This window comes from Panthera leo, chromosome F2, assembly GCF_018350215.1.
Source record: "Panthera leo isolate Ple1 chromosome F2, P.leo_Ple1_pat1.1, whole genome shotgun sequence".
NCBI lineage: Eukaryota > Metazoa > Chordata > Mammalia > Carnivora > Felidae > Panthera > Panthera leo.
Window position 1 is genome coordinate 9,690,826 of NC_056695.1, and position 144,179 is coordinate 9,835,004.

Consider the following 144,179-nt stretch of genomic DNA (forward strand, 5'->3'; position numbering starts at 1 on the left):
AAAAGCCCATTGGGATTTCCTGGTATGGTGACCACACCATAATTAGAGAATCACCTAACCAAGAGTTATTTCTGGTATGGCTACACACCAAGCAGAAAAGTAATTTTTTCATTTTTAGATTTCTTATTTAGCTTTTTTTATTCTATGTCTTTTCTCTTTAGGGCTGAAAATTTTGCTTCCAAGTAACATTAATATAATTTCTTAGCAAAAGAGCACACGCACGTGTGTGTGTGTGTGTGTGTGTGCAAAAACTATCTTTGGAGGGTTAGAAAAAAGGGGGCTTTTCTTACCACAGTCCCCAAATTGTGTTTCCTTGCAGCTCTAGCTTCTTTGAATTTTTTCTAGGAATTAGAACTAAAATACCTGATCTCTGTCAGAAACCAGTGCAAAAACTAGGCTGAGAGATAATACTTAGCCATTATAAAGTTTTCTTCGCAAATGTAAATTTTAAAGTTGCAAGGCCTAAATAAAGAGCCCTTAGTTCAAAGAGAGGAACTGACTTTGCACATTCACATTAACTGTCTTCTTCTGAAATATTGATTTGTGTTCTCAAGTAAATTTAGAAGGACCCTACATTTATGACATTAGAAAAAGCCGTTGTGATGAGGAGAAAATGTGGACCAGAAATGATTTATTTTTGTTAGATGTAACGTGTCAGTGGGAATAGTAAGACATTTGTAGTGGGCATTGTTGGGTTCCCTGCCCGGCTCCTCCTTCCTAACTGAATCCCACCCAGCCCCAGCTTCGCAAACGGGTCCTGACCAATCCCGTGCTCTGCAATGACAAGGAACAAGGGGGCAGGGCAGGGCACCCATAGTTTCTGGACATACACACACATACACATACACACGCGTTCTCTTTTGAAAAAGTAATTACATTAATGTCATTGGGGAGCAAAATTTTCAGCCCAAAGACAAAAGATATAGAACCAAAGGAGCTAAACAAGAAATCAATGACCTTAAATTTGAATTGAAAATATCATTATGTGCACAGGAAGTTATTTTTATTTTTAAAAATGGGTATATTTGCTTCACACAATCGATATTCCAGAAGCAGTAACAAGCCCAGTAAGAATGACGAGGATAGCTCCAGTTTTAGTCTGTAAGAACGATCTTCCATGAAAAGAAGCCATTTTTAAATGGAGAAATGATTAATTCCATATACAGAGCAAGCAAGTGTACTGGATGAGGTTGTAACGTCTTATAACATGGAAACGGGAGGAAACATCCAATGGCCACTAGATTCAGGTCAAAATACGAACAGAAACAAACTTGAATAGGCTCCTAGGGGCCAAAGATGGAACGATATAAGCATCAAAAATAAGGAATAAGTCGAAGAAACAAATACATTTTTAAAAATACATGAATCTGTAATGATGGGGAAAAATCTTATTTAGCTTTGAAGATTGCTAGGCCAAGTCTTTATTCTAAAAATACCGATAAAAAAAATGATCGGTAATATATCCTACTTTTCTTGGAAAAACTGTATTTCAAGATAACCAAACAGTTGATGAGGAAAATGCTTTCTTGGTTGGAGATTTACAGCTAAGAAAAGCTGTAGGAGAGACAGAATCAGAGTACCGGCATTTTACAGTGTTAATGAAATAAAGAAATAATGAGTCTAGACAGTAATCATCAATGGCTGCTAACACCATTGTGTGAAGGGATAATGGCAAAGTTTCTAAATCGGTGCCCGAGCATCAATAATCCCTAAACTTGCTCAACCATCTTCCCATGAGGAAAAGAGGAATAACCCAGCATTATATGCCTCCTGATATCATGCAGTTAAGTACACAGCATCACCTAACAAGGGGTCTTGCCAGGGGCTCCTGGGTGGCTCAGTCAGTTAAGCATCCGTCTTCGACTCAGGTCATGATCTCACAGCTAGTGAGTTGGAGCCCCAAGTGGGGCTCTGGGCTGACAGCTCAAGACCTGCAGCCTGCTTCAGATTCTGTGCCTGGAACTCACAAGCCACGAGATCATGACCTGAGCCAAAGTCAGACGCTTAACCGACTGAGCCACCTAGATGCCCCTACGTTATATGATTTCTGCAGTTTGCTGTACATTATAAATTTTTTCAGGTGTGGCGATGGTACTCTGATGATGTCAAAAATCTTTTCCCTTGGGGCGCCTGGGTGGCTCAGTCGGTTAAGCGTCCAACTTCAGCTCAGGTCACGATCTCGCGGTCGGTAAGTTCGAGCCCCGCGTCAGGCTCTGGGCTGATGGCTCAGAGCCTGGAGCCTGCTTCCAATTCTGTGTCTCCCTCTCTCTCTGCCCCCTCCCCCGTTCATGCTCTGTCTCTCTCTGTCCCAAAAATAAATAAACGTTAAAAAAAAATTTTTAAGAAAAAAAAATCTTTTCCCTTAAAGATAGAGGCTTAAGTATTGGCGCAAAAAATTATATGAGTCTAGAATTTGCTTTAAAATAATTAGGTGTGGGCTGTAGAGAAAAGTTTTGGGAGAAGGAACATGGATGGAATAACTGCCATATGTTGATCATTGTTGAAGCTGGGTATTGGATTGACTATATTATTAGCTGCTTTTTTATACATACAAATATTTTATAATAAAAAGAACATAGAAATAGTCAATAGTGTAAAAAGGAATGAAGAAAAATATCTCTAGGAATATTTAACTTTATTTTTAAAATGTAAATGAATTGGGGCGCCTGGGTGGCGCAGTCGGTTAAGCGTCCGACTTCAGCCAGGTCACGATCTCGCCGTCCGTGAGTTCGAGCCCCGCGTCAGGCTCTGGGCTGATGGCTCGGAGCCTGGAGCCTGTTTCTGATTCTGTGTCTCCCTCTCTCTCTGCCCCTCCCCCGTTCATGCTCTGTCTCTCTCTGTCCCAAAAATAAATAAAAAACGTTGAAAAAAAAAATAAAATAAAATGTAAATGAATTAAAACTCTTCTTTGACTAAAAAAAATAATGTGAAATCTAGATTATAGTCTTTATACTCTTTCTCTTTAAAAATTTATATCCTTTCTTTTTTAAAATAACTAAATATATTATTTGAATTCAGTTTTTATCATTTGAATCCGTTTTATTCATATTTGCCTTTTTATTGCCGTATCTATAGAGGACTTAAAATTTTCTTGCACACCATCGCAGACTTTTATCTCTCCAAATAGGTAGTCATGTTTGAACAAGAAACACACACTCCTCTTTGTCCACCTCCTACTGTAATATTTGACATATTTTAGGTAATAATAAACATTTGAAAAATGGATGGGTGAAAAAAATTGATGAATGCCTGCCTCTTTTCAGAACGAAAGAGAAGAAAATATTTGAAGGAGAAAGTCAAATTTGACTTGTGCGAAAGAAAATGACTAAACAATACGTGAAGGTCATAAATGTACCAACATTTAAAAAACAGTTTTTTAAAATTTATTTACTTTTGAAAGACAGAGAGCTAGCACTAGTGGGGGAGGGGCAGAGAACAAGAGGGAGACACAGAATCTGAAGCAAGGCTCCAGGCTCTGAGCTGTCAGCACAGAGCCCGATGCGGGGCTCGAACCCACGGACCGTGAGATCATGACCTGAGCTGAAACCGGATGCTTAATGGACTGAGCCACCCAGGCATCTCCCCCCAAATTTTTTTTTAATTTCCTTCAGTTGTGTGTGTGTGTGTGTGTGTGCGCGTGTGTGTATTTAGTGCTAAATATAATAACACAGCAGAGCATCTAGCAATAACAATAAACATCAGATGAAATATTAACGAGGGCTATTTATTTTACCATCCTGCATACTAGCAAATGGAGATGTCTCTAAGTCTAAATGATAACAGAAGAGAGCAAATAAGGTGATATTGAAGGTGACTTTAAAGGTGGCGTCTTTTTGAAATTCCAATTCTGTAGAACCAGTGCTTTCTCAAGGCCAAGTAAAATTGCTCTTTAGCTGAACCAGAGATTAAAGCTGAACCTCTGTCAGGGGTGGTTTAGTTCTGCCCAGTGAATGCGAAGAGCCGTCCCCGAGGCAAAATAATTCAGTCTGTTCTCTCTTCTGTTTGAACACTAGTTAGCCAAGAGCATATTCCCCGAAGCACAGTCTGGAATCCTGTACCATACATCCTAATTTATAAAGCCACTTGTCAAACACTTCTCAGAGCGCGAGCTACCCAGAAAGTCGTCTCGGAGCCACAGCAGTCTTGGGAAATGGAAGCTTGCCTTTGGTGCCTCCATTTCCCCCTCGGTGAGCACCCCCACAATCATCCCTGCCCAGATCCCTTGCTTCTCCTGGCCCCCAGCGCCTCAGACTATATCTCCTCCAACCCCGTAGCCATCACTCCATATCCCCATCCAAAGGTAGCTCGCCTGAGTTCACCTCACGCGCGGCTCTCGTTAACAGCCTTTAAAAGGCACATTCTGTACATCGACGGCACTCTTCTGCACTAACACATCCTCCTTTTTTCATCTCCTTCACCTTGATACTTGAGTCTGGATACCTAACGCACGCTAATGTTAGCCCGATCCCAAGAGGCACACATTCAACGTTGAAACAAGGTGGTACCTGAAGTGCTTTCAATGAGGCATCAGACCTTTGATCATTATCAGGTCCCTAAAGGAAAGTTCCTTAATCATGTGAGCCTATTGTCTTCATTAAGAAGTTCTGGGCACCATTACCTTCCGACAAGCTGTGACAAATAGGCCCTGAGTCCTAATGTCAGGAAATGTCAAACTGTTCCCTTTCTCCCCATCTTCCCTATATTAGGATGATTTCATCATGAAATGCAGCTTGGGCTTTTCAGTCCAGAGTTTTATATATTCATTTTCCATGGAAAACAGTATTTCCTCGTGCAAAAAAGACCGATAGCCCGGGGGCGCCTGGGTGACTCAGTTGGTTGAGCATTTTGACTCTTGGTTTCAGCTCAGGGTGGCTCCAGTCATGACCTCGTGGTTCATGAGTACGAGTCCCACATCGGGCTCTGTGCTGACAGTACGGGGCCTGCTTGGGACTCTCTCTCTCACCCTCTTTCTCTGCCCTTGCCACACACTCTCTCTCTCAAGATAAATAAATAAACTTAAAAAATATATAACACAATAATAAAAGAGATTATATTTCTATTTATATTTATACATATATATATGGAGTAAAGCCTAAAAATTTCTGCTAGCCAATAAACTGGTAAAAAAAAAGATCCCAATACAAATTTTATTATTGCTTTCTCATGTGTTGCAAGAAGGAAGGAAGAAAAGAAAGAGGAAAAGAAGAGAGAGAGAGAGAAGGCAAAAAACAAATGACAAAGGAAAAACAGTTATTTTGTAAGACAAACATGTATACTTATTTTTATATAACAAACACAAAAAGACTCTGTGTAAGTAAACATACTAACTTATAGAATCCTCCTAAGGACTGTAACAGGCAGGAATCATTATTATTTTCATTTTACAGATGAACAAGCCTGAGGCATAGAGGGAATAAGTGTTTAAGTACTTTGTCCAAAGTCACACTTCAAGCAAATGGTAGAACCGATCATTAAACACAGGTAGCTCATTAAAAACAAATCACTTTACTTATAATATAAGTAAAAATAATAAATGTATTATTGAAACTTATAATCCAGAGCAAAAAGTATAATCAAAAAAGATAAACGCTTTTAATAAAAAGACATTTAGCAATTTTAAGCAAATGATATAGTTTGTCATAATCTGACATTTGGAAAACCTTTAATAAATTTTACCAATGTCACTATTTCAGCCACTTTAGCTCCTATTTAGTATGAATGTTAACATTGTTAAATGTTATCTATAGTAATCCTTAAATATTTTAAATTTCATTTCAATTCAAAAGAATAATATTCTGTTGTGGATAAGGACATAGGAATTGTGAAATCGGAAGAAGAAGAAGAAGAAGAAGAAGAAGAAGAAGAAGAAGAAGAAAGAAGAAGGAAGAGGAGGAGGGAGAGGAAGGGGAGGAGGAGGAGGGGAAGAGGAGAAGGAGGAGAAGGAGAAGGAGAAGGAGAAGGAGAAGGAGAAGGAGAAGGAGAAGGAGGAGGAGGAGGAGGAGGAGGAGGAGGAGAAGGAGGAGAAGAAGGAGAAGAAGAAGAAGAAGAAGAAGAAGAAGAAGAAGAAGAAGAAGAAGAAGAAGAAGGGGAAGGAGGGGGAGGAGGAGGAGGAGAAGGAGGAGAAGAAGAAGGAGGAGGAGGAAGAGGAGGAGGAGAAGGAGGAGGAGAAGAAGGAGAAGAAGGAGAAGAAGAAGAAGAAGAAGAAGAAGAAGAAGAAGAAGAAGAAGAAAGGGAAGGAGGGGAGGAGGAGAAGGAGAAGGAGGAGGAGGAGAAGGAGGAGGAGGAGAAGGAGGAGGAGGAGGAGAAGGAGGAGAAGGAGAAGGAGGAGGAGAAGAAGAAGAAGAAGAAGAAGAAGAAGGGGAGGAGGAGGAGGAGGAGAAGAAGGAGGAGGCGGAGGAGAAAGAGAGGAAGGGGAAGAGGAGGGGGAATGGTAGGAACAGGAGGGGGAATAGAAGGAGGAGGAAAGGAAGGAAGGGAGGGAGGGAAGATAGGGACAGGACTTCCAGAAAAACTTGCATTTATGCTTGTAGCCCATAATAACCACTTAGAAACTTTTTGAAAAGCTTTACTTTTTTAATTTTTACCTTTCGATAATCTTAGGCAAAACAACGATTCTGCCAAGACTTTGAAATCATGCTCAGCCCTCAAAATCTTTTATTTCTCTAGCTGGTCATTCGACTGAATGGTTAAAAATGGTCAACTCTAAACAAAGCGCCAAAGATCGGAGAACTCGCCAGTGGCCTCGAAGTATATTGACAAACCGCACAACACGAAGCAAAAAAGGCCTAAATATTGTGAAATCACGCCAAAAATGTGGGCCAAGAAGATAGACCTTCCTGTTGTAAGAAGTGTGATTTGAAAACCCAATTGGGGTGCGGTATGAATTAACAAGCGAGGCTAACAAAGATTTCCTCACACATTCCCCGGAGAGGGTATCACAAATGCGTGCACTGTTATAAGCTGACAGGAGGTCCTGAAAGAATCTTTTGGCTAAAAGGCTGACAGAGACCACACGGGGGGGGGGGGGGGGGGGTCCTGACAAAAGTAGTGAGTTAGTCATAATGTCCTTTGGGTGCTGTAACCAGCCAGTGTCCCCTCATCTACCTCAGTGTCGCCATTGACGATAAATGTGCGAAAAGAAATGAAATGGAGAGTCTAAGTTGCCCAGAGGCTTCCTAAGTGGACGGATCCCCTGGACCTCTCTTACCAGAGCTATGGTTACACCCACTTTGATCTTGGATCCCCTTGGCAGGCATGGGGAGAGGGCAGGGAGGGGCACGTAGATACTAAGACAAAATGATTTTCTCCGTCGAAGCACGTACGTTCAAATATTTAAGAAATGTCGTGCATCATTACCCTGGAGGTTCCGTGTCAATTCACAGTCAAAATCGAATTTCACCCTAAAGCGATCTTTTTCATTTACCGATGATGCCAGCTGGTCTTTAAACGTGTCTGCCTCTTTGGCGGCTGCGAACAGTGCCTGTGACCACTTAATTCACCGGGGCTTTTAGAAAGAAAGAGCCCTTCTACAAAGTATCTACTGACTGTCCTTCGGCCTGACTCACCCCATGCCTTCATTAAACCGATCCATGTATGTTTAAAGATGATTCTTTTCCCTTTGCTGAAGATGTGAAACGGAATTTGCTCTTCCTTGGTGCTCTGTACTTTGCAATCTGTGTTTATAATGATGTCCCTGAGGCAAGCCTGGCATTCAGCAGCTTCCTCACAATAATCAAAGAAAAACGCAGGCTCTATCTACCGAACTCTGGAGCAGCGGTAGCAACAACTCTTGCCAGGATCGTACATTCTGGAAGGTAAGGGGAGCCAGAAGTCAAATCGTAGTCACACAGGACAGACAAAAGTCTTCCTCGTGAACTTGCGTCATGCGAAGAAAACTAGATTCTTCTCATTGCCTGACCTGAAACGTGAAGTGATGAGGCAAACAAATTCAGAGACACAAGGAGTAGTAGAGATTACGGATCTGGTCCTATGAGCTTAATATGTGGTGGATAAAGTAGAGACATTAGCTGTCTGCTTACTCATTATTTTTCCTAAGGCCATGATTTGTTTCTGCGGCACCAATAAAATCATTTGTTGAGGAAGACGAAAAACTCAGTTATCTCCCACATCAAGAGTTATCTCTCTCAGAAGTTTCCCTGGAAGAATATTTGCCATTAAATTAGCACATTCCTAAAGCGCAGCCTCTCATTACCAGTATTCTGTTCCCCTTCCCTGAAAGGGTAATCTCACGAGCATCTCGGTAATGCCATTTAAACCACGGCCAGTAATCAAAACCCGGCCACGAATGTGAAGCATTTACACTGGCTGAGAGAATACATTTTGCAGAATTGTATGACAAGGCACTAGGATTAAATATGACATGTTTTCAAGCAAAAATGTATTTATTTATAATTTTTCATATTTGTTGATGTGTTCCGAGTTGACTTCTCCTAAATATCTTGTTATAGTTTATAAATGCCGAAGTCTTGGGCTACATAACAGATTCCTTTCTTTCTCATGCCTTTTATCCTTTAAAAAAAACAAAAACCTGAACAAGGTTTTCATTTCTTTTCAAACCACTACTAAGATTTCAATATAGCCATTCAATTTTCAGTAAATCTCTTGCCAAGAAACAAAATCCCACCCACTATTCAATAATTGAATAAGCAAAAGCAAAGAGCGTGCTATAATTTTTTATTGCTATTATAAGCAACACAAAGAAAACAATACATTAGTCCAGTATCGCTTTTTAGCCAAAACGTTTTAAATGTCTTTGGATAAAGTGATACCAGAAATAGCTCCTTGAGTCTACCTTTGTGTTCAGCTATAGGCACTGGGAAATCGATAGTGTTTCTCAACACCTTTACAAATATTTTTGTCCTGCTAGCCTAAGAGTAGAAGTCCTGGTAAAGATCAAATAATAATAATAATAATAATAATAATAATAATAAATAATATAGAGGCTATTATTATGATTATCACAGAGATAAATTTAAAAATTTTTTCATGTTTATTTTTGAGAGAAAGGGACAGAGTGTGAGTGGGGGAGGGGCAGAGAGAGGGGGAGACACAGAATCCGAAACAGGCTCCAGGCTCCGAGCCATCAGCACAGAGCCCGACGTGGGGCTCGAACTCACGAACCGTGAGATCGTGAGTTGAGCTGAAGTCGGATGCCCAACCAACTGAGCCACCCAGGCACCCCCAACATGGAATGCTTTTAGGAAAAACAGCCCAGGAATAGGCGTTGACCCCTGACACTAATGAGAGCTCTGTGGTCTGAGAAAATGTGCGACAGAGAGAAAGGGGATGAGAACTTGGCCATAGATCACGTCAACAAAGTTTAGCTGAAGACGTATGTAGAGAAATCCTACTCCAAAGTTGGCAGTGCTCTATAGAGAATGCAAAAACGCTTGGTGTTCTGTTGTATGGGGAGTCTGGCTTTTTTCAAACCACAGAATCAGAGAAACCAGCTTTCTTTATATTCTGAAAGGAAATAGCACTCGTCCTGACAACAGGGACATTATTTGAGTCCAAAGTTTATTTTAAATAAATACATGTGGTCAAATGAAATGACCTGATGTAGGTCAACAGACTGATTTGTGGCACCGGGAGGGCTACAGAACAACCCGTGACGGGGCGTCGGGGTGGCTCAGTCAGTTAGGCTCTGACTCTTGATTTTAGCTCAGGTCACCATCTCACCATCCACGAGTTCGAGCCTCACGTGGGGCTCTGCACTGACAGCGCGGAGCCTGCTTGGGATTCTCCCTCTCTCTTTCTCTCTCTTCCCCTCCCCAGTTCTCTCTCTCTCCCTCTCTCAAAATAAATAAATAAACAACAACAACCAGGAAGAACAAACGTGAGGTACAACAGCCCAGCGTCTCGTGTGGGGAGGAGGTACCCGTGTGAACAGAGCCTCGAAGGTTCCCTGGCCCTGTTTTGTAGCTCAGGATAGAGCCTGCATGGCAAAAAGAGACGTAATTACTAACGTCTGTCTTCGTAGTCCTGCAGTTAACAGAAGGGAACACTGACTCAAATTGTAAATACTACAGAATATGGATTTGACTTAGTATTTGCCATGGATTAGGTGATACACACTTGGGAACGAAGCGTGGGGTTTCATGTATCTGTTTCCTTAAATATTTACTTTATAAATGTTTTCCTCATTTGATGTAAAAGATGGTAAGGAAGTCTGGAAATGGGAAGAATCCTGTTTTGCTATTTAACTGCGAACTCAGAGGTGTCCAGGAAATGGCCACATATTCCACAAATGTCCCTCCGTTCCCCAGCGACTGTCTTAAAATGCCAATGTTTCACGATTAGGCGGAAACGGTCACACTGAAGATGCTAAGAAACGCTGGCATGCTCGTTAACTGTAGCCAAGTCTCAGAAAATGAGACATTTCCTCCTAAATCAGCTCCAATTTATTTTCTGGCTTTTGTGGGATACTGCAACCCATTTAGCAAATTAGCTTCGTTACTATCGTGCTACTCGCAACCCTTTTAAACCCACGTCAAGATTTTTTCCATAGGTTGCTGTGTTTGGAGATGCATCAGTGCTTGTGGAGGCAAAACCTTTAGAGCGAGACTCAATATAGAGGGCACAGTCTACATGTCATGTAAGAGTTACAGGCCATTTAAAAAGAGATGTCAGCGTTCACTCTTCCCACCATATAATGCGTCTCCCACCCCAGCCCTGAGGGCACTGGTCCCCAGTAGGAAAATGGCGGACACTGGCTGTTAAGATGACTTCTCCTGCTCAGTGGCTGGGGGTGGGAGAACCGCCCGTTCGGACATTGCTATCTAGAAATTCTATTTTGTAGTCACATAGCCCCATCACAGCCACACTCAACCCCTTTTTCTGGTGGGGGTGCACCATGTCTCAGATGGTTGAGTATGAGAAAGGTAGGGTAAGTAGATTCGGGGGAAGGGAAAAGAGGCAAGCATTCAGGAAATGGACCAAGGAGCCACGCATCAGGGGTATGAAGAGTGAAGCGTCGGGCCACACTGGCTGTGCAACTGAGAAAATGGCTTGAAGGCGGCAGGCTTTTAGCTGATGGCCAGTGAGGGTATCGACCGTGGGCCTTCCAGGTCAATCATTTCATTTTTACGCCGCCTTATTACACGTGTGTGCTTACGCACAAATTCAATTAATTTTCATTATCATTATTTCAAAATTAAAGATACGATAGAAAACTTGGAGAAATGAAGGGAAAGGGGGAAAAGAGAGGGTGACACATGAAAAGAAGTTCCAACGATGCTTACTTTTTCTTTTTTTTTTTAATCACGTTTCTGCTTCTCGACACTTTTTCTTCTTTTCTTTCTGGGAAGGGATTTGAGCTTCTGACACATATTTAGCACCCTCTCTTGGTCCATATCCTCCTCTGAAATCTTTCTTTTCCCACCAAACATTCTTTTTTTACACGTGCCCTTTAAAGGTTTTTGTGATAAAATGTTAATTTTTTAAAAAGCCACAGGAAGCGACTCACATTTTCATTTATAGGATTCTGGATTGTGGTCGTCCACCGACACTCTTGATTATTTGTTAGGACCTTGAGGCAAGACCGTGTTGGTGGTTCTCCAGAACAGCTGTGCTCGTAACGTTCTTTCCAAGTGACAATCGTAGAATCTGTGCCCGTGAATGTTTTCGCTTTCAGATTTTCCTCACCCAGCTCTACTGAGATAAATTGACACAAAAACTTTCAGATTCTTAGGTTAGAGTTCTGTGCCTTAGGTTAGAGTTCTGAAATTGGCTTTTTATGTCTTGAGTTAATTAGGGTGTAAAAGACATTCATTATATATACATTTTTTTGAGATTCCAGTTTCCAAAAAATTACCTAGGGTTCTCTCCACTGGCAAGACATTGAAGGATCAAGGATGGGCTTGGGGAATCCATAAAAGACTCTCTGACAAAAGATCTTGAACATGGTTGTACAAACCTGATAAAAAAAAAAAAAATCAGCACTACCAAGAAACTGCTAGAGAAAGGGAATCTGGTCACAAAAAGCCTTAAATGACACAGTTGTTTATATAGTGCATGAGGCAAAGAGGCCACATGCCAATGGAATAGTTTTAAAAGAGAAATAAAAGAAAGAAATAGAGGGGCACCTGGGTGGTTCAGTCAGTTAAGCGTCCGATTTCGGCTCAGGTCACGACCTCGCGGTTTATGAGTTCAAGCCCCGCATCCGGCTCTGTGCTGACAGCTCAGAGCCTGGAGCCTGCTTTTGATTTTGTGTCTCTCACTCTCTCTCTCTCTCTGCGCCTGCCCCACTCGTGCTCACTCTCTCCCTCTCAAAAATAAATAAACATTAAAATAACTTAGAGAGAGAGAGAGAAATGAAAGAGAGAGAGAAGAGAATATATGGCCATACACAGAGTCTGGAGTGGGAACAAGGCAGGGGCGAGGTGAAAATACAGCAATGAGTGTAGCCCGAACAAAGAGCAGCCTTGAGAGAGGGACCATCATCACTCGGTGTTCTGTAGCTGTCACAGTACAATGCTTTCATGCAAAGGAGTGTGACCCTTGGGCATAGTTCTCATTGTACAAGTGGTGATCTTGAACTGGTCTGCCATTCAGAGACTCTGAGTCCCTTCATCCCACGAGATCTTTTTCTTACAGGTTTGCAAAAGTAAAAAAAGAAAGGCTCTTACTGACTAGGACTTAAATTCTATTGATGTCCTTAGAATCGCAGTTTAAGATTCTCATTCTTTTTGTGAATAAACGGCCTAGGGATAAATGATTTAATCACAGAAGGGCAAAGATGGAGGAAGTTGAAACCCCATCTCTCAGCTGATGTTCCCTCAAACAGAACAAAGCACTCGGATGCAGGTAGTTGGCAAGAAAGCCAAGCGAAGGGGCCGGAGCCATACAGAGAAGGAGGGGAAACCAGTAAAGTGCATGGTTAAGCCTGCAGTTGTGAGAGGCTTTCCAGAATATTCCAGCCAGACCGGGAGGACCAGGCATTTACCCACCAGCTGCCATCCCCCGTGGCTCGAGGGTTGTCCCTAGGATCGTTAGCTCTCCTGTGTTTCTCAGCTCTGTCTGGACCTGGGCTGAAAAGCCTGTGTCTTAAAGAAACAAACAAGCAAAAAGGCCCGAGGCAGAAAAGCAGACACAGACAAGGGTGGTGGGGGTGGGACGCACTCCTTGCGGGCACACAGATATTGACCACAGCTTCAGACAAAACCAGATATGCTTGAGCTCACCGTCATATGACTGAGGTCTGTTCATTGCTCCCCAATAAGCTTTGTCACTGCCAAAGGTGACCTCAGCATGGCGGCCAGGAGAAACGCTAACAAATGCACAATAAACAGTAAGACAAACTACAGTGCCCACTGATGCAGCTATTACCAAGGCCAACGATGGATTTACCACCTCCCTCCTCGACTCCAGCTCCTAGATTTCTCCCACCCTCAGCCAATCTTTCAGCTGCTCCAGGTGGCTTGACTAAATGGTCCTGACTCCTATATCCGAGGGTCCGAGAACCCTTGGTTGCTTTGCTCGGTTGCTACAGTTGCCTGTTGGCTATTGTCATGGAGCGTGGGAGCCCTGAGCAGTCATCCCACCCAACCACCGAGTTTCCCGCTGATACACCTGTTATGCAACACCCTGTTATGGCAACACCAGCTACATATGCTAATCATTGTTAATTATCCGAACCAGTGACTCCTATCTTTGACTGTTGATCTACCAGCACGAAGCTCCCGAAAGCAACCAAAGTTACAATTGTAACTTCAGGTTAATAGATCTCGCGCTCTATCCCTTGGAATCTAAGACCTCTAACCCAGAAAAACCTAAAATTGCACAGGTAAGACTCACAAATTCTGCAACTAGACTACTAAGAGTGATGATAAAGGAAGCCAACTGTATTTCCATTCTTTGTTCCTGGACCCGTGCATTAGCTATTGGGGGACATGCTCTACAGGACTCCATAATGCTAATATATTTAATATATAATATATTTTATATATTTAATATATGATATATGTGGTTATATAATGCATTAAATATATTGTATATTAAATATATAATATATGTTTTTATATATTTATATAACATACATAACTTATAAATATTATTTCCATAAAATTCTGGAGGACAAAGCCACCTGTTTAAGTGTGACATCGTAAGCTGGCTTTTTAGCTGAGCCTTCAAATAAGCCACTCCATATAGAATATCATAGGAAGAGTGAGTCCCTTGGTCGTGTGCCCTCTGTCACACCACTGATACCATTAAAGTGGGTCCCTTAGTCTAAGATGATGTTACCCAGGATCCCATGTCAGTAAATCAGGGCTTCTCTAAGTATTCAGATAATGGTGCTATTCTACAGGGCATCCAAAAGCCTTTTCAGATGTCCTTGCAAGATCCCGGCAATCAATATTGTGTCAGAAAGCAGGAAAATTAACCTAGCCTTGGAAGAAGAGTAACTGTGTATTGCTGCACTTTCCACGCGAATGCCAACCGCTTTGGGTCATCTTTGTTCTTGGGTATTGAAAAGGACACGTTTGCCAAGACTGTGGGCTCATACCAGGCACCACAGGTTGGGTTCATCTCTTTCAGAACACAGAAGCCATCTGTACCGTAGGCCTGATTAGGTCTGACATGTGGTTACATGTTTGTAGTTCACCGTCGTCTATACGGGTTTCGCAGGGAACGCGGAAGAGAGTGGAATGAGAATCGGATGGGAACTATCACCTCCACATTCTCTGGTTCCCTGAGAGAGCCCTAATTTCTGCCATTAAACTCAAGCTGTGTTATTGCTTCTGATTTACTATCTTGGCTGGTCGAGGCAATCTCAGAAATCCTTCTGGCTTTTCCTACTATAAACTCTTTCTCCGTGGGATATGGGACAAATGCGAGGGTTCTGCCAGCTGCTAAGTATATTTATCCCAGTTACGCGTGGAGAGAAGTAACTGCGAAACGACCACAGGGTGGATCTATGGACCCATCTGACCCTCTGGGAGATCGACGTGGGCCAGGAGTTCATTTATCACATGGTCGTCATAAACCCCACCCTAAGTGTGGGCCACACTGATGTTTCAGGTTTCCTAGTATGAGTGTCTGCTCCAACCTGTATCCAACAGCCCTCAGAAGTCCAGGCGTTCTGCTTTCCTTGGTAGACTGTTAACTCTAGCCTGTAACTAGAAGACCCTTTGGAGGAGAGTGGAAATATTTGTGTTAAATGCTACTGGTAGCATTGCAGGTCCTTCCCCAAAGAGAGCTGCCCCCCCCCTTTTAATCTATGGGACCTGGCTCTGAGAATAGCTGAGATCTAGAAACTGAGTAAGTGATTGCCGTTTTTCGGTGCAATCACTGCCTCAATCCTCTTTTCTTTTGTGGTATTATTATTTTTTTCCAGTTATACAAGTCAAGAAGAATCCTAATTGGCTACCTTGCCCAGAGGAACATGGCGATCTATTAGTTGTCCCCTCAGATGCCTCCAGGTCAAGGTACTCCGGTTGGCACTTTGACCTTGCTGCCTATGACAAGAAAACGACTTCAGCACACTGATTAACTGCATTAATTACGATGTGTTCTTTGATGTTGAAATGAAGCCCAATATCTTAATTGGGTTTCCCCCCAAAGACAGCCGAATGAAACGGGTAAAGGTGTGTTATTTGGGACACATTCCAGGAAACATGAGTGAGAGAACAAAGGGAATGAGACCTGGTCTCATTTATACAGAATGCATCCGAGAATTTTTCCTCCAGGGCCATTTGTTCACCATCTCCTGTACCCCACTGATGGATGGTTACCAGGTGCATTACTGCCCCTATATTTCTAAGCTTCTCTCTCTTTCATGCACGCTCTGTTTCCCTTTTTCTATATCTCTAGATATATAGAGATAAAATTTGATAAAATATTATATAACATAATATTATGTATCATAAAATTATATAATACAATATAGGTAATATGATATATGATTAAATTATATACCAGACAATAAGGTATAGTATTATTATATGTATATAAGAAATATCATTCGTAAAAGACTAGAACATCTGCAGTTGGGGGGATAGGGTAGGAAACACTTCAAATTCAGTGCTATAATCTATAATCTGTTTTCTCTCTCTCTCAGTATGTGTGCATGTGTGTGCAGTTTGAATAAGAACTATTCTATTCACTTAGTTACTTTTTTAAAGTCGATTTATTTATTTTGAGAGAGAGAGCAGGAGGGACAGAGAATCACAAGCAGGCTCCATGCTGTCAGCACAGAGCCCAACGCGGGGCTCAAACTCATGAACTGTGATATCATGACCCGAGCTGAAACCAAGAATCAGGTGTTTAACTGACTGAGCCACCCAGGTGCCCCACATTTAGTTATTTTTTAAAAAAATAACCTGAAACGGTACATCAGATTAATGAGATTTTAAGTCAAAACACAGATTTTAAGGTTAAGGAGTGAAGAGTAAACAATAGTGCTTAGGAGTGAATTTCCTAAACGGATGAAAACATTATCATGAGCTGTTGGATGAGTATTACAAAAGGAATTGTCTTATTCGATTTGAGCTTCATTGAAAAAAATAACCACAGGGGCACCTGGGTGGCTCAGTCGGTTAAGCGTCCGACTTCGACTCAGGTCACGATCTCGCGGTCCATGAGTTCGAGCCCCACGTTGGGCTCTGTGTTGACAGCTCAGAGCCTGGAGCCTGCTTCGGATTCTGTCTCCCTCTCTCTTTGCGCCTCCCATGTTCACGCTCTGTCTGTCTGTCTCTCTCACTCACTCTCAAAAATGAATAAACATTTAAAAAATTTTTTTCAATACCACAGACTGGATAACTTATAAACAACAGAAACTGGCTTCACAGTTCTGGGGACTGGAAGTGTGAGATAGAGTGCCATCCTGGTTAGGTTCTGGTGAGATTCCCTCTTTTGTGCTGCAGACTGCAGTCTCCTTGTGGCCTCCCGTAGACAGCAGAGAGAAAGCAGCAGAGAGACAGCAGGGAGTAAGACAGCAGAGAGAAAGCAAGCTCTGTCATGACTGTGGTAAGGACCAAGACCTCATCTAATCCAAATTACTTCCCAGAGCCCCCACCTCCTACTACCATCACATAAGGTGGGTGAGGGCACAAATATTTGGTACAAATCAGGTAAGGAAAAAACTGGGGTTTTTTTCGTGGTTGGGGAGAAAGGAGGTGAATTATTATTCAATGTAAAGAAATGTAGGTTTACATTTTTTTTTTAGATTTATTTTTTTGATAGAGACAGAGCACAAGTGGGGGAGGGGCAGAGAGAGAAGGAGACACAGAATCCGAAGCAGGTTCCAGGCTCCGAGTTGTCAGCACAGAGCCCAACTCAGGGCTCGAACTCACAAACTGTGAGATCATGACCTGAGCCGTAGTCGGACGCTCAACCTACTGAGCCACCCAGGCGCCCCAAGAAATGTAGGTTTAAATATGACTATGCATACAAGGGCAAGCCCTTGGAAAAATATATATAATGAAAACTCCAAATTATCAGAGTGGAAAAAAGAACGAACTTTATCAATCCAGCAGAGAAAGAAGAAAAAAGAGGAGCCAGTAAGAAATTAAAAATAAACATAATGGAATATGAATGAAGCAAGACTGAACACAACGTTAATTACAATTGATGGGAACAAATTGAGTCATTTTTAAAGATAATTGCGCTCAGATTTGATGTAGAAACAAAATCTAATTAGCATGCTTTTTACAACAAGCCTTAAAGAAAATAAAAGAGCAAATCAATATGTTTGACAATTGCAGCCCGCGAAGAAGCAGAAACACAAAGTATCACTGAAACGGAGAGAGAGATTTTTGATGAGAAAAGATTCAAATTACCAAGGAGTTAAATTCATGAACCTCTATGCATCAAATGATATCGTAGTGAAATAATCGTATCAACACCTTGAGAAATATCAGGAGAATTTGGTAAAGTCATTAACACAGGGGTAGGTTTTAATATTTTCATCTCAGAAATGAAAAAAAAAATCATGTAAGAAAACTAGGTACAAATAGAGATGATTAGAATAACCTTATCAACATCAACCCAGAAAAAAGGTTACACACATTGATCCAAAGGTTCTACCTCTAAAGTTTTTATTTTTTTAAATAAAATATTATGATAAAATTCATATAAAAGATGTTCATTGTATTATTTACAACAGTTTCTGTGATGGTATGAGTGGCTCATCTTTGGAAAAGACCATTTTGCTAATTGCAATGTGGTCACCACTGGTTGAATGAAACGGGGTCAGTTTTCTGGACAATTCTCTCCGCTCTTAATCTCATCTCCCAATGCATGTGTTGATTTCTTTTTGTAATTTTTTTAAGTTTATTTATTTATTTTTGAGAGAGAGAGAGAGAGAGAGAGAGAGAGAGAGGGAATGGGTGGGAGAGGTGCAGAGAGAGAGGGAGAGAGAGAGAATCCCAAGCAGGCTCTGCACCAACAGCACGGAGACCGATGTGGGGTTGGAACCCTCAAACCGTGAAATCGTGACCCAAGCCGAAACCAAGAATTGGACACGTCAACAACTGAGCCACCCAGGCGTCCCTGATTTTCTTGGAAGAGAGAAATCTTAAGGAAATTTTCATCAATTCTGTTGTGCAGTATATAAAATACTCCAATTTGAATATATATATACGAATATATATATATACATATATATACATATATATATCTCACTCATCACAACAGTATTTTAGATAATTTTTTTTACCTTTAACTAATAATTTTCCCACAAATGAATGTAACTGCATTCTACTCGAGGAATTTGAACAACCCCAGACCATATATCTAAGCTGAAAATAATGAGAAATGTGTCGCCTAATGAAAACAAAGAATACCAGTGATGCACAGACAATTTATTTCCTGGGTAACTGTAAAACTCCACTTCATGTCTGGTTGTTTGAGCTCTTCCCCAGGCTTCAAATCTGTTGCAGAAGTATTTCATAAAGTGGGAGAATGAAATATTTAATAGGATTTTTAGAACTCGGAGTAGCGAATCCAATTTCTGGGCTTCGTACCCAGTTTCATTTCTGAGTGCTTTTCATTATTTTACATTTCATTATTTAAAAATCTGGCAGCAATGTGCAGCTGAGTAATGTCACTACTTTCACTTAAATCATAGCATTGTTTTAGAGGGAATTCCTATAGGACTGCCAATTCCAGCTCTCTGATGTGGGCTGTGTATACAGTTTTTCAGCTCTAAATATGCCCGATCGCTTTTCTTTTTTAAAAAGGATAAACGTTCAACAAATTGCATTTGAAGTGGTCCTAGGGATAATTAAAAGACGTGATAACACACATTTGGCTGCATGTACAGGAATCATAAACCAATTTAATTAGCTATTAATAGTTACCTAAGCCAGGGGATCAGAGGGGATAAGAAAGCATTTGCTAGAAAAGTCGTAATGCACTAGCGGGAAAAGATCTGGAGGTCACAAGTGACCACTAGCTTCCACATACCAATAGAGCTACATATTTTATTAAAATGGACATGAAAAGGAATATTAACAAAACTGGAATCTGGAGAATAATAATCATGAAAAAAATTAAAATCTGTCATAGAGCTATACTAAAATATTCTCCATGTACAGATGGTAAATTCTATCAAACCTCAAGGAATAGATAATTCTGATTTTCCTCAATGTGTCCCAGAGTATAGAAAATGATTTAAAGCTTCCAAATTTATTTAGGACCTGTGCATTAAAATCTGCTGAAGATAGACCAAAAACATTATGGCCAACTCTCACTAACGAATACGAATGTAAAAATTCTAAACAAAATATTGGTGAGTGAAGATATACACATTTAGACTGGTTAAGGATGGAAACGTAGTATTTTTCTCTTTGCCCTTTCTCTGCCCTTCTAAAATGATGACCTATAAACCTGTTCCAGCACCGATTGGAGGGAACTGAAGCCGAGCAGAAAGGGGAAGTCTGGTTGCTCAAAACCCAGGCAGTGGGATTAACGGATCATAAACTCCTGTTACCTGACGATGATCCAGAGAGAAATATATTCAAGGGGTATCTACAGAGACGGGACCACCGATCTGATGTTCTCAGCTTGCAAATGCTCTGAAGTCCCAAGAGGGATATGGCAGAGGGAGAGAGCCTCAGAAATGATCATGGGTTAGTGGGTGCCTGACTATAACCTGTGTGGACAGACAATCTGTGACTGTTGGCTCATCCTTAGGCAGTGGAACCTTGACACGTTTGGAGGAGGTATGATGAGCCCTCAAATGGTCGGGTCTGCCAGCATGAGGATTTGGAGTCAGAATGAACGCTGACTTATAAAAAAATGGCATCTGAGATTATGGACTCTGATTATACCTACTGAATTAATAAAATAAGTCTAACTCTTAGTAGGAGTATAATACACCATCCTAGTCTAATTTTTATAAGACCAGCGTTTAGAAATCAACTAGTATAACTCTCCGTAACAGTATTTTAAGGAGAGTAATATTATGGTTATTCAAGAAATGCCCAAAAAAGTTATTAATTAAAGTTACCTTTACTTTAGGGCTAAAAATAAAATCTTTGATTTTTTTTTAGGAATGACAGGATATTCTCTTATCACGATCAAAAACCATCAGCTACACCCATATTTAGTAGGACAACACTGGGGCCTTATCCATTATGACAAGAATAAGACGTCTACTGCCATTGATTTTTTTTTTCCGCGAATTTTAGCCAATGCGAAGCAACAAGAAGAATAAACAAAAGGCATAAACATTAAAAAGGGAAAACCAAGATAGCTATTATTATTTGCAGGTGATACACACTACTTATAAGATTTAAGAGAGATTAAACTTTACAGCTGTTAAAGATGAAAGACAAGAAAGGCGTCAGATGCAGTTAACTAATTTAAAAACAGTTCTATTTATAAGAATGAAAACTAACAGCTATACAGCACTGTAGTGTTGGCAAGGCCTGTTCCAACGTAGATCACCTTTACCATCATCATATGAACGGTAAGGAAATGGAGATCCAACGAGGGTAATTAATTTTTTGGCCTGAACCCAGGAACCATGAGATCATGAGCTGAGCCAAAGTAGGGCACTCAACCCACTGAGCCACCCCCAAAGGCCATCCTCTTGACCACCATGTCACGACGCGTTTGAACACAATAATAATATTATCATCTCAATGCTTACCACATGGAAAAATATTAATAGAAAGTGGCAGATCCCATAAGAAGAATAAAATCTTATAAAAATATAAGGCATTGTTTAAGGGATGGATTTTTTTAACAGATGGATTTTCCAAACTTTATTTCTCAGAAATATTATTCAAAATGTTATGTTTGTGCACATGTAATTTTTTTCCGATAAGTGAGGGTTTTGTGTTTGCAAAAAAAAAATTGTCAGGAAGGTTTATACCTCCCTAAGCTTAACTTTGGTTAGAAAAACAAAAGATTTGAGTAACTTGAGAAACTAACATCTTTCCAGATGGGAAGACAATACGGTAAAAACCGCAGGACCCCCTTCCCCAAAGAAGCATGAATTAAAGGCATTTACAGTAAAAACACAGATCACAATTTTTGGAAGGAGAGAGGAAGCTGCTGAGAAGAGTTAAAATTTCATATAGAGGAATAAATGGTCAGTAGTAGCTAGACAGTCTTGAAAAAATAAGATGGAGTTATTCAAACATATTATAAAGCTATTGTAACTGAACATATGGCACTTTTATAAGAAAATAAAGATTCTAGATCAACTACACACACGTGCATGCACAATAAGGTTTTATTTATTTTTAAGAGAGAGAGAGAGACAGAGCACAAGCAGGGGAGGGGCAGAGAGAGAGGGAGACACAGAATCCCAAGCAAGCTCCCGGCTCTGAGCTGTCCGCACAAAGTCTGATGTAGGGCTCGAACCCGTGAACCGTGAGATCGTGACCTGACCCAAGTTGGACGCTTAACCAAGGCCTCCAGGTGCCCCACAGCTCATTTTTAAATAACAAGTGAAACCACTCTTAACACCTTTACCAAAATTTACTTCCAGATGGACTGACCCCTTCGTTTTAATGATTTAAATTTTAACACACGGTGACTACTCCAGAAGCAAATAGATGTTTTTCAATAACTATGGCGACGGAGGAAGGTCAAGAAAAACGTGACCTGAAAGCAAACTACTGAAAGGAAACCTAATCACTTTGTCCGCATAAAAGGGAAAACTGTCTTATGACAAAAACCCTCATTCGAGTTAAAACATAAATAAAAACAGGAAAAAAACATATCTGTCATACGTATACAGCATGTGAACATTTTAAAAGGTCCCACAAACTCAGGGATCATACCTGATGGTACTCTTACCATAGTAGTGAGTTGCAGAAGAGCCAGTATGACACCTGTTTTGGCTTTTCCGACACAAAGTGGCTTTTGCAAGCCAACCAATCAGTGAGGTCCAGAGTTTCTGCCGCTTGTCAATCAGGGATCGACTCTCGACCAACGCGCCTCTGTAGGCAAACTGATCAACACGGTCTCACCCAAGTGTCTGCCAGTGGGTAGGAACCCACTTTGACCTCTGGGCGTCTGTTAATCTTTGTTACACGGGATTAAAACACAGACTGAATGGGAAAACGGAGGATATGAAGGGATGTTTCACAAAGAAAGGAAATAAGCCGGAAAAGTACTTGAGAGCAAAGCAGCCTTTTTTTTTGTTTGTTTTTTTGTTTAATGGTCATTCATTTTTGAGAGGGAGCGAGTCAGAGTGTGAGCGAGGGAGGGGCAGAGAGAGAGGGAGACACAGAATCCGAAACAGGCTCCAGGCTCTGAGCTGTCAGCCTAGAGCCCGATCGGGGCTGGAACCCACAAACCGTGAGATCATGACCTGAGCCGAAGTCGGACGCTTAACTGAGCCGCCCAGGCGCCCCTACAAAATAATATATATTTATTGAGCTCCTGCTAGACTGTGTCTGGTAACACTATATTCAACAAAGCTACCTTCCTGCCCACAGGTGTCTTCCTCCTGGACACCAAATCTTGCCTCCCGCCTGTTTTGGTAAAAAACAAACATTTCCTACTAAAACAGCAGGGTTCGGTAGTTTCGACCGGGACCACAGGCCTCCCAAAGGCTAAAATATTTACTATCCGGTCTTTTCCAGAAAAATCTCATAAATATAGGAGATAAATATAAACATATAAATATATGTTTGAATCATTAAAAACAGAATTCAGAATATCGTTATTATAAAGTCCCAAACCAAGAAAAACGAAGCAATGTACTCCAGCAGATAATAGGCATGGGGTAAAGCTATATATAGATATATATATATATATATATATATATATTTTTTTTTAAGGATGACTATACAACCCAGGATTGTGATAAACTATGAGTTAAAGGGTCAATATGACACAGAAAAGAAAATCACAGAGAGTTCGCACGTTAGCTGCAACTCCTACTCTATTTCGCTCTCACGGTGGCTTGAGGTTTCCCCGGTGTTTGTTTTATTGTGATGCTTCAAAACTTGCGTGCGTATCGCATTTTCTTTTGTGCGTCACATATTAGAAAGGAAAGGAACAAACACATGGACGCTAGAGAAATGACCATGAAGTCGGCGTGTGGCCTGGACAGCTGCACTCTCTGATGAACAGGAGTCATCCGGCCCATCTGCTGGGTGACCCAGAAATGCCAGGATTTGGAACTCTCTTCTTTGAGGCCGCTAGAGCTTTCTAGAGAAGAGTTCCTCTGCATCCCTACCAGAGGCTGGCGGCAGGCCCTTGCCCACTTATGTGTTGTCAGTGGAAACTGGCGCGGGGAGTCTGTCTCTCCCACACCCTCTGTCACCGGAGACTGATTTCTTTTTTATTCTTTTGTTTATAATCGCAGCGGGATCGCTAGGAGAAACAAAGTAATTGCGTGTGGTTAATTCACCATGTTTAACGGGAAGTCTATTATAGATAGATTTATCAAGTTCATATGCGGTCTCACGCCTTTCCACAGCGAAAGATGAGGGTTGGCTCAGTTTCACAATTCTCTTAGGAATGTGTAATAATGAGGGACTCCTGGGTGGGTCAGTCGGTTAAGACCCTGACCTTGGCTCAGGCCATGATCTCGAAGCTCATGGGTTTGAGCCCCGCATGGGGCTCCGCGCTGACATTGCGGAGCCTGCTTGGGATTCTTTTTCTCTCTCCCTCTCTCTCTCTCCCTCTTTCTGCTCCTCCCTCCTCCCCCATGCATGCACATGTTCCCTCTCTCTCCAAGTAAACTTAAAAATAAAAATAATAATAATGTGTAGAGGTGCCTAGGTGGTTCAGTCAGCTAAGCTTCCGACTCCCGACTTGGGCTCAGCTCATGATCTCACGGGTTTGTGAGTTCGAGCCCCACATCGGGCTCTGTGCTGACAGCTCGGAATCTAGAGCCCGCTTCGGATTCTGTGTCTCCCTCTCCCTCTGCCCCTCCCCCACTCACACTTTGTCTCTCTTCCTCTCTCAAAAACAAATAAAAATCTAAAAAAAGAATGTGTAATACTGATGCTGTCTTTAGTTATACTCTTTGTTACTTTTCTAAATGTAAGCTGTAGCTCTGTCCTCCTGTTTCGGTTACCATCCTGGTGGTCACTCTGTACGCTGATAGGTTAATCGGACATTTACCTTTCCTATGACATCCATCTATAGTTTCTAATTAACTTATTTTCCTTCTTGACAAAAGAATCACGTTCCTTATCATACCCTCAAGATTTTCTAACACATGAGTCATGCGGACTTTCTTCCTGTTCCCTGGACACCTGCCAACTGAGTCCCGCATTTGCCCAATCCAATGTCTGGCAGCTGTTTTCTAACTGCAGGGGTTTTCGAAATGTCTTGCTCTTTGGAAACTGCAAATCATTGTGTTTCTTCTTCTTCTTCTTTTTTTTTTAATGTTTATTTATTTCTGAGACAGAGAGAGACAGAGCATGAGCAGGGGAGGGGCAGAGAGAAAGGGAGACACAGAATCCGAAGCAGGCTCCAGGCTCTGAGCTGTCAGCACAGATTCCCCACACGGGGCTAGAACCCACAGACCGTGAGATCATGACCTGAGCCGAAGTCGGATGCTCAACTGACTGAGCCACTCAGGTGCCCCCAAAACATAGTGCTTCTTAAGTTCTAGGAAATTGTTTCCTATTATTTTCTCGCTAATTTCTTCTCATTTCTATGTTCTCTTTTTCTAAAACCATTCATTGTCAGATATTACACATGTTGGTTTCACCCTATAGGTCTTTTTTCTAACCCCGTAGGATCTTTCCTTGCCTTTAAAATGTGTTTCCTACATCCTGAAAAATTTTGTCCCTTTGTTTTCCAAGTCTTCAATGTAAATAATTTTTGTTTCTTTTTGCAGTTATAGTTTTAAGTTTTGAAAGCTTTTACAAATTCTTTGAGTATCACCTTCATCCTTTTCTCATTTTATAAGAAATGACGTTTTAAATTCTTCTGAGTATTCCAGTTAGAGAGTGTTCAAAGGTCTCTGTTTTCCAAAATGTGTTTCCTCCCCTGTTCGCTTTAAAACAAAACAAAACATTGGGGCGCCTGGGTGGCTCAGTCAGTTAAGCGTCCGACTTCGGCTCAGGTCATGATCTCACGGTTAGTGAGTTTGAGCCCCGCGTCGGGCTCTGTGCTGACAGCTCGGAGCCTGGAGCCTGTTTCGGATTCTGTGTCTCCCTCTCTCTCTGCACTCTGTCTCTCTCTATCTCAAAAATAAATAAACGTTAAAAAAAATTAAACAAAACAAAACAAAACAAAAAAAAACACAAAAAAACACAAAAAACCTTGAGACGCAATTGACATATAATACCGTGTAAGTTTAATGCATCCAAGGTGTTGGTTTGATACATTTATATTTATATATAGCAATATGATTACCACAGTAGGGTTAGCTAACACGTCTATCACATCACATAATTATCCTTTCTTTTTTCGGTGAGAACAATTAAGACCTTGTTTCTTAGCAACTTTGAAGTTTATAATACAGCAGTGATGACGATAATCACTATGCTGTGCATTCGGTGTCCAGAACTTAATTATCTACTGGTTGCAAGTTTTCACTCTTAAACAACATCTCCTCAATTTGTCTTTTTGTTTGTTTGTTTGTTTGATTAATTTTGTACCTTCTTCTGCAAATGCCACCCACGATTCTTCGTGAATGTGGTGATATCACCTTGGAGTATGTTCACATTTGAGACTAAACTACGGGCTGGGGGGGTGTAGTTTTCTGTGCCATATTCTAGGCGGGCCTGTCTGGTCATCAGGTTTACCTCTTTAAAGGAAGAACACCGAGAATCCTGCGCATTACTTGGTATCTTTTCCTAGACTTCATTTTCAAGCCTGTGTCGGGGTAAGGGTGACCTGTGATTTGGCCTGCAGTCCCTTAAATGTCAGAATAAAAAGCGTGACTCTGGAAATAACCAGCCTACACATTTGTTTCCTGACTTAGCAACTTTAAATACTTGTCTGTCACCTTCTCAGGAAGAGAGGTGAGAATTGGGATCTCTTTCACTCTTCATCTTTCTTTGCATGATTACTCAGACTTAGGTCGCTGTTTGTTCCTAGTTTCCAAGCCTGCTTTGCTTGTTTTTCTGCTTTTCCATATCCTGATAACCCTCAGGCTCTTCTTTCATCACTCAGAGCCCCGGTGGAGTTCAAGTTTCTTTACTCTTTCCTATCTCTTCCTTTATATAAAATCTTCTCTTTCCTGGATAAGATTATGTTAAGGAACTAGTTAAATTTAATCTCATATGACCAACCACTTGATACGAAAAGATATTTGAGTCATCTTCCCTAGAAAATACTTGCATTTTAGCTAATTCAGATGAATGGTCCAATCCAAGGTGCACCTGTATGCGTGAGGATGTATTTGATGCTTTTTAATTCCAAGCAAGGTTTCTTTTTTTAAGTGTATTTATTTGTTTTGTGAGACAGAGAGAGAGAGATGTGCTAAAGGGAGAGAGACAAAGAGAGAGAGAGAGAGAGAGAGAGAGAGAGAGAAAGAGAATCCCAAGCAGGTTCCACACCATTAGTGTGGAGCCTGATGTGGGGCTTGAACTCACAAACCATGAGATCATGACCTGAGCCAAAATCAAGAGTCTGACACTTAACTGACTGACCCACCCAGCCACCCCACCCCCCCACCCCAAGCAAGGTGTCTAAAAGAAGTGTTCAGCAAAATTGGGAGCTGAAAATAAGAAGGATGAATAATTTGGGATCTATTTAGGATGCTGACATTAAAAATAAATAAACTAAGCAGCATGAACAAGAAAGAAAGTTTACTTTCTTACTTTAAGAGAAGTCCCAATGCTGGGTTCCTTCAAAGGGAGTTAATTCAACAGCTCAATGGTATCACCAGGAAGTAGGTTCTTGACATCACCCTTCAATGCCAAGCTCAGGCCAGCACCTTCATGATAATGAGGCAGATGCCCCAATTCTAGTAATAGAAGCATCATGCTGTTTCTTTCTCTGTCTCTTTTTGATCAAGAAACCCTTGGAAGCCTTCTGGTTGACTTCCCTTCCATTCTCATGAACCAGCATGGAATCACAGATACCCCCTAAGCTAATCCCTGGCAGAGAGAATAAAGTCACTCTGATTGGCTTAAATTAGTCACTGCTTATTCTTGAGCCTTGTGTGTGTATGAATATGTGCGTGTGTGTGTGTGTGTGTGTGTGTGTGTGTGTTGGGGCTGCAAATCTTAACAAATGTAGACAGCTGTAGCAAAAAAAAAAAAAAAAAAAAGAAGGGAAAAATGGTTTAGGGACAGCTGGCAGCCAGGAGAGTCTCCTTTAGTCTTAAACCCTGAACTGTCAGAGACGTTCAGGAAAGCACTTTTCCTTTTGCTTTCAGTGGCTGGACACAGTGCATTGGAAGCCGAGATGTGGGTCCAGAGAAACCACTACGAATACTAACAGCATATCAGTAGTGCTCAGCGTCAGAGGAAGATATTTTTCATAAAATTATTCAGTAGTTTGAGAAGGGAATCAATGAGAATGGTTTTCCTGCAGCTCTGAAATGAATTTTCTTTCTTCCACCCACCTTTTTTTTTTATTTCACTGATGGTGAATTCCAATACACCACCAAGCTTCTTATACCACCAAGTCTGTAGGCAGTCTAAGATACGGTCCTTCTCCTGACATTTTATGAGACTTCGGTATACCAGATGGTAACAATTTGAAGCTCCTTATTCAATAGCACCGAGTTGAAGGTACTCACTGGCAGCCCGAGCAGGCTGGTACAGCTTGATAAGGGTTGCCAAGGAGACAGGTGGCTGGTTTAATGATAGCTGATAACAGCCCTTTCAAAGGCTTCCCACAGTCAAGGAGGGAAGGAAAAGTGAGGTAGGGATGGAAGACGGCTGAGCCACGTAGGTGCATTGAGAAGATGCCTCTTCTCTCTTACATTTCCCCCTCCCCACCCAGTACTTAATGGTAGGATGGCAATATCACTCGCATATGACTGAATAACTCACTGATGGGTGCACAATGCCCCCTCACTAAGCTAATTTATGTTCTGCTTGTGTCGGCCAGTGCACAATGCAATAAAAATTATATGGATTATGAAAAGGCAAAGTGAAATCTGGAGGGTCTCATTCAATTAGTTTCTCTACAGAACACCATTCTGTGTAAATTGACATCACCAGCGAAATGGATCCCTCTCCCAGCCCCACCTGGGAGCAAAGCCTGCCGTGAGCTCAACCTCACGTTTTCCCTGAATTTGTTCTTTATGATGTGAGAAATTTAATTTTTGTATTCTCATTTCTTTCCATGGCTTGTTATTGGCTATTTCTGCACACAGCAAAAGCTATTTAATTATCTAATTTTAAGTGTGGATTGAGAAGAAAGACTCTATGAGCTAGATAATCTGTCTGTTAACACTGAAGTGAAACAAATAAGCCAAATTTAAGAATATCCACACACCCATTTGAAGATTCATTTTCTGTAGATCAGGTGCTGAACTATTTACATAACAAAAGCTTAACATTCATCTACATTTTTCTCTAACTGACTTTATTATTCTGTGAACTTAAAGAAATAAAAAGGTTAAAAAATAAAAAACAATTTAACATTTCCTTATTTTTTGAGAGACACAGAGAGAGAGAGAGAATGAGCAGGAGAGAGGCAGAGACAGAGAGAGAGGGAGACAAAGAGTTCAAAGCAAGCTCCAGGGTCTGAGCTGTCATCACAGAGCCTGATTTGGGGGCTTGAATCCATGAATTGTGAGATCATGACCTGAGCTGAAGTCGGACGCTTAACCAACTGAGCCATCCCAAATAATCCCAAGGTGCCACCCACCAAATAATTTACAAATAAGGAAATAGAGGGAGGAGTCAGCATGGTGGAGAAGTAGGGGACCCGAGGTTCCCTTCTCCCTCAAACAGAACAGCATTGAGGCCAGAGGACAGGAAATTCCAGGAATCCAGGCTACAGAGTGTCTGAAAAATCTCTGGAGGCCCACAGGGACAACTTGGTGGGCCATAGACATTTTTAATCTATTCTTTTTACATCTCTTCTATATCTCCTTCTTCTTTATTTTCCTCTCTCTCTCTCTCTCTCTCTGGATTAAGCCATACAGTTTATCTGATTCTCTGCCTGGTCATTTTGTTTGTTTGTTTGTTTGTTTTCCTTTTCTTTTTCTCCACCCCTGTCATTTCTCTCATTGTATGGGATAAGGCTTCTTCTACCCCCACCCCCATTTTTAAAATTTTTTTCAGGGTTACTTCAGCGAAATAAATCAAAGCACACCTGGTAGAAGGTCCAAATCACCACTACGAGTAGGGAGATGAAGCAACCAGAATCACAACAACAGAGAGCACGCGACACACTCCAGAAACACCTCCTGAAGGGCCAGGCCCTGGACAGGCTATGACCCCTTTTTAATATAAAGGGACAGGACCTATAATAAGCTCTTTAAACACCTAAGGGACAGAAAACTAGCCAAATGATGAAACGGAAGAATTCTCTTCAAAAGAAATTCCAGGAATAAGTGGCAGCTAGAGAATTGCTCATAACAGGTACAAACAATATATGTGAGCAAGAGTTCAGAATAATAGTCATAAGATTAATAGCTGGGCTTGAGAAAAGCATAGTCAACAGCAGAGAGTCTATTGCTACAGAGATCAAGGAACCAAAGAATAGTCATGATTAATTAAAAAATACTGTAAATGAGGTGCAAAATAAACTAGATGCAGTGACGTCAAGGATGGAGGAAGCATAGGAGAGAATAAGTGATATATAAGATATAATTATGGAAAATGATGAAGCTAAGAAAAAGAAAGATGAGAAAATACTAGACCACGAGGTGAGAATTAGAGAACAAAGTGATTTAATGAAACATAATAATATCCATATCATAGGAGTTCCAGAAGAAGAATAGAAAGAGAAAGGGGCAGAAGGTTTGCTTGAACAAATTATAGCTGGGAACTTTCCCAATTTGGGGAAGGAGGCAGATATCCAAATCCAGAAGGCACAAAGAACTCCCTTCAGTTTTAATAAGAATAGGTCTTTTCCATGGCATATCATATGAAACTGGTAAAATACAAAGATAAATAGAGAATTCTGAAAGCAGCTAGGGACAAAGAGGCCTTAACCTGCAAGGGTAGATGCATCAGGGTGTAGCAGACCTGTCCACTGAAATTTGCCAGGCCAGAAGGGAATGGCAGGAAATATTCAATGTGCTGAATAGGAAAAATATGCAGCCAAGACTCAGTTAACCAGCAAAACTTTCATTCAGAATAGAGGGAGAGATAAAGGCTTTCCCAGACAAACAAAAACTGAAGGAGTTCATGACCACTAAACCAACCTCGCAAGAGATCCTAAGGGGCACTCTGTGAGTAGAATGCTGCAAAGACTACAAGGGACCAGAGACATCACTACAAGCATGAAACCTACAGATAACACAATGACACTAAATCCATATCTTTCAATAATAACTCTGAATGTAAATGTACTAAATGCTCCAATCAAAAGACATAGGGTATCAGGGGCGCCTGGGTAGCTCAGTCGGTTAAGCATCCAACTTCGGGTCTGGTCATGATCTCATGGTTCATGGGTTTAAGCCCTGCATCAGGCTCTGTGTTGACACCTTAAAGCCTGGAGTTTGCTTCAGATTTTGTGTCTCCCTCTCTCTCTGCCCCTCCCCAGCTCAGACTCTGTCTCTGTGTCTCTCAAAAATAAATAAACATTAAATAAAAATTTTAAAAAAGACATAGGGTATCAGAATGGATAAAAAAAAAACCTAGATCCATCTATATGCTATCTACAAGAGACTCATTTTAGACCTAAGGACACCTTCAGATTGAAAGTAAGGGAATGGAGAACCATCTATCATGCTACTGGAAGTCAAAAGAAAGCTGGTGTTGCCAAATTTATTTCAGACAAACTAGATTTAAAACTAAAGGCTGTAACAAGAGATGAAGAAATGCATTATATCATAATTATGGGGTCTATCCATCAAGAAGGGTTAACAATTCTAAATGTTGATGCTCCCAACTTGAAAGAATCCAAATATATAAATCAATTAATCACAAACATAAGCAATCTTTTTGGTAAGAATGCGGTAATTGCAGGGGACCTTAATTCTCCACTTACAACAATGGACAGATCATCTAGGCAGAAAATCAATAAAGAAACAATGGCCTTGAGTGATACACTGGACCAGATGGACTGGACAGATAAATTCAGAACTTTTCATACAAAAGCAGCAGAATACACATTCTTCTCGAGCGCACGTGGACTATTCTCCAAGACAGATCACATACTGGGTCACAAAACAGTCCTCAATAAATATAAAACAATTGAGGTCATACCATGCATAATTTCCGATCACAATGCTATGAAACTTGAAACCAACCAGAAGAAAAAATTTGGAAAGCCTCCAATTGCATGGAGGTTAAAGAATATCCTACTAGAGAATGAATAAGTCAACCAGGAAATTAAAGAAGAAGTTAAAAATATATGGAAGCAAATGAAAATGAAAACACGACAGTCCCAACCCTTTGGGATATAGCAAAGGCAGTCCTAAGGGGAAAATACATTGCATTCCAGGCTTATCTCAAGAAACAAGAAAAATCCCAAGTACAAAACTAAACCACACACATAAAGGAATGAGAAGTAGAACAGCAAAAAAAAAAAAAAAAAAAAAAAAAACAAAAAAACAAAGCCAGCAGAAGAAGAGAAACAATAAAGATTAGAGCAGAAATAAACAATATAGAATCAAAAAAAAAGAAAAGAAAACCATAGTTGATTAATGTATCTAAGAGCTGGTTTTTTGAGGAAATAAACAAAATTGATTAACCTGTAGCCAGACTTCTCAAAAAGAAAAGATAGAGGACCCAAAGAGATAAAATCCAAATGAAAGAGGAGAGATCACAATCAACACCACAGAAATATAAACAATTAATATAGAATTCTATGAAAAATTATATTTCAACAAACTGGACAACCTGGAAGAAATGGACAAAATCCTAGACACCCAAACACTACAAAAACTCAAATGAGAAGGAATAGAAAATTTGAACAGACCCATAACAGTGAAGAAATTGAATCAGTTATCAAAAATCTCCCAACAAATGAGAGTCCTGGGCCAGATGGCTTCCCTGGGGAATTCTACCAGACATTTAAAGCAGAGTTAATACTTATTCTTCTCAAGCTGTTCCAAAAAAATAGTAACAGAAGGAAAGTTTCTGAACTCATTCTATGAAGCCAGCATTACATTGATTTCCAAGTCAGAGAGAGACCCCACTAAAAAGGAGAATTACAGGCCAATATCCCTGATGAACATGGATGCAAAAATTCTCAACAAGATACTGGCCAATCAAACTCAACAGTATATGAAAAGAATTATTCACCATGATCAAATGGGATTCATTCCTGGACTGCAGGACTGGTTCAATACTCACAAATCAATCAATGTGATACATCGCATTAATAGAAGAAAGGATAAGAATCATACTATCCTGTCAATAGGTGCAGAAAAAGCATTTGACAAAATACAGCATCCTTTCCTAATAAAAACCCTCAAGGAAGTCAGGATAGAAAGAACATACCTTAACAACACAAAAGCTATATACGAAAAGCCCAGAGCTAATATCATCCTCAATGGGGAAAAACTGAGAGCTTTCTTTCTGAGATCGGGAACACGACAGGGATGTCCACTCTCACCATTGTTGTTCAACGTAGTGTTGTAAGTCCTAGCCTCAGCAATCAGACAACAGAATTAAATAAAAGGCATCCAAATTGGCAAAGAAGAAGTCAAACTTTCATTTTCACCGATGACATGATATTCTACATGGAAAACCTGACAGACTGCACCAAAAAGCTGCTGCAAGAACAGATACATGAATTCAGCAAAGTCGCAGGATACAAAATCAATGTACAGAAATCAACTGCATTTCTACACACCAGTAATGAAGCAACAGAAAGAGAAATCAAGAGATCACTCCCATTTACAATTGCACCGAGCACCATAAAATACCTAGGAATAAACCTAACCAAAGATGTAAAAGATCTGTATGCTGAAAACTATAGAAAACTTATGAAAGAAATTGAACAAGACACAAAGAAGTGGAAAAACATTCCATGCTCATGGATCAGGAGAACAAATACTGTTAAAATGTCAATACTACCCCAAAGAATCTACACATTCAATGCAATCCCAATCAAAATTGCCCCAGCATTCTTCTCAAAGCTAGAACAAACAACCCTAAAATTTATATGGAACCACAAAGACCCCAACTAGCCAAAGTAATGTTGAAAAAAGAAGCAAGAAAAGAAAAGAAAAACAAAGTGGAGAGCATCACAATCCCGGACCTTAGCTTCTGCTACAAAGCTGTAATCATCAAGACAGTATGGTATTGGCACAAAAACCACCAGCTTATTTTCCAGATTAAGTTTCTTGACACGTGCAGTTTACCTTGAACATCTTTCTGCTGGTAACTGGTGGGATTAGTGGTTCGTGGGAAAAAGGCTTTGGATAAGGCTGCAGCCCATTCACGATTTATAATAGGAGGTTGCAATCCTCACATGTTGAAAGATTTTAATTCATTTGGTTTTAGAAAAACAACAAAGGGTATAAATTTGGTGTGACTAGGTAACCAAGTTTCTGAAAAACAAAACCAAGTTTCTTAAAAATATACCATTTAATTTAAAGGGTATGGATGTTTGAAAGAATTGCCTTGTCCTTAAAATAGGTACCTGGTCAAAGAAAAACCAATAGGTGCCATTTTTGTAATAATATCATCAAGCCAGAGCCTCAGGAAATAGTAGGAGGAAAAGAAATACTGCCTCATCTGACTCTATTTCCAGGAAGTCTATCCTTTTCCCCCAGCTAACTTCTATTATTTAAAATAGGAAGGAATAAAAACATCACTTTACAACAAGTCACATCAATTCATTTTGAATCTCAAACATTTATTTAGACATTCCATAGTTTGTGAATCCTATCCAACTCGTTAATTGTTCGTCAGTTTCTGTGTGGCCGTGCATGCCTTTGTGTGTCCACATTTGTATTTTCCTGGGACTGAAGTGAGCTAGCTTTATACTATGCCTACCTTCTTATTACATGCCTCACCTAGTAACAAGTTTAATGCCAGCAAGGCACAGATTCTGTTCGGTTGACTGTTCTACTAAGAGCCTATAACATCGCCAAAGGCTCAATAGTTTTTGTTAAATGAATTTAGTGAGTGTGCAAATAACGGAAATACTTGTGATCCAGACTACCCCGATCTTATATGAAGAAACCTGAGAAGGAAAATTATTAATGAAATGTTTTACCAAAGCATTTCAAATTCGAGGTTGCTCAAAGTCGGCGCCCGTCTAGGAATTAGCCTTGTGTTAAGAAAGTGATGGATGTGAAGACTTGCAATTTCATTGAAAAATAATGCTTGAAAGGATTAGAAAATAACAAGATAGCATTTAATTAATAAATTGTGTGATAAATGATAAATAACAGAAGAGGGTATTTTTAATTAAAAAAAAAAATTTAAGTTTGTTTATGGGGGCTCCTGGGTGGCTCAGTTGGTTAAGCATCCGACTCCGGCTCAGGTCATGATCTCACGGTCTGTGAGTTCGAGCCCCGCGTCGGGCTCTGTGCTGACAGCTCGGAGCCTGGAGCCTGTTTCGGATTCTGTGTCTCCCTCTCTCTCTGACCCTCCCTCGTTCATGCTCTGTCTTTCTCTGTCTCAAAAAATAAATAAACATTAAAAAAATTGTTTTAAATAAATAAAGTTTGTTTATATTTGAGAGAGAGAGAGAGAGACAGAAGGCAAGAGGGGGAGATAGAAATATGGATAGAAATATGGATATTAAAGGTGCTTCTGGTGAGGTCTCAGATAGAAATTAGGAACATGTTACTGAGAACTGGAGAAAATGTGATCCCTGTTATAAAGTGACCTTTATAAGAGGCAACTGAGTTAAAATTAGATCACACAGGGCTCCGGCGTGGCTCAGTCAGTTAAGCGTCTGACTCTTGATTTGGGCTCAGGTCATGATCTCACGGTTGGTGAACTCAAGCCCCGCGTCGGGCTCTGTGCTGACAGCTCAGAGCCTGGAGCCTGCTTCGGATTCTGTGTCTCCCTCTCTCTCTGCTTCTCCCCAACTCTCACGTCCTGGGTGTGTGTGTGTGTGTGTGTGTGTGTGTGTGTGTGTCTCAAAAATAAATAAACATTAAAAAAATTAAAATTTAAACTCTTGGGGGGGATCTGGGTGGCTCAGTCAATCACGAGTCTGACTTCAACTCAGGTCTGATCTCACCGTTTGTGCATTTCAGCCCCTCATTGGCCTCTGTGCTGACAGCTCAGAGCCTTGAGCCGGTTTCGAATTCTGTGTCTCCCTCTCTCTGTGACTTGCACTCTGTGTGTGTGTCTCTCTCTCAAACATAAACATTTAAAAATTAATTAATTAATTAATTAATTAAAATTTAAACTCTTGTATCTCTCCTTTCTATTTCTTTTTTTTAAAACATTTGCTTTTATGTCTAGAGAATTGTCTTAGCACTATCCTGCAAATTACTTCATTATTGTTGGTTTGGGCTATCTAATTTTAATTGCATAGAAATTAAACCTGTTTCTTGCCATTGAATTTTGTTTCATAATAAACAGTTCTTATTTAAAGGATGTTTTTTGTTATTCATTTATGTTTTTGCTTAAGGCTTTTTTAAGTGAAAATTTACACAGAGGAATATATACCAATCCAAGGAATACAATTCCTAAGTTTTGACTAATGCAAATTCCTAAGTTTTGACTAATGCAGACAACCTTGTAAGCCCGCATCCTCATCAAGATAGTGAACATTTATGCTACCCCAGAAAGTTCAGTTAGCACCTTGCCAGTCAGTACACCGTCTGTCCCTGGTGACCATGTCCTGATTGCTTACATGATAAGTTGTTTTGCCTGTACTAGAATTTCATATACATATATATGTACACACACACACACACACACACACACACACACACACTCTTTTGTGCCTGATTTATTTGATTTAACATCATGTCAATGAGATCCAGGCTGTTGTGTGAATCAGCAGATTGTTTCTTTTAATTGCTGATGCGTATTTGTTTATTCATTCTGTTTCTGGACATTTGGGCTGTTTCCAGTAATTGGCCATTATGAGTGAAGCTGTTAAGACCATTCTAGTACAGATATTATTGTGGATATATGTTTTTGTTTGTGTTGGGTACATGCTGAGAAATGGAGTGCTTGGTTATAGGAAAATTTTATTTTTAGATCTATGATCATCTTTAACTTTTGTGTGTGATTAGGATAGAGTTCAAGATTCATTTTTACCATACAGATATTCAGTTTTTCCAGCTTTATTTGTGCAAAAGATAGAGTTTCCTATGGAATTACTTCAACATCTTGGTTGAAACCAATTATGTAAATGTATCTATTTTGGGACTCTACTCTGCATCATTAATATATTTGAATATTCCTATGCCAATACCGATTTGTCTTGATTATTGGTAGCTTTATAGTAAGTCTTCAAAAGGGATAGTATAAATTACCCCTCTTTGACTATTTTAGATTTTTTACCATCCTATATATATTTTTAAATATATATTTATTTTTCTATCAAATTATATAAATTTATATAATTTATAATATAAATATAAATATTTAAAAATATAAATCTTCTAAATTTATATTTATTTTTCTATTTAAAAAAGTGTATTGTGGTTATGACTGGCATTGCATTGAATCTCTAGATCAATTTGGAGAGAATATTTTAACAATATTGAGTCTTACATTCTATGAACATGGTATATATATTCATTTATTTAGATTTTTTCTTTATAAATTTTTCTCAGCAACATTTTGCAGTTTTCAATGTAGAACTTTTGTACTTACTTTAAGTGTTACTAAGTATCTTGTGCATTGGGAGAAAATTTTCCATGAGTCTGTTATGTTTTTGCACATTTTGTGAACAGGGCCATGGACTGATCTTTAGTCCAGGCTTTCTCCTGAAGAATGTTTGTATACTGATCAGCTTTGGAAAACAGAGATAATGTCTACTGCCGGGGAAATATCAGTGAGATTTACTACCCATTATAAAAGATTCAGGTTCCATAAGCTCAGGGTTTCTCTCCTAAAATTCAGTCCCCTGCATTTGCAAGTATTACCTAGCCCTCTTTGTATTGTCCTCTGGGAAGTGGGACTTGAGATTTGGCACTAAAACAATAGAATATTGACTTTGGACTCCACCATAGCTGTAATAAATTGTCTTTTATTTCTGACAGGAATCTCATGTCTTTCACCGACATCCATAATTGTTAATGGCTAACTTGTTAACTTGCAAGTAGGGTAATATTGCAGTCTTTTTTCCTTTTTAATGTTTATTTATTTTTGAGAGAGAGAGACAGACAGAGCGTGAGCAGGGGAGGGGCAGAGAGAGAAAGAGGGAGACACAGAATCTGAAGCAGCCTCCAGGCTCCAAGCTGTCAGCACAGAGCCCCATGCAGGGCTCAAACTTAGGAACGACGAGATTATGACTTGAACCAAAATTGGACACTTAACCGACTGAGCCACCCAGGCGCCCAGTATCACATTCTTCATAGTTTCAGACATTATGTTTATGCTATTGTAATGGAAATTTTTTAATTATTTCATTTTCCAAATTGTATGTTACACACACCCACAACCACAACTCAACATATGTATATTGATTTTTTTTATCCTGTCACTTTGCTAGTTCTGATAGTTATTTTGCAGATTTCTTAGGATTTTCTATTTTAAAAAAATGTTGGCTGTAAAAGATAGTTTTACTTCTTTCCATCCAATCACTATTACTTGTATTGCACTTCTAAAGCCTCCAATATAATTAAAATATCCTTGCCTTTTTTCTGATTTTGTAGGGGGAAAGCATTGAATTTTTTACTACTAAAAATGCTGGCTATAGATTTTAGTAGCTGTTCTTTATCAAGCTGAAAAATTTTCTTTCTATTCCTAATTTACTGACTTCATCAAAAATGGGTGTTGAATTTTTCCAAATGCTTTTTCTGCATATATTAAGATTTTACTCCATTGTTTCTTCAATATGATGAATTATGTTAATTTTCTAATATAAGTCAACCCTGCATTACTGCAATAAATCATATGTGTCACTGTGTATAATGTTTTTTATTAAAATAATTTGATCTAATAATATTTTAGTAGTGATTTTATATATACGTTCATGGGGTAATTTGTTTGAGCTATAGTTTCTTATAATGTATTTGTTAATTTTGAGTATGAGGTTATTCTGTCCTCAGAAAACTAGATAGAAAGGGGTTCCTCTTCCTCTATTTTCTAGAAGAATCCACATTAAGCTGATTTTTCCCCCTAGATGTTTGATAATGAAACATTCCAGGTTTGGAAAGTTTATTGCAGGAAAATTTTGATAACAAATTTGATTTCCTTAAAATATGTAGGTTTATTTGGATTTCTATCTTATCTTGTGTAAGTTTCAAAGTTGTGTTTTACAAGAATCTCTCTTCTATTTTACCAAGTTGCTGAATAGCATAAAGTTGTCCAAAATATTCCTTTAATATCCTTTTAATGTTGACAGTATTTGTAGTGATATCCATTTCTTTTATTTGTGCTAATATTTTGTGATTTTTCTCATTTTCTCTCCTTGATCAATCTTGCTGGCCTGCATTAATCTTTTCCAAAACTGACTCCTGGCTTTGGTCTTCTCTATAGCTTACCTATTTCTGATTTCTTTGATTTTTTCCCCTCCTTTGATCTTTTTCTTGTCATTTATTTTGTACTAATTTACTCAACTTGTTGTTGTTATTGTTGTTGTTGTTGTTGTTGTTGTAGTTTCTTGAGATGGAACCATAGGTTGATGCATTTAAATCCTTCTTTTTTTCCTGTATGCATTCCAGGCAATAAATTTCTAGGCACTCTTTAGCTGCACCCCACGGTTTTAAAATGTTTCTATTGTTTATTTTCATTGTAATTTAATCCAAAATAATTTATAAATTTTCTTGGTTTTTTTTTTTTGACCTATGATTTATTTATAGTGTATTGCTTAATTTGCAAATATTTGGACTTTTAAAAAATTGTATCGTTAATGATTTATAATGAAAACCGCTGTGATAAGAAAACATACTTTGTGAAACTTTGTGTTATACCTTGCTTTTGAACACTCTGTGTGCATATGAAAGAATATGAATTTTGCAGGCATTATATGTAGCACTCTACACATGTTCATTAGGTCAGGGTAGGTTCTAGTGTTGTTTAGATCTTTTATGTTCTTATGAGTTTTCATCTAATTGCTATATTATTTACCAAAGAAGATATGTTAAAACCTTAGACTATGCCTGTGGATTTATCTACTCTTTGGCTTTAGCTATATAAATTTTACTTCATATGTTTTAAAACTGTTTATTCAGTACTTACACATTTATGATTGTTTTGGCTTCATGATTAACTACACAGTATCATTAGGAAATACCCCTTTATCTTTAGTAACACTAGTAAGTGTCTTGAAGTGTATTTGTTTGTTATTAATATGGCCTCCCAAGCTTTCGTATAAGCAGTGTTTTCAGGATACATTTTCCATATTTTTACATTTATCTTTCTTTGTCTTTGTGTTTAGACTGCCTTTTGATGACAACATAGATGCATATTACTTTTTCGTATAGTCTGAAAATTTTGCTTTTTAGTCCACTTACATTTAATATAATTATTGATATGGTACATTTCAATATGTAATTTTATAATTGACTTTTTAGCTAAAGCTTTTTAGCTTTTTTAATTTTATAAATTGACTTTTTAGCTAAAGTATGTAGCTATATCTATAAGTGGTCACTATTGGGATGAAATATATTTTCTTAACTTACCACACTCCTAAAATTTAATGTTTTACCACTTCACAAGAAGCCAGTCACAAAAGACTACATATTAAATGCTTCCATTAATATGAATGTCCAAAGTAGGAAAGTCTACACAGAAAACATAGTGTTTACTTGGGCTTTTCCATTTCTGCAAAAAAAAAAAGGCTGTTGGAATGTTAATAGGAATTACATTTAATCTGTAGATTACTTCGGGTAATGTTGAAATCTTAACAATATTAAGTCTTTCTACCCATAAACACTGGGAATCTTTACATTTATTTAAGTCTTTATTTCTCTAAACAATGCTTTGTATATTTCAGTATGTAAGTCTTTCACTTTCTTGATTAAATTTATCCTTAGGTATTTTATAGAATTTAGATGCTATTGTACATGATTTTTTTCTTAATTTCTTTTTTGGATTGTTTATTCCAGATAACAGAAACACAACTAATTTTTGTGACTGTAGTACCCTACAACTTGGTTGAATTCATGTTACTAATTTTAAATTTTTTTTATTTGAGAGAGAGAGAGAGAGAGAGAATGAGTGGGAGAGGAGCAGTGGGAGACAGAGAGAATCTTAAGGAGGTGTTCAACTGACTGAGTCCCCGAGGTACCCACTTGGCTAGGTTTTTGTTGAGGATTTCACTTCTATAACCATAAAGGATACTGGTTTCTGTACGTTTTTTATTACAATGTCTTTATCTGGTTTGGATATCAAGGTAATACTGGCCTCATAACATTAGTCAGAAAGTGTTCCCTTCTCTTCTACCTTTTTTAAAAGTTTGAGAAGAATTGGTGTTAAACATTGACTATTTGGTAGAATTTATCATTGAAGCCATCTGGTCCAAAGCCTCCCTCTGTTAGCAGGATTTTCATGCTGAATCAATTTCTTTACATGTTAGAGATCTGTTGAGATTTCTATTAACCTTCACATCAATGTAGGTGATTTGTGTGTTTCTAGGAACTTATGCACTTCATGTGGGTTATGAAATTTGTTGACATACAACTGTTCAGACTATTCTCATAATCCTTTTCATTTCTGTAAGGTCAGTACTAATGTCCCTATTTTCATTTGTATTTTTACTTATTTGCATACTCTCTTTCCTTGTTAATATATCTAAATGTTTATCAGTTTTGTTGATCTTTTCAAATGCCAACTTTTGGTTTTGTTGTATCTCCATTGTTTTTCTGTTTTTTTTTTCTGCTGTAATCTTTATTGCTTCTTTCTGATAGCTTTGCATTTTGTTCTTCCTTTTCTAGTGTTTCATCTTGTAAAGTTAGGTTATTGATTTGAGATCTTCTTTTTTAATGGAGGCATTTTATCAGCTATAAATTTTCCTCTGAGCACTCTTTTCACTACATCACATAAGCTTGGTATGTATTGACGTCTGTATTATTGTAGAACTGTCTTACTCTCTTTAATTCTGGAAATGTTTGCTTCCTGTATTTTAGAATTCTGTCGTTTGGTACATACATAATTCCTATTTCTTCTTGAAGAATTGACTCTTTTATTAATGTTTCATCTTTCTCTTTGTGTTTTATAACAACTTTTAACTTAAAGTTCATTTTGTCTGGTCATATATCCATCCCAGCTCTTTTCTTTAACTATTTGTTTTGCCTTTTTCTGTCCTTTCACTTTCAATCAATTTGACTTTGGATCTAAAATGAATCTCTTGTAGGGGTGCCTGGGTGGCTCTGTCGGTTAAGCTTCTGACTTTGGCTCAGGTCCTGATCTCACAGTCTGCGGGTTCAAGCCCCGAGTCGGGTTTTGTGCTGACAGCTAGGAGCCTGGAGCCTGCTTTGGATTCTGTGTCTCCCTCTCTCTCTGCCCCTCCCTCCCCTCTCAAAATAAATAAACATTAAAAAAAAATTAATGAATCTCTTGTAGACAATGTATAGTTGGATCATAGCTTTTTTTGGTTTGTTTTGCTTTTGTTTTTGTTTATCCATTTTGCCAGTTTCTGCCTTTTTATTTAAGAGTATAATCTACAATTAAAGTTACTAGTGATAAAGAAGAACTTATTTCGGCCACCTTACAATTTTTTTCTGTGTTTTATACTTATTTTGTGCCTAATTCCCTCCATTACTGCCTTCTTTTATATTTGGTTCATTTTTCCGTTTTTTTGTAGTGAAAAACTTTTATCCCCTTCTCACAGCCTTTTGCATACGGTTTGTAAACATTTTCTCTGTATTTATCCTGGGGGTCACATTTAACATCCTAAATTTATGACATCTACTCATATTGATACCAATTTAACTTCAGTAGCATAAAAATCTTTGCCGCTATATCACTTCATCCTCTTCCCTTTTATGTTGTCGAAAAGATAAGTTAACTCTGAAAATCGGATTTTCTCCCTCTCCCAGAGTTTGCTGAGGTTTTGATGATTAAAGCCTGTAATTTTCCATTTTTTTAGCGACTTTCTAAAATTATTCTTGCAAAGACCCTCTTTCTTGTTTTGTCACTGAAGCCAAGATCTCATCAAGCCCAAGGGGGAAAGCTTAGCGTTTTCTTAGATATTTTTCTAAGCAGTGTCTCACCCTGGGTATGCGCATAGCCTTCTTAATTCCTCCATATACATGAGTGCTTCTGTATGTCCTAGTTTTTCAAACTCTCCCAGCTTTTGCTCCCGAAGCATCTTTAAGAAGTCTGTTGTATTTTTTAAGCGTAATATTTTGCTTTAGGAGTCGGCGCGTTGTTACTTTGATTTGCAGTGTTTTTGCGCAATGCCTGCCTCTTTTTCCAGCCTGAGTTGCTAGTTGGGTGGGACAAAAATCAGCACTGCTTCAGATATTCCCCAGGTAGGTTAGAACAGACCTACAAATTGACGAATAGGAGCAGTTCTGCTTTGTCTGTAACCAGAGACTGAGATCCCACTCTGGGAACACGGGCTTCTCTCTCCAAGGCTACCACTGTGCCACGTAGTAGGAGTTGGGATAAGGGCAAGTAAAAATACCATAAAGCTTTTCTAACATCTTGAAATTGCCCTTCTCTTGGTTCAGTGTTTGTTTGGCTACTGTAAACCCCTGACTCTTTTCTAGCATTCTGACAAAGTTGGTTCTGACAGTTTCTGCTTGTTTTTTTTTTAATGTTTCACTGGGGGACACGAGCTCGGAACTCCCCTTTTACAACTTTGCTGACATCACTCCTGTTTGTTTCTGTAAGTAGCGTCTGCTTTAGTTTTATTCGCAATGCTATATGAGGATCTCTACTTTTATTAGAAGAAATTAACACATTCAGTATATTGACAGAAACAATACGCTGTCTTAAATCTCCTTAACTCTGTCCTTTTCGTGCTTCATTGCTTTACTTTTGTTTTTAGTTTTTTGCTGTATGAGTTCGGATACTTTGGCCCCCTCCCTCTCTGCCCCTCTCTCTCTCTCAAAAATAAATATTTTTTTTATTTTTTTATTTTATTTTATTTTTTATTTTATTTTTTTATTTATTTAATTTTTTTAATAAATATTTTTTTAAATGGAATAATTTATTTTGGACTTCCCTAATATAAGACGAGTATATTTTTACTGTTTTTTTTTTTATTTTCCCCAATACCTTGTCCTTGTTAGTGTGACATAAAGTACAAAACTCAGGTCAATGTTATTAACTTATCATTATAAAGTACATACATATAATTTAATAGTTATTTGTACCATTACCCTAATATTTGTAACCGTATTTTTAACTGATTAGGTTTTACTCTATCCTTCCAAGTGTCTAAAAACATCTCAGTATCAAATTTTATAAGCCATCTTCGTCAGTTTGGGCTTCTGTAACAGAATATTATACACTGCGTGACTTCAACAACTTGTCGCAGTTCCAGAGGCTGGAAGTTTGAGATCAGGGTGCCACCATGGTCAGGTTCTTGAATGGTGCCATCTTCCTGGTTTACAGACAGTCTCCCTGCTGTATCCTCACTTGGAAACAGAGAAAGCCCTAGTCTCTTCATCCCCTGATAAGGGCACCAATCCCGTCAAAGGGGGGCATCTGCATGACCTCATCCAAACCCAGTTATCTCCCAATTAACACCTCACGTCCAAATACCATCCCACTGGGGATTGGGACAACATGTGAACTTGGGGAGGACACAAGCATTCAGTTCACAGCACATACCATCACATCTCCACTTTTATAATTTTCGTTTTCAGACAGCTCTCCGTTGGCTGAATTACAACTATAAGCAATTTTGCTTTAATATATGCAAGCAAATATCGTATCTTCCCCTTACAGTCATGTCTAGTCTCCCCATACATAAATAATAATTTAGCCGATTATAAAATTTCTGGGTCACAACATTGCTCCTTTCAATTCTGGAGATAATCCAGATTCCATTACTTTCTGGAAGCTAATAATCTGGACAGAATTGTTTTTATTTCTCTGAAGGTAACCTATGTTTTTCTGAATAATGTTAGAATTTTCCATATGACAAGTCTGACATTTTTAACTGGAGAATATGGAGGCATAGTTGTTTTTCATTAATAAGTTCTTGCAGCAAAAAGTACCTTGACCTAAATACACATTTTTTTTTCTTCTTAATGTCTGGGAGATATTTTTCAATTATGCAAAATTATAGCTTCCATTCCCGTTATTCTTAACTCTTCGTCGGGAATATCTGAAATTATATTAAAGATTTTCTTTTTTACAGTTTTAGATTCACAGCAAAATTGAGAGAAAGGCAGAGATTTCTCATACACTTCCTTCTCTCATTATCGACATCTCCCACCAAAGTGGCTCATTTGCTACAATTGAAAAACCCACATTATAATCACCCATAGTCTAGAGTTTGCCTTAGGGTTTACTCTTGGTATTTGGACACGTGTCTAATGGCATGCATCCGTCATTATAGTATCATGCAGAGCATTTTCACTGCCCTAAAAATCCTCTGTGTTCTGCCTATTCGTCCATTCCCCACACCAATGTGTGAAATCACTGATCATTTTACTGTCTCTGTAATTTCGCCTTTTCCGTAATTTCATCTAGTTGGAATCATACAGTATGTAACCTTTTCAGATTGGCTTCTTTCTCTTAGTAATATACATTTCAGTTTCTTCTGTATCTTTTCATAGCTTGATAGCTCATTTCTTTTAATGCTTAATAGTATTCCATTGTCTGGATGTATCACAGTATATTTATCCATTTACCTACTGAAGGAAATCTTGTTCGCTTTCAAGATTTGGCAATTATTTCTTTCATAGTTTGTTCCTTTAGTGTTCCATCTAAAAAGTCGTCACGGTACCCAAAGTCATCTAGACTTTCCCCTACATTATCATCTTGGAGTTGTTTTGTGCCTTAGATTTAGGCTAATGGCACGTTTTGAGTGCTTTCTTTTGGGGAAGAATGTAAGGACTGTATTTAAAAAAAATTGTTTTAACATTTATTTATTTTTTTGAGAGACAGAGACAGAGCATGACCTGGGAGGGGGACAGAGAGACAGGGGGAGTCACAGATTCCAAAGCAGGCTCCAGGCTCCCAGCTGTTAGCACAGAGCCTGACGCAGGGCTCGAACCCACGAACCATGAGATCATGACCTGAGCCGAGGTCGGCCGGCCAACCGACTGAGCCACTCAGGCGGCCTTGTAAGGACTGTATTTAAATTCATTTTGTGTACGTAGCTCTCCAGTTGTCCCAGCATCATTTGTTGAAAAAGGCCATCTTTACTCCATTGTATTGCCTCTCTTCCTTTGTCAAAGATCAATTGACTATATTTATGTAGGTCTGTTTATAGGCTGTCTACTCTAACATGTAATTTTTAAGTGAGATTTCCCCTCTCTCTGCTTTTACAATATTAGTTTCCTCTTTTCCTATTCCTTTGCCCTCTGGAAGATTTTCTTAATTTTTTTTCTCTATATGACATTTTAATATTTGCACCCTATTATTTCTTCTCTAACCAGTTCTGGTACAGATTTAGATTCTTTCCTTCTACCAATTCTTTGTGGTCATTATGCACTGCAATCAATTCTGTTTTAATTCTATTTTTTTAATGAATTTTACCATGCTGTTTCACATTAATCTCATACTAAGTAGTGGGTCTCTGCTGTTTTCCTTCCCAGTTTTCATTTTCACTGTTCCAAGCAGAGGCTCCTGGTTTACCTTGGAGATTCACTTTAGCTTTTGTGACCCGAAAAGTCTCAGGCTAAGGCAGGAGTCCTGGGCTGAAGCCAATCAGTGAAATCATCTTCGGCCCCGGCAACTGACTCCAGAAAGAGCACCTGACCCGATCAGCCAATGAAGCTACAAGAGAATGTGAGGAGTGAGAGGCGCTGCTCTGTTTCCATGGTTACAGAACCTGAAAGGTGTAACCATCCTTCCGCAGAAAAGAAAGAGCTTTTTGTGAGGATAGGGCCCACAGAAGATGACTCTCTTCTTAAGGATACGGACAGCGAGAAATCTTTTCTGTGAAAACACTATTTGGGCCCCTCTCTGCAGCAGCATCTGAAGCCTGTACCCTCCTACAGACATTTCACTTATGGGAGCTGGTTCATTCCCTCTCTGTTAATGCCACTTTGTGTCGGCCTTCCCGTCCTTGCGACAGAAAGAATCATAATTAGGGCAGCCCATTCTCTTCTCATTGTTTTTGCACCTGTTTTGTAGAGGTCGCTTTTTTCCTTCTTTCTTTTGGTGGATATTCATTGAAGAGATAGGCTAAATATTTGTGGTTCTCTCAATAACCCATCTTAGGATGTTTGCTATTCCGCTAAGCCTTTGTAATAATGCTTTCTATTCCTAGGTGCCGGAAAAGATGAAGGGTCATTATTTTTCTTTCTGGAGAAATTTGGACAGTGTTTGGCTTTCCCTTGGCCTCGCCGTAGGGGTTAATTTGTGAAGCTTCCAACTCAGCACATCCAGTGCTGCTCTGAAAAAAGAACCTCCGCTCTTTCCAGTTGGACCATTTGCTTTGGAGTAGGTGCTACGTTCTGGCTAGAACTTGTATTCACCTCAGCGCTTTCCGATTAGAATGGTGTCACCGTGGAGAGGTCAACGCATTAGTGTGAACTGGCAGGACGATGACAGAGGTCATTGCTTTGTAATGTAGCCGTTATGCCACGATGCGTCAAGCGCATGTGATATTTTCAAAGTTTTTTGTTTAATTGTGTTTTTTTAAGCTAAAAGGAAGAATATCTTGAAGCTAGTCTTTTCTGATATTACTCTGTGGTGGTGTTGAGAAGTCAGACACACTCTGGGGAACCCCCTCTCCTCCTCTGTTTCTCACCTCCGTTCCCCACTCATCACATTCTCCAGATATGGAGGCTACAATATGAGGAAAGATCAAGACATTCTCATTGTCTCCCAACTCTAAATGCAACCCCCCACTCCCCTCCTTTTCCATTATTTCTTCTAGAAAATTGCTTTCATATTCATGCTGATAGGTCACAGACACATTCTTTAAACAACACATTCTTGGGGCATCTGGGTGGCTCAGTCAGTTAAGTGTCTAACTCTTGGTTTCAGCTCAGGTCACGATCTCGCGGTTTCGTGAGTTCGAGCCCCGTGTCGGGTTCCGCACTGACAGTGCGGAGCCTGCTTGGGATTCTCTGTCTCCCTCTCTCTCTCTCTCTTTCCCTCCCCACTTGTACTGTCTCTGTTTCTCTCAACAATATATCAATAGACTTAAAAAAAAAAAAAAGAGGAATACATTCTTTGTGTAGGCTTACCTAGACTCTGGTGACATAGGGGAGAAAAATTCATTTCCCTGTCTGTACTCCTACTAGCTAGGCTTTTCTTGAACTGGCCTTGCTACAGTTCTTTGCATGTGAGAACCCCAGTTCTCAGGTAAAAGTGCCCACCCACCTCCTGTCCCAAGTGTTCTATATTGCTGAATTGGGGATAATGGCAAGAGCAGATGTTGGGTAGGAAGTTGGAGGACGGTGTTCTGCCCTCATTGTATTTCACGTTTGTTTTGTTTTAGTTGGTTCGTTGTTGTTACTTTCATGCCCCAGACCCTGCCAGGGTTTCTGGAACCGGAGCCGTCGTGAGGGAAGAGACAACTCATATCTCTGGTTATTTTGAGGAAGGGAAATCTCTCTGTTTCACATGGCTAAGTGTATATCATTTGCCTCACTGTCGATTATGCTGCCCCCCTTCAATTTTTATGGAACTCTGAGTTTTCATATGTTATGTTAGTTCCTAAATGTTACACTGGGCGCTTGGAAGAGTGGAAGCCAGAAATCCTCTTCAGACATTAGTCCGATTTGCACCTCACAAGTCAAAGGTAGTTGGAAACTTGGCTATAAAGTAGAGAAAGACTAGTAACAAGAAGCTATTCTCAGAGGCCAAGGATGCCAACAGTTGTGCAAAGGTAAACTAAATGTCACCCAGCAATAGACTGTCTGCTGGACGACCACACGGGTTTTCACTTCTGGAGCAAAATCTCGGCAGAGGTCAAGAATCTGAGCTTTGGCATTACTGTCTCGCCTTGGAGGGTTGGGTTATTCATGTCATAAGCACTTCACCCGGGGGTCACCTCCGCTTGCAGCGGAGTGGAAAGGAGCCTGCAACCCCAACGGCAGAGCACCTTCCTTCCCATCAGGCCAAGCACACCCTGTAAGACTAGTGTTGGTACATTCGCATCTCCCAAGCTTCGTAGCCACTTAACGTTGGAAGCGTTAAAAGATTCGCTGAAGGAAAAGGACGTCAGAAGTCTTTGAAACATGATAGCAGGTTGAAACCCACTGGCAGGATCATATAGGGTCAACAGAAATGCTCTAATAGTAGAAGGTGCAGCACTAGATGAAACTCTTTCCAGAAATGCCTAAATGACATTAGAAGATCATGCTAATGAATGAAACTCTACGAGTAGAGAAAATTGACTACCGTGGCTCCTTGGGAGCTGCAGGTCTATGAAAATGAATATTCCTCTCGCCTCAGAGTTCTGCCTGGCATTTTATTACATCCAGAAACTTCAACTGCTCTTTTTTTAGCTTTTGGCATCTGAAGATAAAGACTCGTTTTCTGGGTAGTGCTCAAGTTTTCACGGCGATTATGAGTAATGAAAAGCATTAATGTTTAAAAATTTAGAAGTTCTGCCACGACCAACATTAGGATTTTCTACTCGCAAGACTGAGGGAGATGTTGGGTCCGTAATTTAATTGAATCGACGCATTGCTCTCATTTGCTTTCCTACAAAGTTGTTGGAAACCTGACGCTCTCTGACATAACAAACAAGTCCACATTCCAGTACTCTTCCGTTCAGTGACTTGTGTGCTATTTTGGTGTTTACTGAGGTTACATAAGGCTTTTCTGACCCGGGACTGATTTTCTTATATCCCAAAAACTTTGCTTCTGACAATGTCCAGTTGGTGCTCTGGGAAGGGTTAAAGAAATGCCGGGGCTTCTCTTAAGATACTCACCGAAATGCTTCATTCCGCTGAAGGTGATGTTTATATACGAAACCTATAACATCACTGATGGGTGAATTTGAGGAAAATTCAAAAGAAAGGAAAGAGGGGCTGAAATGGGGCGCTTGTAGCATCGGATCTTGTCTCAAGACCTTCTGGCCACTGCCTGGGAGCTGAGGCAGGGGAAAGGGCACAGGTTAAAAGATGCGTTAAGGTGAATAAAAAAACAAAAGGTCAAGTATGGGGAAAGGCCTTGGGATTTCACACTCTTCAGAGCACATGAGGTGAGACTACAGTTCCAGACCCATATGTGTCTCTAGCCAAGTGGTGGCCACAGCATCCGATAACACCCGGCAGCGTGCTGGCTTCTACTTAGTAATAATGGTGTTGTCTGTGAACGCTCACTATGTGCCAGTTACCGTGCTGGTTAAACTCACATATACACGTTCTCTCTCGATGAAAACCTGTAACTTCCTGAGGCAGGGGTTAGTATTCCCCTTTTACAGATGACACATCTGGGGTTGACAGGATGAAATACTTTCCCCGTGTCGCATAGCTCATAGGCATGAGAGTTGGAAATTGGATCTCAAACCCTTTGTCTTAACCAGCTTGTCTACACCACCCTCTAGGGCTTTTGCTGATTCTCCACTGCTGCCATGATTCCTGATGATCACGGTAACAACGCTAACCGAAACCTCCAAAATACAATGATAAATGTTCCGGGACAAACAAGGGGTTAGACAGACAGCTCAGTCAAGGAGCCCGGCCCTGTTCTGTTTGACAGACAACGACAAAGAAATCACAGCTATTTTATTGTGAAATATTTATGAGGCCAGTACCGTGTTTTCATCTCCATGCTAGACCTTGTCGGAATACAGAAGAGATTCTGGTTACAACTGTCTAGGGGTAAACCCTTTCTGCATAAATTAGAGAAAGTGATATATTTGCTTAAATGCTGTGCTCTAGGATGAATTAGTGGACTGATTTCTCCTGTCAAACAAAAAAGGTGAAAAAGGAAGTAGAGACTTATCTGCCGTGGGTACAAGTATATTTCACTGATCAACCTCAACTGACTCAAACAAAGCATCACTGAGTTAAGGAGATGAGATCAATGGACAGAACCACCAAATAATACAAAATCACACCTCTTCACATCATCAGGTGACAGGTGGAGTGACAAAGAAGTGGGAGGAAAGAGGACCAGCGGAGTCAGGCGTGGCTTCCCTGTAGGAATATTTTGTTTGGCTATCGAGTTACAGGCAGGGGGAGAGGGGGAAGAATTATCCTTCAAATACAGCACTATGACTGAGAAAGATATTCAAAGGGGATCTGGGGCATTGGTTTGTTAGAAATAGAGATATAAGGCAGCTAGTTGATATTAAACAAGCATTTGTCAGCCGAAGAAATGAATGGATGAATGGATGCGTGATTAATCTGGCAGCTGAATTCTAATAAATATGACAGGCTGGAACCTCCTGGTGAGATACTGGTTGGCGTCATGTGTCATACCATGTAGAAGTATTATATTCGTTTCCTAAGGGTGACTTAACAAAGTACCACAGACAAGGTGGCTTCAAACGGCAGAAGTGTGTTGTGTCACAGTGCTGGAGGCCGGATGTCTGAAATCAAGGCGTAGGCAGAGTCGTGCTCCTTCTGAAATCTCCAAGGGACCCTTCCTTGTTTCTTCCAGCTTCTCCTAGCCCAGCTGTGTCTTTGCTGTGACAGCGTAACTCCAGTCTTCACATAGCTGTCTGGCCCCCTGGGTCCTCACACAGCCCTACCCCTGTGCCTGTCTCTGTGTCAAAACAGCCTCTTTTCATAAGGACACCAGTCACATTGAGTTAGGGCCCCGTCTAATGACCTCCTTCTAACTTCATCACCCGTATAAATACCCTATTTCCACAGAAGGTTACGTTCAGAGTTACTGGGGATAGGACTCCAATGTGTTTTTGTGGGGGGCATACAAGTCAACTGAAGGAGAGCCTCCTATGCTCCCATTCTCCTGACAGCGGGACTCAGTGAAGCACACTGAGCTAAGGAATTGATTGACAACTGCAGTTGACTGGGGAGAAGATTTTTTAGACTTGAGTCTTGAAGACTAGAAATAATGAGAACCCTAGCTCTTGGGGGGCAGAGTAGGATTACCAGTCACTCCATCACTAGGATGATGGTGTCCACCACCAGAATTCCCCCAACCCCATGGTCCTCAGAGGACCTTTCTCACTTTCTAAACCAGTCCCTAATGGGGCTTAGAAGGTGTGTGTACACACAGATGTGCATTCACATCTGTTCATAGATGAGTGTCTATTGGCAAGGCAAAGTAAAGCACATTCTTCGTGGTTGACTGATTTATTCCACCATGCTAATAAAGAAATAAAATTCGAAACTTAGTCAAATACAAAAATAATAGGACATAAAACACAAAAATGCACACCATATAGTTAAGAAAGCTTCTTGAGTCAGAACCAAAGAGAACATATCTGCTTCCAAAGGCTGATTAGTGTTGATGTTTGATTCTGAGGATAATCTCATGATAGACTTGCAATCAAAGGTCTACACAGAGAAGCCACACTCTTGGCAGAATAGCAAAAAAGTAAAACCCAAATGACCAATAACTAGGTATTGGCTAAAAACTTCTGCCACGTTCTCCTTACGATGGGATCTCACGCATCGATATCAAAAGCACATTATCAATGAATATTTGACGTTGAGAGAAAAAATGAGCCATGTTCATTAAAAGCTCAAAAGCAACACATTTAAATGACCTTAATTCTGCAAACATTTATTATATACCCATTCTTCTTATTTGCACACTCATAAAAGAAACTACAAGAAAATAGATTATATATCTCATATATAATATCCCATATATATCATATTATATGTAAACATTTATACATATATGTCAAAATACATGTCTATTTATGCATAATGCTGTTTTCCAGTTACACGAAGGCATCTCTGGGCCTGCAGTGGTCCTGGCACCAGAGAAGCAGACCGGGTCACTGGGAGCCTGTCCATGCACTGGGCTGAGAATTGTCATGGGGCCCCAGGCTCAGGGGACTAGAGGAGCAGAGAGGCCTCCGGGATGTAATACGGACTGCCTTATGTTTTAAGGCAGTCTGCAGGGAGCAGACCGAGGATGGCAGGAACCAGATGCCCCCATGACATTCTTGGAGGCCTTGGCTCCCAAGTCTAATTGTGAGCAAAGAAAGCCCGTAAACGTAGGGGCCCAGCCACCAGGTCTAGGCCCACCCAGTTCAGTGTGTCTACAGAACAGGTTTTAGATGGACAGGAAGTGAGGTGAGACAGAAGGTGGAGGCTGCTGACCCACTTCCTGCCGAGGGCCGGCTGAGCTAAGGAATTGGAAGAGGACTGTGAAATGGCACCTGTGGCCATGGGGGCCTGGCTGTGCCTTGCTGTGCCTTGCTGTGCCTTGCTGTGCCTTGCTGAGCTCTGGAGTTAGGGAGTCAGACTCAGAGAAGCAGGTACTGGTTCCCACAGAGGGCAGAGCCTCCTGGACAATTCCAACCTGGCAAATTAACAAAGCTGGAAGCAGAAATGATGACAAAGAGTAGAGTTTAAGGCATAAAACTGAACCCAAAGGCCACTCTCCAAGGAAGATTGACACTGAATCTCCATGGTGACTTCTAGCAGTGTCACCACGAGACTTTTACTGTCACCGGCCATAAGACTTTTGTAGCAAATATACATATAGACTTTGATATCCTCCTAGAGTTTCTCAGTGCACAACCTGCTCAACCTTATGAAGCAACCTTGACTGATAGCAAAGACTGACCTCCAGCTACATCCCCTACCCATCTCCCTGCCACCCTGAAGGAAACCTGGCCCTGACTGTTCCCGGAACCGAGCCTCAAACTGGTCTTGACTACAGCCAGTGCGCCTCCTTCACCTGTCAAGACCAGTACTCTCCCAGCCCACTCCCTCACTGCTGCCCACAGCCAAGTTATGAGAGTGAGGTTTTTTTCACTGGGAAATCGATTCATTCAGTACCATTTAATGAGCATTTTCTGCTGCAAGCCTTCTGGATGCTCAAGATGCAGAGATGGATAGGACTTACTACTTCCCTCCAAGTACATGGTTGGTTTGCGGGCCCCAGTCATTACGGTACAAGGTCTCTATAAATGACAGGTTACTCGCTGACAGGCTATCTGAAGCATCTGAAAGCTTAACCCTCCCTCTGGACCGATCCTAAACAACTTGATTTTCTTTTATTACGTTTATCGCCATCTGATACGCTATGTTATCCGTCACCTGTGAGAACCTCCTTAACGATGGGAAATACATATTTTACACTGTTGTATGCCTTGCACACAGAACGGAGTCTGACATGTAGGGGGCATTCAAGGAATTAGGTGGAAGGAACAGATTCATCAATAATATGACAGAATGATAACAGTGCGTGCTGGACACAGGGGTTGGTAGGGGACCGACGGTAGAAGCAAGGGAGCAGAGACTTTCTGAAAGATACCACGCTGGGCTGAGCCCTGTTCTTCTATTGTCTTTGTCTATCTGCCCCCCTGAGACTCTTGAGGACAGAGACCATTTAATTAACGTCTGTAACCCCAGTGTTATCTAACCCAGTGTCTACCCCTCAAATGAGATTCTAATGAATGTCGATCACCTGCTTGGCCTTATTCTCATTCAAGATAAACTCGAAAAAATAAGCGATTTCATGAAGCCAATACTTTTGCCTCATCATTTCTTCCTTATCTTATTGACATAGTTCATAAATACAAAGTTTTCCGCCCCCCCGAGAGTTTTTTTTAACAATTTTTTAAATGTTTATTCATTTATTTTGAGAGAGAGGGAGAGAGAGAGAGAGAGAGAGAGAGAGAGCGCAGGTGGGGGAGGGGGAGAGAGAGGGGGAGAGAGAGAATCCCAAGCAGGTTCCACATGAATGGGCAAGGAGTCCAAATGCAGGGCTTGATCTCACAACTGTGAAATCATGACCTGAGCCAAAACCAAGAGTTGGACATTTAACTTACTGAGCCCCCCAGGCCCCCTCCCACTGAGAGTTTAGAATGGAAAAGATATCAAAATAAAAATAAAAAGCAAAAGAAAAAAGAAAAATTAAGAACATATAGTTTCCAGAAAAGTTTGATTTAGACTCACTCTGTCCTATCACCTCCATTTTTATCCTTGCCCCTTGTGCAAAAATGAAATTGCTGTTTCAAAAGACTACAGTGGACCCCAACCTTGGCCTTGAAGCCAAGCAACAACGTGTAAAGTGAAATCAGATGTCTGTCTCCACGAGGAAACTGATGGTCTTCTAACGATCTCTTAGTGCAGATGCTAGCATGCTATTAATAAAAGGGTTATTAAGAATAGTGACAGTGGTTAGTAAATGCTGAGACAAGTAGGTTCCAACCTGGCCAGTCCAAACACATTCCTCCAAAGACAAATGTAAGTCAAGTTAATATGACAGTCTTCTGTCACGGCCAAATAGGCATGGGCCTGAACAGTTCTATATTCCTAAATTTGAAGAACCGTCAGCAAGATTAGAAGCAAAAAATATGTTTTTATTTAATAAATTACACATATATGCCAAATGGCTTGCATTTGAAGTGGAAATCAAGACTGAGTAGCTGATGGAAATTTAAACTATTAAATTTATATAACACTAGGATTTTTTACTTAGACCTTGTTTGAATGACCACAATAAAGCCAGAACATTGAAAGAGCTAGGCTATGTTCCTGCCTTAACTTTATTTATTATTATTATTATTTTTAAGTTTATATTTATTTTGAGAGAGAGAGTGCTGAGGGGTGGTGGGGGGGGGGGGAAGAGATAGAGAGAGAGTCCCAAGCAAGCTCCATGCTATCAGCATGGAACCCAACATGGGGCTTGATCTCACAGATCGTGAGATCATGACCTGAGCCAAAATCAAGAGTCAGACACTTAACCTAATGAGCCACCCAGGTGCCCCTCCTGCCTTAAGTTTAAAAATAACTGTATAGCTTCCTTGTCTTGAGATTCTTCATTGTTTTCCATAAGTGATACGAGACACAATATAACAAACGTGCATAACAGACATTTAAAAATCAAATCACACAAATAAGAATACCCGTTTGGAGACTTCACTCAACAACGAACTTTCTGTCCAACATCTGTTATGTTCCAGGAGCTGGTCCAGCATCTGGAGACGCGGCAAGGACAAAACTGACCAAGCCCGTGTTCTCATGAATGGGTTCTCATTCTAGTGGTTGGGCTCTGTGATTCATAACAGCGATTTGTTCTCAGTTATAAATTTTAAAAATACTGGCATGTTATTAGCTCTATTCGCAAGGCAAATTCAATCATAAAACTGTGATTTTGGACATAGGGTATTCTGGCAAATTTTTTTTGCATTTTAATATCTCATCCTTTTTTGCCATTGCCTCTGGCCTGGATTGAGAAACTGGTATTTACAAATACCATGAATAACCAAGGGACAATTATTTCTATTATGCCTGTGGGTTTTTTTTTAAAAACATCTTAATTTTTGATTCATCACAATCCAGAGTCTTGGCAAATATCAGGTAATTTAGACTACATGCAAAAAAATAACTTGGGTCCAGGCTGCCAAGGCTCTCGTTTCCATAAGCCCACGTGCACATTACCTGGGCATACTTAGGAAGCAGAGAACTCCAAAGACACGGGCCTGCTTCCAAGGTATACACCCTTGATCGTGACATGAGCCAACCAAGTTTCCAGCCAAGGTATGAGACCTCAGAAAATGAAGTCATTTGTAATTGTCTACGGGCTTGTCCAGTGCGCCTCCCTCGCAACTGCCTTCCCTGTTGGCAGTTGGGCCACAGGACGGTAACATGTCCTCTCGACGTCTCGCTCGTTTGACCCCTCATTCCCGTGCACGCTGCCAAAGGCCTGCTTCAAAGCCCTGGGTGGCTCTCAGCTGCATGGTCGCGATCGCTTGCTTTTTCAGGTGTTGTGAGCGAGGGTGAGGGATCCCATCGGGTTTCTCACCGAGGAGACTGGGTTGAATGGGGCCACCACAGAGCAAAGCTGGAAGTCGGGGCCAGGTAGAGAGTTCTGGCTGGCCGTGTGGGGCTGGATGTGTCTGGAGAGCATCCAGCTGGAAGCATCAGCCGGGCACTTGGGTATGCCTTGCTGACTCTCGGGTGGTTATGAAATGGTCAGCAGAAAGGCAACAGCAAAGCCCATCGGGGAGACACGGGGGGCAAGAAGCCAAGGGGGCGAGGAAGGGAGCTGTGGGGAACCTTTAAGGAAAAGCAGCCAGGAAAGAAAGCAAAGAGGGAGCAATCGGAAGCAAAGGAGGTGGGAACGGCCAGTTTGTTAGAAACCAAGAATGAAAGGAGTTTTAAGGAAAAGCAGTCCGTGTGTATAAAATGCCACAAGGAGAATGAGTAAGATGAGGGCCAGAAAGTGGGCTTCTGGCTTCCTGTTGGGAAGTCCCCGGTGACGTTTCCCAGAAAGGCTCCTTGAGGAGGAGAGGGGAAAGCTTAGCCACAGAGGGTTACTGCAGGGGCGAGGTGTGGAAGGAAAGGCTGAGTAGAACATGCTCTCTTGGAGCTTAGCTAGAAAAAGAGGGAGACAAATATGCAGATACCCAATGAGGGAGGGGTTTGCTTCATGGCCTGAGAAACGTATTCTGTTTAGACTGTAAAGAAAGAGCCAGGAGAAAGGAGGCTCTGTAAGTAAAGGAATCATGACAACAGAGCAGGATGGTGGCAGATGGAAGGGGTAGGATTTAGAGGACTAGAGGCGATGGGGCGCCCGGGCGGCTCAGTCGATTAAACATCCGACTTTGGCTCAGGTCGTGATCTCGTGGTTTGTGAGTTTGAGCCCCGCGTCGGGCTCTGGGCAGACAGCTCAGAGCCTGAAGCCTGCTTTGGATTCTGTGTCTCCCTCTCCCACCCCCGATCTGTCTCTCTCTGTCTCTCTCTTTCTCTCTCTCTCAAAAATAAGTCAAAACATTAAAATGATTTAGAGGACTAGAGAGGAAATTATCCTTGAATATGAGGCAAGGGAGGTGGTGGGGGAGAGAAGGTCGGAAGGTCAGTGTGAAGGTCAGAACATGAGAATATATCCAATTCCTCGCTTTATTCTCTGGATGACTTCACGGCTGCGTTCTAGTGATACCCAACTCCTGCAGGAAAAACCATGTCCCCAGCCCTCAGCTTCCCCTCTTTGGCGAAGAAATGGATTTCCCCGTTACTGTCACTGCCAACTTTAAGTGAGTTGTACAAATCCAGTTTTAAACAATCTCTAAAGTGATAGTTCTCTTCAAGCCTAAAAATAAAAGATATAGTGCCTAAAATAATTAAAAGTCCCTCGCTTTATCAAGTAGGGATTTTCTTAGCTACCTTGGGAGTGAGAATTTTTACTTACTCATTCACTTATTTAGTTAGTGCATTAGTCTGTTAGTGCTAATAAGTAGTTGAATTTTTTTTAAAGCCTTTTTTTTTTCCAGAAGTAGATGAGCATCAACACGGAAATGAAAGCTATTTTATTTGGCAGGCATTTACAAACATTTGGAGAGGCGACTCTGGCTTTCTATAGGTGTACTTAAAATTGGCAACTAGTGAATACTGGAAAGGCATTTTTTTAAAATCTAAAGTACGAAGGTTTTGGGGCACCTGGGTGGCTCAGTCGGTTAAGTGTCCGACTTCGGCTCAGGTCACAATCTCACAGTTTGTGGGTTTGAGCCCCGTGTCGGGCTCTGTGCTGACAGCTCAGAGCCTGGACCCTGCTTCAGATTCTGTGACTCCCTCTTTCTCTGCCCCTTCCCCCCCTTCTCTTTCTCAAAAATAAATAAACATTAGAAACATTTTTTAAATACAAAGTTTTATTGATGTATTCTAAAGAAGGGACATAAATCTATGTAACTTACGTTTAAAATGTGAGACTAGTCTCGTGCATTCTTGTAGCTTATAGACTACACTTCAGTGGGTAAACCAATCATTAAAATGACAGCTTAACATTCCAAAATTCTTTTTGGGAAAAAAAAAATGTCTGTTGTGTTTACAGGTGCCTCAGCAGCTTCTGCCCTACTGAGGGCTGGCTGCTGTCGGGGCACCCCCACACACCCACGGTCAAGTGCAACTCTTTTTGCCTTATAAGTAGTAGCGAACTGGTCACTCTCACGGCAGTCAATCATGCGGTAAGATGTTTTTTGCTGTTATGGTTAGAAGACTGAAATGTGAAATGACTAAAATTCTGAATCCATCCAGAGGGTCAGAAGGCATGTTATTATTAGACTTTTCTAGGTTCCTGCCCTGCATTTGAACTAAATTATAAGAACACAAAACGTTTGTTCTATGCTAACGTGACCCCCACCCCCCAGGATTCCTTATACTATGGTTTCATTAAATATTATGTTTTTTTCCTATGAAAAGAGTAGATGCAAATGTCCAACCAAATGTGTCGGTATTTTTCTTGGCAAAACTGGGTTTATATCTTTAAACGAAGATCCTTTAAAATAGAGCTATTCAAAATGTTTGCAATATTTTGTTCCTGGAATATAATCAACAAATATATGTGTATGCTCTTTAAAATCAAAACCAAAACCCACCTTACCTAATGTGTTCATTTTTTTTTTGTTTTTTGGGTTTTTTTTTTGCCTTATTTGTCAAAAATCATAGAACTAATTTCAGTGTCCGAATATAAGCCTGTGCTTTCATTATATAAAACTTCCAGGAGCCTGTGGGTTTCAAATTTTCAAATACTGAAACATCTTTTTGGTTTCTTTAAATAATTTAAAAAAATTTTTTAATGTTCATTTATTTTTGAGAAAGAGAGAGAGAGAGAGAGAGAGAGAGCATGAGTGGGGGAGGGGCAGAGAAAGAGAGGGAGACACAGAATCCGAAACAGTCTCCAGGCTCTGAGCTGTCAGGACAGAGCCTGATGCGGGGCTCGAACTCATGGACCGCTAGATCATGATCTGAGCCGAAGCCGGACGCTTAACCGACTGAGCCACCCAGGCGCCCCTAATTTTTTAAAGTTTATGTATTTTGAGAGAGACAGAGAGAGCATGAGCAGGGGAGAGGCAAAGAGAGAGAGAGAGAGAGAGAGAGAATCCCAAGCAGGTTCCATTAAATAACACTCTAAACAACTTAGGCCTGGGCGTAAAATGATGTCCGGCTTTTGCCGTGTCTCAAAACATTGCAAGTACACCAGAAACAGATACAATAAAGGTCTGCATCTGCTGTTTTTTGCTTCAGTGGTTAGTAAGACCCCTGGGTCGGCACAGCTCTTCACAGCTTGACGTGTCTGTACTCAGGAGCCCTCCATATGTGACTGTGAAAGTAGCATTTCACGTTCACATAAATCCTTCAACTCTTTTCAGCTCCCTGGTCGAGCTCCCAAGGAACGTAGTGACCTATTCAGATTGCGGCAGCCATAGTTATCCAAGTAGACAAAGGAAAGCCCTGCGGAAGAACCAGCCAGAAATCTATGCCGTCGTGTTGCCTCCCCACCTATAGTCCCTATGTGTGCCGCGGACCTGTGGTGCTGTGGTCAGGTAGGAAGCCGCCGGGCTCAAGGCCATGGACACCTGATATGGCCTTACACAAAGATACAGTAGAGAAAGTGGGTTTGGGGCCAGGACAGTGAAGTCACAGCTCTCAGGATGAACCCCCCTCTCAGGGGAGGTGACTGTTCACGTCAGCGGAGTGAAAGGCATTCCTTGTCCCTTTAGATTTGAGATGGCTACTTTCTAGACCCTTCTATCTCTCCATGGAAATAAGCGACACCTGGAGGGTCTCGAGGGCACCTTTGTCGAACAAGACAGAATTGACACTTCTCCCGGAAGCTTTCTGGAAAGATGACTTCCATCCCAATGAAGAAGTAAGGGTACACAAACCAGGGTGACGGTGATAAAGCCCGGAAAGGAATATCGAGAGCTGAGCGTTGCTACGTGCTCCATTGGTTGCTTCCAATAGCTGGGTTTCCTATTTCTTAGCCAAAAAGATATGAATTTCACCCTATTTAGAAATCACGAAGTTCTGTGTGTTTGTGTCCATGCTAGCCTTCTTTGTTGATGAAGTAAAACGGCAACGTGGACGTTTTCTATCCAGGTTCCAAAGATCTTACAAAGCTAAAAAAAAAAAAAAAAAAGATGTGATTTGGCTACTTTGCAGTACGAAATCAGAAAAACGTACTTAAAAAGCCCACAAGCGACAAGTCTCTCGTGAAATCATACGGGTCTTCTCTCGATGAGGAAAACTAACGGTGGCCTGACTGAGTAACCGGAGCTCCTGGCGCATTCAGTGAAGTTAACAGCCATGGTGACGGGGGGTTCCCTGGCCTCCGTCCTTGGGTGTCTGACGCTAACAATCAGAACAGAGATGTGCGAGCCGGCGAATGGGGTGTGGGGTGTGTGTGGTGTGTGTGGTTTGTGCACGTGTGTATGTGTATGTGTGGGCTCTGTGTGTGTGTGTGTGTGTGTGTGTGTAATGTTGATCTAGTAGATACCTACTGCTATCTGTGATGCGTGTCTATCAGCAGAGGAAAGGTAGGGACAGACCCAGAACAGCAGCAGGGAAGGGAAACCCACTGAAGAGTAGCCACAGAAGAAGTAAACACCATTTTGGATGCAGGCTATCAGCGTATAGAGAAATGAACACCAAAAAACACACTCACAGGTACTTCTCTGTGAATGGGCCGAATTGTGTCCTGTGTTGAAACCCGAACCCCCGGTCCCCAGAAGGTGACTGTATCTAGAGACGGAGCTTTTAAAGAGGTGATCAAGGTAAAAGGAAGCCATTAAGGTGGGTCCTAATCCCTATAAGAATGGCATCCCTATAAGAAAAAAGGATTAGGACACAATCGCGTACAGAGGGCAGGCATCTGGAGACACAGCGAGAAGGCAGGTACCTCCAAGCCAAGGAGAGAGGTCTCCCAAGAGGCCAACCCTGCCCACGTTTGCTTTTCAGAATTCGAGGCTCTAGAACCGTGAGAAAATGAATTCCTGTTATTTAAGCCACCCAGTCTGTGGAATTTTTTATAGCAGTCCTAGAAAATGAATACATTCCTCTCGGTGTACTTCCTTCCAGAGGCCCCATGGCTTCTTCCTCTGAATACGGCAAAACCCCTTCCAGCCTTCACGTCAATCACAGGCAGTGGCCTGGGTGACTTCAAGAGCAAGGAGGTTAGTACCAGGAGCCGGTGGAGGGAGTGCCCCTTCCTTCTATGTCTTCTGTAACTCATTGTCATTGTCAATTTATAGGAGACAGAGACCAAGTTGTTGTTACAGAAATATCTTCCCTTCATTAGGCTTTTCTAAAATGCTCTCGTATCTCAAGTGAGTCAGATTGTTTTTAGCTGTTCACGATTTTAACAGTGGAGAGACACTGATAACACATTTCCTCTCAAAACAAGAACGTGTTGTCTCTGCCACTGGAAATGAGTCCTGACTTCTACGTAACGTATTAGGCAACACAGTTATTTCTGTTTCAGTAACATAAAAGAGCCCTCTTGAAAGAATTATGAATCATTTACAAATGGAAGCAAGTCACATGAAAGCAACAAATGTTTTTATTGTGCTCAAGTCTATCTTTCCGTGTGATTTCATTACTGTGATTCATTTTTCTCTCTTAGGGAAGATGTGAGTTACATCTGTAGAGTGCTAAGTAAACAACAATAGTCGCCTTAATAACAAAATATACCTACATAAATTCTGTAAGACGGGGTTGTTTGAGAGATTTAACAGCATTTTTAGGAAAGTATGTGCATAAGAAAAGAAAAGCTAATCAACTACACTAACAAAGGATGTCAATGTGCTTTTTGTTCCCAGTGGTAAAAAATGACAAAAGCGCAGATTCAAACCTCCATCCTTTCTAATAATATCCTGCGGAAGGCAGTATTGATTGGCTAACTCAACTGATATTCAAGCCTCATTCTCCCTTGCCTGTCTTCACTATAAACATTAAATATTTACTTTCTAGACTCCCTTGCAACTCAGGGGAGCCAAGTGCTGCACGATGATGGGAAAGCAAATGTCTTTGGTATAGAGGGTCGAGTGTCTTCCAGAAAAGCGTTTGGATTCTTGACAAAAGAAATGGATGGCATTAGCACCATTTATTCTTCTTTCTTTCTGCCTTCAGTATGCATGTCATGCTTGGAACCTTGCAGCCTTCTTGTGACTAAGAGGCAATGTGCATAAATTTGAATGGCTAACACATTAAGGATAGTCTAATGGAAAGGGGGGAAAAGAATATGAGTCTTGACAGCATTGCTGAGAAGCTAAATCTAACTCTAACAACTGTTTCCTTTTAGGCTTCCTTTTATATCAGAAAAATAAACCCTAATCAGTTTAAAGCACCATTAGCTGGATATCCTGCTACTGTCAACTGAGATCATTCCCAATGAATTTTTGTCTCCAACTATTCACCTTCTCTAGTGCCTGGAAGTGGGTCATGCATCTTTACCTGTCGCCACGTAAGTGCCAATGCCTCCTCGGTGTGGAAGCAAAACCTTCCTCTTCCCACTGCTGCTGGGCTCGTCCATATCATGCCCTTTGGTCAAGAGGCATGAAGGGTTTCTTCCGACCGTTTCGTTCTTTTCCCTCTGTTTTGAGAATGGTATGTCTACGGTGAGAATCCCTTCTCCATTAGCATGTATCACAAAAGGAGAAGGCACATGGAGAGCAGGCACAGTAGTTAATTCACGATAACTCATATGAAACGTAAGGGAGACTGGAGGGTTACTTGTCACTGCAGTGCCTTACGAAGTGGACAAATACAAAAGCAATACCAGAAATGGACGTGGCCATGTGATACGCTGCAGCCCATAGAATATGACCTAAAGTGACGTAACTAAGCGAGCAGGCAGATCTTGGTAACTTGCCCTACTTCCTTGCTTTTTCCCCTTTGCCATGAGAGTGGCTTATCTGGATCCCAGAATCAGAAGAAATTAGAATAAAGCCATGACAGGCAACCTGAAGTTGCTGACAGGTAGCATGAATGAGAACTAAATGTTTCCAGAATCAATGGGATTGTTTGGGTTTGGGTTATCACTGCAAAGCTAAATGATATCTGTGCCCCTTAATTTTCATTCTCCTTGTCATTAGCTTTTCTTAGACCCCAACCCTTACGTGCTAGTCCCAGGGAAACAAGCAGAGATCCTAAGAGCACATAGCCCGGGTGGACCACACAGAAGCTACATATTGATTTGTCTGTAAAATGAATTTAGCAACAAGATAACATTTCTCCAAGTATGTCCTGTGTAACCTGATTTCTACAGAAAATTAAGAAGTGTTATGTGAAGAAAAAAAGACGACCCGTGACCGGCTAAGTTTGGGAGACGTTGCACTGAACAAAATCAAGAAAGCTTGTTACTCTAAGGTTTCTGAGAGCTTTTCATGTATACTGCAAATCTCGAAGATGGGAATTTGCTTGGTAGGTCTCCTGGATTTTCTTTCATCTCCAGGCCATTTTTACTTTTAGAACATCTCTTAGAACTCAGGTTTGATGCAAGATAATTCAGGTCACAGCGCGATAGTGGATATAAAAGAACAGCTTGTACAATTTTGGCCTTGGAGTGACTGTGCAGCCTTGCTCATGAGCTGCCACCGTCAGGAGACTAAGGCCTCCACACGCCGAAGGTTGTGGACCTGCCCCTGAGGGCAATAGTTTTCAGTTCCTGCTCCAAGCAACTAGCAGCTCTAAGAGGTCCCCATAGCTCACAGGGAAAGCTGATCACGCAAAGAGAATCCAGCGTGCCAAGTAACAGACAATTCAGATAGAAGCAAGAGACAGTGCTAGAACTTTCAAGGGAGTCCCACAAACTAGCAGGACGGCTAGCACTGTGCAGAGCCTGCTGGAGAGAAATGTGTCTTTTATAGATATTTAACTGTACCAACTCCGTACTTAAAACCGGACTTCAGGCAAGTGTATAATCAGAGACCAAGAGTTCTTGGCAATCAGTAGGGCCCTGAAGCCAGAACAGGCCGTCCCACTGAATAAAGCCCGCGAGAAGACTATGAGGCACAGAAGAGGAACCCAGAAACCAGAAGACGAAGAGGAGGGGTGTAGAAAGAGAAAGGGGAGACCCAAAGCAAATCGTGAGACTTGCTCAACACGTCCAGAAATCCTTGGGGAGGAAGAGCCGGCAACGGACGGAAGACCCCATGGAACGCTCTTTGTAGTCAATGTGCAGACTTCCCCACAAATGAGGATTTAATCCTGACGAGAGGAGAGGAGGGAGGTGTCCACTTTGCGTCCTGATTCTGGGAGATCCCAGCCTTGGTCAGATGGGCTGGAGCGTTCCCCTGTGGGAGGCCTGTGGGAAGGTGCTGGTGACAAAACAGAATGATTTTCTCAAAAAAAAAAAAAAAAAAAAAACACAAACAAACAAGGTCATAGTGGAATATGAGGTAAAGATAAGGAGACTATTCTGGGGTCACTAGCAAAGCATAGTGGAATCAGGATGAAATCAGATATGCCAAGGGGCCCACGGGAATAGCACAGCACGAAGACTGTCTAAGGGAAGCACGGACTGGACCTCCCAGTTTCAGATGTTTGGAGTGTGCCGTGGGAGCAGGTTGGCCAGTTTGCTCACATATGATGTTTGGATAGCACATATTTGAGGGGAACAGTTTCCTTCTTTACCTATACTTTCACAGCAGAGCCCAGATTACCCTCACTCATTGGCTATCCTTCCTTGTGGTAATGTTTGCAGTGGAGGAAAAAAAAATATGTTCTTCTCTGCCCCTCTTTGGTTCTTCATCTGAGGCCCTGCAAATTAGACTAACACAAGGCATAGTAACAAGAGAGAAACACACGGAAGCTTATTGTTGTGCATTGTGCATATACATGGAAGCATCGTGCGTGTATATAAGCAAAGGGGTAGTCAAAACGTGGGCTTATGGAGCACATTAACAAAATAACAACAAATCGTCACAGAGAAAAGGACAAGCGGCAAGACCAAAGCAAAGGACTCTGAACTTCTAGGGCTGACAAAGGCAAATATATGTGAAAAGGTGGATAAGAGGCAGCTGAAGCAAGGAAGGTTCTGTAGACTCTTACGGTGCCATCACTGGGATGATAAGGGTCCAGCGATCAACTTCTTTCTTCATGGTAGGGAGGGGAGGGGAGACACCTTTGCGACTTTGTGCCCTGCTTTTAGACAAATGGGACCAGGGCAGAAAGCTTTTCTTTCATCCACTTATTCTCAGTTGCTTTCAGGTCAAACTAATCCTTATGTCAAAATGGCATTTGTTGCGATAGCATATCCTCCTGCCCTTCAAGTCCGAAGAGAATGAAGAGATCTGGAAGAACACGAACAGCCTTCTCTGCGTAAAAGGCAACATGGTCCCCTCTCTACCCAGCACATCACCTCCCACGGTGAACCCTCTGAGGATTTTCATACTGACTCACAGTTTAATAATGAAAGGACTTCAAAGGACGTCCCACCTGCCCTAACCATGGGTGAAGGCCTCAAACCCAGTCATGGCAAGACTTTTCCTTTTCTCCCTGTTCCCTACTTTCTGCCCACGTCCCCTCTCAGCTCCTTCCCTGTGGGTGGTGCATGGACACCTTGTTGAACCAGAGAAAAGTATCAACGTCCTTGGTAGCGTGAATATATAGGGAGTTTGTGATACGGGAGAGGATCTACAGTGGCCAGAGAAAGGGCCCTTGATCTTTGGCCCCTCCACTCTGAAGACTTTTAAGGATCAGAGACTCTGCAGCAATCATAATAGATCCTGCCCCTACTCTTCACTTTGTGGGGGCAGGGGGGGTGATAGGGGCAGGAGGGACCTGGGGGTGATGGTGAGAAGAGGGGGAGATTTGGAGGTGGGGACTTCAGGACGTCTATCCAAAACGACTTCATGGAATACGAAGACCAACTGAGCATTGGGGAGATCATATAATATTTGTCTTTTTATGACTGGCTTATTTCAATTAGCATAACGTCCTCAAGTTTCATTCACATTGTACCATGTGTCACAATTCCCTTCCCTTTTAAGGCAAACTACCTTTCCCTTGTACGTGTCCACTGCACTTTACTCATTCACTTATCTGTGAGGGGACCCTTGGGCTGCTTCCATTTGTGACTATTGTGAATCATGCTGCTGTGAATATCAGCGTCCAGTTACCTCCTCAAGACCCCGCTTTTTCATTATTCTAGGAATATACCCAGAAGTGGAATGGCTGGATAATATGGTCATTTAATTTTAATTTATTAGAATTTTTAATTTTTTTCAGGAACTACCCTACTGTTTTCCACAGCAACCGCACAATTTTTTGTATTCCTTAAGCAATGCATAAGAGTTCTGTTTTCTCCACATCCTCATCAACGTTTACTGTTTTCAGATTTTATTTTTGATAGCAAACATACTAATGGATGTGGGGTGATATCTCGTTGTGGTTTTGATTTGCATTTCCCTAGTGATTAGTGATACTAAGCATCTTTTCATGTGTTTGTCGGGCATTTGTATATCTTCTTTGGAGCAGTGTGCGTATCTTTACTCATTTCGTATATTGGGCTGCTTTGGTTGTTGGTGTTGAGCTGCTGACCTTTAATAAAAAAAAAATGTGTGCGTGTCACGAGCACACTATGAAGGTGCACACACAAGTTGTCACCTTTTCACGGTGTCGCCTTTATCCGGTCATGAACCAAAGTTAACATAAGGCAGGTTCAGGATTCCGAACTCAATGACGCTCCCTACATGTTCACTTGGCTTCGTACACACACGATACAAAGTCACACAGCAAACAAGGTACAACAAGGGGTAGGAAGTTTAAGGAACCCAGTGTGAAGTCGGGTGGTGAGCCCGCAGTTGAGAGGGAGGCCTCGGTCGAATCAGGGTCAGCTCACGGCACGTGCTGCTTCTCATGATCAAGCAGTGGAGTATCTCTGTTATGTTCAGAAATCACTGGGGTAGGGCCTTGGGTGGCAGTTGTCTTCTTGATGTGATAAGACATGAAAGGGTCAGCTTCAGAAGAGTCTGACAGCTTGCTGCAAAATATCCTCCCTTTTTAAAGGAGTTTAATCAGTCTTGGATCATGGCAGACTCCCTCTGGTTCTGCCAGTTATCAGTTCTGGATGTCCTCAGCCCCTGCTGGTTTGGGAGCTGTCTGGTCTTAGCTGCAACACCCTTGGCCGCTCACATCACTGCTTGACATGCGACCGTCTTGACATGAGTGACTCCATCTTGATTTCTATAGTATGATTCCAGTAGGCATGTATTTTATTACTTTAACACACATTTGCATTCTACAAGGTAACTCAGAAAACTCTTAGCTATACAAGTCAGCCCCTAACATGGTCAGATTCAACTACACACGTTCATTTGAAAAATGCATTTTTTTTTAAAAAAAATGCTTATTTATTTATTTTGAGAGCAAGAGACAGAGTGCAAGCAGGGAGGGGGGAGAGAGAGAGAGGGAGAGAGAGAGAATCCCAAGCGGGCCCTGCACTGTCAGCACAGAGTCTGACCCAGGACTCAATCTCACGGACCACGAGATCATGGTCCTGAGCCCAAACCAAGAGTCAGATGCACAGCCGTCTGAGCCACCCAGGTCTCCAGAAAACTCCTCGTTATACAGTCAGCCCCCAACACAGGCAGACTCAACTATACATGTTCATTTGAAGAATACATGCTTAACAGGAAGGTTCCGTGTTACCTCAGGTGCAGTTAACTTCTCTAACCCCTAGAGACAATATATTCCTGCATTAAAAAACATAATCTAAATGAACAATGATAGCACAGTGATTATGAAAACAGACAAACAGACCTTGAGTTACTTCAGTTCTGTCACCCTAGGTGACCAGTGGAGTTTTTATTTAGGTTTGAAATTACAAAGGGAAAGGAACAACAGTTTTACCTGGTAAGTGCAAATTTTAGTTTGCGCATGAAAAGTTTTGCTGAATTGGAATAATATGTTTACATTTTAACTTTGATTAAATGTTCAATTGCTAAAGAATGAATCGAGAAAGTAGAGTGTGATATTTTGACAGTAACCTCAACTAGACCGTTGGCAGACCTTTCAGTTTTATTATATTTTATTTAACATTATTGTTTTTGTTGACACGACTAGGAGATTCAATAAAAAAAACATGTTTATTGGAGCGCCTGGGTGGCTCAGTCGGTTGAGCATCTGACTCTTGATTTTGGTCAGGGCGTGACCCCAGGGTTGTGGGATTGAGCCCCACATCAGGCTCTTCGCTAAGTGTGCAGTCTGCTTAAGATTCCCTCTCTCTCTCTCTCTCTCTCTAAAATAAATAAATAAATACATACATAAATAAATAAATAATGTGTATTGTCGATATTTGTTTCCTGGCTACTATTATTATTCGTGTCATTTCAAGATGATTACTGAAAAGGATGTTATCAGAAAGAGAAGAGAGGTATTACACTTGGTCCACACACTAAGTGTGCCGCTAGCTTCCACATCCGTCACCTTGTCCTTTACTGCATCAGGTGGCAGTAGGTGACTATGATGTGGCCTGAGCAGAGGTGTCCTTGTCACAGAGAAGAAGAGGAGGGTGGGGTCTCAGAGGCTCGAAAATCTCCCACTCAGTAACCTTGGGGTGTTCAAAAAAAAAATCACTATTTTAGCAGAACGGTGTTTTAAATTTGTTTAAATACAACAAGGGGACGAGGCAAAATAAAGAGGGTCAGGAAGCAGCTGAGGTATAAATGTCCTCTGTCACCGTGGTGCCTTCCTGAATCGGCTCACGCCGAATCTCCTTCGTGAGTGACGGTTTCTCCCTTGAACCGGGGGGGAGAACTGAACACAGTGTGCTCAGTCCTGAGGTCCTTAGCCTGGAAAGATCAATAGAGCCTGGCATGGACAGTGTTCTGACTATCAGACCTCAAAAGAAGGATGCCAGGACAGCTGCTGGCTCTTTGGAAAATGCATGAATCTGGCCAGAAGCTTCATGGAGGCTGTGTGACCGTTGTCAAGCTCAGACTGCCAGAGTCAACTTTCCTCATCCTTTCGCGGGGCTTTGGGGAGTGAAAAATCTGTGCTGTCCTAAATCCAGAGCTGCTGTAGGCCCAGGTCCAAACTGGTCACCACCCTTTCTGTTCCACAGACACCTTTCCTGTCAAGGGTCTTAAAGCTCCCTTTCCTCCTAAGACAGAACGTGCGTCTACAGTTGGCTTCTCTCAGAACTCCTCTACGGAGGAGTAGAAAAATCTATGTGTTATTTAGGAAAAAGGCTGGATACTTTCTGATATATAAGATTGTCTCAACCAAATCCATTTATTGATTTTATACCGAGGTGTAACATACCCCAAAGGAGTGCACCAGTTCTGAGGGAATAGGGTGCTGAACGTTCACAAAGGAAGCCCACCCTGGTAGCCAACACCGTGCACAGAAAGAGAACATTATCGTCTGTCCTCCTTTATCGGTTTCAGTTACCTGGGATCAACCCCGCTCTAGAAAGAGATGAGCCTCCTGACATATAGTGAGAAGGTCAATGGTAGCCTAATGTTGTGTCGCCATGCCTACGTCATTCACCTTGCTTCATCTCGTGTTTTTCATCTCATAGCATCTGAAGAAGAAGGGGGAGTACAGTACAATAAGATACTTTGAAAGAGAGAGAGAAGGAGACCATATTCATATAATTTTTATTACAGCATCACTTTATACTTGCTTTATTTTATTATTGTTATTGTTGCTAATCTCTTACTGTTCCTAGTTTATGAATTTAGCTTAACATAGGTGTGCATGTGTAGGAAAAACCATAGTATTATATAGGGTTTGGTATCATCCGTGGTTTCAGGCATCATTAGGGGTCTTGGAGTGCGTCCCCCCACGGATGAGGGAGACAACTGCCCTAACATCCTACTGAGCACCCTGCAGTCATTACTCCCCAGCAAGGGCAACCACGAGCCTCCCTTCTATCATTGAAGATAAATTTCGCCTGCATTGAACTTGATAGTACTTTCTCATGTATACTCCCATGCGTCTGGTTCCTTAAGCATAACAGTATGTACATAAAAATCATTTTGCTGTATGTGTTCATGTATTCTCCTTGCTGTAGAACATTCTATTGTAAGAAATTAGCACAGTTAATTTATCCATTCTACTGATGGGTGTTTGGGGTGTTTCGGTCTGAGGTTATTACACATGGGGCCGCTCTGGACATTCTTATACATGTTTTTTTGGTTCACTAATGTACGTGTTTATCTGAATGGTAGGTATCTATCTAAAAGTGAAACTTCCAGACCATAGGATATGCTGTGTTCTGCTGCACAGTTTCCCAAACTGGCTGTGTCTATTTATCCTGCCATCAGCGGTATAGCCATATGGTTGATGCCCAGTGGCATTGAACTGCAGCTTGCATTTCCCCAATGACTAAGAAATTTGAAGTTCTTTTCATATGCTTATTGGCACTTTAGAAATCCTTTGCTGCTAAATACCTGTTAGAGTCATTGTGCCCACTTTTCTATTGGGTTCTCTGCTTTTTTCTCATTCGCTTTCACAGTAAGAAACAAAGGATAGGAACGAATCTTGTCAGATAAGTGTATTGCAAATACTTTCTATGTTCTCTGGCTTGTCTTTCCACACTCTTGTATTTTAATAAGCAGAAGTTCTTAGTTTCAATGTAAACCAACTTAGCCATTTTTCCTTGTTATTCGCCTTTTCTGTATCCAGTTTATTGCATCTTGGCTTTCTCTAAAAAGTCAACCTACTATCGATACCTTATCCAAAATTAGGTACTATGGCTAAGTATCTCATTTGGAAGCCGTTGCTCCCTATGAGACCCCCCAAATATATAACACCGTGGACTCTGGCACTCGATTCCATGAGTTTGACTACCTTGTGTTCTAAAGTATATAAAAACCTCTTAGCACAATCCTGAGATAATGATACCCAATATGCCATCTTAAAAACCAATCATTTGTTGCATTGCAGGGACAACGCATGGGATTTGGGATCAGAAAAATTTGTACCAACCCGCATTTCCATCATTTGCTTTTTATTAGTCACTGGGGAGACCCACAGTACTTAAACTTTCTGGGCATCAGTTTCTGCATCTGTAAAAGGGGGGTGGTAACGATTATTTTAGAGTCTGGGGGAGGCTTGAATGAGATGATCAGTCTGAAAATATTTGCATGATCTGAAACATGCCTACAGATGATAAAGGTTGCCTATGTTTTAACTGCAATGAGGAGGAATTTTAAACACAAATTAATTAGATCGATAAGAGCAACTGATATGTATTGAACTAACGATGTGGGAGCCACTGATTTAAACCCTTTACAAATCTTAACTCACTTAAATCCCTCACAACCCACGGGGTCGGTTCTGTTAATAAACTCATTTCCAGAGGAGGCAACAGAGGAACAGACAGACTCAGTGACTCATCAAAGGTCAAGCGTCTAGAGAGAGCAGCAGAAGGTTAACCAAACAAATGGCTGCAAAGTTTACATACTTAAGGGAATCATGCCATGCCGTGGCCTTGGACTGGATTCGTAGAGAGGCCTCCCAGCCTGATGATAAATACAGTCGAAGGAATGGAGAGCTTCTGTCACAGGCCATTGTTAGGCCACTTGCGTGAAGGATGGGGCTTCTATTAAAACCCCACAGAGACATGTTCTAGAAGAAGGAAGGGAATCCATATGTGCCGAGTGGTTGCACAAAGGTACTGGTAGGTGCTTTACAAATCGCCCGGAACGGACACTGTTATTCTTGTTTTGCAGATAAGAAGCAAAGACTGACATTCACAGATCTAGGGAGAGCATCAAAATTCAAAGCCGTACATAAGCAGCTCTTTCCCCTAAACCGCATCTCTCAAGACACTTAAGAGCCCCGGTGAAGGGTGTTGTCGGACTTGTTCGTACCTCAGGAGTCAGAAAAATTAATAAACAACTGCCTGCCACCACAATCAGATGTGCAACGTTGATAGAGCTTAATCTGTCTCTAGCAACTAGAATTCTTTTTCTTTTTAAAAAAAAATTTTTAATGTTTATTTCTTTTTGACAGAGAGAGAGAGAGAGAGAGAGACAGAACATAAGTGGGGGAGGGGCAGAGAGAGAAGGAGACACAGAATCCAAAACAGGCTCCAGGCTCTGAGCTGTCAGCACAGAGCCCGACACGGGGCCCGAACCCGCAGACCGTGAGATCATGACCTGAGCTGAAGGCGGACACCCAGCCAACTGAGCCACTCAGGTGCCCCTAGAATTTTTTTTCTTAAATACAGAATTGACAATGGTGAGAACGGGCAAGCAAGTGCCTACTGTCCTCCTCATGAAGCCATGGCGATGATGAAACTATGAAAGGATCAGAACAACAAGGAAATTTTCCCATACTCACCAGTGACTGTTCATGATTTCAACCAAATCAGTGAAAACCAACAGTTGCCTCTGATTGCTCAATCCACGTCTGTCTGGGCTGCTTCAGAGGGACCCAGAATTAGATACGAGACCAGTTAACACTCCTGATGAATGGTGCTTCTGGAGTAACAACCATCTGAGCAGATACTTAATAATAAGAACAAGTTCTGGAAAAATCACAAGTGGCAAGAACTGCATTGAAGCCACAGCGAAGTCACTAATCGAGAAACATTTTCTCCAGAATTATAAAACCTATCAGGAAAATTAGCAACAATGGCAATGAATTGCCCTTTGATTTTATAGTATAAAAAAAATGGGAAAAGTAAATTCATTTTCTAGGTTTTACTTTTTTTAAATCTGTATTTATTTTTGAGAGAGAGAGAGTCATAGTGTGAAATCGGGGAGGAACAGAGGGGAGAGGGAGACGCAGAATCCGAAGCAGGTTCCAGGCTCCAAGCTGTCAGCACAGAGCCCAACACGGGGCTGGAACTCATGAACCATGAGATCATGACCTGAGTCGAAGTCGGATGCTTAACTGACTGAGCCACTCGGGCACCCCTCACTTTCTAGATTTTATACACACCCACACATAGGAGAATTCAAACGTGTGTAACCAAAAACTGCCAAAAATGTTTGTTTGTCCACAGATAGGATGGGTCTGGTATTTTCTCCCCTTTAAAAGGGAAAGAATGCTTACATGTGAAATTTTTATGATGTATATTGAAGATTTTATATATTTACGACCCAGGACTATATAATGTTAAGCTAACAGCCATGGCTTTGTAAAATAATTTAAAAAATTTTTTTTATTAAAATATATAATCGAGCCTGATTATGTCACGCGTAGGTTAAAGGTCGAGCTGAAAAGAAAACTCAACGACTTTACAGGATTCTAACAGAATTCATACCTTCATTCTATAGGGACAGGAAAAGAAAAAGAAAATCTGTTTTTGGCTTTCCAGATGTTACATTCTTTCTTCCTATAGCAAAAGAAAAAGGAGAGGATTTGTAAAAGTAAGTACATACATACATACATACATACATACATAAAATAAATAAATGAACATTACTAGTCCTAAAATGCACAAATCTGAAACAAAATAAAGCAGTGGCTGGGCTCGCCTCTGACCACACTTTTGTGGATGCTCTGTGTAGGGACGAAGCCTCAAGTCTTTCATTTTACATCCATTCTCCACTCTGCAGCCACCATCTGGAACTTTCTCCACCCTCCCTCATCTTCAATTCAGGGCTCTCACAGGCGAAGGGGCACACAATAAGCTGGTTCTAGGGCTTTCTTAGTCTCTGTGTCACGGCTGCCCTGGAACAGTACTGTGATTTCTCACCTACACTGTCAGTGTGGCACACGGGAGAGGATGGAAATCAGTATGGCTTCAGAGGTCAGCCACCGAAACGGAAATAGGGACTCCTTGAACAAAATGGCAACCGTTAATGTAAAGCAAATTGCATTCCAAAAGTCACCTTCTATCAATGCAATTCGCAGAGATACAAGCAAAAGAAGGATTTGAACCAAGTCAGATAACTTTTTGGAAGTCTTTGGTGGTAGGGAAAGAAGGAATCTGGGGAAAACACTCTTGGTACAAAGGCTACGATACCAACATCCATGAGGGTATCGGTTGAGAGGAGCGTAAGCACACACAGAATTAGGGAAGTTCGTGGGGATAGAACTGGGGAACGTGAAGAAATCTAGACTAGTGTTTTAATATTCTAGAATAACGTAATGGGGAAAAAGAGGAGGGAATAAACACAAAGTAAATAAATACATAGTCTACCTCGATGGCGAAGAGATTTGGTCCATTTTCTCTTTATTGATTTTCAAAGTCACACCATTTCCCCTTAATGCGTTTTGTTTTTTCTGCTGACATGGTCAGGTTTCTTAGGTTCTGTTTTTTGTTTTTTTGTGTTTTTATTTTGTTACAACGCCTCAATAACAATGCTACCTTCTGATACTTAGAAAACGCCCTTAGCAAACACCACCTGCTCTTTTTCTCTGTTCCCCACTTCCAGTCCCTGAGGCTTACAGGGACAGGGTGACGTTGGGCTAACATAGTCGTAGGTTTCACTCCCTTTTCCTTTTTGTCTTAAAGTGTATAGCTCATTATATTATACTTTACACTGCACTACAAAATTAAATGAAAAGCAGCACATGTCCTAGGCTCAGGGAGAGGTCATCGCACGCTTGTACAGTAAGCCGCTTTTGTTCCAGGCCCCACACTCTGCCCCAAGCTTACAGCTCCCAGGAGCACAGACACGTTGGCTAATTGCACTTGTAGGGATAGTGACAGCAAGAAAGGGAGAATGGATACCTGAGTATTCTGAATCAAAGACTTCTGAATCAAAGTCATATATTCTCTTCTTTAAACAGCATTACCGTTTTGTGGAGGAAGGAGGAGAAGCATGATTCAAAACTGAATAGTGAAAGAAAGAAAGAAAGAAAGAAAGAGGAAAGGAAGGAGAAAGAAAGAAAAGAAAGAAAGAAAAAGAAAGAAAGAAAGAAAGAGAAAGAAAGAAAGAAGGAAAAGAAAGAAAGAAAGAAAGAGAGAAAAGAAAGAAAGAAAGAAAGAAAGAAAGAAAGAAAGAAAAAGGAAGGAAGAAAGGAAGGAAGGAAGGAAGGAAGGAAGGAAGGAAGGAAGGGAGAAAGAAGGCAGGGAGAAAGGTGAAAAATACCCATATAGAGCCACAGAGAAGAATGACTAGAAGGAAACGTTCCCAAACGTTGGAAAGATTGGTAGAACTTCTGCCTATTTAATTTCGTTTTAAACTTTTTCAATTTTTCAAAATTTCACCAACGAACATGAATTACTTTTTCATCTAAAAAGCAAAGAAATGACAAGAAGAAAACAGAGATATTTTCCAAAATGGAATTGCAAACATACACCCCAGTGCACACAGAATGATATAACTTATCATCATCCTTCCTGTAATTTACTTGGTTTGAGTTTCTGTTGCATCGGTTGGCCGACCTAACTCTGCAATCTCTTGACGGGGATGCAAGTTTGAAGGACCTCCATCAGGAGAAGGCAGACGGCTATTTTCAAGGTATAAAGATGCTCTCCCCACGAGGGTAAGAGGAAAGCTAGGCAAGGAGATAAAATACCCGTAAGTCATTTGGGGAGGGGGGGATGGCAAGTCCGTTTGGAAAAATTCTGTCATTTCTGGTAGCAAAACTATTTTAAGGTAAGCTTCCTGAACAAGAAGATAAACGATTCTTATTGAGCTATGGGATAATAGCCTTGGACGATCATTTTGAAGGTTTCTGTTGTAGGCGTTTACCATGAAATATTCAACCTCTACATGTGAATTAAGGAAGTAACAGTTTGCACAAAGGGGAAATGCAGCCTGCTTGCTGCCTGTTTTCCCAGCCAAAGACAAGCAAGTATCTGAATGCCTGTGGCAGTGAGAGAATGTGCCAGCCATTCCATTCATCCATAACCAGGAAGAGAGGACACATCAATCTGACCGAATATTTCATTTCCATGCTATGAAACAGCGTGCAATGCCACGGCCACATTTAATGGCCCAGACAAAGTACAAAAGGAAACCTGTCATCCTGTTATAAATATCAAGCGCTGAAGACCGAAGCTGGGACCAGAACGTGTGGAATGTGCTTTTAATACACTCCTGGGTTCCCCAAACAAGCAGACGTTGACTCCCATGAGCTATTCCCAGCTTACCAGCACGACATCCTGCAGTATGATTTCAGAAAGTGCTCTGAAATGGTTTCCTATACTTTCTCGAAAGCAACGCATTGCCTAAAACTATACCAAGCGTTCCATTCTACAGCACAGGAAATATTTGCATCTTAAAGAGAGCAACCGCGCCCATAGTGGGGTAGTAATGTAGGTATTAAAATGGGTTTCTTTGGCTGATTTTTTTTTTTCACAAGAGAATCTACATGCTATTAAGGGCATGTGATCCTAATGTCCACTGGCTGTGGAGCTCTCCCAGCCGCCATAAGAAGACCTTGTGGAGGCTCTTTACCAACTGAGAGTCTCCATCTATTTCTTCAAAAGCCCAGAAGCTTCTTCGCACAGGCCCACGGCCCAGTCAGGCAGCAGCATCTTCCCTACTGTGCTCTCCTCCTCCTACCCCACTCGTCCTGATCTGCATAAAGCCACTTGAAACAGCCTTGCCATCATCGCTATGCATCAGGCAAATGCCACTGTCCATGCGTCAAAGGCAGTCTCTGTCCCCTGCACACGCAGACCTCACCCTGCCAGAGCACACGGGGTCCTGTGCAAAGCTAGGGGAAGTCCTCTCTACCCAATCCAGTGCCACTGCCGGTGAGTCTCACAAGGTGTCTCCCAAATATTTCTGTTAACTCCTAGCTCGTACTTCCCGCCCAGAGGAATACCATGTTTCTCAGGAACACCCATCGTCCAAGTATCTCAGACAAAATGTGCAGAATTTGAAAGGGAGTAGCTGTTCTAATAACTCCTCCTTACTCTACCCTTCTCAACTAAAGCCTCTCCCTCCTTCACCAACTTCAGGACTCCCATGGGTGTCCCAATAGATTCACGTAGATATTGATTTGGGGAAGGAGGAGATCAGGGATGGGGGGGGGGGGGGGAGGAAGGGGAGGGGCTGTTTACATAGATAGTATCTTTGTCTCAGCTCAGCCAGACCAAAAGCCCCAGCAGTGAGATTAACGAAGAATATTTTTTATACCTGCTCTCAAGGGCAAAAGATTCCAGTGTTAGGCTCATTCATCATCCTGACATTTGCCCTCTAGCTGAAACAACATAGAGTAGAATTCGGAGCTGTTGACCAGCAATTAGAAAATTTTGATTCCAGTCCTCTGCCCGCCCCTTTCTAGCCTTGAGTCCACGGACATGCATGAAGGAATGCACTTTATCTTGTCCAGAGCTCTGTTCTCACAGCCTAACAACTGCTCAACTAATATTTCTAGCTCAGATTCCGTTGAGCTCCCCGCCTCGCATTGTCCATCTAGTGGAAATGATAACAGCTATCTTATCTGCCAAATGGGGCTGTGAAATTAAGATCTATTACACGTGAGCGTGTGCATTAAATGTCTCCCTTCTCCTCACAAGTCCAAGAACAATCTTAACAAAGTCTGATTAAGTCACGGATCGTGCTACTGTAACTCCCCATCCAGGAAAAGAACCAGGGCCCAGCTTTTCGAACCCTTCCATGAAAGTACTCAGATATCTCCTTCAGGGCCCTCCTTCACAGACAGAATGGATGAGCCCCCTCTCCTCACGACCTCCTTTTATTCAAGCACTAATATTCAAGAATAATTTTTTTTAATGCATTTGTTATTTTTGTTTTATTTCCAGAATCTTCTACCATCTTTCACGATAACGCAATCGCAAGACAGCGGACTCTCTACTTACGTGGCTTCTCAAGTGGCTGCAGAGAACAGACTCCCTGCCGTGGCTGTGTATCAAGAGCAAGGAACAAACAAGAATGTCAGAGTTAATCTGCGGCCCCGGAGTAACCTAGTCTATCCTGACAAATTTAAGCTCACGATAAAAAAAAAAAACACACAACATTTTTGTTGGTATTTTCAGACAGTTTAACTATTGCATGAGTTAAGAACATGCTGTGTATTAGAAGCCACAGTAAAAGCATTCCACGCAAGGAGTCGGAGTCCCAGACTCCAGCCCCACCTGGACCACCATCTTGTCCTGTGGTTTGGTCATCTCTCTATACTATACAGGCCTCATTCTTTTCTGAAAAAATAAAAAAAGATAGAAGATTCATTAGCTTCAAAGGGCTTTGAGGACTAGCATTCTGTACACGAACGTCCAGTCGCTTGTCTAAGAACCTATCCACTACCTGCAACTTTCCATAGTCGTGCTTTCTTCACAAAGGAAAAAAAACAAAACAAAACAAAACAAGTGACTGACACTTGTTTGGAACACAACCCATTTATAAAAAATATTTTTTAATGTTTATTATTTTTGAGAGACAGCACGACTGAGAGAGAGGCAGAGAGATAGGGAGACACAGAATCAGAAGCAGGCTCCAGGCTCTGAGCTGTCAGCACAGAGCCCAACGCGGGGCTCGAACCCACGAACCGTGAGATCATGACCTGAGCTGAAGTCCATTGCTCAACCAACTGAGCCACCCAGGCACCCTGGAACACAACCCATTTGTAAGTGGAGGATTACATTAAAGTCAGAATTTCATTTACCATCAGGTTACCTATAAATCCTGTGTGTGTGGAAACAATTTTGCCTTATGAAGCAAGTCGTGTGTATGCATGTGTATGTCAATGGGTGTGTGCACCAATCACGCAATAAACGCTCCTACAGTTTGTACAATTTGAGGGCACAAAAAAATGTGACTCCACAGAATCCAACCTTACGTGCCTTATCAGTGAGGGAACTAAAAAGTGATCATCGTATTCGGAGCAATCGAAGAGAAGGTGCTCTAGAAAGAAACGTACGTGAGAAATCATGACCTAAAAGCTATTGTCAAAGCAGACCGCAGTAAGATTTTGGGGAACGTCCCCATGCGATGAGGAGATAATCCTTTTCAACTCATAAGGTCCAGATCTGGCTTTGGATTCTTTTGCCAGGTAGCTTTCAGAGGGCTTTAGAAAAATTATATTATGGTAAGAGATCATGCACAAATGTTTCTGGAAGGGGTGTGGGAGAGCCGACGATCTTTGCTTTGATATGACTTAAGTTTGCATCTCTGGTGTTGGAGTTGAACCACTGGCTCTTGCTCAGGTTTTTCGCCACCATTGGCCTTGGCTGCAACGCTAAGCTTCAACTGCTTACCGTCTCGTTAACATCTCATGCTTTGCGCAATCCGTGTCCTGCTTGTCGCCTAACGTTTTACTTGAGTCATTTGCAAATTCTCTCTTCCAAACAAACCCATACTTATCCCATGATTGGGCACTGACATAATCAAGTCATGTTTGTGCATTTGTCCTTACCGCTGAGACCCGTGTTTAGAAAATGAATACCTTTTGCTTTTGAATAGTGGATGAAGAATGCTGATCACTGTCGTGTGGTTGAGTTACCTGAGTTATAATTTAAATACATATACATTATTTCTTGTGCATGTGTGTATAAATACATATATATATTACTATATACAGAAAGTAGAATCAATCACGTGTGTCAGAGTTAAAATTAGTAATAAAACTATATTACCCTCTTAGAATGTATACCATGTATAAATACACACGTATATATTTACTTCCTGATACTAATTTGTATTTTGTAAGAATAGGGTAAAACAGAGAAGATAAATATAATGGAACAATATTTTGAAAATCACTTACGAGTTTTCCTTTCCGCCTTTCGTGACCTTGTGCATCGGCCAGCACACGGCATCCACACGGCTAAGTGGAGATTAGAATTTATCACAACAGTTAAGAGAAAGAAGGGGGCAACAGCCCGCATCTGACATTCACCAGATCTTACAACAGGGCAAGAGAGCTGAAGCCCAGGCATCGTTGAGGGGGAAGGCTTTTCCAGTCCCTTTTTCTCCTCCCTTATCCTATGTGCCTCAAAGCCAGAAGACCCATGCTCTGTGTGTTCTCCTTTAATTGTAAGAGTTTTTCTTTCTATGCAAGAGGTAGAGGCCATTACCTCGATCCTCTAAGGTAAGAGGAAGATGGGAGTCAGGGGCAATGTAAGAAAAGGCTGCTCCTTTCTGGTCCCATGAAATGTAAGAAGAGAAAAGAGAGGGAGAGACGAGTCAGTGAGAGGCCCGAGAGGGTGAGGTAAGGATTAGGCGTGGAATCACCAATGGTGCAGACTCCTCTGCCTCCGTTTCCCCTTTGCGTTTCTGGGAGGAGCCTTCCCACAGCACAGTAGATGTGCAGCTTTGTCCAGCACAGGGGGACTTGAGGTTTTACTCTCCCAAACCGTCCTTGGTTTTGTTGCGGGAGAGACAGAAAGTTGTGGCGACTGAGGGCCTGGCTGGTGAGATTGCGGGGGTTGGGAGTGGAAGGTTATCATGGTGGGACAACGTCCAGTGGCCAGGACTGCAAGGTCACCTGGACCGTGACCCGATGGGAATTGCAACCAGGACATGAGAAGAATCTGTGGTGCCAGGGAGAGGCAAGCTGGGGGCACCACCGGGAAATGGCCACGTGTTCACCAGCCACAGACCTCAACAACGGGGACCAGCAGGACTCAAGCACCCAGACCCACACCCCACAGAAACCAGAGGACACTGGGGCCCAGAGGCCTCCAACATCTCCTCTCTGCTTCACCATCAGTTACACTTTAGATGCCATCTTGGAGAAAAGAAGCCAAGAGAGGGATGGAGACTGAAAAATCAAAGACATAGCACATTAACCGAGGTGATTATCACATTAGTGTCTGGTTATTCATAGCTGTGGACTGACATGTTAGTTATTTTCTCCCATTGACCACTGTTTCCACTCATAAAGGAACCAAGATCACCATTAATAAAGTAAGTTACATTTTCTTTACTATGTCATGGGAGTGAAAACTTTTTTTTTCATTTTTAATTATTTTTAACATTTATTTATTTTTGAGAGACAGAGAGAGACAAAGCGTGAATGGGGGAGGGACAGAGAGAGAGGGAGACACAGAGCCAGAAGCAGGTTCCAGGCTCTGAGCTGTCAGCAGAGAGCCCGACACGGGGCTCAAACTCACGGACTATGAGATCGTGACCTGAGGCAAAGTCAGACACCTAACTGACTGAGCCACCCAGATGCCCCTAATTTTTATTTATTTATTTTTTGTTTATTTATGTCTGAGAGAGAGAGTGAGAACATGAGCAGGAGAGAGATAGACAGAGAGGGAGACACAGAATACAAAGGAGGCTCCAGGCTCTGAGCTGTCAGCACAGAGCCCGACGCGGGACTCAAACCCACGGACCACGAGATCATGACCTGAGCTGAAGCTGGATGCTTAACCGACTGAGCCAACCAGGCACCCCTAAGTGAAAAGTTTCAACGCGCTACCCAAATCAAAAGGAAGTGAGCCTAAAGTAGATTTGAAAGAAAATAGTAGCTTTGACTCAACCTTGAAGAATTACTATGCTCTAAAAGCAATATAGGAAAAAATATCATTAAGTAAGTTTGTTTTTATAATCACTCTGCTGCTCCCACTCAGTGAGGAGTAATTAGATGCAATTGTCTTCATTTTCAAAATATTTTTATGTGGCATAGATTGTATTATTAATACCAGTAAGAATTCGGTGTCTTTCCCATAAGAGGTTAACTCACCTCACTTGTCTATACTGAGGCATGGCCACATGGTTTGCTTTGCCAATAAAAGGTGAAGAGAGGTGACTCTTACTTCCGCACAGATCCTTAAGAGATTAGTATGTCTAATGTTTATGGTTTTGCTTTTGGTGAGTTCGAAGAAATATCACAGGATGGTAATTTAAAAGATGTCGGTTTTATTCAAATCATTTTAAAATCTTGCCAAGATAGAGAAGAGTAAAGAAACCAGGGTAAAAAAACCCACTGTGAATGACAAAAGTGCTCATGAATAATATCAATATTCCATGCAAAGTTGCTTTCAAAGAAATCCTCTGTTACGGGAATAAATACCATGAAAGCAATTGAGCAGAAAATATCTCTCATCAAAAAATTAATCAAGGTCATGAACTTGTTCAGATTTAGTGAAATGGGAATGAAAGGAAAAGGGCACACCTGCCTTGAGAAGCAGAAAGGATTGTAATGGATATTATCTTTCTTCTCAATCACTTGTATTAAGATTCTTGCCTTTTTATCATGGAAATTTGCGAACATATCTAAAAGTAGGCAGTGCGAGACCCAGTGTCCCCACCACCCAGCATCAACATGGTCAACTCATGCCCAGGCTTATTTATTTACACATGTTCATTTCAATCACCCCCGATTATTTTAGGTGAATCCAAGATGTCATGCCATTGATAGATAGATAGATATTAGATATAATATGCGATGATATATATACATATATAATATGCAATTGTATATACAATATAAGTATCATGCCATTTATATCTATATAATCTATAATCACATAGTAGATATAAGTATTTTTGTATATGCCTCTAAATGACAGGAATTCTTCATTTAAAATTTTTTTTTAACGTTTATTTATTTTTGAGACCGAGAGAGAGAGAGCATGAATGGGGGAGGGTCAGAGAGAGAGGGAGACACAGAATCTGAAACAGGCTCCAGGCTCTGAGCGGTCAGCACAGAGCTTGACGCGGGGCTCGAACTCACGGACCGCGAGATCATGACCTGAGCCGAAGTCGGATGCTCAACCAACTGAGCCACCCAGGCGCCCCAGGAATTCTTCATTTAAACATAGGTAAAAATTGACAGCCACAGTTCCCTAATATCGCCAAAAATCTAATCAGTGTTCTAATATCCTTGAGTCTCCTTCCTATTTGTATTAGTTGTTTGTTTACATTGGTACTCAAACAAGGTCTATACGCGGATTACAACTGATCCGTATGGCTCATGTCTCTTTGGCTTATAGGTTCTTCCTCAATTTTTGTTCTGTCCTTACAATTTTATGGTTCTGGTTGAAAAGACAGAACCATGAGTCCCACAGATTTCTCATTACCTAGATTTTGCTGATTCTATCATGTGGTGTCATGGAACGTGCTCCTCTGACTCCTTATCTATCCTCCAATCCTATATCGATAGGGCAGTAGTTAGATTAGGCTTGGTCACTTGATGTCTTCCAGCCCATAAACTACTGATTATACTTATTGTTTCCCAAATTGTCCCATCTGTGGTCTGTGGCAAGCTTTCCAAGTTGGGTCCTGAAACTTTGTGCCGTGACCCCAGTAATCTTGGATGCCTTTCTTGTTCCTTTATAACACGATGTTGAGGGGCCATCGTTTATTTCCTGCACGGACCTGGGTTCTGCCATTCTCCAAGAAATCTTCGTTTCTTTAGGACACATTGCATCCTGGGGGTTCTCACTATAGCTGAGTTGGGTATTTTTTTCTAAACTTTTTTAATGGAAGAAGCTAGAGAAACATATCTTTTAAGACAGAATATGTCATAAATTTATACCAAAATTTTAAATTCAAAATCAGCCCTACGAGTTTGTCTACATAGTCTCATCCATCTTACATCTCTTCACACTCTGAAAATTCCAGTTCTTAATGTCAAAAAGCAAATTAGCTCATGTGTTGTAAAGAACTTGGAATAATTACTCTCTGGGTGGTTATGCTCTCAACCTGATATACAGTTAAGTTGATTTGTTTCATTTTATTCCTGACTTCTAAGGGTTGCTTTTTAAAAGTTAATTTTCTTTTCTAATTATATGAAAGATCTACATTGTTTTAAAATGATAAAATCAAATATACAAAATAAGACATATTCCAAAAAACTTGGAATTTTTCTGTCCGTGTCCCCTCCACTCCATTTTCTCCCTCCTACTTTGGGTAACTTTTAAAATGTCCATTTATGATTTATTCCTATATTCTTAGTATAGGAATAAATATAAGAATTTAATATAAAGATACATGTGCATGTGAATATAGGTGTGAATATATATTCTCTTCTTAGATTGTAATACATTATACACACATTTCTCCATCTTGCTTCTTCTCATAAAAATATACTTTACAAATTGACCTAAAGTAATATAGAAAGATATCTCTCTTTCTGTTTAAAAAAATACTTAGTATTCCATCACTTGAATATGCCATAGTTTATTCAATCAGACCCCTCTTAGGTCCAAATGAAATAGGAAAATGTTCGTGTAATTTTGCCCAACATCGCCAAATTCTCTTCAATAGATATTGTACAATTTTGCAATCCTAACAGCACAGTATAAGACTGCCTGTCTCTGCACAATCTCCCAACAGATTATTTTAATCTTTGGGAGTTTTGCAATCTGATGCGTGAGAAAATGTATCCCATAGCTGTTTTAATTTGCATTTTTCCCATTATAAACAATGCTTTTCATATGGCTGAGAACCATTTGAATCTCGTTTTCTCCGACGGAGTGTCCGTCTCTGTAGCCCATTTCCTTCGTGACAGTTGTTGGCCTCCTTTCCCCTCTCTATTTTGAGAACCTTTTACGTGTTAGGAATGCTAACATTTTGTGAATATGTTGCAAATATTTTTGCAGTGTGTTATTTTTCTTTTTTACTCCACTTATGTTTTTATTGCTGTTTGGTTTTGTTTTGACGAGGGAGTGATTGACACGCAACGGGGATCTTTTAATGCGATCAAATTCATCAATCTTTTTCCTTGTTGTTTCTGAGTTTTGAGTCATACTTAAAGTTTTCCTTACTGCCCAGTTACAGAGAAATTCACCTACAATTTTGTCTGTACCTGCTTGATGGCATATTTTTATATGTAAATCTCATATATTTACAATGATACAAGGGATAAATCTTTTTTATGCCATGTTTCTTTTTCCTATTTCCCTTGTGCTACTTCAAAGTCCATCTATTACGCATTTATTTAAAATACTGCATCTGTGCTATAGCGAAATGCCATTACGCAATTAAATCTGTTACTAGATTTTCCATTTTGTTCTACTGCTCAATCTGCCTAAACCAAAATCAAACTTTGATTACAGAAGCTTTATATGGTCTTTCAATATTTAGTAGAAAACAGCCCAATCTGTTGCTCTTCGGTTTCTCCAGGGTTTTCCAACTATTCTTGCTTATTTTCCTTCAAATGAAAGCTACCTCCGAAAACTATCTGATGGCATTTTTATACAGAGTATATTAAACACATAAATCGTTTTTAGGAATAACTGGCTTCTTCAGGATATTGAATCTTGTTACTCATAAACATGGTACTCCCTTCCATTTATTCAACTCAAATGTGGTGTCTTTCAAGGTGTTTATGGTTTTCCTCATAGAGAATTATGAAATGATTTAGTAAGTTAATGCCATGGTATTTTGTCTGTTTTTCTCTCATAACCATAGTCTGTTATGCTGGCTTGCATTTGAATATGTGAATCTATGAAGCTTTTTGGTAACCTGCTACTTTACAAGTTGTTGTTTTCCTTTTTACAAAATAATCTTAGTATTAAAAGTAACTTTCCTTTTACTCCTTGTGATTTTTCAAATATAGATAATGATATCATTGAGAAGTACAGACAGTTTTACCTCTTTCTTTCTAGTTCTTAGGCTTCTAATTCCTCTATTTTTACCTAATTGCATTGAGTAATTCTCCTAACACAATGTTAAATATAAGCCCTTTTTTCCTTCACTTTAACAAGAAAGGCTGTGGGGTTTCTCCAGTAAGTAAGATGATGGTTTTGGGGATGAAATGCACACACACACACACACACACACACACACACACACACACACACACACCATGCATAGTATAAATTAAAGAAGCATCCATTAATGTCTACTTACTTTATTCTTTTTCACATGGATGGGTGTTGAATTATGCCCAATGCATTTTCTGTTCTATGGAGACAATCATATTATTCTTCTCCCAAACTCTATTAATATGATGGACAATAAAAATGGATTGTCTGATATTGATCTACCCTTGCATTTCTGGAATAAAACCTACTTGGTCAGAGTTTCTTAATTGTAATGTACTGTTGGATAATACTTGCTGATAATTTATTCAAGATCTTTACATCAATACTAATAAGTGAAATTGATTTGTAATTTCCTTTTTGTTGCAATCTTCATTGAGTTTAGGGAGAAATGTTATATGCACTGTATGTAAAGGATTCGAGGGGCACCTGGATGGCTCAGTCAGTTCAGCGTCCAACTCTTGATTTGGGCTCAGGTCACGATCTCACAGTTGGTGGGATCGAGCCCGTGTCGGGCTCTGCACTGACAGTGTGGAGCCTGCTTGAGATCTTCTCTCTCTCTCTCTCTCTCTGCCCCTCCCTTGCTCACATCTTTCCTCTCTTTCTGTGTCAAAATAAATAAACCTAAGACAGAAAAGAATTTGAAAATGTCCCGTTTTTGTATATATCCTGTTTTCAGTAGAATTGGGATTCTTTTCTCTTTAACAGTTTGATAGATACACCCTGAGAAGCCATAGGGGCCATTTCAGTTGGAGGAGCTCTTTAATTTCTTTGTTCTATTATAATTAGTCTGTTTAGAATCTCTCTCTAGTGAGGTCGGTTTTGGTGAGATGTATTTTTCTTCGAAAATCATGATCAATTCCATTTATTCTTCATTCCTTTATTTCATTTGCCACTACACCTGTTTGGGGCAGTGGAGCTTTGAGTACGTGCTGCAGGCTGGGGCTTGAGAAGCACTTGTACGTTGCAGCTCACTGTCTTGCAGCAGTTGAAGTGTTGGGACCACCCTGTAGGTGAGCCTGAGCTGGCCCATGTGAGGAAGAAAGGCCATGCAGAAAGGAGCCAAGAGGCCACAACCATCAGCCTACTAACAGTTGGACGTGGGAGTGAGGCCATCCTCGATCATCCAGACTCCAGAGCTCACAGAACTCAAGAGAGAGGAAGGCATCCAGTCAAACCACAGGGAGAGAAAAAAACAGTGATGATTTTAAGCTGCTTACTCTGAGGTTGTTACTCCGAGGTTGTCTGGGGCTGTTTGTTACGTAGCACGAGCTTACGGATACAGAAATCAGCCACAAAAAGAATTATAGAATCCTTCCAGTGGTCTATTCAGATAGACAGTCTCTGAAGAGGTGACCTTGCTGTGGAGATGTCAAAGGTGGGAAGAGCCAGATTTTTGAATGTGGTGAAGTTGGGGATGAGGGAGAGTGTGGAGAAGGAAGCGTGAGGCATGAGTGACATAGAGCTGAAAGACTGTGCAGAGGATTAGAAAATAACAGGCAGAGTTTGAACTACAGGGGCAATAAGAGGCCATTAAAAAAGCTCTAAGGAGGAATGTGAGGTGATCAGATTTTCAGGGTCTTTTTTTAAAGCTTACAGATGATTCTAATCTAGACGAGGGCTGAGAATCAGCCATTTCAAAATGGTAGGAAAGGCCATCAAGGAGCTCTCTGAAATAAACCACTAGTTGCTTCAAACTGCTGTTTCATTTATTTCTTCAGCCATTTGCTTAGCTTCTACCGTGCCCCAGGCCTAGTGCTTAGTGGCCTAGTGATACAAAGAGGGATGATAGATGGGCCCAGCTCAGAGGGGGAGCAAAATAAAAATAAATGGAATTGATACTAGTGACAATTCAGTTGGACTTCCGACTGAAGCCAATGCCACGGTTTGCATACTGAAATTATCTCACACATTTATAATTTAAGTGGTTCGCTTGACCCGTGAATACTGACCAAGAGGAGAAAAAGGCGGAGAGAAAAGGTGCCATGGAAAAATAGACAAGAACGAAGACTCTGGGCTTAGGCATTATTGTAAAATGTGCAGGCTCAACATGCCATGGGGAAGGGAAGAAAGGAAAAGAAATATGGCACCAGCATCCAGGGATCAACTCTAAAGCCAATATGTGAGTATCTAGTGGTACAGGAAAGAGTAAGCCTGGCTTGGTTCAGACAGGCCAGGCTTCAGCCTCCAAGAAAGACTGATTTTGCTGGAAGCAGCTCAAGCTTCCTAAGGCTGGGACATCCCTGGAGGTATTAGGAAAGCAGCACTCTGGGGCCTGCGCATGGTGGACTGCGTCCAGCAACATCAACTCTGGCACTGCCCTCACTGGGCTTGGCGTTTCCATCTCCAACTTACAATCTGCTCTGAGCAGGGTTGGCTTGGGAATCAGGTGGGAATCATAAACCAGGTTGTAGTCCGAAGGTATATACTCTGCAGGGGGCGATGAACCAAATTCCAATCATGCAGTAGTCAGGCAAGTGCAGTAGGAAAATAAAGCAGGAGAGATTTTCAAGCATGGAGCAGTCTAGGGGCACCTGGGTGGCTCATTTGGCTACGTGTCTGGCTATTGATTTTGGCTCTGTTCGTGGGATTGAGCCCCACGTCAGGCTCCGTGCTAACAGTGTGGAGCCTGGTTGGGATTCTCTGTCTCCCTCTCTCTCTGTCCTTCCCCTGCTCGTGCTCGCTCTCTCTCTCTCTCTCTCTCTCTCAAAAATAAATAAATGTTAAAAAAAGGAATATTTTTTTTCTCTATCTTCTTCTTCTGGGTTTCTTTAGCAAGTTGTTTCTTTCTGGCTTCTAATTCCTTCTGGTCCCCTAGTCAAATGAGCTTACTGTCCAGTGCGTCCCCATTCTAGAATTTATTGCTCCAAGACTCGTCCGATGAACTATTTTCCCAACCTCAAAATACGTCTTATGACAAATAAGCACATAAAAAGATTGCGACACCATTAGCATGCAGGGAAATGCAGATTAAAATAACAATGAGACACGACTCCCCACTCATGAGTATGGCTGTAGTAAGGAATGCTGACAATGGCTAATGTGGGCCCAGGATGCCAAAAACCGAACCACTCACATAGTTTTGGTGGGAATGTAAAATGGTACCATCACTCTGGAACACAATTTGACGGTTTCTTATAAGACTAAACACGTAATTCCTAGGCAACCTAGTGGTTTCACTTGCGGGCATTCATCCCAGAGAAATGAACGCTTACGTTCAGACCAAAACCTGCACACAAAGTTTCGTGACAGCGTTATTCGCGATATCCAAAAACTAGAAACAACTCAGATGTCCTTCGTGACATGAATAGTTAAACTAAAGCGTGCACAAACTATTGATAAGGATGAACTACTGAGCTTATGATTCGGTTTTTCTTATTAAGAGCTTTAATCCGTCTAGATTTCTTCTTTGGAAATGGCGTAACGAAGAGGTGGGGCTTTGTTTGTCCTAGTGAGTCACTGTTCCCAACACCAGCTAACGAAAAATGCGCTACTTCCCCAAGGTTTTGATGGGCCGACTTTGTTGTATGTCAAATTCCTGGAGACATATTCCCAAGCTTTCTGTTGTGTTCCCTTGGTCCATTTGCATGGTCTTGAACCTGAGCCTGTGGGTTTTTATTATCACTTGTAGTGTATATTGACAGTTGACCTGGTGAGTTTCTCCCCTTTGTTCTCCGTTTTCATCGCTATCTTGCCATTTATGGATATCGAATGTCTCCTGCACATTTTAAAATAGGCCTGTCAAGTTCTGCAACAAATCCTGCCAGAAGTCTTACTGAGATTGCATGTGTATATTTACACAAACGCTCCTGGGCTGTCTCACCCAAGAACAAACTCTATGCTTTAATTTAATCATATGTTTGCATCTTTTAATAATGTTTTAAATTTTTCCTGTAAACCTCTTATGCATCACTTGTTAGCTAAAGTCTTAGGTACTTTATTATTCTCGCTTGGTTTTGTAAATAACATCTTATTTTCCATTATACTTTTCAATATCTTGTTTTCCATTATACATTCTATCAGTCTTTGCAGCATAGCAGAATACTGCTTACTTGATACATTTCCCTCGAATATACAAACTTGTACTTTTATTAGCTTTTTATCATTTTTCTATTAATTCCGTTGTTTTTTTGTGTGTAGATAACCATATCATCTGTCGATTATGGCACTTTATCAAATTTATCATACTACGACAGTTCCAAATCTTTCTTCGTACATGGTTTTCTTGTCATACAACATTAGCATCACTTCCCACCATGTTCATCGGTAACAGTAACACCGAGCTTCATTGTCACGTCCTAATCTTAACGGAACTGCCTCTCTAGCTTCGCCACAAAGCACGGTGCTGCTTTGGCTTGGGGCATAGCCTTTGTGCCAGGTAGGAACTCATGTGCCCTCAAGTCCACTCTTGCCCCTCCCCTGTTCAGTAAGCCCTTTATTACAGACAGATGAACGCTTATGGTGGCACATCCCAGGGCCATGTCAGATCATTCCCAACTGGGTCCCAGCCAAAAGCACTGGCAAGAGATTGGAGCATGGGGGAAAGAGAACCAGGATAGCTCTCTACTTTCTCCTTGCTTCTCTCTTTGGTTCCCATCCAACAGTCCTCCTGAGATTCCCATTCTGCAGGGTGACCTCAGTCCCTCGGCTCTAGAGGCACCATCCCTGGGACCCCCCCCCCCCCAGTGTCAGGTTACTAATGCCATCTTCTCCCTATGACTCCCTCCCAGATTTGGGGTGCTAATGGCTTCCTGCTTGCTAGTTGGCTTTCTGTCCCACGTTCAGCATCCCACCCATTATCCGTGAAACAAATTCCCTACATTAAATCTCCTTTGATATAAATCTGTGATGTAAATATTTGGTGTAAATATTAAAGTGGTTTGTTTTTTCTGGCTGACCCTTTGAGGGTTGGATGCAAGTTGGAGTCTTATCAGGGTGATACATCTCCATCTATGGCTAGTTTCTGAAAGTGTTATTCAAATAATAAACAAGTGCTTTGCTTCATCAAATATTTCTTCTGCACCATTTGAAAGAATCATATATTTTTCCTCTTTTTATTTATTAATGTGAATATTATGCTGATAGTTCTTCTGCTATGGAATCATCGAACCACTTGGTGACCCACTGTTTTATTTAAAATGATAGAAATTCTCCTGCTACCATTGATGACCTAAGTTATGTGTAAGCTTGTTATGCTTCTTCACAAGCTTCCCTGGACTGCTTAGCAGCCCTTCATTATTTACCTCTACAGTCAGATCCAGCCTGGCAACAGCTTCTCCCCACATCCTTAACCTTCCTGTGTCCTACCATCGACCCCATCAATTAACAGAAATCTACCCGGAAAAAACTTCCTTTTTTGTTTTGCCACCATCACGGGCTCTCCTAATGTTCATATGCATTTAGTCCTTGTAAATCGTCATGGAATGATTTGTGTCCCCTCAAAATTTGTATGTTGAAGTCCTAACCTCCAGTGTGTCAGAATGTGACTATGCAAGGGGTGCCTGGGTGGCTCAGTCGGTGAAGCGTCCGACTTCGGCTCCGGTCATGATCCCACAGTCCTTGGGTTCGAGCCCTGCATCGGGCTCTGCGCTAACAGCTCGGAGCCTGGCGCCTGCTTCGGATTCTGTGTCTCCCTCTCTCTCTGCCCCTCTCCTGCTGGTGCTCTCTCTCTGTCTCAAAAATAAATAAAAACATTAAAAAAAATTTTAAAAAAGAATGTGATTTTCGAGGTAGGGTCTTTAAAGAAGTAATTAAGTTAAAATGAGGTCATGAGGATGGGTCCTAATCCAATTTGACTTGTGTCCTTATAAGAGGAGGGAATTAGGACCCAGACATTCACAGAGAGAAGACTGTGTGAGGACACAAGGAGAAGATGGCCAGCCATAAGCCAAGGAGAGAGGCTTCAGAAGAAACTAACCTTGCAGACAGCTCGACCTTGACTTCTAGCCTGCAGAACTGTGAGAAATAAATATCTCCCACCTAGTTTAAGCCACCCAGCCTGTGACCCCTTGTAACTGCAGTCCTGGCAGACCAACACAGAGGTGTGGAACATGCTCAGTACCCCTGCAGGTTAATTTATGCATTCACTTCCTTTTTCCACACATGTACAGGAAAAGTGTTTATTGAAGAAAAGGCCCTCCATATAAAAATCATTTTCGATAAGTAAAGGATCACGGGTATACACTTCTTTGGGAAACTGACGTGAAGGAAATAGAAGTAATGTTACGAAGCAACAGTAATTATATTTCAAAGTATTAATAATAATAGAAACTGGTTATTAAGCATCCTGTTACTCAAACACTGCACTGTAAGATTTGCAAACATTGTTTTATTTTTAATCCTCAGGACCCAGTGAAATGATTCTCATGAGCCCCATTTAACAGATGGGGAAACGGAGGCTCACGGAGCAAATAACATATCTAGGGTAACTCAGTAAATGGCCAAAGCCGATATTAACCGAAGGTCTAACACCGAACTGTGTTCTCTTTCCAATGCAGCCTATATGGTTTTAAAAATTATTCGCTCTTCAGTCCATTTTTATCGGGAATAAGATACGCAAACATCATTTTATTCAACACCACTGAAAAAGTTGGAAATAATTTCAAAGCTTGCTCTGAAAAGAAGGTAAACCTATAATCAGCACAAGATAAATTATCTTTATCTTTCATGGAAATAGCTATAATCAAAGCTGCTCTCATATCACACGATGCTGACCTCCTTTTTAATAGCTTGTGCTTCAAACTTGAGCGCAGGCACAAAGAGAAGGCAAAATGGAATATGAACCTATCTGCATTAGCCAGAAGAATTTTCACATGACCTCGTCTTAAGAATTTTATACTCCAAAAATATAGTATTTTGCCTACATTAAAAAGCATAAGAAATAAGTTTTAATTCAGAAATTTAAAAATATTATGCAGCTTGGGGCATCTGGGTGGCTTAGTCGGTTAAACGTCGGACTCTCGATTTTGGCTCAGGTCATGATTTCTCGGTTGTGAGATCAAGCTCTGTGTTGGGCTGAGCTGTCAGCATGGAGTCTGCTTGGGATTCTCTCTCTCCCTCTCTCTGTGTCCTTCCCCCGCTCTTGTGCATGTGCCCTCTCTCTCTCTCTCTCTCTCTCAAAATAAATAAACATTGAAAACAATATTGTGCAGCTTTAAGTGGGTGTAGGAACTTTAAATCTCCATAGAACTTAACATGGAAATATTTATAAATATATTCTAGTCGGAAAAAATGAAGTGTAATTTAAACACACTATTGGCATGTTTTTTCCTTGAGTTATTTTCATGCATTCTTTACTTAATTTAAGAGGATTTACTCACTTTAAAAGGATAATAAGAACCATCTTCTATTAATTTTATCTGAACAGTGTCTTGCTTTTAACCTTTTATATTTTATCCAAATTTGCCTAATGTAAGAGATCTGTGTCTCACTCTGCTGTCGTTAAGAATTGTGACTGCAATCCTTATTAAAATACCCCCACACACACACCACACACACACACACGTTTACTGTTTTCTGTGTGAGTAAAGCATTCAGCTGTAGGGAAAGTTGCATAAAGTTTACCGTAACTTAATGGACATGCGTCAGAAGACAGATGGAATTAAGCATTGGGGGGGAACGATGTTGGTATCTTTTAACTACATCAGTAAAGATTTTATATTTGAACCAAGATGTGTTAATGTTTTATTAGTGAGGCCTGGTCTGGATGTCTTATCTTCCCCCTACCCCCCACCCCTCCTGCGCCTCCAAGATCACTGTTGCCTGAGATTTTATTTGGGCTGTTTGTTTGTTTTCCAGATAAATGTTAAGAGTTTAGAATCTGAAATGAAGAAGTAATTACATCATAACAGTTTTAAGGAACTCTGGACAGATTTAAAATTAAGCAAACTTTCTTCTGTTTTCTTCCAAATGCAACTTATTTGAAGGACTTTCTGGTGAATGGCTGTTTTGGATAATGCTGTCAGTCTTTCTCCAGGGGGGGGTCCACATAGAAAATATCATGGTGTGGATAAGTGTGTTCTTATTCCCACTGTGCAGGGGAGGAAGATGAAGCCCAAGTTTCTGCCTAAATCTTCTGATTTAGTGGAAGGGGGTATTAGTTAGCTACTGTTAAATAACAAACTAAACCCTAAGCTTTAGAGCAACAAAAACACATGATCTCACATTTTCTGAGACTCAGGAATTCTAGAGCCAAGCGAATGTGACCAGAGGTCTATTATGAGGTTTCAGTCACGATAGTAGCTAGGACTATGGTCACCTATAGGCTTGACTCGGACTGAGGGAATCACTTCCAAGATGGCTCACACCTGTTGGCGAGAGGTCTCCATTTCTCTCTGGCCCAATTCTTTGCCATCCGGGCCTCTCTGTAGGGCTGACTATGGGTCCTCACAACACGGGAGCTAGCACCCCACAGACGGAGTGATCCAAGAGATTGACCAAGGAGACAACCCCAGAGTTCTTTATAGCCGGGTCTCAGAAGGGACACACCTTCATTTCTGCTGCATTCTATTTATTAGAAACAAGTCTCTAAGTACTCAAGGGGCAGGAAATTGAGATCTACCTTTTGAAAGGAGGGAACACATTAAATGTTTTGTGGACATATTTGAGACCACTGCCCAGAAAATCTGTCTTAACCTATTATTGCTGTTTTGAGTACCCATCATTTCAGGAAAGTGCACATATCTTAGGTCCACGCACAAATGGGTGAAGGGCATCAGAAATATCAAAAATATAAGCTTCCAGTTATAAAACAAGTTAGTCTTGGAGATGGAATGTACCGCATGGTGACTGTACTTAACAATACTGTATTGTATATTTGAAAGTCGCTAAGAGAGTGGATCGTAAATGTTCTCATCACAAGAGAAACATTTGTAACTGTGTGTGGTGATAGGCATTAACTACACTGATCGCAGTGATCGTTTCACAGGAGATACAAATATGGAATCATTAGATTACACACCTAAAAGTAATATGTTATATGTCAGTTGTAGTTCAATGTAAAAATAAAACAAAATAAAACCACTCTTGTAGATAAACAATGGCCTCCCAATGAGGTCTATGTCCTTACCCTCAGAACTTTGAATATGCTACCTTACAGGGTAAAAGGGACTTTATTGATGTGATTAAGTTAGGATCCAAGATGGAATGATTATCCTACATTATCTACATGAACCCAATGGAATCATAGGAATCGTTATAATAAGTAGAGAGGAAGACCAGATGAATAGAGGTGTGGCGATAGTAACAAGAAGTTGGAATGACACAACGAAGGAGTCGCAAGCCAGCCCACGTACTGAAAAAAGCAAGGAGCAGATTATCCCCTCAGAGACTCTAGAAGGAACCAGCTGCTAACATCTTGGCATCAGCCCAGTGAGACTAATTCTGGACTTCTCCAGAACTGCAAGATAATAAATGCGATGCTTTAAGCCACTGTGTTTGTGATCATTGGTTACAACGGCCACAGGAAACGAATCCAATCATAGTGGGGTATTGTCACATACCAACCCCATTGGCAGAAACTAGTCTGACGGTACTTGTGTGGCCAAGAAGATACAGCAGTAGGAATTCTCACACACAGTGAGAGTGATCAAAGTGTGTGGGGCACCGGGGTGGCTCAGTTGGTTAAGCACCAGACTCTTGATCTCAGCTCAGGTCTCGATCACAGGATAGTGAGTTCCAAGCTCTGCGTCAAGCCCCACTTTGGGCTCTGCACTGGGCGTGAAGCCTACTTTTAAAAAAAATGCAAAAGGGTACAACAGCGTTGGAAAACAATTTGCCGCCAGCCAGTAAAGTGAAAGTAGCTGTATACTCCCCAGCCCAACAGTTTTCTTTTACAGGCATGTATGGCGGAGGAAATCTGGCATAAGTATGCCAGGAACACATGTGCAACGAGCTTTGCGGCAGCACTGTTGGTAATACTCAAATTACGGAACACACTCCAAATAGCCACCGACAGTTGATTGGAAAGGAACAGTGGTGTGGGTTCATAGAGTGGGAAGCCATACAGCGAGAAAGTGGATGAATTAGGGCGATGTGTGTCACTCTAGACGCATGTGCAAAACAGTTGGCTGTGGAAGGACACAAGCGATAAGATTCCACTTAGATAAGGTTCAGAACAGACCAAGCTAAATAAATGGCGAGAGAAAAACTACGTGTTAGAGAGGAAAGGAGAGGAAAGGGGTGGGTAGGTAACACAAGCTTCGGGACCGTGGGTCTGGAACAAGCAGGGCAAGGGGGACTTCAAAGAGACAGACTGTTAGTGTTCCACTTGCTAAGCTGGGCGGCAGGTGTTCCCTGCTTTAAGTTGTTTTTCTATTTACATTTTAGTTATAAACACTCCGTTGCATAGATGACATATTTCAGAATACAAAAGACCTATTCTCTGACACCTCTCAAATAGTTTTGATAATGTTCTCAACTAGGTTCTTACACATTTTTGTCAGGTTGCTTTCCCAGGTACCTTTCTTTTTTTCTTTTTTTTTGTGGGTGGGGGGGAGGGTTCTATTGTAAATGGTAGCTTTTTAAAATCTTTGCTTTAATTTAATTTTTTTTTACTTGAGTATAGTTGACACACAACATTACATTAGTTTCAGGTGTATGACGTAGTGATTCAACATCTCTGTATGTTATGCTATTTATAAACTGGTTTTTTTTAAATTTTTTTTAATGTTTATTTTTGAGACAGAGAGAGACAGAGCATGAATGGGGGGAGGGTCAGAGAGAGAGGGAGACACAGAATCTGAAGCAGGCTCCAGGCTCTGAGCTGTCAGCACAGAGTCCGACGCGGGGCTTGAACCCACGGACCATGAGATCATGACCTGAGCCGAAGTCGGACGCTTAACCGACTGAGCCACCCAGGCACCCCTATAAACTGTGTTTATTGCTGCCTTGTTAAAATGCAACTGACCTTTGTATGTTGCTCTTTCATCTGGGGACATTGTTAAACTCTCATACTAATGATTTGTCTGTAGATTATTTTGGGTGTTCGTGTAGGTAACGTGTCACCTGCAAACAATGACAATTTGTTTCTTTCCTTTCATCTTTACAGCTTTGTTATTTTTGTGTGTGTCTTATTACAATGAATAAAAGTTTCAGAGCAGTGTTTAAGGGACACAGTAATGGTAGCTGTCCTTGGCTTGTTCCTGATTTTAAATTTTTTTTTTTTTTTTTTTTTTCAACGTTTTTTTATTTATTTTTGGGACAGAGAGAGACAGAGCATGAACGGGGGAGGGGCAGAGAGAGAGGGAGACACAGAATCGGAAACAGGCTCCAGGCTCCGAGCCATCAGCCCAGAGCCCGACGCGGGGCTCGAACTCACCGGCCGCGAGATCGTGACCTGGCTGAAGTCGGACGCCTAACCGACTGCGCCACCCAGGCGCCCCTTGTTCCTGATTTTAAAATCTCATTACCGAGTAAGATGTTGCTGTCGGTTTCTATAGACATTCTTCCTCAGGTTTTAGAAGTTCTCTTCCACTCTTCATTTGCAAAAAGTTGGTTAACTAAATGACTGATGAATGACAACGAAGCTTTTTCTGAACCTACTGAGTTGACCATATATTTTTTTTTGCTCCTAATAACTTGATATAGTAAATTACATTCCTAAATTAATCCCATTTGTAATAATCTCTATGGTGTCCCCAGTTATATCCCATTTTCATACCAAATAATGGTGTTATAGGCACAGACATATAGAGACCTACATAATGTATCTATGTAGGTCTCTGTATGTCTTTCTCTACAAAACAGAGCTAAAATCAGTCTGTAAGAGACAAATTTTTTTTTTTAAGTTTTTTTTAACGTTTATTTCTTTTTGAGACAGAGAGCGACAGAGCATGAACAGGGGAGGGTCAGAGAGAGGGAGACAGAATCTGAAACAGGCTCCAGGCTCTGAGCTGTCAGCACAGAGCCCGACGCGGGGCTTTAACTCACGGACTGCGAGGCCATGACCTGAGCCGAAGTCAGACGCTTAGACTGACTGAGCCACCCAGGCGCCCCTGTAAGGGACAACATTTTTAAACGAGAGGATTCATCCTCGCAGATTTATCTTGTGTCCTTCACAAAGATACAGAATCTGAGACCCTGTAAAATGTCACCAACCTCTTTCCTAGAAAACCATCGCGATGGTTATAGCAATAGTACACTACATTTGAGAACACTCTGGTATCATTAGCAATGCCAGCTAAGGGTTCAGTCCTCATCCCGAACCTATATCAAGGTCCTTCCAGGATTGCACGGAGTGCCTCTCAAGTTTGGAGGTTAAGATTGTGTATGAGGTGTTTTGACAAGCCAGGAGAAAGAACTGTGCCCTTTTTTTCTCTTGCTTTTACTCGCTGTGTCACAGGAATGAGGTTCGCACTGACCCACCTGCTAGCCGCACCTACCACCGACACTCCTACCAGCTAGCCGTAGGTTCGATTCTTTCCCAAGCGCATCACAAGGAAGAGTGGTTTATGATTCCTTCCCCTGAATTTGTACTATGGGGGCATTAGAAACTGAGAAAGAAGAAAAGAAATAGATGTAGGAAGGGGAAAACTTCTCACGGTTTCGTGTGAGAAAACTCCGTTGCCAAAGCGATGGGAGGAGTTACTCGTATGTGTTGAAAGCAGGTGGGAGCAGACCCAGAGCTCAAGTCAAAGCTGGGGCTCTCGGTCCAGGGCTCTGCCGTGGACGCAACTGACGATTTAATGGGAAGGTCACGGATAGGCTGCTCCTATGGTATAACCTTCATCCCTCCTGGCAGGTCAGATGTCAAATATCATTAGCCATTCAGTTGAAATCAAAATGGAGTGTATTGAAAGGGACTGCTATTTGCCAAGCTTTGCCCTAACAAAGTGTCGCCAGGGTAGGATGGACTAAAAGGCTTTTATTAAAGTGTAAATAAAAAGTGGACAGATGGCATTGAAGGTTTCCTGAGAGGTTTCAAAGGACCCTATTCTTTAAAGAACTAGGACTTCCCTTGGAGCAAGGCAATAGGATAGTAGGCTCTAGAGAGAAAAAAATAAAATGGTCTGATGTTCATTTTTCATTCTCAGTAAAATATTGATGGAGCACCACTGTCAAAATCTATTTGGCAAACGGCATAGAGTGCCTGAAATTATAACCCTTTATGTTTCCAGACACAAAGAACATCATCTTTCAAAATGTTCTGAAATAATAAGTACGGGGGGAAAAATCATTGAATTCTGCTTTCTATGTTTAATGATAAAACCATCAATATTGTGTCTAGAGAAATATGTATATGTTCCAAAACCCAGCAAAGGTCAGTGAACCTTCCGACTGTGCTTACATACATGTACCGAAAATTTATTTTTTCTTTCCGTTTAATTTCAAAAGGATCATCTGTGTCGCCAGTTGTACAAACCATTATTAAGTGTTTTAAACATTTTATTTCTAGCATCGGTGAGCATGTGCTGTGCCAGTTTAAATCCCACGGTAATAGAAGAATAACTCAAACGTAACATGCATTTATTTACCAAATCTATAAGGAATATTCTTCTGGGCTTATAGTTGATAAAATGTTTTTTATATGCAGGGACAACATTTTTTACATCAGTCGTATAAAAACACTGGAGAAAGCATTTTGTCTTTTCATAATGTACGCTGCTTTCTTTAGCTTAGTTTCATCCAACCTTTAGTTCAGTTCTTACTACTTGCAGAGAGAAAAGGCAGTCAGACAGAGCTTTCAGTAGGTAATTAAGGGTTCTCTTCTCTTTCAATTTCTTGTACTTTACCAATTACGCTAGAACAAAGCACATGAAAACAGGAAGAATACCCATCTAAGTTTAATACAACATTTGAATTACTTTTACAAGCTTTAATTAGATTTATTTTTCTCTACCATTTTTATTTTTGATCACTTTTAGATTTGCAAAAAAGTTGCACTGATATTAGAGTTCCCATATACCCCACACCCAGTTTTCCCGATTATTAACAGATTAGTCTGGTACATTTGTTACAATTAATAAACCACTATTGATAAACTATTATTAACTTAAAATTCATACTTTATTCAGATTTTCTTAGTTTTTTTTGCCTAAGGTCATTTTTCTACTCCACTACCCCCTCTAGGACACCTCGTTATATTTAGCAGTTGTGTCTCAGTTTCCTTTGGGCTTTGATAATTTCTCTTACTTTGCCTGTTTTTGATGACCTTGGCAGTTTTGAGGTGTACTGGTCGGGTAGTTTGTGGAATGTCCCTTAGTTTGGATTGGCCCGATGTTTTTCTCATGATTAGACTGGGGTCATATATTTTGGAGGAGAAGATCACGCAGATAAATGTCATTTTTAAAAAAAGTCACATTGTATAAATTATACACATGATCAACATGATTTATCACCTGATATTGAACTTGGTCATGTGGCTAAGGTAGTGTTTGTCCGGTTTATCACTGTAAAGTTACCCTAGCTTCTCCCATTTCCATAGTGCACTCTTTAGGAAAAAAAAAAAAGTCACCAAGCACAGCCCACATGTCAAGAGTATGGGGCTATGTTCTCCTTCCTTGAGGACAAATTATCTGCATAAATTATTTTGAATTCTGCTTCATAGGAGATTTGTTTATTCTCCCCCATCTATTTATTTATTCTTTTGTTTATTCCAATATAAACTCATGGATATTTATTTTATACTTTGGGTTATAATCCAATATTAGTTCATTTCTTTTGTGGTTCAAATTGTTCTGGCTTTGACCAACTGGAAGTCTCTCAGTTGGCTCATGTCTCTCTGATATATGTACATCATTACGTATGGTTGGAATTTTTTTGTTTTATTTTGCCTTTTTCAGCGCTCACTTTCTGACACTGTTAGCTACTCCGGGCTCATCTTGTTTATTTCCTGGCTCTGTCCTCGAATCAGCCATTTCTCCACAGGGACCAATTCCTTTCATTAGAGAATGGTAGTAGAAACCAAGACCTGGGGACGAGGTCTGCTCATCACTACTGGAGTATCATTTCTTTTAGTCATTCTCAGCTAACAGAACAAGGAAATATACATGTCTTTAGTAATCTATGTACGTGCACATGTGTTAAATATTTCTTTTATGTAACCATCTATGTGCCCATCTCTACCAATATCAGGCTAAACATGAGTTCATACCAATGTCTCCAAGCCCTACCCATTGTACAATAGATCATTCTAGCCTCGCATTCTTACACGGAGGAAACTCCCGCTCCAATGGTGGGAGAAGCATCCATCCTCCACCTACTCAATGGCTCAGTTTATGTACACATGTGTAGAGGTATTGTCAACCCACATCTTCTTGGGAAACCGTTATCAACTAGAGTCCAGTACTTATGGACCGTTTCTGTTGCCTGAACTTTACAAACTCCACTCATTTCTGAGGTTACTTAGGTCAGCGCCTGTCTCCTCTTCAACCCTGCCTGGCTGTATTTTTCGAAGAGAAGGGAAGGAGGCGATAATCAGCCGGTGAACTTTGACACTTTGGTGTTTCCATTGACAAATTAGAAAATGGCAGGAGAAATGGAAGAATTCGCCACGCAGATCACAGTTGTAATATTTTATGTAAAGAAGAATCCTTTGGAACAAGACTTAGACAGGCAAGCTCTGGAAGGAAACTTTTTTTTTCCCCGAAGAAATTGAGAACACAGTAGTTCAGAATATTGATTTTGTTTAAGCTTAAATACCCAACTGTCACTTTGTGTCCATGGGCCAGCTGCATAAACAAAAGCAAAGCATAGAAAAAGAGATAAGAAAGTATCCTTATGCTGGAAGCATTTTGCAAGACTCCTAGACTCCCCAAGATAGACCCCAACTGCAGAACTGACCTTTTAAATTCCATATAGTCTCATATTCAAATACAGTAAAACCTTGGATTGTAACTTCTGCAAGAGTTCTGCAAGACGAGCAAACACTTCTAATAAATTTTAATTTGATAAATGAGCGATGTCTTGCAATGAGAGTAATACATGACCCCAACCATCACGTGATCACCACTGAACCACTGGTTCTTCTCCCTCTCTTTCTCTCTCTCTCTCTCTCTCTCTTTCTCTCTCTTTCTCCCTCACTGCAGGATTGTGGGTGATAGTCTCCCATGCTCAGATGGTCAGTCCCAGGCTGCAGTGTTTGGCAGAAATCAGTTATTTTTCAGAACATTGGAAACTGCCCACAGCTGGCACTAGTGTATTTTTTGTCACTTCAAAGCACCTTACAGACAGTCCTTTGCTTTTCCATATAAGAATAAGCTTGGGAACACTTTGCGTCATTCTAGCTCATTGGATGGGTTCCTTGTTAAAGTTTCACGGAAGGAAAATGACCCCATTGAGCCAATAGATAGCAGTGATTCTGTTAGTGGTAGTGAAGGTCGTCCTACACAATAACCCTGCTCTCTCTTGTCTCCCTCACACCAGCCGTGAAGATTTTCAAAGTTATGAGTAGATTAATTTGTTTACTTTTCTTTTTCTTTTGCATTTTCTTTAGTATTTTATATATATTTTTTTCGGTTTGCTAATTTATTTTTTATTTTTTTTAATATGAAATTTATTGTCAAATTGGTTTCCATACAACACCCAGTGCTCATCCCAACAGATGCCCTCCTCAATGCCCATCACCCATTTTCCCCTCTTCCCCACCCCCATCAACCCTCAGACAACCCTGGTGTATTTAAGAGTCTCTTATGGTTTGGCTCCCTCCCTCTCTAACTTTTTTTTTCCTTCCCCTCCCTCATGGTCTTCTGTTAAGTTTCTCAGGATCCACATAAGAGTGAAGACATATGGTATCTGTCTTTCTCTGTATGACTTGTTTCACTTAGCATAACACTCTCCAGTTCCATCCACGTTGCTACAAAAGGCCAGATTTCATTCTTTCTCATTGCCAAGTAGTATTCCATTGTGTATGTAAACCATAATTTCTTTATCCATTCATCAGTTGATGGACATTTAGGCTCTTTCCATAATTTGGCTATTGTTGAGAGTGCTACTATAAACATTGGGGTACAAGTTCCCCCATACATCGGCACTCCTGTATCCCTTGGGTAAATTCCTAGCAGTGCTATTGCTGGGTCAGAGGGTAGATCTATTTTTAATTTTTTGAGGAACCTCCACACTGTTTTCCAGAGAAGCTGCACCAGTTTGCCTTCCCACCAACAGTGCAAGAGGGTTCCCATTTCTTCACATCCTCTCCAGCATCTGTAGTCCCCTGATTTGCTCATTTTGGCCACTCTGACTGGCATGAGGTGATATCTCAGTGTGGTTTTGATTTGTATTTCCCTGATGAGGAGCGACGTTGAGCATGTTTTCATGTGCCTGTTGGTCATCTGGATGTCTTCTTTAGAGAAGTGTCTATTCATGTCGTCTGCCCATTTCTTCACCAGATTATTTGTTTTTCAGGTGTGGAGTTTGGTGAGTTCTTTATAGATTTTGGATACTAGCCCTTTGTCCGATATGTCATTTGCAAATATCTTTTCCCATTCTGTTGGTTGCCTTTTAGTTTTGTTGATTGTTTCCTTTGCTGTGCAGAAGATTTTTATCTTCATGAGGTCCCAATAGTTCATTTTTGCTTTTAATTCCCTTGCCTTTGGGGGTGTGTCAAGTAAGAAATTGCTGCGGCTGAGGTCAGAGAGGTTTTTTTCCCTGCTTTCTCCTCTAGGGTTTTGATGATTTCCTGTCTCATATTAGGGTCCTTCATCCATTTTGAGTTTATTTTTGTGAATGGTGTAAGAAAGTGGTCTAGTTTCATGGTTCTGCATGTTGCTGTCCAGCTATCCCAGCACCATTTGTTAAAGAGACTGTCTTTTTCCATTGGATATTCTTTCCTGCTTTGTCAAAGATTAGTTGGTCATATTAAGTATTGTAACCACTTTATATGAATATTTGGGGGTTGAGGAACAAATCATCTGAGTTTCCACTATTTCTTATGGGGAAATTCGCTTTGATATCCAAGGGCTTTGGATTACACGCATGTTTCTGGAACTAATTATGCTCGTAAACCAAGATTTACTGTATATTCTTTTAACGTGCTTTCGGTTATTCCTAATAGCTCTGTGAACTAATAGCTTAAAGAGGTTTAAAGAATCAAACTTTAAGGAATCAAACTTTAAGGAAACATTGTCTTTGTAAGTTCAACTCTCAAACTAACCTAAATATTTGAGCACAGTGCTGACTGAAAAGGAAGTTTCTTAGGACTGCAAAATAAAGACAGAAAACGGTGGACTAACTCTTAACATCTCTTTAATTACTGGGTGCCAGCCTCTGGCTCTGTGGCACTTACTTTCAGTAAGTAGCGTTTTCTCCGAATTAATTTTCCCTTCTTCCTAGTTGTATGACATCTAATGACCTAACGGCCTATTTTGAACAGAGATGAGTAAATTAGTCATTTATGGAGCTGAATGTATCTATTGTAATTATGCACGAGTGAATATATTAAATATATTAATTTATATAATGTGCATATTGTCCTAGTTAAAAGTAGAATACTGACCAAGGGCAACAATAAAATCTAATTTCTAAAAGAGGCCTTGCTTTCCTTCCCGAAGGTTAGACAATCAAGAGAAAATTTTATGACCGTCTTGGAATACTTCTTTGGAATCTTAGTAAGGCTGGAGAGCTCTTTCCTTCATTTGGAACTAAGTCTGAAGATGCTACAATTGACACTAAAAAAAAAAAAATCTCATCTGCCTTCTTCTCTCTCTCATCTTCAAATTTCATCCACTTTTGTTTTTCCATCCAGAAGACAATTAATCACTCTTCTGCTTGTCACGCCGAACAGCGGGCTGAACTTTTTCACCGAACCGATTGATTTCTGTTGAAAGAACAAGGGCAAAACAAGGGCTTAAAAAGTGATCAATCCAGCCCGCGCCCAGAGTCACTCTGTCAGAGAGTAGATAAGTCCGTAAACGTGTCCTCTGCTGACCTCCGGCTGACGCTAGGTGCTACTTGGGTCTTGGTGTGAACGCAGAGCGGTTTGCAAATGCAAGCTGATCAGAGAAGCGTGCTGTGGGTGACGGCCAGTGCCTGTCACCAGTGACGAAACGAGAAAGAGTGTCAGTCCTGCACATTCACCTGTTCTCATTTATAATATTGACCGTCCCTGATGGCATTGACTCCTGCTTTAGATCTAATTACGAACATCAGTGTTACTTTACTGGAGAAGCATTTATGATATTTTTTGCTGGACGCCAAACTGATTCCAGTTCAGGGTTCTGACCATATCAATTTTTCCTGCTCCTGAGAACCAAAGACCATAAAACATACTGCATAAAGCCTCCTAAGAAGTCATTTTTCGAAGTCATTGGTTCTCATCCCACATGACTGCATTATAATCTATGAAGGTAGAAATCATGCCCGTTCCTCTCCCAACTTCCTGCAGTGCCCTAACCCAGAATTTAAAGTCTTGACTCTTGTCGCATGCACCTGGCTCCCCCCCACCCCCCGCCACCCCCAACTTATAAGCAAGTCCGAAGTTCTTACCGTGACCTCCCACACTCCCTACACAACCTGGCTCCGGACCACTTCCCTGCCCTTCTCCCACTCGCCCTCTCCCTCCCTGCAATCCAGCCAATCTGACCCCCGTGCAGGGCTCCTGAGAGGCTGAACCCGATCCTGCCCAAGGGTCTAAGAATTCACAGATTCTTCTGGCTGCCACTTTCGCCCAGAGGTATCTGCATGGTCCGCTTTCTCCCTCACTGCATCTCACCTGCCCAAGTATCATCGCCTCGGGGAGGGCTATCCTGCCACACCGTCCCATCCCCTCTATACCCTCCGGCTTTTTCTTCCCTCCACCACTCATCCCTATCTAGTATTATATCGAATGCTTTTCTGCATTTTATCTTTCCACCACTGGAAGGTAAAGTCCAAAGGGCAGGAAATGTATCTTTTTTTATTCACTGCTAGAGTCCCATCACCTTGAACACTAGAGGACACATGTAAATGCTCAACAAATGGATTCATTCATAAATAAACACAGAAAGACATCCTCCTAGAGCCCAAATCCCAAATCCCAATCGCTGCCCAGACCCCAGAGACCTTACGATGGAGGGAAAGAGCTAAACCCCCACCCTCAAAAAGCTGAGCTGAGTGGTTTCCATTTACACTTTGTGTGCAGGGCCACCTGGGTGATGCAGTCAGTTAAGCGGCCAACTCTTGGTTTTGGCTCAGGTCATGATCTCAAGGTTCATGAGTTTAAGCCCCGCCTTGGGCTCTGCCCTGACAATGCAGAGCCTGCTTGGGATTCTCTCTCTCTCTCTCTCTCTCTCTCTCCCTCTCTCTCTCTCTCTCCGTATCTCTTCTCTCTCTCTCAAAATAAATACACTTAAAAAAATCTTTGTGTGCAGCAAAATCCCCCTTCTACACACACACACACACACACACACACACACACACACACACCATATAGAATTCTAAATATATAAAGCAGGATAAGGAGAAGGCACATTAACCTGTTGGAGGATAGAGGAACCTAGGGAGTTCCTCTTCCTCCACAAAGGTTGTGGTTAAGGCACTTCACCAAGACCTTCAGGCCTCAGGGCTCCCCTGGCTTCGCCCAGCTGCTGCCTGCTGGGTCATCCCATTGTGCTCTGGACACGACTTGCTGTTCTCAGCAGGAACTTAAGGTCATTTACACTCTCTGATTCTTGGAGCCTTGATTTACAGAGCGGCCGACCTGAAGCATATTGTTAGTTTCTACGGGGACACTGTAGACAAGATTCCACAGTCTCCTGTGCATCAGGTACACAGGGTTGAATATCATTCCTTTCTCAAGCCGGCATACCAGAGTGTGTGTGCCTCTTAGTAAGAATGTCATTGTTTTCACTAAGAATGATATACGTGCTAAATCTATTTGCACTTGAGATGGGCGTTCTTTATATTTAATAATGTTGCAGGATGCAACTGACGTAGAGCACTTATAGCGGCAATGTTTAAACATTCATGAAATGGGGCGCCTGGGTGGCGCAGTCGGTTAAGCGTCCGACTTCAGCCAGGTCACGATCTCGCGGTCCGTGAGTTCAAGCCCCGCGTCAGGCTCTGGGCTGATGGCTCAGAGCCTGGAGCCTGTTTCCGATTCTGTGTCTCCCTCTCTCTCTGCCCCTCCCCCGTTCATGCTCTGTCTCTCTCTGTCCCAAAAATAAATAAAAAACGTTGAAAAAAAAAAATTTAAAAAAAAAAAAATAAATAAAAAATAAACATTCATGAAACTATTAGGGTACCGTTTGCTACTTTTTCAGCTAAAAATAAACCATTAACAACCCATTTCCGCCTTTGGAGAATACATCAAATAAGGAGTCTGCAAAGTCACAATCTGTACGATTATTCGGAAGCTCAAGACAACCACTCTGACCGTGAATGCCTGGCAGTCGAAAACACACAGGTCTAACATGGATTAAAATCCTAGTGGTTTCACCTGAGTGAGCGAGATGGATAAAGGTGGTGTGGGGGATGGTAAGCAGGCACACGCGGGAAGTAACAGCTTCCCTTACTTTAAAATGTTTAATTGACGTAACTTCACATGCTTCTCTCAACCAAGGCTTTCCCACTAATTTAAAAATAACACTTCTGTTAATTCATTATTAGTGTAAAAGAATGCAACTGATTTCTGTACATTGATTTTGTATCCTGCGACTTTGCTGAATTCGTGTAGCAGTTCTAGCAGACTTTTCGGTGGAGTCTGTCGGGTTTTCCATGTGTCGTATCGTGTCTTCTGCAAAAAGTGAAAGTTGGACTTCATCTTTGCCAATTTGGATGCCTTTGATTTCCTTTTGTTGTCTGATTGCTGATGACAGAACTTCCAACACTATGCCAGATCTATTTTCAATTTTTTGAGGAACCTCCACACTGTTTTCCAGAGCGGCTGCACCAGTTTGCCTTCCCACCAACAGTGCAAGAGGGTTCCCGTTTCTCCACATCCCCTCCAGCATCTATAGTCTCCTGATTTGTTCATGTTAGCCACTCTGGCGTGAGGTGATATCTCAGTGTGGTTTGGATTTGTTTTTCCCCGATGAGGAGCGACGTTGAGCATCTTTTCATGTGCCTGTTGGTCATCTGGATGTCTTCTTTGGAAAAGTATTCATGTCTTCTGCCATTTCTTGGCTGGATTATTTGTTTTCTTGGGTGTTGAGTTTGATAATCTCTTTATAGATTTTGGATACTAACCCTTTGTCCAATATGTCATTTGCAATCCCATTCTGTTGGTTGTCTTTTCGTTTTGTTGATTGTTTCCTTTGCTGTGCAGAAGCTTTTTATCTTGATGAGGTCCCAATAGCTCATTTTTGCTTTTAATTCCCTTGCCTTTGGGGATGTGTCAAGTAAGAAACTGCTGTGACTGAGGTCAGAGAGGCTTTTTCCTGCTTTCTCCTCTAGGGTTTTGATGGTTTCCTGTCTCACATTCAGGTCCTTCACCCATTTTGAGTTTATTTTTGTGAATGGTGTAAGAAAGTGGCCTACTTTCATTCTTCTGCATAACAGTGTGGCGGTTCCTCAAAAAATTAAAAATAGATCTACCCTGTGACCCAGCAATAGCACTGCTAGGAATTTACCCAAGGGATACAGGAGTGCTGATGCATAGGGGCACTTTTACCCCAATGTTTGTAGCAGCACTTTCAACAATAGCCAAATCATGGAAAGAGCCTAAATGTCCATCAACTGACAAATGGTTTATATATAAAATGGAATACTACTTGGCAACGAGAAAGAATGAAATCTGGCCTTTTGTAGCAACGTGGATGGAACTGGAGAGTGTTATGCTAAGTGAAATAAGTCATACAGAGAAAGACAGACACCATATGTGTTCACTTTTATGTGGATCCTGAGAAACTTAACAGAAGACCATGGGGGAGGGGAAAGGGAAAAAAAAAGTTAGAGAGGGAGGGAGGCAGACCATAAGAGACTCTTAAAAACTGAGACTAAACTGAGGGTTGATGGGGGGTGGGAGGGAGGGGAGGATGGGTGAGGGGCACTGAGAGGGCACCTGTTGGGATGAGCACTGGGTGTTGTATGGAAACCAACTTGACAATAAATTTCATACTAAAAAATAAGTAAATAAAATTGTTTAATTAAAAAAATAAAATAAAATGAAATAAAAATAACACTTCACTTTCATCTCCAATTTTCAGTCGGCAATAATGAAGGAGGTTACGTGCTCGATCCAAATTGCCCAACCCTCCAAATCATTTCCAGCTCTCATCTCCCACTTGTGATGTAGAAATAAGACACCCTTTAAATGATATTGCTTATTCTCTATCCTTCGCTAATGACTTTAAAATCTTCCACATGGACAATCACCTAGTAAGGGAGCAATGGAAAATCTACCACTGGCCCAGCTCATTGGATTCTGTCATCTTCACTATACTCCTTTGTTACATGTGAAGCTCTCAGTCGAGAGATTGCCTGTGCCTGTAACTTTGCCAGCTGACGTGGAAACTGGCCTGTCCTACGGTTGCATCAGTACTTTTCCGCCCTGTGGACAGGGGCCAATTTAGGCAGAGGTTATATAGTTAATAAGCTAATGTGTTAGGGCAGTAATTTGGACCTGGAATATATCCCCTCATAGAAAGAGTGTAACATACGGTTGTTAGGTGTTAAGGCAAGCCCACAAAGACCCCCTAATCTGTAATAAATCAAAATTAGCAGACTAATGCATGGTTTTGATGATGCCGAAGCCCACTTTCAACTTTATGTCTATAGGAAAATGCACTCTGAAACCCAAACGGGACCCCCAGGAATATGTGCTTTCTGAGCAGGTGACACTGGGGAACAGGAAGTCCGTATGGAATGCAGCACAGATGACTCAGGCAACTGTATTAGAAATCTAGTAACTTCCAAGTCTCTTTCCCACTTCAGGAAGGAAGGCAGCTAAGTCAATCAGACTCCAAATGGTGTCATTCAGAAAGCAAGGGCGGTTCCTCCCGGCAAGCAGACATATCAGTGCTGGGACTCACCTGCCAGACTTTTGTGCTGGGGTTCGTTGTGGCTCAAACGATTATATATTGTACACAGATTCAAATCTGTCGTTAACGAGGCAAGCTCTGCTGGTAGGCTCTTCACGTGGTTGTCAAGGCAAAAGGAGCGTGCCACGAAGGGCTCCGAATAACCCAGCTTCCGGAAACTACTTTTGCATTGGCTTGCTTCCTTCTCTGCTGTAACACCCCCACCTCCGTGTAACTCAGGGGGTCGCAACTTCCGCATCAACAGGTCTGTAACCGCAACTTCCACATTGGAGAGAAAGGGCAAGACTTTTTTTTCCCTTCTTCTCTCTGAAAACACCAGAGAACGATCAAGAGGAGAAGCAGCAAAATAGTAAATGTCCCCATTGAAGAAACAGGTAAACTGCTGTGGAAACCTCCCTTAGCTTCCTCCGACACCATGGGAAGAGCAAAGGAGGCGACATGAAAAGGGCAGAGCTGACCTTCCTTCTCTGTATCCAGGCTGTGGGGCAGCCCCGCACCTGTCACTCTCGGTCACACAGGGAGAAGGAAATGCTGAAGTCCCTTGCATAGAAGACCCTACCTACATCGTGCCTGGCTTCGTGGAGAGTCAGGAGGGTTTGCCGACTGGTCTAGAAAGAACACATCTCGTCGGAGATGACAATACAACAGCATGCTGGTCTCAGGCTTCTCCATAGGAGCTGGCAGCGCTTGAAGACAACAGCAGCGTGCCTGACCGCGACAGAAAGCAAGACCCAGAAAGCGCACACCTAGTCAAAGAAACAGCGGACAAACGCAACTGGAACACATCCTGCAGACTAATAGATGGCCGCTCTCCCAAAATGGAGAAAGAGGAAGTTAATGCAATAAGAGATCCTGACAAAGCTGATTTTCTGGTTTTGGGAATCGTGCTATAGTCACGCAAAATGTTTACTCAGACAACTCTAATGTTACTTTCGCAACTTCTCTGTAAGTCTCAAGTGAGTTCAAAGTTAAACAAAAAAATTTAAGTAAGGCAGCAGACAATTATATTTAAACATGCGAGAACTTAGCATAGTTCCCTTGAGTTCTTCTTAACAAACATTAGATAATGGGTTTTGGCCAGTGAGTAAGTGAGGGGAAATCACAACAAAAGAATGGTTAGCCCTGGGGGCGCCTGGGTGGCTAGGTCCGTTGAGTATCCGACTCTTAATTTCAGCTCAGGTCATGATCCCAGGATCACTGGACAGAGCCCTGCAACGTGGGCTTGCTTGGGATTCTCTCTCTCTCCCTCTCCCTCTGCCCCTCTCTCCAGCTTGCACTCTTTCCCTCTTTGTAAAATTAAGAAAAAAAAAATGGGGGCAGCTTGGTGGCTCAGTCGGTTAAGCATCTATAATGGCTGTAATAGTGGCGACTATATGCTAATATAATATAATATAATATATAGCAATATTTATATATTTATATATAATAGTATATTTATATATTTACTAGTATAACCTTGCAATATAATAATTATATAATTACAATTATATTTCTATTATATATATTATTGTTATATTATAGTAAGATTATAATAATAGTTATATATTATATAACTATATAATAGAATAGTAAAAGACTGGAAGCAATCTATCAGTGGAGGACTAGTTAAATCAATTACAGTAAATGAGAATACAATATATTTATGAAGAAGAGAAAGGCAGTAGCTCTATATATTGATACGAATGGTCTGTAAGATGTATTAAAAAGAAAAAGAAAGTTCAGTACAGTTTGTGCAGTGAAGAAAAAAAATGAACGAAAGAAAAGTCCCTGCATGAGTGTTTGTGTGCTTATAGCTTAGAAGGATACACAGGAAAGTCGTGATGTGGTTTCCCCTGGAGGGAAGGAGTGAATGGTAGGACATGGATGAAAGGAGAACTTCCATTCTAGATGACCATTTGTGCCTTATATATTTTGTGTTTTGTAAATCTATTACCTGTTAAAAATACAGATAGATGCATGATGGAGGAAACGATTCACCAGAAACAGTGTTTAGAATATAGCACAGGGAAATGCTGATTCCTGGTGTTTCCACATTACCTGCAAAACTGTGCCAGCAGGGGAGGCTTCCAGAGGTGGAAAATGCAGGCTCTTGGCGAGAGGTATAGTTCCCATGATGAGTGAGAGTGAACATAGAAGGGCTTTTGATCACATCTGGGTTCCAAGCAAGCAACTAGGAAACTGTTCCAGCAAATACAAGAGGTACCTTGGTCTTCTTACAACCATTCTTGGGGCTGATGATTTCATGACCAAGAATGGGTGCAAGGAGGAACAGCGGACAAAAGATGCCATTCAGGGTTCCAGCTTACTAGGGTGGAATGTGGCTCCATTCCCAAGACAAAAAAAAAAAAACCAGAAGACAAAGGATGGTTTTCCTGGTGGCTTTGGTGGGGGGAGATGGGAGTAGAGGAGGGGTTCTTGTTCTTGGCATTAGTAGGTCAAGTGAATGTAGGGTAAGTTAAACTTGTGCCTGGAGCACAGATATTCAAACCTAGATGCTCATTAACTAGTTGGACTTAGTCTATATCTCAGAAGAGAGAGCTGTCTAGGAGATGAGAGATTGTGTAGACATCAATGCATAGCTTTAATTTCAGCCTTGAGAAAGGATAAAAGTGATAGCAAGATATGCAGACTGAGGAGGGAAGGGCAGGTGGAAAAGGGGGGAAAAAAAAACAAAAGGAACCCCAGCTGTAAGGATGTCCATAGGAGCAAGGGCTCTGTAGGAAACTAAGAAGGAGAAGCCAGAGAACCCAAAGATTTCACAGCATCCAAGGAAAAGGAACATTTCCAGTTTTTCAAAAAAGAGAGCTGTGCCCAGGAGATGTGCAGGGCAGAAGCTGGAGGATGAAGCAGAGTCCAAAGAGAACTTATCTAAGATAAGAGGTTTCCTGGGGCGCCTCGGTGGCTCAGTTGGTTAAGCATCCAACACCCGATTTGGGCTGAGGTCATGATCTCCCAGTTAGTGGATTTGAGCCCTAGGTCAGTCTCTGTGCTCACCGGGTGGAGCCTGCTTGGGATTCTCTTTCTCTCTCCCTCTCTTTCTGCCCTCCCATGCTCTCTCTCTCTCTCTCTCTGTCTTTCTCTCTAAATAAATAAATAAATAAACTTAAAAAAAAAAGACAAGAGGCTTCATATATTCAAACGAGAATAGGAGAGTCCAGTGGACAAGGAGGAGCTAAAGACGAGGAAGTGAGAAAATGAGCGATGCTCCTGATGAGAGGGAGATGATGGATTCTGAAACTATGAAGAGGATAAAGCCTTGTGGAAGATGGGGACCACCTCTTCTGTCATAACCACGAGGAAGAAGGAAAGAAGGGCTACAGGTGCAAACACACTGGTCACATCGGCAGGTAAGAAGGGGAGTTCTCGCCACAAGTCTGATGACAGCTCTTTTCTCATCGAAGTAGAGAGTTGAGTCATCTACTCAAATTGAGGGGCGAATTGGGGAGGCTAGGAGGTATTTTAAGAAGGAGTAGACGTGTTATTATTATAGCTTCTTTGCCGGAAAGAAAAACTGCCAACTAGAAAAGACTGGCGGGAGAGATAGGAATCCATAAATTTGTAGAGGAAGGAGTTGGCAGGGTCGTGTGGGCTTTGTTCTGGTTTGTTCGGTTGCTTACAGCATCACTCAGCAGATCAGATGTAGAGGCAAGAAAAGAGAGAGCCGCTGTATTGATCCAGAGTGAGTGCAGGGAAAGAGACACGGGGGAAGGGGTTGGAGGGTGTAAGGAGGTGGTTGAAATAACAGACAATGAGATAGAGATCAGACGGAAGAGAAACACAAGACAGAAGGGAGCTGATGAATGGGAGCAGAGCGTTGAAGGTCTAGAAGTCTCAGTCAGGTACAGAAACACATGGATAGACAGAGGGGAGCAGACTGGAGACTGAAAACACAGATGTAAGCTGTCGATACATGGCTAATAGAACTATGAAAGTTCTGCATAAGTTTAAATGCAGATCAAAACATTTTTACTCGTCAGATTGGCAAAAATAAATAAATAAGTTGGATAGTGAAGTACTAAGTCTGATGAAGATGTGAGGAAATGAAGAGCCTCCCACGCCTTAGTAAGACTGTAATTTGGCAATATGTACTCAAATTACAAGTGGCCACACTGCCTGAGTGGGCACTACCACGGCTGGGAATTTAGTCTAAGGACACATTCAGACAAGTTTTCCAAAAATGCACGTAAGGGACATTCTCTGCATCATGTACCTACTCACTCAGCAATTATTTACTGGGCACCTACAATTGTTCAGGGGAAAGATGGTCAAAATGTAATTTTCAAAAATGAAAACCACGGCACTCAAACAAACACAGACTGAATACATGTCACCAGGTTTATTCAACTCATTAATTACTGAGGCCAAAAGAATCGTGGTCAAGCTGGTTCAAAGAAAACTTTGAGGAAAGGGAATTTATATGTTCCTTTATAAAGAGAATGTTAGAACAAGATTGTTAGAATGTATACCATCTGGTTAAGTCTTAGAAGGAAATAAACTGTAACATTTGAAGTTATCTTTTCTACTGGACAGAAATTATTTGCTTCTTGACTAGACATAAATCGGTAAGTTAACATGTGCCTTTATGGAGCCTAAGCCCTTAGTTAAGAGTTAACAGCAGTCAAACAATATATTCTCTTGGGAAAATTAATTTTGGGGTGGGCTTGTTGAATGATGTCCTAGAATGACATTGAAAGCATATGCCACACTCTTTTGCACTTATTTCCAGATGCAGATAATTTTCTTAGTATGACCTTGGGCTTGGGGCACAACAGTGAACAAGGCAAACAAGTCCCTTGCCTTCCTGGAGGAACACCCCAGCGCTGTGGGCAGTTATGCCTAGTATGTCTAATATGATGAATTCTATGTCGTCTCTAAAAAGACTAAAGTTGATCTGTAACTGTTGTTGGCCAGAGGCCGAAGAAAAGTTGTTTTGTTTGAGTCTTAGAGCAAAAGAGTAGAGCATGTGGAACTTATGAGGATGAGAGAGCCTCCTGGGGCCCCCAGGGTTGACATTGGTGGGAGTGACCAAAGATAATGTTGTGCGATGAGGTGATCCAACCCCATTTCTCAAAAGACTTCATCAAATTTCAGTTTCAGCTTCAAGATATAAAGAGCCTGGGCATGGTCAATAACCATCCAACAGCTTTTCACACCTAGAAAAAGCTAGACAAACCAAAAATCAGTGACTTTTTTTGGACTTATCAGGGAACTGAAGTCATTGGGCAAACCGTCACCCTGGAATCTTGAGTCAAGTGGTGTCTCTAGGGAGATACTGAAACCAAGATCTATTCCCCAGAGCAAAAGCCACAAGAGCCATCAACTGTAGGAACAGTTAAATGGTAACACTGACAAATTGATGGGATGCCAATGTGGACTATCATGAAGGTGAGAACCTTTTAGAGGTCACAATCTTAGGGACACTCCCTCACGTCCATGGGTCTTTCTCTCCAGAAACCCCAGTAGGTGCTCATGGTGAGAATCTAAAAAGGATCCCCTGTGACTCTGGTCGAAGAGGGGGAAGAGCCTTCTCTATGTCAAATGGCTACTCTCCAGATAAAAGGAATTTGGCAGACCTTGATTCTAAAACCCTATCTCAGCTGGAGGAAGAGAATTCCTTCCAAGTCCAGTTCCCTCCAACTTTCCTGTCTCATTTAAGATGAAATGCACACACACACACACACACACACACACACACACACACTTGCGAATGCACAAATGGTCAAGAGTCAGGACTTCAAGAAAATAGATCAGAAACCCTGTAGTCAAGGAAAGGAGTTGTGGTGGTAGGGGGGGCAAGGGGTTAATAAAGAAACACTTATGAAGGTCACAGACCAGAGACACAGGCCCTCAAAAAGACCAAGATTTTATTAAAAGAGTATAGAATGCTCTCTGCCCCCACACCTTGCCACCACACCAACAAGACCCAATATAATAACAGAGGATCTACCTAAAAATGCTGCCAGACACAGACTCCCTGAGGAAGAGTACTTAGGTAAGCCTAACATGAGGAGAAGAGACAAAAACAAAGACACTGGAGGCATCGGATGACGCTGGTACCTATAGCTACACTAAATATTAACGCAACCTAATATCTAATCAGATTAACATCAATCTTCACACTAAAGCTCTATTTATTTCAGTTCTTCTTACCCAATAAAACATACTTGAATTTCAGTAGAAAATTACAAGACATACTAAAAGGCAGGAACACACACACAGCAATCATCAGAACTCAACGCGGATATGACACAGCTTTGGGGATTCTCAGGCCTGGAATTTAAGACAACAATCACTAATACACTAAAGACATTAATGGAAAAAGTAGATAACGTGCACGAACAAATCGTTAATGTAACATAGGCAGAGAGATAAAAAAGCTAAGAAAATAGCAAAAACAACACCATAGAGATGAAGAATGACTTAGATGAGTCCATCAGTAGACTAGACATGGCTGGGGAGAGAATCTGTGAGCTTCAAGAGAAGTCCATTAGAAATTTCTCGAATCGACACGCAAAGAGAAAAAAAGAATAAGAAACCAAAACCAGAACAGAACATCCAAGAACTGAGCAATACCGGGAAGCATAAGAGACACATAATTAGAATACCCAACAGAGAAGAAAGGGAGAATGGAATGGAAGAAATATTTGAAGTAATAATGGTTGAGAACATTTCAAAATTGGTGACAGACAACAAACCAAGATACAGATCCACAAAGCCCAGAGAACACCAGGCACGGTAAGTACCAGGAAAGTCTCCTCCTAGGCAGGTCATGTTCAAAAGAATCCACTCCAGCACTCACCTGTTAACTGGGTAGTTGGTGGGGATCAAACAATCTGGAAGTATTTCTGGTGGGCACTTCAAACTTACTGCACACCTCAATCCCTCCCTCTTTTTCACCTTTTACATCAAATTGCTCACAAAATGCTGCCAGTTCTCTAAGAAATGTTTCTCGGATCCAGCACCTCCTTTAACTTCCTATTACCACTGCCTGTGCCCAGGACTCCATCATCTGTTGCTTGGAATTATCACAATTTTTTTTTTAATCTGTCACCTGTTTCTTCCTTACATGCATCACCAGAGTTAATAGCCGAAAAAATCAGCTGACTCTTTGGTACCTGCAAATTGAAACCCAAAATTTTGCTGCAAACCTGACTACAGATCTATTTCCATCCTCTACCTCCGTGCATCCAAAATGAGTCCAGTCAGTACCTTTCCTTCTGGGCCTTGGCACACGGTATTCGCTATTCTGGGGTCACATTCCCCCCACTCTTCATCCGTCAACTCACTCATCTGTTCATATCTAGTTCAAATATTACCCTCTCGGTGAAACTTTCCCATATCCCCATTGTTAAATTGTTGCTCTATAATCTGAACCATAATCTTATAATCTTACACCTTAGTGGAAGTTTATTGAACACGTTGAAATCGTTACCTTATTTTAGAATTTATTTGTTGACCTGCTAATCCAGAATCCTAGACTGAGGGCTCCCCAAGAGTAGAGGCATTTGTACGTGGTAGTCATTTAATATATGTGTTGGAATAAAATGAAATGAAATGAGGAGATGAGATGATTTTTGGAATGGCGTCAATCAAGGGTATTCGTGATAAAGACAGAGGGAAATTTTTCTGAATGTGAAGTAAACCTTATTTCAGCATTTGAAGCATAGCTTGGCATTTGACGTAATGATTTACAAACAAGAAGCTGTGTTTGCATTTACCCATGAAACGACGTAGCCACAGCATTCTATACTTCAAAAAAAAGAAAAAGAAAAAAAAAGCAGATACCTAGTACGTAATCTCATATCACAAATTTCTTCAATAAAGTGAAGCCTAGACACTCTCTTGGTGGTGGTGTTCCCTCTTCCCCATTGTCTTTGTCTGGGCTGCTATAACAAAACATCACACACTGGGTGGCTTATCTGCAAGAGAAATTTATTTCTCACAGTTCTGGGGGCTGGGAAATCCAAGGTCAAGGCGCCAGCAGTCTGGCGATGGCCTTCATCCTGGTTCATAGCTGTGACCGCACATGGTAAAAGGGGAAAGGTGTCTCTGTGGGGCCTATTTTATGAGAGGCTCGGCCTCATGATCTCATCACCTTCCAAAGGCCCCTCCTCCTGATAACTTCACCTCTGCAGGTTAAGATTTCAACACGTAAATTTGGGAAGATACAAACATTTGGACCATAGCCCGTATGGTCTGTCTTCACTACCCGCCCTTGTCATTACTGGAAAAGCTTCACATGACATACCCCATATTCGAACTTTTCATAGCCATGAATCAGCAGAAAACTCTAAATATTAAATATTAAAATGACAAGCACTACAGTAGGGTAGCCCAGACCAGAGGCTGTGGGTCAGGATGGTAAGGCCATTGCCTAATGGCCTCACCAAACGGGTCAAGGCTCAGTCAAGAGTGAGGCAGGTATCTCAGGAAGACCAAGGCCTTGGGCTCTCAACCACTCCCCTTCCTCACTGCAGGGGTTTTGGACTAGGTCTTACAGATGCTCCTGGGCTCTGTGGCTAGACCTACATTTCAACATTATTGATTTCCTTTATAATTCTATAAATTTTATTTTATGGCTTAGAAACATCGTCTTGTGAAGAGGTCCATGGCATGAAAAGCCTACAAGTGCCTATAAGGTTTCTATACTAATGGATCATATTTCAGGGAGATATGGATCCCCTGAAATAGAAACACGACTTTTATGATATGTGCCTTTTTTTTCGAAGAAAGTCCAGGGCTTTCACTAGTAACAAACCAGGGTCTAGAGAGTCGAAAAGGTCCACGGTGAGATTTCCTGATTTTAGCCGGTTTTGGGGTGGCTCTCATAGGCACCCTAAAATCTACCTCCTCCTTATTTCTAAACGCAAGCACTATTTATTGTAATGTCTTCCAAGTTTGGCGACAGAGGGACTAATAAGTGACGTGCATGCTAACTGATCTTGCCTGTTACTTAAATCTGCTCGGTCCCCACCAGGGCTTACATTCTCAAGCTAGCGCTTCAGGCGACTTTATCCAGGTGACATCCCTGCATTGGCATCAGAACGAGTCCTTTGGGGTCAGGGCATCATACTACTACCAATCTTGCCACAAACGTGATGCATCTTATTTTTCGTAAGTAAGCCTGTGTAGCATAGTGTACTAGAGTAAGTACAATAGCACATTTAGTCCACCTGCCTGGGAAGAACCAGAATCCCAGTTTAGAATCCAGAAATGGTGTGATTTCAAAGTCCCAGTGTTAGCCTGACTCAGCAGGAGAGCCCCACGAGGGAGCAGGCTTTTATATCCACCCCCCGCCTACGCCCTATGTCTTCATCATTGGTCATTGGCAGCCGGCTGCCCCCGGTGACGGGATGGAAAAGGCAGACTCCCAGGCCCTTTGGGGTCTCTGGCGAACTGGGTCCAGGAGTCTGCGAACAGTTCTACGACGAAGGTCAGAGGTGCCAACCATGAGAGGCAAGAACCACACAGAAGCCACGGATGGGTGCAAAGATAACGTCAAAGGGATTCCAGGGGAACTGGATGGGACATTGGCGGTATCTGCCACAAAGAAGCTAAGCAATTTTTCCAGGCAAACCTAAAATTAAATGTGCGCCTTCCCACTTCAAAATGTCACTACTACATTGAGTCTCCCGTTGTCTAGAAACCATACTTTCTCAGAACGTTTTGGATATTCGTGCTGTGGCACGTAGCTAAGACCTAATTGCCACTCACTCGGTGCAGACTCTGTTACAGACCCATCAACGTCTCTTAATAAATCCCAAATGATAAAATAGCATGCCCCGCTGACTTCATTGCTAAAAAAAATTCAGTAACATTCTTTTGTCAGGTCACTGGTGATGACTGCGGCTTCCCTCCACCAAATACAGGCTGGGGCAGAGGCAGAGAGACCAGTGGCTGCTGAAAGAATGGCCTGAGTTGAGTATCTCAAGTAAGATGAAGTCACAGGAAATGAAGCTTCATTAGCTCGGATGCCTCCATATGGAACTACTTGTTGGGTCAAGAGCTTTCCAGAAAACCATATGAAACCCTGGGAAATGTCTGTTTTGGATGCAAGAAATCTCAAGGGGTTTTATGGATTCAGATCTTTGTTATGGAAAAAGGAACTTTGAGTTGAGCCTGGGAAGTTTGCTTTCTGGGAGGCATGCCAACCTCGGAGCTGATGTGATTTGCAATAACCTAGGGAATCAACCATAAAAATCAAGGCTTTATCATTTTTTAGAGATAATCACACACCGTAATTTCAAATAGGAAGTCTTACTGTGGGAAAGCCATGTGCTTTAGCTAGGGTATACGTTTGCGTAAAGGACGACTAACTGTAAACATCTCAGCCAAGAGCTTGGCTTGTACGTAAATAGCCAATATACTGATGCTTTCAGATAACATTTGCCCATATTTTAAAAAGATAAAGCGACGTCAGAGGCCTTTCATGACTTAAACTTGGCTCTAGTAATTACAGAATCGTGTTTTAAATACAAGAAATGGGCTTTTACTGACAAAAGTCAGAAGCCCATTCATCACTTAGGAGTCGTGTGACGCTGAATTTTTATGTAAACAAATCGGAATTCTGAAACCCGGGGCACAAGCAGACTCATTCCTACTAACGTGACTCTACCTGGGAGTGTTATTTCTTTTAAATAATCAGAATTCTTACCTACTTTTGAAAAAATATATAGACTATCTGAGATTGTAGGCTGAACTTTTATAGAGAGTCTAGAAAAGCAGTTTTGAGAGCCTGGCAGGAAGAGGGCGAAATGGAACAGAGAAGCAGATCAGAAGAAATAGTGAAGAAAGCAAATTTGCACTTTCTGTCCCCCACTTCAGGCCTCTTTCCTTTTGAAAGGGCTTTGAAGCAGCTCAAGATCCTAGGGCGAGTCCCAGCCAGCTCCGTCCCCTAGTATAATCTAGTGGAGTTTTCCAGAGGCTACAAGAGGTGTGATATCATAACAGATTGAACGCATGTTAAAAATAGCTACAATAACAACTAAATAGACATAAAGCATATGCTTTCCCAACAGGTTTTGGTTAAAAAAAAAAAAAAGTTAAAAAGAAGTCTCAATCCAAAAAAGACAAATCAAGGAGGGGCGGGGAGGGGGGTAGGTGGGGCAGCAGGAAAGAGAAGAAACAAAAGAGTATGGAATAATAGAAAATAAACTTGAGAATTCACAATAAAAGTAAATGGATTACACCACTGAGGTAAAGGACAAAAATTAATCTAACAGACATTTTAAAAATAACTACATATTGTTTATAAGTAAGTATAAAACAGAGTTGGCAAACTACCGCCCAAAGGCCATGTTAGCATCTCCCCCCACCTATTTACATATATTCTTAGGTGAAGAATGTTTTTTATAATTTTAAGTGACTGGGAAAAAAGAAAAAAAAATATGTGACAGACACCGCATGTGATTTACAAAGTTTAAGATATTTCGTATCTGGATCTTCACAGAAAAAGTTTATGAACCTCTGCTTTAAAATATAAAATGATAAAAAAAATTAAAAAAAATAAAATATGAAATGATAGGGCTGCCTGGGTGGCACAGGAGGTTAAGCGTCCAGGTTCCGTTCAAGTCATTACCTCCAGGTTTGTGAGTTCAAGCCCCGCATCTGGCTGTCCGCTGTCAGCGCTGAGCGGGTTTCAGATCCTCTCTCTCCCGCTCTCTGCCCCTCCCCCACTCATGCTATCTCTCTCAAAAATAAATAAACAAATAAACAAATAAAAGGATAAGATCCAGAGTGGAGACAGGCTGGAGACAGATTTAGAACACAGTCTGGTTTCCCTCCACTCTCCAAAGAGTAGCTGGATATGCGCCTGCCTTGACACATTCGTTAGCCTCCCTTGTAGTGAGGTATGGCCAATAGGAAGTGAACTGCAGTGACTAATATAACTCCCAGGTCAAGTATTTGTAAAGAATACATACGTCTCCCACTTCACTTTCCCTCCTTCCTGTGGAAGAGAGAGAAAGGAGCCAGGGATGGAGTGAGCCATCTTTGACTATGCACATGAGGCCATCACCTGGAGACCGGAAAACGATGAGACAGGAGCCTGAGTCCTTAGACAGTTTACGAGAACAGAAGTATCCTCTGCTCCCTGTTCTCCCCCACCCCCCGAAACCATTATAGATTAGGTGGAAATGGACTTCAATTTTACTTAAGCCGTTTTTAAGTAGAGATCTTTGTTTCTGTAACTTAGCCTGTATCCCCACAGATACAGCAAGCAAAGGTCAATTAAAACAAACCTGTGTCGCTATGATATCAGACAAAATAGACCTTAGAGCAAAAAGGGATCCAAAGTGTCATAACAGGAGGGAGGGGAGGGGAGGTGATGGGCATTGAAGAAGGCATCTTTTGGGATGAGCACTGGGCGTTGTATGGAAACTAATTTACCATAAATATCATATAATAAAATAAATAAATAAAATAAAATAAAAACGTGTCATAACAGAAGGGCTTATTTTACAGGAATATTTAAAACTTCTAAACTAGAGTTTAATTCTACAGTTTTATGTAGAATCTTCACAGACCTACAAGAAATTAATGAAGCTACCGTTCTTGTGCAATATTTAACACCTCTCAGAAATCAACGGATAAAGCGTAAAATTAGCAATTAAAGATCTAGACAGAAAAATTAATATGCTTTATCCACTGGGCACGTAGAGAATATCACACCCAACACTTGAGGAATTTTTGTTCTTTTCAAGCACATTTGAAGTGGTCTTTGAAGACCGACCACATTCTAGTCGTAAAGCTGGTGTTAACAAATTTCAACGGATTGTAGCATACAGAATGGAGTCTCTGACCACAATGTAAATAAGTTAGAACTCAGTAACAAAATAAAGCAAGAGGAAAAAGATATTTACACATTTGATAAAATTCTAAATCACTCAGGGATCAAAGAAGAGAGAATAGTGCAAATGATCAAATATTTACAGATGAGCAGTAACTACCATAGCATGCAACAAAACTTGTGGAATGTAGCCAAAGCATTGCTTCGTGACGAACGCATAACCGTGTTAAGTCTCATTGAAAGGTAAAATCATGGCTCCCATACAGATATAAAACCGAACACGTGTTAAAAATCTCATCCTGTTCGTTCATCAGCGAGGGAGTCAGGCGGTTGTTATAACTGCTCAAAAAAGAATCCAAAGAGTAGACACGTTTACAGATAAGGGATATTGAAAAGAATATGCGAATGGAAGTAAAACTGGTTTTTCCATAGGGGACTAGGGAAGAGGGTTGAACCTCTCTACCGCATAGGACAGAATCTGCGCGTCTATAGATGGGAATTATTCTGTTGTTGTCAGTTACTTGCGGTGTTATAAAATAGCTCAAAGGCAATGACACCAGTAGAAATCAAGCAACCCACAAGACAGACAACGCATCATGTTCACTGGGTGTACAAGTTTTTCCTTACAGTCGCCCTCCTGATCAAAAATACCATCACAGAAGGACTACTGATAATCACAAAGTAAGGCCGGTCTCATTAGCTTTGGAAGTCCAGCAAGAGTGGTAGCTCATCGTATAGACCTCTTTGAGTTTGTTTGTTTGCAATGAACCAAGCATATAGCTTGTGAAGTATGGGAGAGAAAGAAAAAACTACAGCAAAATAAACCCAAAGAATAAAAGATATGGCGCAGCGGGGAAATCATGAACAGCAAAGAGTTCCTGTATCTGCCCCAGGAGGCAGAGAGCTAGAAGGGCCTCGCTCCCACCTTTACAACAAAATCAGCCACACTCACTTCAAATTCATAACTGTGTTTGAACCCACCGGGGAATGAGGTGGAAAAGCAACAAATGGTCTAAAATCGAAGGAGACACGGCAATGCACGGGAGAGGGGAGATGGAACACCCAGCTGGGCGTGGCGGATGGAACCAGACGCCAATTAAATCATTAGCCTGGAAGAGTTCAAAAACTCCGGTGAGAGTCAAGTGTGGGCCAGCCAGAGAGTGTGAACCCCCTAGGGGTTACAGAAATTGAATTTGCTCCCACTTGCAGACTCTTTCTGGACAAACACTGTTGTCTGCTCACAGAGAAGTCCAGAAAGAGCCCTATGAAGCACTCCCTGTGGGGGCGCCGGGGTGGCTCAATCTGCTAAGGGTCCGACTTCGGCTCAGGTCACGATCTCGCGGTTTGTGGGTTCGAGCCCCGGGTCAGGCTCTGTGCTGACAGCTCGGAGCCTGGAGCCTGCTTTGGATTCTGTGTCTCCCTCTCTCTCTGCCCCTCCCCCGCTCACTCTCTGTCTCTCTCTCTCTCTCTCTCAAAAATAAATAAACATTAAAAAAATTAAGAAATAAAAAGAAGGGCCAAATGTGAGGGAAGGAGGAGAGGAGCAGAATTCCAGGAGAGGAGGGAAACTACTGCTGCCTTTAGGGGAACTTTAAAAACTCTTGACTGGGTGGCTGGGGGAAGGGAACAGAGGAAAACATTCCTGGAGAAGGAGCAGAATTACATTGGCCTCACAACTACAGCCAGCAGAGGGGAAGGAGTTCACACCCCCTGAACCAAGAAAAGTTACTCAAGCCTAAATGGAAAGAGAGTAATCAAAACAACAGAGACCAACACCCTCAGCCCCAAGCTACCATGCTGGAAATAATAAATGACAACAGCAGAATATTAACGGGTGGAAACTGGAGAATGAGAGCATTGAAGTGATCTTTTTGAGGTGCCATGCAAAGACCTAAAACTCAGAAATCAGCAGACAGACCCCCATGCTGAACAGAAAGCATCTCAGAGCATTTTGAAGCCTGTGGTAGAGGGACAGTTACCATAGCAACAACAAAGCTCCAACCCAGGCCATCTCATCTTGGGCCATGAAACAAGCTCAACACATCTTGCAAAATCGAAATCACATAAAATATGTTCTCAGATCATCCTGGAAAGAACTCTCAAAACTTAGCAATAGGAAAACAAGTGACGCAAAAACGGGGAGGGGAGGAAAAATCTGAGAAGATACTTTGTCAAAGAAGAAGTATATAGAGAAAACGAGCATATAAAAAGATGCTACACATCACAAATTATTCAGAAAATTCTCATCAAAACAAAAGTAAGGCACCACTACATGCCCAACGAAGATCTAAAAAAAAAACAAAAACAAAAACTAAAAATACGAAGGGCTCACAAGGATGTGGGGCAATCGGAACTCCAATGTCCATGTAAGACGGTGCAACCATTTTAGAATCAACAAACCTAAAATTAGTCATCGGAAGCCTGTAGTGAAACAAAGATACTTCCCTTCTCACAAGGCAGAGAGAAGGCATTAAAAAAATGCAAAATGCGGGTGCCCATCCGTAATATCTTCCCTAAATTTCAATTCCTGTTTGGTAGGTTTGGGATGCTCCCCTGACCCAGACGCCAGTCAGTAGTCTTTCAAAGATCTCCAAGTGTTTCTAGGAACCACGAAGAACACTCTTATTTTGAGCCCCACCTCTGCACTTCATCTCAGTATCTCCAGTTCCCATTTTAGGTTACCTCTTGCCTTTCTCCTCTTTGGTCCCTCCCATCAAAGTCCCATTAGGTGAACAGCCAGGTTGAACTCAGCCCATCTATGACTTCTAGGCTATTCTCTTCCACACAATGCCCTTAACTCTATGGGGTTATGTGAGAAGAAGCCATCAAAGCCTTTGGGATTCCCCAATCTCTGGGTTCACAGGATGGGCCCAAAGATCAGTGACGGCAACGTTCTGTTTCGGCACTAGGAAAAGGTATGAAATCAGAAAGTGAAAAGGTGGCTGATCTTTAATCAGACTTTGCTGAAGCATAGATTCTAGATCCTGGGGTGAAACGGACCTAACATGGTCCAGATACTCTGCTGTACGCGTTTCACGTTCTCACAATAATCCCCAAAAGAAAGCAGATTTTATCCCTTTTTACATATGAGAATACTTTTCACTCAGCAAGTGTACGTAAACTACTCACAGTCATACAGCTACTACTTGGCAAACAAAGGGTTGAAGCCAGATTTTTTTCTAACACGTAGGCCCTCGATAACTCTACTGTAAACATATGTCAGCTAATATACTTCATTTAAATTTCCAGTCAGGTGAGTGAAGTGATTTTTACTTGTTTTACTAGCTCTCAAACCGGCTTCACATTCTTTATTTCTCCATGATGAGCCTTTATCTTTAAAACGAAATAATGTGGGCCGCCTGGGTGGCTCAGTCGGTTAAGCGGTTAAGCGTCCGACTTCGGCTCAGGTCACGATCTGGCGGTTCGTGGGTTCATGGGTTCAAGCCCCGCTCGGAGCCTGCAGCCCGCTTCAGATTCTGTGTCTCCCTCTCTCTCTGCCTGTCCCCTGCTCATGCTGTCTCTCTCTCTGTCAAAAATAAACATTAAAAATAAAATAAAATAAAATAAAACTAAAGAATGAACCCCAGCTTCCCATAAAACGCTCATCCCCCAAAAGATATTTTCATACATCCCACTTTGATCAACTCATCCTATGGATGTTGCGTGAGACAAGAGCCTTTCCACATCTGTATAAAACTAGCCCTGTTCAGTGTTACTGAGCATGGGCCTCACCGGCAACTCTTTCTTTTCAAAGTGGTGGCGTACCTTGAATTTGTTTGGCATAGCAAAGCATTCCAGTCTGAGCCTTGCTGCTGAATTATGTCCCCAATGGGATTTTTTTTTCCCTAAGTAATGTTGAATTAGATTTAATCTGAGAACTTCTCCAGCCGGCTTATTTTCTTATAGTAACTATTGAACTGAATCTCTCTTCTGACTCCCTTGGTTCTTTTCAGATGAGAATAACCCAGTGAATCAGTCCTACATCATTCTTGGATTTGAATAAAACCTGCAAAGCCTGTGGGACTTAACATAGTAATAACTACCTCAAATGCAGGTAAAAGACACAAAGGTAGAAAACGCTGCCAGCGCTAAAGGAAAAGAGGGAAAGAGTGGGCAGGTATTCTTGTGGGTAATTGCAAGTCTGACAAGAGAGGATCGCTTCCTGGTATGTATCTTCCCTATATTTTACATATCATATGCAACATATATTATATTAGTGACTCAAGTCATTTTTCCTTCCTGGCTTCCCTCTCCCTGGCAACGGCCATTCCATGTAGAACTTGGACTCATCTATAATTTTATGTCTTCTTTCAGTAGAAGTATAGGGTGGAGGGAATGGTTTTGGACTCAGATAAATCTGGGTTCGAATCCTGATTCTACCCTTTATTGGTCATGTGCCATTGACCCAGTCATTGTAACCAATCTGAGCCTCAATTTACACTTCAGAATATAGGGATCATAAAGTCAGCCTTACAGCATTATTGTGAGTATTAAATGAGACAAAGTATACAGAACGTCAAGCACAGAGCCTGCTGTATGTTAAGAGTTCATAGCACTTACATTATTGCTTATTGTAATATAAGCAATGTATCCTTACATTGTAATGTATCCTTACATGTAATGTATCCTTATTGTTAAAAATAGAGATAAAGCAGTCGTGAAAAAAAATGCCTGCTTTTTACCCAAGCCATGGAGTTAGTAAGTCCATTTGAAATTGCACAATAATTGGCCACAAAACAAGAGAAACTGTTTCAATGAAACGACTCAATGGAAACACTCAATAAGAAGAAAATATCTTGGTTTATAGCCACCACGTTAAGGTCAACCAGGCTGAGAGAAGAATTGACATTATCCAGCGCAGAATTCTTACAGTAGGACATGTGGTGGCAACGAGCCAGTTGTGAAGGGCCAACTGGTAAGTGATGGAAGGTTCTAGAAGTGCAGTCTTTGGCTCTCAGGGGAGTGCAGTGTCCATTTCCACAGTATTTCTAATTTCACATTTGACTAAAGGCTAAGTATTAGTAACCTACTCTGTAAGTTATTAAAGGTTAATATTAATTGATATTTATAGATAAGTGCATTTACTTATTTAATAGTGACTTTAATTCAGTATTCAACTAAACTACTAAACAGTGCCACACCAAGTTAGCAAACCGTAAACTTCATATTTTGCACACTCGCAGAGGTAATATGCCTACCATTTTCAAGAAAGCTGCTTTGAATTTGATGTACAACCTCCATTTTTTTTTTGCCAGATACTTATGTAAAGGCCATTTCTTGTACATAATACCTCCCACATAGCAAGTGCTAATAAGTGGTAATTATTAGCGTTACTTAATTCCCCACAACCATTTACTTGCTGAGTCCTAGATACTCTTCCTCTGAAAAGCTTCCCTTCCCCATTTCTTCCACAACCATCTTAACTCAAGATGGGATCACCACACAGCCAGATAATTTAAGACTTTCCAGTATCCCTGACCTTTCTGCTAAACCAGCCTGCAGCTACATCAAACTTCCTTTTTTTTTCTTAATTTTATTTTGGAGAGAGAGAGGTAGCACGAAAGCAGGGGAGAAGAGCAGGGGGAGAGAGAGAGAATCTCACACACACAGTGCAGAGCCAGAGGTGGGGCTAGATCCTGTGACCTTGGGATCATGACCTGAGCCAAAATCGAAAGTTGGCCACTCAACTAAAACTGAGCCACCCAGGCATCCCTAAAGCAAACTTCTTTAAAAAGCATCCATTGCCTTCCCCTTTCTTAAGATACCTAAACTGGGGGCACCTGGGTGGCTAGTCAGTTGAGTGACCGACTCCTGATTTGGGTTCAGATCATGATCCCAGGGTTATGGGATCAAGCCCCTGCATCAGGCTCCACACTGATCATGGAGCCTGCTTGAGATTCTCTCTCCTTCTCTCTCTCTCTCTCTCTCTCTCTCTCTCTCTCTCTCTCAAATTAAAAAAAAAAAAAAAAAAAAAAAAAAAAAAACCTAAATCAAAATGCACGTATGTGTCTGATTTTTAACGCCACCCTCCATAATCTGTTTTACCTGTCCAGCCGTCCTTGATTCCCACAGTCTTCCAATAAAAATTGTCCATTCTCCATTGCTTACAAATGAGCTCTTCACAGATTGACAGGGACGGTGGGGAACTTAAAAGTGATATTCTGGGGCGCCTGGGTGGCTCAGTTGGTTAAGCGTCCAACTTTGGCTCAGGTCATGGTTCATGAGTTCAAGCCCGGCATCCAGCTCTGTGCTGACAGCTCGGAGCCCGGAGCCTGCTTCGGATTCTGTGTCTCCCTCTCTCTCTGCCCCTCCCCCACCTGCGCTCTTTCTCGGTCTCAAAAATAAATCAAAATATTAAACAGTGATATTCTGAGTAAGATATAGGTGGAGATTTAACAGTAGGTGGGTGGAGCTTTTTGCTACACCTATCCCAAACTTGCCAGTCATCAAGATCCACACTGACTCCTCTTTCGAAAATTCTTTCCAACCCACTCAAACCATATTAATTTCCCCTCTACCGAACCTCTGAGCACTTAAACACTGTGCCACCCAAACCAACACTTAATTATGCATTGTCTCACTAAGTTCTTTAACCACTCCATGTACACTTCCTATATATTATCCTTTCCTGTCCAACAGGCAATTTCCCCAAGGATAGAAACGATGTTTTATTCATCTCTTACATTTTAAAATAGTGATGGGCATGTAAAATACGTTGTCGCATAGTGTTCGATTATTACTCTCAGGCAAATCGCGAGGCATTTTAGCTGAATTATTTAATTTAATATACACAGCAATCCTATCAGGTAGGTATTTCTTGTTCTCCATTATAAAGGTGAGTCTTCTGAGATTTGAAAACAAAGTTATTTGCCCAAGGTCAGAGAGCTATTACACACCAAAACCACAGGTCGATTCCAGGAATGGCTGATCCCTAAGTCTTAACTATAGCAGGTATTCGACACAGAATTGATTGCCGATAGGTGTTTAATACCAGCTTGCTCCGATACAACGTCAGTAACTTTCATGCCACTAAATACAGACTGCGGGGTCTCAAGTCTCAATAAACATCTGTTGATTGATTGACTGTAGGCAAACGTCATGCAATTAGCCAAATAAGCTTAGTATTGCAGAGGATAATATAGCACACGGCCCCGTCTTCCGAGATGACCGAGAATTCTTTCAGCTGGTTTTCAAACACTTCGAATTCTACTACATATTTTCCGTTTGGGGAAATAAACAAAGACTACCCTAATGAGAACTGAGGCTGTTCACTCAGATCTTGTTACAGCGTGGGAGTCAACCGCTATCACTTGCATTTGGCAGAGGCTCAAGGCAGCCAAGGGAGTGGGAAAGCTTTATGGTGGACAAAAGGAAAGCCTTTAGGAAGGCCCTGATTAGAGGTTGTTGGTCTGGGGTAGCTGGAGGCGGGCTCACCAGAGCAGGATGTATTATGTGATTGGTTTGGGCAGCTTGCCTTTCTCGGGTTGGTTCTTGAGTTGAAATGGGGTGGGAGTGGCAAAAACAGGGAAGCTGACAGTCACTGACCAAGTCGTGGCCTTTCTGGGCCAGTTGCTACAGAGGCTGTGGGTCGGAGTTCAGTTGTCCTATATGGCCTGGCCATTGTCCACTGGTATACTAGTTCTCCCACACTTAACTGGAACCCACCTCTTCTACTAATTTACATTTTGCAGGCATTGGGAATGCTGCTTCTATCTTTTTGTTGTTGTTATAAGGAAATCAAGCAATTTATTTTCAAAGACTTAAGTTTAGCGGGTTAATAAATTGCTTTCGTAAGAAATGCAATTTTCTAAAGCGGCTGCCCATTTCTTAACAACCAAGCACTTCCTAAAGACAAAAATGGGGCGCCTGGGTGGCTCAGTCCGTTAAGCATCCGACTTCAGCTCAGGCATGATCTCACGGCTCATGAGTTGGAGCCCCACGTCAGGGTCTGTGCTGACAACTCAGAGCCTGGAGCCTGCTTCAGATTCTGTGTCTCCCTCTCTCTCTGCACGCCCGCTGCTCATGCTCTGTCTCTCTCTCTCTCTCAAAAATAAATAAACATTAAAAAAAATAAAAAGATGAAGCAATTAAATCAAAAGATAACTCAAGTGTCACTTGCTGTACATAAAAACAGTGACATTGTAAAGCTGCTGAAGAATGCTATTTCAGAAACCACAGATTATATATGAAGACATTGCCCTGGTTTCCATGTATACGAAAATGAACCCTCTCCCATAGCCACACTCCATACTATCTTCAATCTCTGAAGGTTTTGACACGTGTAAAGTCATTGGGTTTCTTCCTCCATTTTTACCAAGTTCTGCCTAGCTTATTTCTGGAGGTACCCAAAATACAAAAAGCAAAAACCCTATAAGGTAGTGCAGGGAGAGGACAGGGGAAAATCTTGGTACCTTTCTCTCAATTTTGCTGTGACTCTAAAACTGCTTTAAAACTTAAGTCATGGGGCGCCTGGGTGGCTCAGTCGGTTAAGCGGCCGACTTCGGCTCAGGTCATGATCTCGTGGTCCGTGAGTTCGAGCCCCGCGTCAGACTCTGTGCTGACAGCTCGGAGCCTGGAGCCTGTTTCAGATTCTGTGTCTCCCTCTCTCTGACCCTCCCCCATTCATGCTCTGTCTCTCTCTGTCTCAAAAATGAATAAACATTAAAAAAATTTAAAAAAAAACTTAAGTCATTATATATATATACATATATATATGTATATACATACAACTCTATAACCAACTCACTTAAATTTTTGCCTACCAGTTTTGTCAAATCTAGGGATTTAGGGACTTTAATCTCTGAAATACTTAACGTTTGTAGATGCTCATTTTCTTCAATCACCAAGCCAACTTCCCCTCCTTGCTCTAAATTAAAAGTACTACAATGGTCCTTACGGTACTTACATTAAGTTGGAAATCATAACTGGTTTTATTCGAAGCTTTAGTTCTGGGTCCAGGAGAATACAATACTCCATTATTTAGAAGTGTCAGTTATCTCTTACCTGGAAATAAGGGAAAGTCAGCTTAATCTTATCAAAACAATAAGCAAAGTTCTCAAGAATAAAAAGTAAAATAAGAACCTTATTAAAAATCAGGATCCTGAATTCAAAACAGATCTACCCTATGACCCAGCAATAGCACTGCTAGAAATTTGCCCAAGGGATCCGGGAGTGCTGATGCATAGGGGCACTTGTACCCCGATGTTTATAAGCAGCACTTTCAACAACAGCCAAATTATGGAAAGAGCCTAAATGTCCATCAACTGACGAATGGATAAAGAAGATGTGGTTATATATACAATGGAAAACTACTTGGCAATGAGAAAGAATGAAATCTGGCCTTTTGTAGCAATGTGGATAGAACTGGAGAGTGTTATGCTAAGTGAAATAGGTCAGGCAGAGAAAGACAGATACCGTATGTTTTCACTCCTATGTGGGTCTTGAGAAACTCAACAGAAGCGGGGGGGGGGGGAGGTTACAGAGAGGGAAAGAGGCAAACCATAAGAGACTCTTAAATACTGAGAACAAACTGAGGGTTGATGGGGGGTAGAGGGGAGGGAAAAGTGGGTGATGGGCATTGAGGAGGGCACCTGTTGGGATGAGCACTGGGTATTGTACGGAAACGATTCTGACAATCAGTTTCATATAAAAAAAATCAGGATCCTTCAAAAGGAGAATTAGCATACAATGCTTGGTGCTAGTGAGTAGGCCAAAGGCAATGGAAGCTGACCTGGTCTTTAAGAAATTCTGATCCAGCCAAGCATTACCCACCTAAGTAAGCACCAAAACCACAAGCCTAGGCCGTGAATAGGAAGAAGGAAGGGCAAAATATTGGAAAGAGGCATGGAATGCGTGCCTGTTGGGGTTGGAAGGGGAGTACTAACGATTAGGGCTTCCTGGAGGAGGTCAGCCTTCAGCCAATTCTTGAAACATTTAATGATAATAATATACACTGTAGGGTATTTAAATATTCTACACATCATGGTCACCCACCTGACCGCTTCGACTGAGCTTGACTTCAACTTCCACGCTGTCATTTCTGCCACTATCAAACTATGAGCCCAATTCAGTCCCTAAATGGGGTAACATGAGGGATGTTTCTTCAGAATTCAGCATGACGTCAGCCCAGCTGCTAGTTAGAATATTACGCCTAAGGAAATAATCGGCTATACTGTCTCCCAAACGTGTCTCCAGAACAGTTTTCCCTCCTTCTTTTCTTCTGCCACCATAAAAAATAAAAATAAGAAATTCCTACATGCAAGGTGTCAGAAGGGCAAGCGTCAATGAAGCCCTGTGCACCCACATACACATCTTAACTCCCACAAAAGGGTTCCCTTTTTAATCCAGCTGAGTGAGTAAGCGGTCCGGTCCAGGTATAATTTGTAATTCTAGCTCAGTCTGCTTCTTCTGGTTATTACTATCCACTGAGTCGTACGCATTGAAGGTCAGCCCTGGGGGAGAGGGAGAAGCTTTGTTCGTGGCCCTGGGCTACTCTTCCCAGGAAAGGAGAAACGCTTTCTCACTGCAGTCCTGCTGCAGCCATATCTTTAGGTAAAATTTATGATTATGAACGCCTGCCTTCCTCACACTAGACTGAATTTCTCCAGGGTGGGGGCCCAATTCCCCACAGGGAAACAAAAGGATGACTATCTCAGGGGGCCAAGATTCCCGCCCCGCCTATCTGCCCACCTGCATCCCTTTCTTCTTGCCAGCAAAGTCGTCCTTCAGCTTCAGCACTGTTGGATTTGGGTTTCCCGGAAGCCATGGGGGGATCACTTCCGGTTTGGTAACTGCTTCTTCTGCTTCACCCTGAAACCTGCAAAGTGGCTCTAACAGTCTCCTGTGCGCTTGGTGGTGTCCTTTCTGAGCCCCCACGCAGTTCGCTTGGGGTCTTTCAATAGCACCAAGTCTGACATTTCCAGTTTACAAGCATTTTGGGGGGAGTAGAGAAGCACTCTTGACGACTGCATTTGAGCTGGGTTTGGATGAAAGGGACTTGAGGGAGCCCTCCTGTGGGGCAGGGCGTGTGGTGTGGGCACATCTGCCTAAGGCTGACTATGAACACCTGATAATGAGTGACCAGACTGAAGTCATGCCCTGATAACAAGACTGCTTGCAGCAGCAAATACCAGCTTTTAAAACATATCAGAGGTAAATGTTATCTCCTTGAATGCCTGCCCCGGGAGGGCAGTTAGGAGCTGGTTTACATTTTTCCAATTAAAGTGATTCATTTTTGGTTGCATTAGTGGCAAAAAAAAAGAAGGAACGCTTTGGCGAGAAGACCACATCACTAGGGCAAAGGTGTTTTCAATAGAAACAAATGGTTTTAGGAGCCATGATAAATATTTAACCACTTTCTCTTTAGCTTCAATACCAACGATCACGACGATCATGAAACGCAGTTCAAGAAAAGAGGGAAGAAAGGAAGGTCCGAAGGAAGGGAGGGAGGACGATAGGGAGAGGGAAGGGAAAGAAGGAAGGAACTTTTGATTTTTTTCGGGTTTATCCTCCAGTTTTGTTCTTGCTAACACTACAGCTGTACTATTAAAAGTACAGAACGAAAACCTATGTGAATTAACACGCGCTCATTATACCCACCGCAACCCAGATTAACACCAATTAATTCTGTCACAGAAATACAACGGGAATTAGAAATCCGGGTTCGTATGGTGATAAATTATGTCTTTATCAGGCCTAGAAACTAAAAGGAAAAAATCCAAAATCAACCAAACCAGTCACCGATGGAGATGTCTTTTAACAACGCAATAATGAATTTAAGCTTCCAGCACACAATTTTCCTGGTAACTCTGTTTTTCTCCAACATTTCCAAAAGCTGTGGCTTTGAGCCTGACCCCATGCTGTCAGTCCACTTTAGCACATTTGGATGAAGGGAAAACAGAAAACATTGTTCTCTAAACTGCACCACAGTAATTTCTAGCAGTGCCTGAATGTGAGCTTAGTATCTCGGTGTTCACACTTGATTTAGAAAACACTTTGAAGCTTTGGATTAGAGTCATCAATATAATAATTTGACAGCATTAATTCCACTTGGTAATAAAAAGTGCTTCTTTCTTGGAATCTTTAGCATTATAAAGAAAAAAAGGCTTTCAAATCTCTCCAACACGGAAACTCTAGTTCAAGGGTACTTCTGTGCCAATATATACCCCTAGTACATATTTTTGTTTAAAAATATTAATATCCATTAGCCTCTTACAAGTCTCACCATTGTAATTTCATTTATCTTTATCATTAATCTCATGTGAATACCGAAGATGAAGGAATTGAAGTATAATTCACTTTGAGACATTCTGTGTCAACAGAATCTCAGCTAAACCTGGTTAAATATGATTGTAGTTTTCTGAAGAAGGCATGGAGTGTGAGAAAGAAATGAGTCAGTAAGACATCGAAGATGCCAGGGTGAGGGAAAACGCTCCAATCAAAAGGCCCCAATAAATTAGGAATTACATAATGACACCCAGTCTGTGGCACAATGTTGAGATGAACAAGTGACTGGCAACTGTGACCTCCCCCTTCCCCCCCCACCGACCGCCAGATCCATACCTACCCCCCCAGATCCACCTACCCCCACCCCCTCTCCCCCCTCACCCTGCCCCGATCCATTACACTGAGCTGGAAAAGTAGGAGAGGAAATAATACATGCAAGGCATTAATAACAATATTCCCACACACATTTTCAAGATAGCTTCTATGGTACAGAAGACATCAGAATTTTCTGTTTGCCTCTTAAATGATGCATTGTGAAAATTTTACTTGCAGTTGAGTGAATTTAGCAACTCAAAAAGGAAATCTGATTGTTGAAACAGGTTCAAACAAATTCCCTGGAATCATGGAATTAGCCCAGTGTGAAAACCACTGAACGTGTTCAACGATTTCTTAAAGCGGTAATATTGTCAATGAATAATAATAACACCATAAGAGTCAAAATGAGGACTGGTAGCCCTATGTGTGGTTATTGAGAAAGCATGCTTTGTTGTTACCCGCATGCTCAAAGTTAATGAAATCAGAATTTGTGGGCTCCCGGCCAGATTCTAGGAGGCCAAGAGGTCTGTCTGTGTTATGCTGATGGACTGCCCTTCTCACCCAACCCTCCCATTTCTCTTAGAGAATCCTGCCTATGGGAAAGTCCAGTTAAAATGCCACTTTCCAGGAAGGCTTCCCTGAGCTTTCCCTACTCTGAAAGATTCTTTTTCCTATACATGGTAGCACACATCACAGCAGCCTTGTCCATACAGAACAAAGACCGACTCCTTACCTTTGAGTTCCCACCCCTTTAAGAAGTTAAAAATAACAGTACAGCTGGTACACCGCGCTTACTACGTGCCAGGGACTGTTCTGGACACCGTGTATCTATTGACTCACGTCTTTCTGATAATACGCCCCAGTCTAGGTAGTACTTGGACCCCCATTTTTCAAGTGAGTAAAATTAAAACACAGGCATTAGGTGAGTTGCCCCAGGTCACGGAGTTGGCACATGCTAAGATACCTCATTTGTCACGCACTGGACAATTGACTGCCATGAACATGCCTCGATTCCATATTTGACCAACCAACCGAAATTAGCCATAAAGCGTTTACTTGTAGTCTGTGCACCCTTAAGAATAGATTCTCCCAGGATGTGTGTGTGTGTGTGTGTGTGTGTGTGTGTGTGTGTGTGTGTGTATGTGCGTGCGTGCGTGTGTGTGCGAAATCTAAACCTACTTGGCCTCATAAATTGCAAAATTGCTTCCAAAGTCTTAAGACTTAGCGCCCTACTAATTAAGTTCTGGCATAGTCGCCCGCAGCCTGGGTCGTGCCTAGAAGTACAGTACTGACTGCCCCAAAGCACTGGTTGACTCCAGTCCTAACAGAAAAGTTGCCACACACCATGGCTCTGTACATGTACTCTCAGAAAAAAAAAAAAAAAAAGTAACATTCTTTTTTTCAATGTCTATTTATTTTTGAGAGAGAGAAAGACGGAGTGCAAGCAGGGGAGGTGCAGAGAGAGAGGGAGACACAGAATCTGAATCAGCTCCAGGCTCTAAGCTGTCAGCACAGAGCCTGGCACGGGGCTCGAACTCACGGACCGCGAGATCATGACCTGAGTTGAAGTCAGACGCTCAACGGCCCCAAAAGCCCCAAAAAGTAACATTCTCAGTTCCTTGTCTTTTTCCTCATTTTTTTTCCTCTTAGTATATTGGTTCTTTCTGTTGACGCCTTAGCAATCTGTTATATTTTTGTACATTCAGTATTCGTTCTCTATTGCTGTAGAAACAAATCACTACCAGCTTAAAAACAAAATTATTATCTCCCGGTTGGTAGATCCGAAAACCATGCGGGCTCAGCTGGTTTCTCTGCTTCAGGTTTCACAAAGATGAAACTATGTTACGGTTGGGAGGTTCTAGGAATGAATCTGCTTCCAGGCTCATTCGGGTGTTGGCTGAAGGCGGTTCCTTGAGGCTGCAGCACTGAGGTCCTTGGTTGCTCGCTGGCTGTCCAGGCTTCTGGAAGCTTCCACACGCTCCCTTAGCTCATGGCATCTTCTACCATCTGAAAGCCGGCAACCAGCAATGGCGGAGGCAGGGAGGAATCTCTCTCTCTCCCCCCTCGGAATCCGTCTGACCTCCCCTTGCCCTCACCACCCCTCACCCTCTCCTGCCTTCCTTTTTGTCATTTAAGGTCTCGTGGGATTATACTGGACCCGTTCTGATAATCCAGGATAATCTCCCTTTTTAAAGTGGGCTGATTAGTAACTGAATTCCGTCTCAAAAATCCCGTCACAGCAGTATCTAGATTAGCTTTGGATCCAATAACCAGAGGACAGGAATCCCCGGGGCATCCTCAGAATCCTTCCAGCCACACATGCTGACTCTCAAAATGTAAACATGAAAATGTTTTCTTAGCCAGAAGTTAAGAACTTTGGTGCCTTTTAATTTTGTTACTCCCCATTCTGTATTTTCCAATTTAATAGCTCCTTTACCTATTAAAAACAAATACAATGAAAATGGAATTTAGATAGATGCAGTACTAACAAAGACTGTTACAAATGAGTGTATCGCTTTATATAACATTTCTTTATGAGTTGTAAGTGTACAAATGAATTAAATGATATGAAATGCACGAATGCATTAGCCGCTGGTTTTTTTAGCTATCAATAAAATGGTCTATAAAATAATTTCAACATCATGATTAAATTTCGCTTCATATTTTACACGCGGCATCATGACGCAAGCTTGGGCAAATAGTAAGCTAGGCAGGATAAAAATATATTTCCCAGAGATAAGGTAAATTAAGTAAAATAGACAATCGGTTACAGTTACATCATACTAATAGATAATTCAAGGATTTGTGAGAATTTTATGCATTCTGAAGAGGAAATCAATTGTCTTCAACGTCAGTTTTGACCATGTGGGGCACATAGTAGGACCCAGTTATGCCACTGAATGAATGAATGAATGAATGAGATTTGGAGTGGTGGGGGGAAGTTTACTAACTTGCTCTATGAAATGTTCAATGAAATGATGCAAGAATTAAGCTTAGTTTTCTCATCCATGGAAGAAGGTTACAATTATCTAATACCCCCCTAGCTTCATATCCTATCATCACGATTTACAATAATTTTCATTCTGAGTTCTCACTGTTTAGTCCATTTAAGATATTCACAAATATTCAAACATAGACAAAAATGTAAGTATGAATTTTTCCTAAAGAAAACTTAGAAAGCAATTAAAATGGGATTGCCATAGGATTTTGTCAAGTGCATGAGAGGTGCGATTTGCTTTCAGTGACAGCTGTCTGTACCAAAGCTGTGGATTCTCAAGATATTAGACGATGGCCATAACTGGGGAGACAGAAGCAATATGATGAGAAAAAAAAAGATATGGCTTTTCTTTTCTTTTTTCTTTTCTTTCTTTCTTTCTTTCTTTCTTTCTTTCTTTCTTTCTTGCAGTAAATTGAGGGTGGGACTTTAGGCAAAGCACTCTACTTTTCTGGACTCCACTTTCTTAACTGGTTAGAGAAACAGGGTTTGCTTAACAAAGGGATATTCCATCTAAATAATCACTCTCGCTCTTACTGGGGGTATGAGGCTATTTCTAGTGACTGGAGTCTTATGGAAAGTGGAGCCACAGCCCACAGGAAGTTGTTTGGAATGGCAATGAGCATTGACTCTTAATATAATTGTTTACAGAAATTTTCGCAAGTTGATGGGTACATCGCCTCACCACGTTGAATGGCTTTGTGTGCCTAGATCATTCGAGAAAGACACATGTCAATCTTTTAAAAATCTCCAGCGATTATTCCACTGTGTCAGACCCCCACTGTTCATGTTTCCTCTCCTCTGACATTTCCACTGCTGCAACCAAAGGCCATTTCCTTTTGGTCTGTCAACAGTGGAAATTGAAAACAGCTGCTCACCAATCCCTTGGATAATAGGTTCTCTGCACACATCATGTTATCAGATTTTGAAAGTCACCTCCAATATTGGAAGAAGACACAGAGAAGAAGAATTCTGAAGATGAAAAGAGCCTTAGTAAACATCTAATCCAATTTCTACCCCAGGCAGGAGTTCCATTTGTATCTTTGGTCTTTGAGCCATCCATTGGCCGCTGCACCCAAGCTTCCAGCAACAGGGGATTCATGACCCCCAAAGCAGCATATTTCCTGTTCAGATGACTTGAATTGTTAGAAACATTATTCCTATACTGAAGTGGAATCAGACTGTAGTTTCTACAGAAACTTATTCTGTTATCCAGAATCAGGCAGTATGAGTTCATGCACTGTCTTCATACGGTAATTCACCTATAAGAAAAAAACTCTCCTGTTCCCCCAAATGGTTTATTCCAGTTTCAGCTTTATGGGAAATGGTTTACATTCATCTTATTACCCTTTTTATTAATTTCTGTATGTTCCTTATTTGGTCTCTCTTTGAAAAAGTTACTCAAGTAATCAAATACACTACAGTTCAGTAAAAATAAATGATCTACAGTCATAGGCAAATATATGGTTGAAACTCACAAACAGAATATTTAATAGAATGAGCAGGACACAAAGGAATACAGTATATTTCATTCATGTAAATTCAAATCTAACAAGACTGCATGTATAGATACTATAACTATAAAGAAAAGCCAGTTAATGATTACTATGAAAGTCATGATAACACTTACCTCTGGACAAAGAATGAAGGTGAGATTAGAGAAGGACATGTGTCTGGGTTTAGGGGATGTTTTAGAGCATTAGTAGTGTTTCATTTCTTAATTGTTTTTTTTTTTTTTTGAGAGACAGAGACAGAGAACATGCATGCATGAGCAGGGGAGGGGCAGAGAGAGACAGAGAGAGAGAGAGAGAGAGAGAGCATCCCAAGCAGATGCCACATTCAGCACAGAGCCCAGTGTGGGGCTTGATCCCACAACAGTGACATCCTGAACAGTCGCTCAACCAACTGAGCCACCAGGAGCCCCGGTAGTGTTTTAATTCTTGACCTGAATGGTGATTTCATGATATTCACCTTACAATTTCATCAATTTACATATATTTTATGTGTAAATCTACTTTTCTAAATACAGATTCTGAAATTGTGCCTGTTTAGCATTTTATTCTAAAAATTTGCGCGCATTCATTTGGACTACATAACTCAGCTTCTAGAAAATTGTCCCAAGTTAAATGAAGGATATACACAAAATTTTTAGCTCAAGGTATGTTTAATGCAACAATGATTATAATAGAAAGGGGAAAAAAAGCCCAAGGTAAGTTAAAAATCCAAAGTTAGATTGAGTTGTTTGTGACACGGGTATGTCTTAATATAAAGGTATGTTTATGATTTTTTTCTGAGTAAAAAAATAAAATAAGATGCAAATCTGTATGATTACATTTTTTTTAAAAAATCTGAAAGGGATTTCAATGAAATATTAATAAGTATTTCTCAGAGGCTTACTAAGGTTTATTTTTATTTTCCTTCCTCTTTTCAACTCTGCATTTATTTTATTTTATTTTATTTTTAATTTTAGAGAGAGAGAGGTAACACAAGTGGGGGAGAGGGGCAGAGGGAGAGACAGACAGAGAGAGAGAGAGAGAGAGAGAGAGGGAGAGAGAGAGAATCCCAAGCAGACTCCATACTCAGCACAGAGCCTGATGTGGGGCTTGATCCCATGATCCTGGGATCAGGACCTAAGCCGAAATCAAAAGAGTCTGACACTTACTTGACTGAGCCACCCAGCCACCCTCATCTCTGCTTTTAGATTATTCTATAATGATATGTGCACTGTACTGTTTTATAACAGAAGTATTATTAAAATAAAAATAAAATATAATGGACTTGGTGGGCACAATACTCTAAATGAGTCATGGGTCATGGTCACTTGTGTGTAGAGTCTATTTTTCAGTGCAGTGAAACTTTGCAAATACTTTGTAGAAGCAACTATAGGACACTGTGAGGAAAGAAATGGGACTGGTCAAGTGCATATAAGATCAACTGAATTCAACCCATATCTTTTTAAATGTAGTTTCTTTTAAAACGAAGTTATTCAATAGCATAACGTCACGTAGTCTGTCCAAGCCTTATTAGAAAAAAAGCAACATATCATGACCCCCTTTCCCAATTTCCTACCTCCAGACAATTGCAACTCTTTCCCCTTATTCTTTCAGTGTATGTCTATTTTAAACATGTTTACGTTGCTCTCCCTCTCAAAATGAAATAAACATTAAAAAAAATGTTTACATTGCTTCATTTTGTAGCTTTAAGCATTATCCGTTGACTTCCCACGGCAGAAGATAATGATTTATCTCTTTTTCACTACACTACTCACATGCCTATTCTTGTCCTCACAACCTCCCAATATCACAACTTGTATTATACGTATTTAGAGTTACATCAACATGACAGAAATTCAATACTCATGGCTAAGTCAAGAGCTATCCCTTGCTGAAAATCTCATTTTCCCTGGAGTTCGTAATTATTTTTGTTTGTTCATTTGCTTGGGTTTCATTGTGTTTATTTTCCACAGTCGTATAGCCCCCAAACTCATTCTCAGTTGTAACCTCCTCTCAGTTCACCTAATACATCTTGTATTTTTCAGGTTAACACATTTTTAAAAGAAATCTTTCCCAGAGATTCTGTCTCTAATCCGACCTGGACGCTCACTCAAGACCCCTTTTATCTTTGCAGTTAACTCTTTCACCTTTCTTTTTTTGTTGACTTTGTGTTTCCTGGATCCCATGACTTTCTTCTTGGTGTATGCCCATATTTTGATGAGATGCATTGCTTTATAGTTTCCTAAAAAGAGGTGTGTGGAAAATAATTTTTTGAGGTTTTTGAGTGCCCCAAAGTGTCTTCATTCTACCTTCCTAATTTATGGTTTTTGCAACTAGAGAATTCTAAGCTGGAATTATTCTCTCAAAATTCCCTCAGAATCTTGAGAGCATTGCTTGATTGTCTTCCAGTTCCCAATGTTGCTATTGATAAGCCTGAGCTCAATTCTTGAACTTGCATGAGTAGTCTTATCAACTTCTTTCTAAAAAATCTTGGCTTCATCTCTTTGTTACATTTCGTCCCTTTCACTCTGTGTCTGGATACTTTGTGAAAAATTGAGTCCTTCAGTTCTGGGACCTTGTCTTGAATTCCTTCTTTATCATTAATTCACCTCTGTTTCTTTAGCCCACCCCCACCCACCAAAAGAGACAAAAAAAAGCCCAACAACAACAAAAACAACTCTACCCGACCACATTCACAGAACATTAATTCACCTCTGTTTCTTCATCTATTGTTCAGATGTTGAAATTTCTGAAATAGCCTTGATTTTCTTAGCTTTTCTCTCCATTTTCCAAACTTTGTTTTCTGTTCCGCTTTCAGAGAGTATCTCGTCAAATAGTCTCTACTGGGTTCTGAGACTGTTTCCATGGACTGGAATCCCTGAAAACTGTATCTCCCGATCCTTCTATTGGGGTTTCCATTTTTGCCATTATCCTTTCAATTATCAAGGGTGGCTTATTCTAATCTGTGAATGCCTTTTTTTTCTTTTGTAGCACCCTATTCTTATCTCGTCAATGGAATAGCTTCCCTTATCTCTCTGATAATAGTTTTCATTTTAATTTTTTAAGTTATCTTATTCCTGTATTGTCTCTGTTGCCTCCAAATTGCTTTGGTTTCCCTCCTCTTGTTTTGGTCTCTTTCATATTCTGTGATTCTTGACTGGGCACCAAAAAAAAAAAAAAAAACAAAACAAAACTGCTTAGGAGCTCTACAAAAGAGAATAGGGCTTGTCAATTACGGGTGTCACCGTGGCGTCATCTGGCTGAGCCCATTAGTTGGGGAACTTCCAACGTTCATATCTTTAGATCTTTTTCCGGGGTTATTCTGCTGACAGAGAGTTTTCTAATGTCTTCCTGGAGTGAAGAAGCCAGCATTCTCGGTCAAGCTAGGGGGAGAAGATTGCAAGTGGCGGTAAGGAGGTCTCAGTGTTGAATACATGTGGACTCGCACAGACTCGCCCATTCTCATTGGGGAACACCAGCTTTCAGTTCCACCAGGAGCCCTCCAGTTCAGCAGAGATCCACTGTTTTATCCTCCCCAGAGTCCTACATCCTGACAGAGCGAGATGGGAATCTGGGAGCTTCCAGCTTCTTCAACATGTTTTCATGAAGTCTTCCAGGCCCCAACCCCACTTTTGGGCCTCCTCCAGGGGTACTTGACATTGCCAATCCCTAGCTTTGAGGGGTTTGGTGTGAATCAGATGCTTCTCAGCCTTCCCGGAGCCAACTGAGGTTCAACGCTCTTAAGTGTGCAAAACCAGCGATCATTCCTTCATCCGCTTTCTAGCTTTCCAGCTATCTTCTCTAGCTGTCTCTTTGCTCTTGTGGGTATATCTATTTTTCTATTGTTTTCTAAATGATCCAATTTATTAGGGATTTGGCAAGATGCACGGGTAAACATGTGCATCTTCATTGAAACTACCCATACATTTTGTCCCATGAGCTTCTCTTATGACAAGTTTTTCCATAGTTTATATGTTTTGATCTAGTTCTTGGGGGACAAAATGTAGGCCTGTGTAGTTTTAAATTTTAATCTTGTGCATCTCACCCATATTTCACCCTTTTAAGGTAATTTGGAAGCTCAATCCTGTGCCAGGAATGACAGTAATAATAAAGAGATCTACTATTTTACGTGTCTCTGACACTATACTAGATCAAAGTCATATGTATCCCTCATAGTTCTGTGTTATCTGCACATCTGATAACCACATTCTTCCTCTTCCTGTAAGTCATGGGTTGGCAAGCTACAGCCCATGATCCGAACTTGGCCTGCGGCCTGATTTGGTAAATAGATTTATTGGATCTCAGCCATCATCATTTGTCCACATGTTGTCTATGGCAACCTTCGTGCTGCGGTGCCAGAACGAAGTAGATACAACAGAGACCATATGACCTGCAAAGCCTAAA